Here is a 124598-nt window from a genome sequence, read left to right as displayed (position 1 = left end):
TTTTTATTTTATCTCCTTGAGATACATACCTACTAGTAATATTACTGTATTCATAGCTATGCACAGTCCTTTGGGCATAGATTGAAATTGCTCTCCAGAATAGTTGCATCAGTTCACAACTCTATCAATAGTACATGTGTCACCTTCGGAATCTAATACTTAATGTGCAACAAGAAAATGGTATTTACACACATATATTGTATCTAGGTTATATTGTAACACATGTAAAATGTATGGGATTGCCTGTCATTGGGGGGAGGGAGTAGAGGGAGGGGGTATAATTTGGAAAAATGAATACAAGGGATAATATTATTTTTTAAAATTACTCATGCATATATACTGTGGGAAAAAAATTCTAAATAAAAAAAAATAGTACATGTGTCCCATTTTTTCTACATTCCCTCCAACATTTCTAATTTTCCTTTTCTCATTTGGTCAATCTGATGGCTATGAGGGGGCACTTCAGAGTTGGTTTAATTTGTATTTTCCTAATCAGTAATGATTTAAAGCAATTTTTTCATATGTCTATAAGTAGCTTTGATTTTTTTTTTTAAACATCCCATTCATATCATTTGATCATTTATCAATTGGAGATTCTGCCCAAATGCTTTCCAAATTCCAATAGTGAGTTTTTGTTCCAAAATCTTACCACTACAAATTTATATTACATAATTCCAACTGGGTCCTTACTGTGGCAAAGAAATCCTTCATATCTATGTAATCAGTTCACCATCCCACTCATCACAATGACTTTTCCAAACTTTTTTATCCCTCTTTAAACACCTTATAATTATTATAACCTCCCCCCAACTGTCAAAGGTGAAAACCTTGTTCATATTTCACTGAAAAAAAGAGGCCATTCACTGAGAAATCCCTCTTCTGCTTTTCTCCTTATCTTACATCATTCAGAAGCCTTGTGCCATTTTGTGCTCCTTCGCATACCTTTCTATATGCATAAGTAATTTTATTCCATCCTGTCTTCTCTATTGGATTGTCCCCTATTTTCTCAATAATTTCCCTTCTCTCCCCATCTACTTCTTACTACCCACAAACACATCCATGAGTCTCCAATCTTCCAAAAAAAAACAAAAAACAAAAACCCTCACTTGATGCATCCATTCCCATTTTCTATAGTCCTTTATCTCTCCTCTCTTAGTACCTAAGCTTTTTAAGAAGACCATCTGTAATCATGGTACCACTTCTTTTCCCCCTCACACTTTTAAAAACTGCAATCTGTCTTTTGACCTCATCATTCAACCGAAACTACTCGCTCCAAAATTAATTGCCAAATCCAGTGGCTTTTTTTCTCAGACCTCATCCTCCTTGACTTCTCTGCAGCTTTAAAGCTGTTGAACACCTCCTTCTCCTGGAAACTCTCATATCTCTATATTTTCGGGACAAGATCCTCCCCTGGTTCTCCTCCCATTTGTCTGACCATTCCTCAGTCTTTTCATTGGGTTTTCATGACACCCACTAACCATGGGTATCCCCCAAGTCTCTGTCCTAGACCATCTTTCTTGTCCTTCTATCTTATTTCACTTGTTGATTGCATCATTGGGCTCAATTATTTATGTCTCTGAATGATTTTCAGATCTCTTTGATTTAGCCTTAACCTTTGTCATGACCTCCAGTCTTACAACTTTAATTGCCTATTAAACACCTCAAACTGGATGTTCTGTTGACATCTTAAATTCAATATATCCATAATGAACTCATTATCCTTCTCCAAAAACTTTCCTCTAGTCCCAATTTTTCTATTACTGTGGAAGGTATCACTATCTTCCCATTCACCCAGGTGACTCACAACTTAGGTTATCATTCTCAATTTTACTCTTATCCTTCAGGAACCAAGAATTATTGTTTCTACTTTTGTAACATATTTCCCATATCTCCCTCACCTTTTCTCCTCTGACATTAGCATTATCCTGGTACAAGATCTCAATATCTGACACCTAGAATTGTGGACCCTCTGGGTCCCTGGATCTTTCTATCTGCCTTGCAAGTGAAGCCTTACGTTGCATAGGGAATCTCCCCAACAGAATATGAGCTCTTGAGAGCAAGGATTACCTTGCTTTTCTATTTATATCACCAACATTTAATACAGTTTTTTGCACATAGTAAATACCTAATAAATGTTTTTCCATGTATTCATTCCACAAATAATTTTTGATCTACTATGTATAAAGTACCATATTTGAAGTCAGGGGTACAAAGATAAAAATGAATCAGTCTTTGCTTTCAAATTTTTTTGTATTTTTCTATAATAATTTGTTAATGTTTCATCTAATTATATGAATTATCCAATTTGTATTTTCTTTGGTTCAACAAATTTATAGATTCATATGAATAATATATTCATCTTTATTCTATTAGTACCTGTCTCCATGGATATTGAATACCTCTAGAATTACTTAGTTCTTTCATTTCAGTAAAAATTATTTTGTAGTTCTATTTATAGAAATCCTGTCTGCATTGTTAATTTGCAGATATTTCACACAATTGGCAAATTTTGGAAGGCATTTTGCATTCTATCAAATTTTCTTCTTTGTTAGCTGTTTATAGAAATAACTATTTCTGTGTACTTATTTTGATTCATATTTTATTAAAAAAAATTCTTTTCTCCCACTTAACAATATTTTATTTTTTAATTACATGTAAAGATATCTTTCAACATTTGCTTTTATAAGATTCCATTTTTCTCTTCTCTTTCCTTCCTCTTCCCCAAAATGACAAGCAATCTGATATAAGTTGCACATGCATGATCATATTAAACATATTTCCACATTAGTCATGTTGTGAAAGAACAATCAGAACAAAAGAAAAAATCATGAGAAAGAAAAAAACAATGAAAAAAGGGACAACAGTGTGCTTCAATTTGCATTCAGCCTCCATAGTTCTTTCTCTGGATTTGGTTGTTATTTTCCATCATGAATCTTTTGGAATTATCTTGGAAAGTTGGTCATTGCACAATGTTGCTATTACTGTGTACAATGTTCAACTGATTCTGCTCACTTCACTCAGCATTAGTTCATGTAAAAAAAAAATATTGTCTTGATTAGATTTTTTTTATTCTCTTAGATTTTACAAGTCATTATATTATCTGTAAACAGAGATTCAAGCCTCCTCTTTGTCCATGCTTATTTTCTTTCATTTGTTTTTCATATTTTATTGCTAAAGCTAGCAATTCTCAAATTATGTTGCATAATATTGTTGAAAATAAATATTTTTGTTTTAGCCTTGTTCTTAGTAGGAAAGCAGCTAATATTTCTTCATTTAAAATGTTGTCTCTTAGTTTTAGGTTAATGTTTTATCATGTTAAGGGAAAGTTCTTAAGGACTTATGTTTTTTTAATATTTTAACATAGATGAATATTATGTTCTATTGAAGGCTTTTTCTCTATTGTTTTAGTCATTAATTTTTATTGATATGATTTATTAATATCATTATTTTCATAATGTTGAAGTATGCTTACATTTCTAGAACATATCCTACTTGGTCATAATGAAAAAATTGTTATGTATACATATGTGATATGTGTGTATGTATATATATGCACATATGTGTATATGTATGTGTGTATGTGAATTGTTTTTGCCAATATAGTTTTGACTACTCACAATGGATTCCCAGAAAAAATGATTCCAAGTTTAAAGTACTTAGTGGGTTACCACACACTCAAAACCACATGATACATGGATTACTACATACTCCCAATATTATGTTTACTTTCATCAGATAGCTAACGGAGCATATTAGTTCAAAACAACAACAACAAAAACATAGCAAATAAAATGACAATAAATGATTCCCATATTTATGTATGAGATATATATTTAACCAATTCATTCACATTTTCAATGTAAAGAGCTACTAATGTCCTCATTATAGGATTCTTTACTGTTTTTTTCTTGGGCATTCTACCTCTATTATTTCTCTATTATATACTGGACATATTGTCTTTGGTGAACTTTAGTCTTTTGTTTTAGTCTCTTTCTAGCAATGGTGACATCCTTGAAGAGACTCTCCACTGTTAGGGCCCCAAGCTACTCCTAACTCCTCTCTGATGCACTGATGCAGGGGCTAGAAAGTCTCTACCTGCCAGGGAGAGCTATTCCTCTTTTAATATATTGCTAATAGTTCCAAGGTGCCACAACCAAGTAGGCAAGAGTCAGCCAAAACTAGCAAGAAGCCTAAGTTAAAATGAAGTATTGCTTTTAGCTGCCTACTCTTGTTGCTGATTTGAAGTCTTGAGTATAGACAATATCTGGCAGGGTTTAGAAGTTCCTTTCAACTTTGATTCAATCCCTGATTGGGAACCAGTCCCACTAAACATATTCAGGGATTCTGAGAAAAAAAACTTCACAGGAACTAGGTGGAAGCTGAGAATCTAAGGTAAATATTAATCCTAACGTCCTCAATGATTAACTTATAAATGAATCTAGGAGCCAAGACTGAAGCTAACTGAAGAATCTAAGGCTATAATCCTACAGCTCTCCTATATCACATTAGTTCATTTGATATGCATATTTTCCAGCAATAAAGCCTAGCTAGGTTTTTAAAAATTTATTTCTGACAAGCATAAACAAATACTCTCTCGATATCCTTATAGACTAATATTTTGATGCTAATATTTTTCCATTAATATTATTAGTGATATCAGTCTATTTTTTTGCTTTTGCTTTGTCCTTTCCTGGTTTGGGTGTCAAGACTATATTTTTAATTATAATTAATTCAGTGAAGTATCATATTTATTTTTTAAAAACAGTTTACATGGCAAAGGGATTATTTGTTTTTTAAGTGTTATGTTTTACTTTTATTCACAAGCTGATTATCTGATGCTGATATATTTGGATGTAGGCACTGATGTGGGGTTTGTTTAATTTTGCATTCTGGGGGAAAAAGGGTTTATTTTAAATGCAAGATACCAGTTATTTAGAGAATTCACAGTTTGATTTAAAAAAAAAAGTTGGGAAAACAGGAAAGAAAACTGGCAGAAACTGGGTATTTCATATATCACTTACCAAAACAATCTCCAAATTGTATATGATTTAGACATATCTTTTATGATATATAACATAAATTATAGGAGCATAGAATAAATTGCCTGTCTATAATGGAAAAGAGTTTATGATTAAACAAGTGATAGATAGCTTACCTCAGAGAAAGTAAAATAAACAATTTTAATTATATGAAATTTAAAAGTTTATGCACAAGCAAAACCAATTCAGCTAAAATTAGAGAAGAAGTAGGAAACTGGGGGAACATCCTTGTGGCAAATTTCTTTTGATAAAGGTCTCATTTTAGTCAGCTAATCAATAAGCATTTATTTAATACCAACTATGTGCAAGACCCAGTGATAAGTCCTAAGGATACAAAGAAAGGCAAAAGCCATTCTCTATATTCAAGGATGTCCTTTTAAAAAGTCTGAAAAGATAAGTACCCAAGGGAACAGTATGGAGTTGCATTCTGGATGGGAAATGATGAAATTACTACCCTGGACCTGCTCCTTAATGAAGAATATGGGAGGAGAAGTTCATCCTCTATCCTTTCCAATCAGAGGTAGAAAGTCCCAAGAGGACGGAATACTAAGGAGCCATGAAGAGTTTTAGAGTTGCTTCCATATTGCAGGGTAATGAGTTCCTGATGACTGTGATGAAGTCCATGAGAGCAGTCAGGTGGAAAATTATTTTTTAAATATATAAGGAACAGATTCAAATATATAAGCATAAGAGCTATTTCCCAATTGATAAATGATGAAAGGATGTGACTAGGTACTTTTCAGAGAAAGCAGTCTAAGCTAGCAATAGCTATTTGAAAAAAGACATACACACATACTCCAAAATACTAATAATTTAGAGAAATGCAAATTAAAACAACTCTAAGTTTTCACTTCACACCCATCAGGTTGATAAAGTTAACAAAAACAAAAAATGACTAATGTTGGAAATTACATTAATGTATCATTGGTGGAGCTTTGAACTGGTTCAATTATTCTGGAGATGAGTTCAGATTTGGGTATTTTATATTTGTGTAAATGTTCAGTCATTTTTCTCTGAGTTATCCATTTTGTAAATAATTTGGCAAAATGATTTCTGATATTTTCCTTCATTATTGGTGAATTCTCCTTCTTTGTCTTTTTTTCTTTATCTTTTTTGATTTTCTACTCTCTTTTTCAATTAGATTAACTATTTTAAAATTTTTATTAATTCAAAAGATCAGCTCCTACTTTCTCCTTGTTAGTTTGGGAGCTTTTTGAAAGCAGGCATTATCTTTTGCCTTTTTTGTATCTTCAGTGATTAAACAGTACCTAGCACATAATAGATGGGTAATAAAAATTTGTTGATTTATTGAAATTGTGGTATATGAATGTGATGGAATACTATTGTGTTATAATAAATAACGAAAGGGGATGATTTCAAGGATATCTGGGAAGATTTGTATGAACAGATACAAAGTAAAGTCAGATAAACCAGGAAAACAACACAATAACAATAAAATCATAAAGATAAACAACTTTGAGACATTTGGGAGTTCTGATGACACGACTAACCACAGTTCCAGAAGACTAATGATGAAAGAGTCTATCTATCTCCAGACAGAGAAGTAATGGATTTGGAGTGTAAATTGAGGCATATAATTTTAAAAAAGGGCTTATTTAAATGATTTATTGCTGGCTTTATTGGTGTAAATGTTTAAATTGTATAGATAATTTCATTTAAAATTTCAAGTTAATTAATACAGTTGTTTTTTCTTTCTGTCTTGTTGAGTTTTCTTAGTTGCTGATTTTTTTTGCTTGCTTTTAGCATATTTGTTACTTGATTTTCTAGTTGCGAGCACAATTTATTAATCTTTCCTTTTCATTTTTCGTTATTGTAAACCTAAATTTAAGTATATGAATTTATCTTTGTAAAACCCATGCTTTGAATATAATAGATGCTTAATAAATGTTATTTAGTCCTTAAACAAAGATTAGTTTAAATATTGGAGAGCTATTCAAAGGTTTATGATCAGACCACACAAGCATAATCAAAGTAATGGTGTTATTTAAATTAAATAATTGATTTAATGCTTCTCCAATCAAACTCCCAAAGAAATATTTTATATAGCAAGACTAAATAATAACAAAATTCATTTGTAGGAACAAAAGATCTAGTATCTCAAGAAAAATAATTGGGGTAGGAATATGGAAAGGAAGGATGAAGAAAGAATAGCACTTGCATCTTACTGAAATTATATTAATCCAGTAATTATCCAAATTATTTGGCACCATTTAAAAAGTTGAAAACTAGATCATTTTAACAGACTCAGTACAGAAGAAACAGGAAAAAATATAATTTAATAAACTAGAGTTTGATCAACCTGAGAACATAAATTGCTTCAGGGGAAGCATTCTATTTGACAAAAATTGATAGAAAAACTGAAAAATGGTTTGACATAAATGTGTTTTGGATTGGCATTTTACATAATAAAGAATAATAAGTCCCTAAAGGGTGTACAAACTGGTTATTAATGGTAATACCATAAAAAAATTAGAAAATAACTAGATCAGATACATTTTACAGTTGTAACTAGAGAAAAAATTCTTAATCAAAGGAAGGATAAAGGTAATCATAGAGATAAAATATATTATTTAAGTTATATGATAATTACACAGTTAATTTCATGGTCAAAGGAGATGAACAAACATCTCTTTTTTATTAAATCTTTTTATTTTCAAAACACATGCATAGATAATTTTTAACATTCATCCTCGCAAAACTTTGCGTTCTAAATTTTTTCCTTCCCTTCCCTTCACTCCCTCTCCTAGATAACAAATAATCCAATATATGTTAAATGTGCAATTCTTCTATATATACTTATACAATTTTCATGTTCCACAAGAAAAATCAAATCAAAAAGGAAAAAATGAGAAAGAAAACAAAATGCAAACAAGCAACAATAAAAAAGTGTAAGCACTATGTTGTGATCCTCTCTCTGGTACAGATAGCTCTCTTCATGGCAAGATTATTGGAACTGGCCTGAACCACTTTGCTGTTGAAAAGAGCAATGTCCATCAGCATTGATCATCATATAATCTTGCTGTTTCTGTGTGCAAGTGAACAAATATTTCTCAAAAGAAGTTTAGACTGTTAGCAATCATATGAAAGACTGCTCCAATTCACTGATAACAAAGTACAAATCAAAGCATCTCTGAGGCTTGTTATTATTCAGTTGTTTCAGTCAATTCCGACTCTTTATGTGATCCCATTTAGGGTTTCTTGGCAAAGATACTGGAGTGGTTTGCTATTTCCTTCTCTATCTCATTTTTACAGATGAGAGAAGTGAAGTAAACAGGGTTAAGTGACTTGCCCAAGGTCACACAACTAGAAAGTATCTAAGGCCAGATTTGAACCAGATCTAGCAGTCTATCCATTATTGTGCCACGCAGCTTACAACCCTCAAATTAACAAAGATGACAAAACAATGGGAACAATGCTAGAAGAGTTATGGAAAAAACGGCAAAATAATATGCTAGTGGTAAGGCTGTGAATTAGTCTAACCATCCTGGAAAGCAATTTGGAATTATGCTAATGGAGGAATAAAATACTCACACTATCCTACTAGTAAGTCTATCTCTCCAAAAAAAAGCAAATGATAAAAAGAAAGGCCTTGTGTATTTTTGGTGTACTTTTTGTAGTAGCAAAGAGCTAGAAACAAAGCAGATACTTTTTGAATGAAAAATGGCAAAACAAATTGTGGCTCGTAGTGATTGACACATAGTAATTGCTATATAAATGTTTATTGACTGTGTACAAGAATGTATTGGAATATTATCATGCTATTAAAAGCAATAAATATGAATATAGAAAAGCATGAGAAGGTTTCTATGAACTGAAAATGAAAAGCAAAGTAAGCAGAAAGAGGAAAATAATCATTATAATGCCTACAAACAATTTCAATGGGAAGAATATCAGCAAACAATTGGGACTAAATACTATGAATTGTGATAACCAAGTTTTATCCTCAGAGAAGAAAGAAAAAGAAAATACATTCTCAATATACTTTCCTCCCTTCTTTGAAGAAATGGAAGACTGGGTATAGAACACTGGACTTGGCTGATGTCTTGGCTAATTTTGCAAAACTATTTTTTCCTTCTTTTTTATTCTTTGTTATAAGGGGTGGTTCCCAGGAAGAAAGGCAGAGATAAGGATATGCTAGAAAATGCAAGTAAATAAAAATAAAAAACATCAATAAAAAATTGGAAGAACAAATGCTGTTTGGCTTGACTTGGATTAGACCTGGTGACCGCAAAGTTGAGTCAGAATAAGATAATCTGTAAATATATGTAATAAAAAAGCTTTTTGAATTGGTTGGATTGAACATGGTAGCTATGAAACTAAATGAAAAGCAAAGTAAAGCAGCATTTTTATTACCATGAGCCCATCTACTTCATACTTTCTCATTTAGAATTTTTATTCTGCCCTGATCTGCATACAGAAGTTTTTTGTCTCATTTATTTGCAATTGTCCTTATGTACTGTCTTTCCAACTCCTCCCTATCCAAGACACACAGACAGGTGAGCTCTTGCCCTTTCAGTGAACCTCAGATATGTCATCCTGCTTTCTCCTTTATGTCCCTACCACCATCAGACATCAAAACTTTGAAATATTTATTCCTCTTTCAGTCTAAGACTTCCCTAACTCTTCTTTTGAACCATATTTCTAGGTTCAATGCCCCTACACACACACACACACACACACACACACACACACACACACACACACACACACCCCTCAGAGCTACCAAAGGCCCCAAGCAGACTTGGTTTCTATTGTAGGAATGCTTGGATTTCTTTTTTGGGGTTTAAAAAAAATTTATTTTTCTATTTAAATATGCTCAAGTTTTTCTGCATAAGTAATTTGGAGATTAAAGTCAATTTCCCTTGATTATTGGCATATATTATTTCTAGTATATTATAATTAGCATTGATTGTAACAATCACCTAAAGAGTTTTAATTGAGCTAGTGACTCATTTATCATTATCATAACAAGGAGACAAAAAGAATCTAGAAACCACTTCAAACCACAAATGTTAGATCTCTTTGATAAAGAAGTATGTCAGTCAAGGATAACTACATAATGTAAACTTGTCTGCATAATTTTATGGAGCAGGGTGCAGTGGTGCATGTCTATAATTCTTATCAAACTCTTACTTCCATCTTTTACACTTCTTTCTAAAGAATCTAAGTTGGTTCATGAGTCCCCAGAGCATCCAAATTAGTCTTTTCAATCAACTTCTAGTTTTCTTTGTCACTGGAATCCTTTCACTTTTAGTCTTCAGAATTTCATTCATGAAAATTTTCAAATCCCCTTGAACTGACTTCTATTGTAGAATTTTACTCATGGGATCCTATTCATCCTTCCTTTCCTCTTTGAAATCTGTTTTCCCCAAATATAAGGTTCTCCAAATCCAGGCTCTCCAAATCCACATTCCAGTCATCAGTTTCATCCTATTGAGTCTCAGTAATAACTGACATCATTTGCCTCTTTGTTTTAGGATCATCCTTGAGTAATATTCTTCTTGCTTGTTGCCTAAACTGTGGGCATTTGTATATAGATTTGAGATCATGAGTTTTGCCATTGGCTTCTTTCTTGAGATGATCTCTAATCTCTTGTCTAACTAGCTTTAAATCCATAATCCAGGTTCTTATTCAGTTTCTCCCTTCCAGACCTAAGGATGTCAAACCAATTCTTCCCTCCTGGCCTCCAGCACTCAGTAAACTACTTAGTCCTGATTAATTTATCCACTCACTGCCAGAAGAGATAGAATCACTGTCCAGAATTAAATCCATTCTGGAATTTGAAGGTGAGCAGTTGTGGTATTTTCATACTGTAGAAATGGGAGAAAGGGACTGGATGAACGAGGTAATGAGAGAAGGGGCACATCAGAAGAGTATCCCTCAGAAAATGGAAGCATAGTAGTATATTAAATCCAATTCTAACAAATTGTGGGTGATGCCCTGCCCAGGTCTGGCTTCACCTTAGATATGTATTAGTTGTGTGATTCTGGGCAAATCATTTAACTTCTGCTTCTTTTTTTTCTTGTATGCAAAAAAAAAACATACTTGTAACTGTCTCCCAGAGTTGTCAAGAGATTAAAAAAAATATCTGCAAAGCATTTAGCAGTGCTTGGAATGTAATAGGTACTTGATAAATACTTATTTCCTTCCTTCCTTGGGTGGTTTGATTACAGGGAATCCAATAAATTACCTTGTTCATTAAAGTATAGTTCCCACTCACACCTAAAATCCCAACAGTTAGAATTGTTCCTTTAGGTTCTTTTTTTGGGAGGAGGAGGGGTATTTCTCTTTTGACTCTCATTTAAAAAGCAAATCCCATCGGAAGAAGAGAACTGCATTAAGTCCCCAACATCTGTCATCCATTCATAGGAGGTCAGTGCTGAAAAGGAGCTTAGAGGTCATCTAGTCTAAATGCTTCATTTTACAGATAAGATTTCTGGGACCCAGAAAGGTGATGTGATTTAGCCAAACCACATTGTAAACTAATTGCTGAGCTGGGCTTAAGGATGAATGAACTTGGTAACTCCTTTTTGCTCTAAGAGGAGAAACTTAGGCAATGGAAGAGTTCTGGGGGACAGATCCCAAAAGCAGAGAAAAGGACAAAAGAAAGAGCCCATTTTACTGGGTGTGGAGAGGGAAAAGGGAAGCAGATGGGAGGAAAGCGTAGCTTGCTCTTGCCTAGCCAATGTTTTTGCTCTTTCCCCTTCACTTGTGTACAGTGTAAATATTGAATCTATCTATCCTAGATTTGGAATAAATATTTGCAGAAAGAACTGATGAATGAATGGCCAGTATGTTCTCTGTAAAATCCTCAGTTCTTTGAGTCTCCCCTCCCCAAAATTGATACATAGTAAATTGTGCAAATGCAAGGATTTAATCTTATCTTCTTGTGTATTTATGTTCATTGTTTATCAGTCAATTGTCTAGAAAAAGACTTCCACTTTGGGCTCTTTCAGTGAAATCTTTGGATTTTGCAGAAATATTTTGCAGGGGAAGTTGAGTAGGTTTAGAAAATTACTGAGAATTCCCACACTCTAAACGTAAAAAAGAGCCATGTGACTTTTGCCCTCTCTAGGACTTCCCTTCACCAAATTCAGTCACAGTCCCTTTATGACTTAGTATGGAAGTACTCAGAAGTTAAAAGTTAAGCAACTTCCCAGTCACATGCTAGTAAATGTCATAACAAGATCTAAACTGACTTCAAAGACCTCTCTCTAGTCATTCTGCCAGGCTGCTTCCTATGTATGAATATTCTTTTAAATTCAGTTTCCTCTGCTTCTAGGGACATAGTGTATTGGAAACACCCCAGAAGTACAAATTAGTGTACCTGAATTTCTAGCCCCAAACCTGCAACTAACCAGTTTGTATCATGTTGAGTGAATTGCTTCCTCTCTCCAGAATCAGCTTCCTAATTTATAAAGGAGTTGGTGAAACTTGAAGTAAAAGGTCTTTTCTAGTTCTAATAGTAATATATTTACTTATTCAATGCCATACTAATCAAACTACCAAAGGATTACTTTATAGATCAAAAAAATATATAGAGCTATGAAATAATAGGTAATAGTAATGTTGGAATTCACTAAAAGGAACAAAATAAAAAATCTCAAAGGAAATAACATGGGAGTGGGAAAGGGTGCCTAGCAAAGCCATGTCTCCAACTTTACCACAGAAAGGTAATCACCAAAATAATTTAGTATTGGTTAAGAAATAGAGAGGTTGATCAGTAGAACAGGGTAGGTGCATACAGAAGCAAATGAGCCATTAATTTGGTGTTTTATAAACCCTAAGACCCCATTTACTAGGATAAGAACTCACTATTTGACAAAAATTTCTGGGGAAACTGGAACAAAGTGAAAAGTAAATATGAACCAACATCTCATTATCTTGATAAGCTCCAAATGGAAACATAGACATAAAGAATGACATTACAATCAAATAGAAGAGTAGGAAGAAGTTACTTTTTAGATCTATGGATATAGGGAAAAGTTCATGATAGAACAAGAGAGAAAGAGAGATAGAGAAAAGAATACAGAAAATAAAGTGATCAATTTTGGCTATGCAAAATTTAAAAAAAAATCTCACAAACAAAACCAATACAGATTAAGTTAGAGGAAAAGCAGGTGACTTAGAATAAAGACTTTTGTAGCAAGTTACTCTGATAAAGTTCTCATTTCTAAGATATATAGGAAACTCAAATTTATAAGAATTAGAGCCATTCCCTAACTGGTCAAAGAATATGGCCAGAAAATTTTTAGTTGAAGAAAACCAATTGTCTGCCACTGGCCATATTTAGGGGAAAAAAAATGCTCCAAATCACTAATAACTATAAAAAGATAAATTAAAGTCCCTGATATTTTGTCTCATCTAGCATATTAGCAAAGTTGACAAAAAAAAAGGAACATGACAAATGCTGGAGAGACTGTGGGAAAACAGGTACATTAATGCGTTGTTAGTAGAGTTATTGGCTTGTTTCAGCCATCTTTGAAAATAATATGTAGAGGGGCAGCTAGATGGCACAGTGGATAGAGTGCTGGCCCTGAAATCAGCAGGACCTAAGTTAAAATCCGGTTTCAGACACTAAACACTTCCTAGCTGTGTGACCTGGGAAAGTTATGTAATGCTGGAGAAACTGAGGCAAGATAGAGATTATAGAGTTTTTAATATTTTATTTGGATTTCTGAGAGGGAGAGATTGTGCTAGGGGCATGATGCCCCCAGGGCTGATATCCAAAGCATCCCAGAAATGTGAGTTCTCAATGACATATATACAAGCTCCAAGCTCAGGTACACAAAGGGGGTGGAGTCCAAACTCTTTTGATCAGGAATCTCCAGGCAGGGGCCATCAATCCAATTTTGACAGGTTCGGGGTGTACGACCATAAATTCTTACTAACTAGGAATTAAGGAGGTGTTTAGCTAGAGCCAGGAAGTCTGAAACCTAGAAATATAGACAATATGAATTAAGTATCTGAGATAGGATATCTAGAGTCTTATCTTTTGGAATGCCAGATCTCTACAGCCCTAATTATCTCAGTTCTAATAAACAAAAAAAGGAGGTTGCAACCAGGGAAACTGAGGCAGAACAATTTAAGGAAACTGAAGCAGAACAATTTAGGGAAACTGAGGCAGAACAATTTAGGAAACTGTGGCACAATAGTCACTTAACCCTAATTGCCTCAGAAAAAAAATTAAGAAGAAAATAATCTGTAGTTATGCTTTAAAAGTTACTAAACTGTATATAATCTTTGACTCAGGATACCACTACTAAGTCCATACCCTCAAAGAGATCAAAGAAAAGGAAAAGAACCCATATGTACAAAAATACTTATAGCAGGGTTTTTTTTTTTTTTTTTTTGTGATGGCAAACAAATGGAAACTTTTTCTTCAGGCCTGGATTAGACTAAATGACTCTTGAGGTCTCTTTTAACTCCAAGAGTCTGTGATCTGTGATGTGGATATGGGAGGAAATGGACCTCAAGACAGGAAACAAGATCAAAAACAATCTGGGTCTTATGATCAGCTTTTTCTCTAAGCCAGAATTGTATTCACTAGTGTCCTAGTCATCATTAGCACTAAATTAGTATGAAAAATTAAAACAGGTTTTGCTGTGGGAAGGTATAAATAAATAAGTAAAGAGACAGAAAGAAAAAACTGAGAGTGGTGAGGGGGAAAAAATGGAGCAAAACAGCTTGGGTTCCATATATTTCCTAAGAGAAGTACTCCCTATCCAGGCTCTGCATACCAATTCCTCCCTATCACTGCCCCTCATGGATGAATGTCCAGGACTCTATCACCTTTTCCTTTCTCCACTTAATTCTCTTCCTTCCTGCTGTTGTATCCAGCACAAAATTCAAGGAGGGGAAGTACCTGATCCTATGCCAGGGCTGCATCCAGAAAAATAAATGAGACTTTCTTAGGGAAGTTTTTTTTTGAAATCATAATTTAAAATGAGGCCTGAATAACTGACTTTTTTCAGCTAGGATATAATCACAAATTATTCAGTGATAATGTTATTTTTCCACTCCCTTTCAATCTTTTAGGATTAGAAATTTGTGTTGCTTGTGACTACTTCCTCCCCAGGATTATTTTCCCTTTTAATAATTCTCTACCTCCTACTATTTCTCTACCAAATGATTTGTATGAGTGGATGCTTGTGTTTAACCCTCTTTTGTCCTTTTCATATAAGAATAAGATTGACCTGATGACTGCTCCCCTCAGTCCTCCATCAATAGTTGAATACTCTTCTTACACATCCCATTAAGAAATAGTGATTCCCTTTTCCCTTCTTTTCCCTTCCCTCCTCTTTCCCTTTTTCAAACCCTCAAAACAAAAAACAAAACAAAACCAATCCCAAGGACTTCTTTCTTATTATTTTCTTATTATCCTTTGAATATATTAAGGTATTGAAGAGACAGTTGTTTATTTTCACCTATTCAAATGTTAACACTACATCATCCTACAGTTCCTTCCAATTGTTCAAATAAATTTACCCTTCTAATTTTCTTTTGATTTTTTAATCTGTATTTCAAAGCTCCTCAACCCCAATCATTTTCTCAGAAATGTTTGAACATACTGTAATTATTAAAAATCCATTTTCCCCCCTAAAGGATTATACAGTCCTCAGTTTTGCAAGGTAAGTTCTTGGTTATAAACATATTTATTATATTCCAAGATGTCCTCTCATTTTTAGCAGCTGCTGCTAGGCCTTGTGCAATCCTTACTAATTCTTTTATACTCGATTTGCTTCTCTCTGTATACAGTCTTATCTTATATTACCCTCCTTCTTTCATGCACTGTGTTGCAGTGGAACTGGACAATTCTTTGTCTCCACCCCTTCCGCTTTCCACCTCTCCCTCAAAAATACTCAACATCTCTTTTTGCCTTTGTTACTTATTATGTCCAGGATACACTTACCCATTCTTTAAAGTCTAATTAAAATTCTGCTTTCCCCAGGAATTTTTCTGTAATTAATCCTGATTGGTAATGCCCCACTCCTAATCTCAAATACCACTTTTTTGTGTATAATTTTCCAAATAATTATCATGCTATATCGTGTATTATAATATGGAACCCTCCTCAGTCCCACTTAGTTACTAGGACTCATTGCCTTCTCAAATGCCCTTGAATTGTACTTATCTATGCCCCTGCTGAATTCACTCAAAGGAACAGAAAGTCCTTGAGGGAAAGGATCTTTTTGTTTTTGTTTTTGTTTTTTTTTCATATCTCCAAGTATCACTGGCATATGAGAATTGGCATTTTTTAAATGTCTGAATTTAACTAAATCCCTTTTGGTATCTAATGCTCTCAAAAGGGGTCAAGGACTATGTTTTCTTTAAATTTTGTATCCACTCTAAAACCTAACTGTGCTTTGCATGTAGTAGGCATTTAGTAAAATTTGGTTGACTGAGCAAACCTAGAATTTCAGAGTTTAGTTATCATTTAGTTCAAGCTCCTCATTTTAGAGAGAAGGAAACTGAGGTCCAGAGAAAGGAAGTGATTTGTCTATGATCTTTCAGCTATAGTGATAGGACAAGAACATCTCCATTTGGAAATCAGAATGAGTTTTCTCAGAGAAACAGTGTTTCAAATCATTCTTTGATTCTGTTTCTACTGACTTCCTTTAGGATTCAACTACATAAATAGTCTTTTGTGGGCTGACCTGGGAACTGAATCACTATCTCTGTGGAAAAAAATATATCCATATATATCCAAAAACATTCCAAAAAGCTGGCTTAAGAACTTTAGGACGACAACTGATTCATAAGCTGAAGGACATACCATATAAACTTAAGTGCTTAATACATACTAAGGGAGTCAGGAAAGAAGTCAGTTGGGTTCACTCAGTTCTGCGTTCACTCAGAAGGGTGAAATAGTCCCTGCCTTCAAGGAGCTCACATTCTATTAGAAGGAAGTGAGTGAAATGAGCAGAACCAGAAGATCACTGTACACTTCAACAACAATACTGTATGAGGATGTATTCTGATGGAAGTGGAAATCTTCAACATAAAGAAAAGCCAACTCACTTCCAGTTGATCAATGATGGACAGAAATAACTACACCCAGAGAAGGAACACTGGGAAGTGAATGTAAAATATTAGCACTACTGTCTATCTACCCAGGTTACTTATACCTTCGGAAGCTAATAATTAATGTGCAACAAGAAAATTGGATTTACACACATATATTGTATCTAGGTTATACTGTAACACATGTAAAATGTATGGGATTGCCTGTCATCGGGGGGGAGGGAGTGGAGGGAGGGGAAAATTTGGAAAAATGAATACAAGGGATAATGTTATAAAAAAAATTACTCATACATATATACTGTCAAAAAATTTATAATTATAAAAAGAAGGATATGACAACTTTGTACACAGATAAGCAAAAACAGTATACACAGATGAGCAAATATGATGAATACACAAAGTAATTTCACTGGAGACGGTTCAATAAGAGTAATAGCTGACCTGTACTTTAAAGTAAGCTAAAGAATTATATAAGTAAGAGTGAGAAAAGCAGTGCATTTCAGATATGGAGATACCTCCCCAATCCTGTACAAAGGTAAAAAAAGGTTCCATAGCTAGATTGTAGAAGACTATAAATACCTGTTAAATAGACTCAGCTACCACTCCAAGAGAATGTCCACTTGAATTGAGAAGATAGGGAGTATACATAAGGAAAATACTTTAAATCACTTAAAAGCACAAATAAGTATTAATTTGGGATATAGGAACATTCGTGCTGAGGAGACCTGAATAAGTCACATTTTCATTTCCATAATCCATTATTTGCCAAATCCGTCCTCTCATTAGTGTAGATACTAAACACATTAGTGTGGAGCAAACAACCATATCTTTTCATTCTATTAAGTATGGTCCATAACCATATCCATAAAACGCTCCACTGGGGGAATCTACTCAGTGGGTTGGGGGAACTTTTGATGGTGTGTAGAGAGACCAGTTGGTCACACAAGCTGGCTATCAGCTTATCTCACTGCAAGCAAGACCAGTCAACTCCCTAACCTTCCTTTAAAATGCAATTAAAATTCTCCAGGAAGTTTTCTGTAATTAACTCTAGTTAGTAATTCTTCACCCACTCATGTACCCCATAACTTCATAGAGCATTTTTGGAGGGATAATTCTCTAATACATATATTGTGCAATATTGTGTCTCGTAGCTCATATTATAACTCTTATAGTCTTTCTTGACCCCACTTAGTTGCTAGGGCTCACTCCCTTCTATATTCTCTGATCATACGCTTCTTTGCTAATGTCTTGCATGCTGCTTCTCTTGTGCAATTCTTCACAGTTATACTGAAACTTTCTCTCATCCATCATGCATCTCTCTCTGACATTTTAGTTGAGATACAACTTTAGTTCTTTGGTAACTGTGGTATTCCATGAACAGGTTTGTTTTTTTTTTTCTTTAAATTAAGTTCAATTATTCAGTTAAATAAATGTTTTTTAAGTTCCCATTGGATCCGAAACACTATGTTCAATATGATATATTGAATGTGCGTGTGTGTGTGTATATATATATATGTATATGTATATATGTTTATACTGAATATAAAAGTGTAAACATGAAACAGTATGATAATTCAATAGGAGGATAATAGAGAAAAGACATGTATGCAAATAAATCTCACTGAAGAAAGGGTTCATAAACTCAAAGGAGAGATCCAGATAAAGAGATCTAGGACTCTAGCATAGAGCAATACTTTCAACTGAATGAATCAAAGAAGATTTTGAATCAAAGAAGATTTCATGGAGAAGGTGGCACCTGAGTCAAAACTTGAAAAAGGAGAAAGATGTTGACAATATAGAACAGCGCATCGAGCACTAGCTAGGGAGTCAAAGGACTTGGGTTATTGCCTGTAAAATGCTGAATAAGTCACAACCTCCCTAGGTCCTAGTTTGCAATCTGTAAAATGAAGAGGTTGGACCATATCTGTAGTTTGTGACCCCATGTAAAGTCTCATAACTGACTGTAGGGATCATGAAATTATGATTAATTATCAGTAAGTGTTTGATTTGTTTACCTATTTATATAGCTATATGCCTGGGGCTGTGTAAAAATTTCTGGAAAAAGGAGTCTCAAGTAGAAAAATTTAAGAAGTGCTGGACTAAATGATCTCTGGTGTCTCTTCTAGTTCAAGATTTAGAATGCTTGGATCCCATGACAGAAAAGAGATAAGGAAGTCCATTCCAGGAGTAAGGATCTTATCAATAGCAGTGATAGCTGATGGGAATGTACAAAGGCAGGAGATAGGAAACTGCTGTTGGTCTAAGGTGACTAGAATGTAAAGGGAAGGATGGTGAACTAAGACAGAAAAAGAAGGATAGAGCAGGGTTACAAAGGACTCTAGCCTGGATTAGGGTGTTGTTGCTTTTTTTATTCCCTGACATGAACCTCCTACTATGCTTATAGACCCCTTCTCACAATTATGTTTATAAATGCACAAAATGAGAAAACATGGGATTACAAAGAAATCCAATTATATTGGACTATTTATCCAAATATTTTTAAAACAAAGTTTATAGACCCCCAAATTAGAAACCCTGCCCTAAACAGTTGAGTTTGCATTTTTTCTGGAGGCAATAGAGAACACTGAAGAAGGTTTTTAGATAGTAGGATGTCATGATGAGATTTGTGCATTAGAAAGATTTTTTTTTTTTTGATACCTGCATGAAAAGGGAATTAAAGAAAAGAAAGACTAATGGCCTAGTAGAGGCCATTAAATTTGTTTAGGTCATAAAGACCTAAACTCTGTGAGTGGAAAGTAGAAGATAAAAAGGATGGGTTTTGTGTAAGTAGGAAATAATTGGGTAGATGTGGGGAGTGAGAAAGGAGTTATAAAAGATGACTTCTAGGTTTCAAGTTTGAGTGTCTGTGAGGATTGTAGTGACCTCAAGAGGAAATCAGAAAATTAGAAGTAGAGGTGGACCTTGAAGAAGGCAGATGATGAGTTTGACTTTGTCCAAGTGAAATATGTGGCAAGCAGTTTATTTAGGTGGGACTGCCTGATTATCAGGAAGATTAGAACTGATGAATTAGAACTCAGGGACTTGGAAATGAGACTGGTATGTGGATTTGGGAAGTATCTGTATAGATTATAAAAACCAGTGAGAAAATAAGATTAGCAAAGAATGAGAGAGAGAGAGAGAGAGAGAGAGAGAGAGAGAGAGAGAGAGAGAGAGAGAGAGAGAGAGAGAAAGGAGAGAGAGACAGAGAGAGACAGAGAGACAGAGAGAGACAGAGAGACAGAGAGAGACAGAGAGAAAGGAGAGAGAGAGAGACAGAGACAGAGAGACAGAGACAGAGACAGAGAGACAGAGACAGAGAGACAGAGAGAGAAAGGAGAGAGACAGAGAGAGACAGAGAGAGACAGAGAGACAGAGACAGAGACAGAGAGAGAGAGAGAGAGAGAGAGAGAGAGAGAGAGAGAGAGAGAAAGAGAGAGAGAGAGAGAGAGAGAGAGAGAGAGAGAGAGAGAGAGAGAGAGAGAGAGAGAGAGAGAGAGAGAGAGAAAGAAGTGGGCTTCCATCTTAGGCTTAGGACATCTTTAGGATGTGAATGGAGTAAAGAACTGGTAAAGAAATCTGAATTGATAATTCTGTTAAAAAAAATGAATTGGATAACTGGAGAAGAAACAAACGGATAGAAGAACCAAGAGAAAATGGTGTCCTAGAAGCTAAGAGAAGAGATAATACCCAAGCAGGGGAAGATATGACAGTGCTAGAAGTGTTCTGGAATGATCATTTATACATTACACAGATGGGATTCTCAGTTAGGCAGTTAAGAGGAGCGGCTAGATCAGGGGTAGGGAATGTCCCACCCATGGACCTGTATGAGGCTAGTGAAATCATTTGCTAAGGCAACCACAGGTAACAATGAGCTGAAAGTTAGGTATAACAACCTCCCATTGCTTAAACTTAAAAAAAAAAATTAATGATAGCTTTTTATTTTTCAAAATATATGCAAAGATAGTTTTCAACATTCACCCTTGCAAAACCTTGTGTTCCACATTTTTTCCTTCCTTCCCACTCCCACACAGCAAATAATCCAATATAGGTTAAATGTGCAATTCTTCTAAACATATTTCCACATTTATCATGCTGCACAAGAAAAATCAAATCACCTGTATGTGCAAAAATGTTTGTGGCAGCCCTCTTTGTAGTGGCCAGAAACTGGAAAATGAAAGAATGCTCATCAATTTGGTATATGAATGTTATGGAATATTATTGTTCTGTAGGAAATGACCAACAGGAGGATTTCAGAAAGGCCTGGAGAGACTTACAGGAACTGATGCTGAGTGAAATGAGCAGGACCAGGAGATCGTTGTATATTTCAACAGCATCATTTCTGATGATCAATTCTGATGGGCGTGGCCATCTTTAACAATGAGATGAACCAATCAGTTCCAATTGAGCAGTAATGAACTGAACCAGATACACCCAGCGAAAGAACTCTGGGAGACTATGAACCTCTACATAGAATTCCCAATCCCTCTAATTTTGTCCGCCTGCGTTTTGGATTTCCTTCACAGGCTAATTGTACACGATTTCAAATCTGATTCTTTTTGTACAGCAAAACAACTGTATGGACATGTATGCATATATTGTATTTAACTTATACTTTAACATATTTAACATGTATTGGTCAACCTGCCATCTGGGGGAGGGGGTGGGGGGAAGGAGGGGACAAATTAGAACAAAAGCTTGGCAATTGCCAGTGCTGTAAAATTACCCATGCATATGTCTTGTAAATAAAAAGCTACAATAATTAAAAAAAAGAAATGTGTATAAAAAATGAATGTACATGTATAACCTATAAAAATAAAACAAACAAAAAAAGAAAAATCATATCAAGAAAAAAATAAGAGAAAAAAACCCACCGCTGTTTGACTTTTTAAATTGATAACTTTGTATGGTCTGAGGGTGATGGTATAAATATCCAAATAGCCATTGGCAGAAAAAAAGGTTCCCCACTCTGGACTCGATGCTCTTAGAGGTCCTTCCGGTTGTAAGATTGTCTGTCTGAATTGAATGTAAACTGTGTGCACTATTGTCTTTCTACCCAGGTTACTTATACCTTCGGAATCCAATTCTCACCGTGCAACAGGAAGTTTGGTTTTGCACACATGTATTGTGTCTAGATTAGACTAGCACATTTAATATGTATGAGAATGCCTGTCATCTGGAGGAGGGAGGGAGGGGGGAGGGGAAAATTTGGAAAAATGAATACAAGGGATAATGTTGTGAAAAAGAAATTACTCATATATATGTATTGTCAAGAAGAATTGTAATTATAAAATTAATTTTAAAAAAATTGTGTTGAGAGATTGTGGCTCTGCAGTGGGGAGGACTGAATTTGAACGTGACCTTGACAGAAGGTCCAGTTCAGGCGAGATGATTGGAGTTTAAGTCATGGCTGTTCTCCTTGGGCAACATGAGAAAACAGGCCCAGAGAAGTTAAATCGTTTACCTAAGATGACCAAAGTTGTGGGAAAACTAGGGCTTGAAACTAGGTCACTGGACTTCGGTCTCTTTTTAAACGCCTCTCACCACCTTCTGACCTCATGACAGTGAGGGTTTTATGGGGCAAAGGGAAGATTTTTTGGAGTAGGTGAGGTAATGGGGGGCTGGACATCGCCCTCTCTTGATCCTTGACCCTCCCTGCCTCAGTGTATATGTGTATTTGTGCAGTAAATATAAATAACCCAAGGGTCCTTTTCCTCTAGGATTTCTTTGCATTATGCGTTTCAATGTAAATTGCTTTCCAGGTGAGCCACAGGGCGGCATTAATGCGCCTGCGTGTTAAGTGATCTCTCCGCCCCGCCCCCAGCCCGCTTGCTGTCTCCCATTACACTGATCCCGCAGAGAGTTCCCAGAGAGCCGAGATTGTAGATTTGTATTTGCATTTGTAAATACACGGTGCTTAATCGATGCTTATGGATAGCTAATATGTGTTTTGCATGATTTTACATAGATAATGGTATCCTATTGTTTGCCGTTTCAGAGGATTAGGGAGGGGCTGGAGGGAAAGAGAAAATTTGGAACTCAAATTTTAAAATGAATGTTAAAAATGATTAAATGAAATAAAAAAAAAAAAAAAAAGTCGTTTGAGTGAGCGGCAGACTCCCGGGCCTGATGTTCGTGCTTCTGTGACCGGACTGCTACCCAGAGGCCCCGGCTTCCCCACGTGGCAAGCATTAAGACCTCCACGCCTAAGTTGTAGGGAGCTCCTCCCACCCGACGCCTACTCTTCCTTCTGCCCAAAGCGGCGTCAATGGTTTCGACCAACCTACTAAGCACGTGGAAATCGGCCTGCCGCCGCTCCCCTTAACTCTCCACACGTGGTTTCTTCCACGGAGAGGGGCGGGGTCAGGGACGGGGGCGGAGGCGGGGGGGACGGGCCATGACCGGGGCGGGGCACGAATTGGGGACGCCGATTGGCCGGGGCAGGAGTAAACATCCGGTGTGGGCGTCGGCGGAAGTGTGAGCCGTTCCAGGCTGTGGCGGCGGTGTCTGGCTGGGGATTGAAGGCGGGGCTGGGTCGGTTCCGGAGAGGGTCCGGAGCGCGGGTTGGGTCGGGTTGGGTCGGGTTGGATCGGGCGGGCTGGCGGGCGGGCAGGTGGCCCGGCGGCATGGGCTGGTGCGCGGCGCGCTGAGGTGGACACGAGCTAGGGGCATGGCCGGCGCTCGGGCCGCCGCCGCCTCTTCGTCGCCCTCGTCCGGCTCTTCCTCTGCTTCCTCGGCGTCTACCTCCTCGGCGTCGCCGCCGCAGGAGCCGGGGCTGGTCGAGCTGCTGGAGGAGTTCTCCCGGACTCAGTACCGGGCCAAGGACTGCGGCAGTGGCGCGGGCAACGCCAAGGTACGGGCGGGGAGGGAGGCCTCGGGGCCTGCAGCCCCCAGCCCTGGGCTTGTTCCTCTTCCCCTCCCGGCCTCGGAAGGGAGCAGCGAGTCTTTGTTTCCCCTCGAGCTTCGGGGCGGGGGTTTCCCTCTCGGGGGCCCTAGACGGTCAGGACACGGCGGGCACTGACTTTCTCTTAAGAGTTGCGAGCTCCGGAGGAGCTTAATAAATGCTCGCTGACTCGCTGCCCACGAGTTTCTCCCGCCTGCTTTTTAAAGACCCCCCCCTCCACCCGGTGTCCCCAGTCTAACTCTAGGACGATCGCTTGCACGCCGGCTCCCCGGTCGGAAGCTCCTCCGCGTGCTCCTGAGGGGCGTCCGCTCCTGCCCCGTCGGTGCTTGGGCTGCCTGGCTCTCCCGGAGCCGCAGCCCCCTGAGGGCAGCGACCTCTGCTGCCTCGCTCCGTGCCAGGCCCCGGGGACGCTCCCTAATCCGCGAGGGCCCGAACTTTGCCAAGTGCAGGGAGCCGAAACCTTTTTTGAACTCAGTGCTTCCCCTTCGAAACTGCGCTCCACCCGCCCGCGTTTTGTTCGTGCTTTTGGGGGGAGGGTGTCTGAGCTCTCCGCGCAGAGACCGCCGTGGCGCGCTGCCTGCCGCCGGCCGGATGCACGGAGAGGCCCGCGGGGCAGGGCGGAATTCAGAGAGCGCTCCTGGGGGCTCCGGCCTGGGTCTGTACCTGCCCCAAGCTGCCGCCTCGGGGTGGTGGGTTATTCCGCCCCAGGCCGCGCTCGGGCGGGGTGTTCTGTACTCCTCCCTCTCGGAAATGCCCAAAGTGAATCTGATCTTCTGGTATCTCAACTTCTCTACGTGTATTTAGTCAGGATCTGGTTTACGGTCCAAGCATCCGAGCTCTACTTCCAGAAGTTTCAGCCGTAGAAATAGCTTGGTGTTTGCTGTGGATCCCGCTATAACGATAACTTCGATGTAGTCTGTTTTCTCTGGACTTCTATCCGAGTATTTAGTTTCTAGAGGATCCGTTTCATGGCCATAGAACTTCTGAGTTTTAACTACTTCCAGAAGTTTCAGCTGTAAGTGTTTTTAGATATTACTACTGCTAACTTCTAGGTAGTTCTGAAAAGTTGGCAAGGCTTTCTTCCAAAGCCTAGAACAAATACTGTCCCTCTTGGCTCTTACTGCCGGGAGAGGTTGTGCCTTACCCTCCTAATTAAGCTATCCTCGGGTCACATCTTCTGCTGCTCCCGTTCTGACACCTGTTTGAATCAGAAACAGTTGTCTTTCCTGGAGGTCCCCGACAGCTGGCCGCATCCCGACTTCCTTTGAGAGAGCCTCTGTCTAGCTTGTGGACAGACTAACTCAAGCTTTGCTCTCCCTCCTGTTTGTGAGGCCAGAGGTGACTCTTGCCTCCTGCTGCCTCCTGGGTTCTCCCCCACTGAGTATTTGTCACCTCCCAGGAGCCTGTCTGAAAAATCTAGGGCCAGTAATCGGAATTGGGACCGATATGATAAACTAAAGGGACCCAGGGGAATGTTGACAAGCAAAAGTTTATTTCAGGTAAACCCATTGATGTCTTAACAGGGACAGATTCTTCCAAGCAGCTTCAGCTGTGTGCCCAATAAAAACACTACTGTGTGCTCAGTTAGGTTTTAATTTCTTTTCAGGTTGAACGGATTGAGAAGAGATGTCTAGAGTTGTTTGGCCGGGATTACTGTTACAGTGTGATCCCGAATGTGAATGGAGAAATCTGTGGCCACTATCCCCGGTACATTGTGTTCTTGGAGTATGAGAGCTCTGAGAAGGAGAAAGACACGTAAGTGGCTGCTGATTACAGATAAGGTGCTTTCTATGATTCAGCTTGGAGGCTGGTGCTGCCTGCATCTGACAGTTATTATTACAGGTTAGCACCTTCATCGAGTCATTGAGTGCTTTCACTACATTGTTTTCTTGATATAAAACTTTGGAGTAGAATTTATATAGCTGTCAAGTTTATTATTTATTTTTCTCTTATCCCCAGTCCAGCTTAAGCTGATTAAAGGGAAGAAAAACCAATATGACTAAAAAACAAATTGACTTCATAAAGTCATCACACCTAATGGAGAAACCCCTATCCTCAGTTCCCCATTTGGGGACAGAGATGGGAGGCTTCTTACTGATTGGGGCTTACAGAGGCTTGATAAGTCCCCATCAGCTCATGGCTCTTTGAGAGTTTATAGTCATTAAGTGATCAGGAAAAGAAAAAATTATTGATGAGGTAATAAGGGCTGTGTGAAGATCTTATAGGATCAAATTTAGTTATTTCTGAGGGGAACCTTTCTATTTCCCCTTTTGGGGGAGGCTATAAATCTAAATTCCAATCTCCTTACCTAAAGTTTAAAGAAGTGCCTTTCTTATATTTTTAGTTGAAGTTAATAGCAACATTAGTAGTATTCTCTCAACCTTAACCAGTTTGGAAAAGGTAGTTTCTTTTGGAGGCCTGCAGTTACTAGATTATTTTCATGAAAGGAGTGTTGGGCATTTGACCCAATTCAACTTTTCTAACCAAGTTTTAGCTTTGCCTTTTGTTGCCCTAATCCAACATAGAGGGTGGAGTTGTTGAAGCCTATCAGTGCTACTCTGTCCATATTACTGGAAGTAGAGGTAGGGTTTCTGTGTTAAAGAACTTATACCAGAAAAGCTTGTAAAGTTAGTTTTTATGATATCATATAATAAGGTACTTGACATGGCAGTGAGAGTGGGTGTCTCCCTTGAAGGGGAAATTAGGGAAAGAGACTGCATATAAAAACAAAGTAGTATAATTTTTGTTTCTTAAACAAGTCTGGCTTTGATCTTGTTAGCTGGATTTTCTTCAGTAAGTAAGGCCCTAACTCAATTTTAGGAGCTGTTGAGGAAGAAAGACTATACCATTGCCCTGCAACAGGGAGACAAATAACTAATCCTAAAAATAGAGTTGAGGGAGGAAGACCAATCTACTCAGAGTAGAGGCCTGGACAATAGGATATTCAATGCTATATCCCCCAGTAAATGGAAATCTTGGGGAGAAGAAACAAATAGAGTTTGAAACTGAGTGGTAATAGAGCTTGAACAGAGTTCTTGAACATTATTTTGATGAAGTTCTTTAGAAGAAAGTTTCTGGCTGATTACTTTTTTTTTTTTTTTTAATTAAACTATTTTTATCTACTAAGTGAAGGAAGTAGTCCTAAATGAAGAAATTGAGAAGTGACTTTTTTTTTTTTAAGTAGCTCATAGACATTAGAATAAGAATTTACACTGACTTGGGTCCTGGGTGGTCTGAGATTTTCTTGGGTAAAAGTTAAAACCTATTAAAACAATTGAGGAGAAAAATTAATAAAAATCCCTGAACCCTTAACATCTGTAAGCGATTAAAAGCATCATAATTATATCCCTCCCTCTTTTTCTAGCTCACCTTATTTGTTTAAAAAACACATTTCTCCCAACTAGAAATTTTTATTCATTGTATTCAGTCCCTGGCACATAGACTTAATAAATGCTTTGTCTGAGTGTTCTTTATAGTAGAAAAAGGGGGAAAGGATTCAGCTTCCTTTTATATATATAAATTTTTTTTTTTTTCTCCCTTTGGGGACAAGAAGAGAAATCAAAAGTATTACTTCCCCTTGGCCACCACTTATTACTGGAAGTGAGAAATGGCTGTTTGTATAGTATATTTACTGGCTAGTGATTTTGAAGATGTGTGAAAGCAAGCTTTTATTTTGGGGAAGTGGTGTTTGAGTGTGTTCTGCTTTTATTTGATACTGAAACTAGTTTCTAGGTGTGTTAATAATGGTTAATACCATTATTAAACTTGGCATCTTAGCCATCAAGCCAAAAAGCCTACAAATACAGAACAGCTGCCTTGTAACTTCTCCACCCCTATCCTATCCTTCCATCTCTTTGGATTCATTTTCTTTTTATTTCCTCTTTTTGATTTGAGCCAATCTGCTGCTACATTCTGAGAAAAAATGTTATCATTTAGAAAGTTTTAAAATGCAGTATGAGGCAGTTCCTCTCCTTCCACACATCCCTCTTTATTTCCTGGGGTACTTGAAAATTCATAATGCAGCCAAGTGACTACTTATGAATCAGTCATGTGGCCTGAGCATAGTCACAATACTGACTGCCCCCTTTCTGTTGAGCAGGTTTGAAAGCACCGTGCAGGTGGGCAGACTGCAGGACCTCGTCAACCGAAGTAAGATGGCCCGGTGCCGTGGGCGCTTTGTCTGCCCAGTCATCCTCTACAAGGGCAAGGTATAGTTTACCTGGAAACACAGTAGGAACATAATTAGGCTCTGTGCCATTCGTGCAGGTCACTGCTCCCACATCTTCCAGGATAATGATATGTATACACTTAGATATTTAGAGATTAGTATTAGGCCAGTTAGGTAAGCTGGATGGCAAAGGAATGGGTATTTCAGTGCCCAACACAGGGCTAATGGATTTACAAATAAATATGCTGTCCTTTGATTAAAGGAATGCAGAGAAGGGATTGAGCCAAATAGATTTGAATTTAAAAAAGGGGATGCTCTTGGTGTGGTGGGGAGTAAGTAGTATGAGCAGAATCCAGGAGGGATTGTGACTTGTAGAAGAGAGCATGATGACAAGTTGGATTTGTGGATGTGTTGATCATATTGAAAGATATAGATAGGTCTTATGTAGGAAATTAAAGCTGGCTGAAAATTTTGAACTTGGTCTTTAGTCTTTGGTCTTAGTCTTTGTAGGGTTCTTAATTGGGAAAGTGACTTAATGAAACTATTTTTAGAAAAATTATTCTAGTAATGATTTACAGGATGAATTGGAAGAAGCAAAAACCGTGGAGACTGGTTCAGACTGGTAGAATAACCTACATATGAATGACTTGGTTAGGGTAGTCAAAGGGGGAAATGAGAGATTGCAGAGAGAAATAGGTTTCTGCTGGACTCATTACTTTATATGCAGATAATCACAAGATTGTTAGTTGAGGCTAGAAGAATGGAAAAATGGGGTAGTTTGGAAAAGGGAAGCTAGTTTAACTAGGGGAAAACAAATTCAGCTTTGAATACATCTAGTGTTAGGTGATGGAAGTAGGGGATGCTAGTACGTTAAAAGTTGAGAAATCAGACAGGTGGAAATAGCAACTAGAGCCCAGCATCTGAGATAGACTTGGCAGTCTTCTGCATAGTTGTAACAGGCAAAGCTATAGCTTTGGTGACTTAATATAACTATAGCAAGGTGACTTAATGAAATGACTACATATATATAACACAGATTCTCTACCCAGAGTCTGAATTTATTTATTTTTATTAAATTTAATATTTTTTCAATTACATATAAAAACAATTTTAACACTTTTTTCGAACTTAGGAGTTACATGTTCTTTCCTTCCCTTCCTCCCCTTTGAGAAGGCAGTATGACATAAATTATATGAAAATGTATTTTACATGACTAGACAAATTATGCTGTGAAAGAAAACAGATCAAAAAACCCCCAAGAAATTTTTTAAGTATCTTGAATCTGCATTCAGGTTCCACCAGATCTTTCTCTGGAGATGGCTGCACCATTCATCATGAGTCCCTCAGAATTTTGAATCATTGTATTGCTGAGAATTTGCTAAGTTATTCACAGTAGGTCATCCTACAATATTGTTTTTACCATGTATAATTTTTTCCTGGTTTTATTTATTTCACTTTGCATCTGTTAATGACTTTCCAGCTTTCTGAAAGCATCCTGCTCATCATTTCTTATAACACAATAGTATTCCATCACAACCTTATGCAAAATTTATTCTGCCATTCTCCAATTGGTAGACATCCCCTCAATTTCCAATTCTTTGACATCACTACAATTTGTACATTTTTGCACAAAAGGGACCTTTTCCCTTTTTTATGATCTCTTTGGGATACACACGCAGTAGTGGTATGCAGTCTGATAGCTCTTTGGGCCTAATTCCAAATTGTATACTAATTCAACCATTCTGAAGAGCAATTTCACTAACAATGCTTTAGTATTTTAATTTTCCCATGTGTCTTCCAAGATTTGACTTTTCTCTTGTCATATTTATCTAATTAGTAATGATACAGAACATTTTGTCATGATTATAACTCTTTGATTAGTCTGAAAACTGTCCACTTATATCCTTTAACTATTTGTGAATTTGATTTTTAAACATTTTGCTAATTGTATTTCAATAATTGGTTTCTAGTATATTTCATGCCTTTTAAAATCTTGGTTTGAGAAAGGGTACTTCAGACTTAAGCTTAGGTTTCACCAGACTAAGATCTAAACTCCTGATCTGGAAGGAGGGGAAAGTTTTGGACACGCTCTGAATATAATGAACAGGGAGAGAGTGAGGGGGCTAGCAAAGGAATAGTCTCACTTCAAGACTGAACTCTTTACCCTTTTGTTTCTCAGACACTCCTTATTCTAAGTAAGTTCATTGTATTAAATATTAAAGTGAAACCACTAATAAAAATAAGGAAATAATTGCTATTACAGCCCTGTGAATTTTAAATTTAAAGAATTATCAGTTCAGAGAGCTTATTAAGAAGTAGTGTCCATTGCTACCCAAGAGTGGTATTACATGTCAGCATCAGTACTTTCTCTCCTCTTCCCCCTTTTTGTTAGAAGGGAGAAATGCTCTAGAATCTAGAGGTTTTTGACCATATAGAGAATTGCTTATTCATACCAGTGCTGATGAGGTATTTGGAAGAAAATTCTGATTTGAACTATGAGATAGGAAAAATAGTTTCTTGGCGGCATTATTCTACTTGTTTTCCAATATCCTATATGCTTTAGATCATATCTTTTTGATTCATGTGCCAGGGGAAGAGAACTTATTTTTACATAGGTACAAATCTGCCTTTGTTATGGGTATTAATGAGGAAAAAGAATTTACTTTGTAGAAAAAAATCTTGCAGCTTGCTTCTGTCAAGAATACATTCTTTGGGAGGGTGGAGCCAAGATGGGGGTAGAAGCTAGAAGCTCTCTAATTTTCTTTCTACCAAATATTTAATTCAGCCTCAAAAACAGCGCTTGACTGGTAAAACCCACGAAGATGGGAAATATAAATTCTTACCAGCGGAAGAATATCACCAGAAAAGGTTTGACCTGAGGTGGTGGGAGCAGACCAGGGCAGAGCAAAGAGAGAAACAGGAGCAGGGCGGCCTCTGCAGTTGGAAGGTTTACTCTCTGCTGTAGCCTGACTGCTTTGCTTTGGTGGCAGAGTAGGGGACCATTAGAGAAGTTGGAGCCTGGGGTAGTGGGTACGCTGAGGGACACCATAGCCTTAGAGACTCTGGCTGCACCCACCCAGGACCGGAAGTGACCTAGCACAGACCATAACACAGCTCTTCCTGGGGGTAGTGGAATTTTTCCAGCCCAATTGCGTTTCCCCAGGCAGGGACACTTCCAGTACTGTGAGAGACAGATGACTCAAAGTGAGTGTTCGAGGGGGGGCAGTGATACCATTGCTCTTTAACCACTAGTTCCAAGGCAGTCACTAATCCTCACAGCAGGACTCCTAATAGGGCACTTACACAGCCCAGCCCCTGATACCCAGGCATACTCACTTCTGTGTGGAGCTCTTCCTAGAGCCCTCCCACACCTCACCATTCCTTGCAGCCCATTGAGAGTACAAATACTGCCCATAAACCCATCCTAGCTCTGCAGAGGAAGCTGGTAATCTCCTTGCCCTGAGGGCAGATCCTGAAGGCTTTTTAAAAAATGAGCAAAAAAAAAAAAATGAAGAAAATGATTGAAAGCTTCTATGCAGAAAAAGAGCTGGTTTCCAAACCTGAAGAGGCTAATAGCAGACAGCCTCCATACAATTCCCCAAATAATGCTCTCCTAGAAGAAACTATTAATAATCTAAAGAGAGAATTAGAAGAAAAATGGGGAAAGGAAAGAGAAGCTATGCCAGAGAATAACAACTTCCTGAAATGTGAATTGGAAAAGATAAAGAATCACAGGAAGTGCAGGGAAACAGAAAAAGGAGTTGGAAAAGGTAAAGAAATCATAGGAAAGTAGGATCTGTGAATTGGAAAAGATAAAGAATTCCCAAGAAAGTAGGATTTGTGAATTGAAAAAAGAAAATAACTCACTAAAAATCAAATTTAGTGAAATGGAAAAAAAAGGAACAAAAAACAACTCATTTAAAAACTCAATTGGACACATACAAAAAGAAGTTTAAAAAGCTAATGAAGAAAATAACTCATTAAAAATCAGAACTGAACAAATAGAAATAAATGATTCACTGAGACACCAAGAATCAGTCAAGCAAAGCCAAAAAAAAATGAAAATCTGCAGAAAAATGTCAGCTATCTACTTGCCAAAACGACAGACCTGGAAAATAGATCTAGGAGAGACGATCTGAGGATTTTTGGACTTCCCGAAAATTATGATGGAAAAAAAGAGCCTAGATACTATTTTATAGGAAATCATCAGAACTGTCCAGAAATAATAGAACCAAGTGCCACAATAAGGGTCACTCAAGATCTGGCTGCCCCTACATTAAAGGATCTAAGGGCCTGGAATCTGAATAAACTACCCAGCTAAGTTAAGAGCTTCCTTCCATGAAAGAAGATGGACATTTAATGAAACAAATGAATTCCATATGTTTCTAAGTAAAAAAAAAAAAAAAAAAAAAAAAAAAAAAAAAAAAAAAAAAAACAGATCTAAAGAAAAAAATTTGGTCTCCAGTTGTAGGACTCGAGAAGCAGAAAAAGGTAAAAGGGATTCTTGAGAACTGTATTTCTGTTGTGGATATACATTAAGACTACATGTATAATTTGATTTTAAGGCTATAACAAAAAAAAAATGGAAGTAGAAATGGAAAGGGAATAGTGTAAGAGGGGAAAGGGAGATTAAAAAGAGGGAAACTACATCCCACAAAAGATAGGCAAAGAAAACCTATCATATCTGAGGGAAGTTAGAGGGGGAGAAACATTGTGTGAACCTTACTCCCATCTGAATTGACTCAGAGAAATAATTAGCATATTAGTTTTATAAAAAATTATTTCTCACCTCATTAAAAGGAGGGAAAGGAAAAGGGAAAAGAGCAAAAGGGAAAGGGATTTAAAGGGAAGAGGGAGGGATATTAAAGAGGGAGGGCTGTTTGATGCAAGTGGGGCTCATAAGTTTAATACTGGGGAAGGGGTTCTGTGGGGGTAAGGGAAAACATAATCGAGATATTATGGCAGGAAATACAGAATTAGGAATTTTAACTGTAAATGTGAATGGGATGAACTCTCCCATTAAGCGGAGGCAGATGGCAGACTGGATCAAAAGTCAGAACCCTACAATGTTTACAGGAAACATATTTAAAGCAGAGAGATACAGAGTAAAGGTAAAAGGTTGGAGCAGAATCTATTATGTTTCAAGTGAAGTTAAAAAAGCAGGGGTAGCCATCCTTAGATCAAGCAAAAGCAAAAATTGATCTAATCAAAAGTGATAAGGAAGGAAACTATATCTTGCTAAAGGGTAGCATAGACAATGAAGCCATATCAATACTAAACATATATGCACCAAGTGGTATAGCATCTAACTTCCTAAAGGAGAAGTTGAGAGTTGCAAGAAGAAATAGACAGCAAAACTATAATAGTGGGAGATCTCAACCTTGCACTCTCAGAATTAGATAAATCAAACCACAAAACAAAGAAAGAAATTAGAGGTAAATCAAATATTAGGGAAATTGGTATGATAGATCTTTGGAGAAAACTGAATGGTGACAGAAAGGAGTATACTTTCTTCTCAGCAGTTCATGGAACCTATACAAAAATTGACCATATATTAGGACATAAAGATCTCAAAATCAAATGCAGGAAGGCAGAAATAGTAAAGGCTTTCTTTTCAGATAATGATGCAATAAAAACTACATTCACCAAAAAGGGGTAAATAGATCAAAAAGTAATTGGAAACTAAATCTCATCTTAAAGGATGATTGGGTGAAACAGCAAATTATAGACACAATTTCACTCAAGATGACAGAGACATCATACCAAAATTTGTGGGATGTAGCTAAAGCAGTAATAAGGGGAAATTTTATATCTTTCAAGGCTTACTTGAAGAAAATAGAGAAAGAAGATCAATGAATTGGGCTTGCAACTTAAAAAGTTAGAAAAAAGACCAAATTAAAAACCCCCAATCAAATACTAAACTTGAAATTCTAAAATTAAAAGGAGAAATTAATAATATTGAAAGTAAAAACACTCGAACTAATAAAACTAAGTTGGTTTTATGAAAAAACCCAATAAAATAGATAAACCTTTGGTAAACCTGATTAGAAAAAAGAGGAAAATCAAGTTGTTAGCCTTAAAAATGAAAAGGGGGAACTGCTCACTAATGAGGAGGAAATTAGAGAAATAATGAGTTACTTTGCCCAACTTTATGCTAATAAATTTGATAACCTAAGTGAAATGGAGGACTACCTCCAAAAGTATAGGCTTTCCAGATTAACCGAGGAGGAAGTAAATTGCTTAAATAGTCCCATTTCAGAAAAAGAAATAGAGTAAGCTAATCTCCCTAATGAATATTGATGCTAAAATCTTAAATAAGATATTAGCAAAAAGACTCCAGAAAATCATCCCCAGGATGATACATAATGATCAAGTAGGATTTATACCAGGAATGCAGGGCTGGTTCAATATCAGTATAATTGACCATATTAATAATCAAATTAACAAAAATCATGATTATCTCAATAGATGCAGAAAAAGCATTTGATAAAATCCAACATCCATTCCTATTAAAAACACTTGAGAGCATAGGAATAAATGCACTTTTCCTTAAGATAATCAGTAGCATCTATTTAAAACCATCAATAAGCATTATATGTAATGGAGAAAGATTGCAACCATTCCCATTAAGATCAGGGGTGAAACAAGGTTGTCCACTATCACCATTACTATTCAATATTGTATTAGAAACACTAGCTTTGGCAGTAAGAGTGGAGAAAGATTAAAGGAATTAGAGTAGGTAATGAGGAAACCAAATTATTCCTCTGCAGATGATATGTTATACATAGAGAATCCCAAAGATTCAACTAAAAAACTATTGGAAATAATCCACACCTTTAGCAAAGTTGCAGGATACAAAATAAATCCACATAAGTCATCAGCATTCTTATGTCATTAACAAAATCCAACAGTTAGCTGCAAAGAGAAATTCCATTTAAAGTAACTATTGATAGTATAAAATATTTAGGAATCTATCTGCCAAGGGAAAATCAGAAACTATGAGCAAAACTACAAAACACTTTCTACACAAATTTTTTTTTTTTTTTTTTTTTTTGGGAGGCTGGGGTTAAGTGACTTGTCCAGGGTCACACAGCTAGGAAGTGTCATGTGTCTGAGACCACATTTGAACTTGGGTCCTCCTGAATTCAAGGCTGGTGCTCTATCCACTGTGCCACCTAGCTGCTCTACACAAATTTATAACCAATTAGAAAAATATTAAATGCTCTTGGATAGGGTTAGCAAATATAATAAAGATGACAATACTACATAAACTAATATATTTTTTTTAGTGCTATACCAGACTACCAAAAAACTATTTTAATAACCTGGAAAAAATAGCAAAGTTTGTATGGAAAAACAAAAGGTCAAGAATTTCAAGGGAATTAATGGAAAAAAAATCAAATGAAGGTGGCCTAGCTGTACCAGATCTAAAATTATATTATAAAACGGCTGTTACCAAAACCATTTGGTATTGGCTAAGAAATAGACTAGCTAATCAGTGGAATAGCTGGGGAAATAAGTTGAGAGTGCTTTGTGGATTGGGATTTGTTATTGCTATTCTTGCATTGGAGTTCTTTAGGCAGAGTTTTCATAGAGTGCAGGTGAAAGATGCTGTAGAGATGCTAACTCAGATTTGAACTGCTTTCATCCTTGGAGAAGGAAGTCAAGAGTTTGTGCTTTAAGGAATAGGTTTTGAGGTCATATGCTGCAGGAAGTTGGAAGGTAAGGAAAACAGTTTAATTTGGATGTAGATGGTCACTGGTAAATCAAGATCTTGTGAGAAGCCAACTTCTGGGTCAGTAAGCAGACAGCTCCTGTTTTTTGGGACAGGTACTATACTAGGTGCGGATCCTCAAAAAGAGACAAAAGACAGAATCCTCCCCTAAAGGAGCTCGTGGTCTAATACCAGGAACGATATGCAAACTATGTATATACATTATAAGGAAAATTGGGAAATAATTAAGACAGAAGGCTCTAGAATTGAGAGTTTAGGAAAGGCTTCTATAGATTAGGGCTTTTCCACTTGTGACCCCTTCTCTATCAAGAAACTTTTACTTGACACTGGACATACAGGTATATAAAATGGGTATACAAATCAAATTTTTTAAAATCAAATTCACATCCCTTATATTTAGTCACAAGACCCATGTGGGATTGTAAACCACAGCGAAAGAAGCTGGATTACAGAAAATAGAATTTTAGTTGACACTTGAAAGAAGCCAGTTGGCAGAAATAGATCAGTCCTGAAATAGAAGACAGAAAATACCTAGAATGGAGAGATATGAAGTGTCCTGTTCTTGGAGCAGCCTAGAGGTCAAGGTCATTGCATGAAGGAATACATGGAGGGCAGTAAGGTAACAAGCCTGGAAAGGTAGGGAGTGATATTTCAAGAAGAGCTCATTGTGTTTGGTCCAGAAGCTGTAGTGAGCCACTGACGTTTATGGAATGAGGGAAGTATCTTGGTCAGAGCTGGTCTTCAGGAGAATTACTTTGGCTAAATGGAGGGTAGATAGAAGTGAAGAGACATGATTATTGCAGTCACTTTCCAGGTTGTGTCAGAGTAAGGAAATTTGCTGATAGAACATAAGGAGGACGTGGTCTTGATATTTATTAGTGAAAATCATTAAGCTGGCACCTAAAGAGGAAAAAGTTAACACGAAGGCCTGTTCTACCTAGCATGCTCCAAATCTTCCCTGACTTACACCTCCATAGATGGTATGTGACTTGTTTGCTTCTATTTCTTAGTGGTAGAATTGAAACTAAAATCAGTTTCTTTTGCTGGAATCATCCCAGATACTTTCTGCTATCGTGTGCTGCCTCCTTGTGTAAACTGGGCTGAAATGTATCCTGTTCCTGCTTGATTTATTGGAGGGAAGAGGAGGGGCCAAGTGACTTTAAAAAAAATTCATATTTGTGGGTTTTGCTCAGCAATTTTAGTTGCCCTTCATTATTTCAAATTACTTCAGCCAGATGAGCTGTGTTCTTAGGTATTAAAAGAACTGGAAGGTGTGATTGCTGAGAGGCTGTTAGCAGTCCCTGAAAGATCATAGAAAACGAAAGTTGTCTTACACAATTAGAGATGGAAAAATGTCAGACTAAATTGGGGGAAGGGAATGGGATTAAAAATTTTAGGCATAGTTTTACTTTAATTACCTGGGGAAAATTTTGTTGCTTTTCCATCCATATATATCTTTTCTTCTTTCTTCCCCCCCCCCATCCCCGCCCCGCCCAGATTACTTGGAGCAGAGAAGCTAGATAGTTCAGCAAAGCCAACATCCACCTAGTGTGAAAGTATATGCAGTATCTCCCGCCTCTGAGGGGGTGAAAAGAGGCAATTTTTTCAACTTCTCTCTGAAATCAAGTTTATTATAATTGTACATGGCATTGTTTTTTATTTATATTTGCATTATTATTGTGTAGTGTTCCTGATTCTGCTTATTTTACTCAGGCTTTTTATTTGTAGTCTTTGTTCCTTACTGCACAGTAATATGAATAAATATTTATTCATATAATTGAAGATTGAGGCACTAAAGATAAATGGCTTGCCTTTAAGTATCTGAAGTAAAATTTAAACCTAGATATTTATAACTTCTAACTGTTATGTTCTTAAATCTGGACATCTGTCTATTCTTTTCAGTGCTTTATTACTATAGACAGTGTTGCTATGAATGTTTTAGTGTATATGAAACATTTCTATCTTAACCTTTGGCTGGAGGTATGACCAACAGTGGAACTCTCTTGTGTCAAAACGTGTGGATATTTAGTTACTCAGCACAATTCCAAGTTCCTTTCTGAATAGACCTTCTTCTAAAGGGATGGTTAGTGAATATCTAAGAAAATGGTGACAAGCATGGCTTCATCAAGAATGGGCTATACCAGATTAACTTTTTTTTTTTTCCCCCTGAGGTAGTTGAGGTTAAGTGACTTGCGTAGGATCACACAGCTAGGAAGTCTTAAGTGTCTGAGGCCAGATTTGAACTCAGATCCTCCTGACTTCAAGGCTAGTGCTCTATCCACTGCTCCACTTACCTGCCCCCGACAAGTTATTTAGACAGATTGATAAGGGGAATGTTATGACTACATTTTACCTTTAACAAAATATTTGATAGTCTCCTAGACTGTTCTTATGGAACAATGTGGTGATATATAAGATGAATGATAGTACAATTAGATGGTTTCATAAAAGACTTTGATGAATGTCAGCTGAGTTCATATTATACTAAAAGTTCATATTATTGGTTCAATGTGAACTTAAAAGGAGGTATCAGATAAATCTCTAGGATTCTTGTGATTGACCCTGTGCTGTTTAATGTTAACAGCTTGAATAGAAGCATAGATGGTATGTTTGCCAGAGTTGCAAGTGACATGAAAGGGATGGCTAGGTAGCAGATTGACAGTCAAGTCCCAAACAGTCTAAACTCCCAAACAGTCTAAACTAGCTGTAATATGGAACCAAATCTAGTAAAGTCCAAGTTGAATACCAAAACAAAATTTAAAAAAAAAAAAAAAAACTTTGTATAAGATGGGCAATGTGACTGGACAACATTTTTCTCTGAAAGACATTGAGAGATGGGGTTTGAAGATGAAATTGGATTTTTGTGGCTAGAATACTATTATACCTACATCAGATGCTTTGTAAACAAGACAATTTAGTAGCTCAAAAGAAATGTGAGATGCACAGATTTAGATCCATCTCCACTCCAAATGTATATATACTGAATATTTTTGCCTGACCTTAGTAGAGCCTTTCTGAAGCTCATTCTGATCAACCAGCCAGACACTATATCGATACCCCCTCCAATATATCAATGTCATCTTTGTCAAGAACTACAATCAACCAATTGTTGATTATCAAACAGTTCGATATGGCAGCCAGAATAACTAATGTGATCTTAGAGACGCTTAGCTTCCAGGAATAAGAAGATGATAGTTCTATTCCTGTTGGGTCATAGATGAAATATATCCCCTTTTGGACACCACATGTTAAAAGATCATTGTACTAAAAAGTACCTGAAGATATGCAACCAGAATTAGGAATGGCCTCAAGCGACTAGAGGATCAGTTGAAATAATGTACAGAAGAAAGCATTCTTAGGAACATATCTTTAAAAATGTGATGAGCTGTCTTAAGTAGAAATAGCAGAGAGAGATCTGAGGTTGGAATATGGTAAAATTTGAAAAGATGATAACTGCCCCAAGATGAAATGAATTGTGATTGGAGGTAACAAACTCCCTTTCCTTAGAATAGGAATATATGACCACTTTTGAGGGAAAGCATGTATTGACTAAACAAGGTCTTTTCTAGTTCTGAAATGTTGAATGTACACGTTGAATAAAACAAGTTATTAAAGGCAATGATTACAGCAACAAATCCATATGCATAAGTCAAAGCAAAATAAAACAAATCCACAGAAACTAGAATTCTGTGGATTGTCACAAAGTTCTTAGATTTGATTTTTTTTTTTTACCCCCTCAGTTTTGTGGACTTTTTCTTGGGCTCCCATGTATGTCCCTGTATTTGTTTGTGGGATGTAAACTTCATATTATATACCCTTTTTGGTCCTTTTTGATTTTCGGATTTGGGAAGCATGTCTACACTAACTTTATCAATTACCTTAGTCTTGTGTTTTTCAGATGATTCTTTAACTCCGAAAATGCTATATCTCTTTCAGCATATTTGCAGATCAGCAACCCTGGCTGGATGGGGGGAGTTGTATGGGCGCACTGGATACAACTATATCTTCTCAGGTGAGTACTCAACAAAAATCTCCCTGGATGAGAAGAATATGGGTGCTAAAATTCCCATCTCTCCCTATCTGCCTTTTTTGGCATAGGAATGGGATAAGAGGGCAGGGAAGAACAAGGCATCTCCATCAGGAATGGAGTCAGTAGATAATGAGCATATAGGAAATATCTTAAGAATTGTCTTGTGCTAAAGTGAATATTGCCTTGGAAAGTGCTGGGTAAATGTTTCTTAGTGTGGAGCCACAATTTTTGGGTAATTGGTGTCACTTATGTGGGAAAGAACAGCGACAGAACATCCATATCTTTGTCAATAGTACTCTGATTCTGACAGAATGATTTCTCTGACAGGGGGCTCAGATGATGCTTGGGCAGATTCAGAGGACATTACAGAGGATGACTGTACACTTCGGTCAGTATTGAGTTGGGGAGAATTGGGGGAGGGATTAATTGATTCTGTACTGTTTTTCAAGGCTGAGTGCCCATGTGCAGGACATTGAGCTAGGCATTATGGGAAGAGGGCTCAAGGACCACACTGGACTGAAACAAGATTTCTACCCTAGAGGACCTTGTTTGATTAGTAGGGAAGATAAATATACAACTAGAATTTGTTAAACTATATGATAAGGGCATAAAAGCGCGCCAAAAAAAAAAAAAGTTTTGGAGTTCACAATCTGGAAAAGATTCTTTTCAAGTGAACACAAAATTCATGTGAAGCTTTTTTTTTCCCCTATGTCTGCTCACCTAGAATAAATGGCAGTTCTTAAAAGTAGATTCATTGATTCTCGCTCATAAATCCTTTTACTCTCAAACATGGGTTTTTATAGTCTTTATTGGGGAAAAAAATCCTATCTAATAGAAATAGTATAGAAAGCTGATTTTATTTTATTTCATTGCCCTACTTTTTAGGAGTATGAGTGAAGGAGAGAGAAGAAGAGAAAAAGAAATTGACTAAACGGTTTTCTGAATGTTAATTTTTTTTTCTATTTTATTTTATTTTGTTTTTTCTTTCTAGGAAGAACTTTAATTATTTGAAAGGCTACCAAAAGACCTAAAAACTTCAAAAGATATGGTGGGGATGGGATGAGGGAGAAATATTCCTTAGGGGGGAAAAAGCAGTACAACTATTCTGGTAAAATAAGATATTGTGAACATTTTAAGCATGTCAGTAATCCTCTGGTATCTGGGGAGCAATAGATTTCTGCCTGGAGCTTTGGGAGAGACTACCCTTATACAGAGACTCTAGAACTCCCCCATATTTCTGTCCTGCATGGGCAGGCCTTTCTAGGCTCTGAGAAGTCTTTTTAATTTATTTTTTTAATTTTACAAAACATGCATGGGTAATTTTTCCAACATTGACCCTTGCAAAACCTTTTGTTCCAAATTTTCCCCTTCTTCCTCCATTCCCTCCCTAAATGGCAGGTAGTCTAATACATGTTAAATATGTTAAAATATATGTTAAATCCAATATATGTGTACATGTTTATATAGTTATCTTGCTGCACAAGAAAAAACAAAACAAAATGCAAGCAAACAACAGTGAAAATGCTATGTTGTGATCCACAGTTCCCACAGTCCTTTCTCTGGGTGTAGATGATTCTTCATTACTGAACAAGTGGAACTGCTTTGAACCCTCTCATTGTTGAAGAGAGCCACATCTATCAAAATTGATCGTTGTTTAGTCTTGTTATAATCTCCTAGTTCTATTCATTTCACCAAGCATCAGTTCATTTGTCTCTCCAGGCTTCTCTGAAATCATTCTGCTGATTTTCTTACAGAACAGTAATATTCTATAACATTCATATACTACAATCTATTTAGTCATACTCCAATTGATGTGTATCCATTCAGTCAATTTCTTGCCGCTACACAAAGGGCTGCCATAAACATTTTTGCACATATACAGGTCCCTTTCCCTCCTTTTAGATCTTTGGGATAAAATCTCAGTAGTAACATTGCTGGGTCAAAGGGCATGCACAGTTTGGTAACTTTTTTGAGAATAGTTCCAAATTGCTCTCCAGAATGGTTGGATCTGTTCACCATACCACCAACAATGTATCAGTGTTCCAGTTTTCCCACATCTCTCCAACATCGATCATTATCATTTCCTGTCATTTTAGCCAATCTGACAGGTGTGTAGTGATTATTTCGGAGTTCTCTTAATTTGTATTTCTCTGATCAATAGTGATTTGGAGCACCTTTTCATATGAGTACAAATAGTTTCAATTTCTTCATCTGAAAATTGTTCGTTTCCTTTGACCATTTATCAATTGGAGAATGGCTTGATTTCTTATTAATTTGAGTAAATTCTCTACATATTTTGGAAATGAGGCATTTATCATAATCTTTGAATGTAAAAATGTTTCCTCAGTTTATTGCTTCCCTTCTAAGCTCTGAAAAGTCTTTAACAGCTTAAACTTCTTCTAGAGCACTTTCCCATTGTTTTGTTTGAGCGCTTTTGTTCTGTGAACTTGGGCAAATCACTCTTAGCCTCATTTTCCTCATCTGCAAAATGAGGAAAGAGAACTAGAACTTGTAGTTCAGTTCATTTTGGAATTGCAAAAGAATAAAGACTTAATATAGTCTTCTTATTTTATGAAATGGGGGCATTTGGGTGAATGTCTGTTTAGGTCTAGGAAAATAGTGGTGCTGGGAGTATAGGAGTCTGGTATGTTTCAGTGTTTCCACCATGTCATATTGTCTCTATCAGAGCCTTTCTAATAAGTGCCCATTCTTAGTTCCTCTTCTCCCCAGGGAAGTTGTATTCTCATGTATTTAATGGTCTCCCTACAAACCTATGGAGCCTGAATTATACTAGGGGATGGTGAATATCTCAAATCTTTAGGTCCTAGCCTGATCTTGATATCTCTCACACTTTTCCTGAGCAGTATTTGGATAAAAGGAAAGAGAAGGAACAGTGGATGTAGTGAAAAGGACATTTAGTAGTGACTCCTTCATCTTTTCCGACTTGGCCAACTTTGTGGTGAATCAAAGGGATGATAACAATAAGCATAAGCACAAACTGCTCTGAAGCTTTAGAGAAGCTTAAGGATCAGACAAATGTTATCTCTGTCTCATTCTGCAGAAGTTTTAGGCACTATGAATGGACCTGCTGTTTTCACAAGCAGTTGATAAAGTAGCTCTAAAGTCCGTCTCCTGATAAGCATTTCATTTGGTTTCTCAGTCTTGTAGATTGAAAACTGACTTAAGGGCCGTAAACAAAAGTGGAAAATAATCTTCAACTAAAAATGAAAGTATCGTCTCCCAGCTTGGCTCATCTCAGTTTGCTGAAACTGTTTGACTTTTCAGAAATAGCTTGTTTTCCTATTTCCATGCTACACAGTTGCTGTTCTTTGAAGTGCATATTTTTCAGAAAGTTTCCCTTCCATCTTAGCACTCTCTGGAACCAATTGGTTGCTTGACCTTCAATCTTTGGGTAAGTAGAACTTGTGAAACTTGTCACCTTGGTTTTCTTTGTTTCAGAAGTGCTGACAATCAACTTTTTGATAAGGTTAGAGGACATGACATCAAATTGCTTCGGTATTTATCAGTCAAATACATCTGTGACCTGATGGTGGAGAACAAGAAGGTTAAATTTGGCCTATAGTGAGTATGGTGTGTGAGCCCACACTAAGATAAATATGAGTAGTGGTTTCATGAGATTATAGGGTTAAAAAAAGGCTACTTGAAACCATCTCCTGTTTCCTCTATCCTAAATCCTAAATCACCTTAGATGAGTTAGAACTTCTTATCTTTACAAGTATTAAAGAGAAACAGTGGTTTTGTTGAGCAATACATGTCGAGGTCAGTGTCCAAAACAGCAAGTAACTTGTTAACTTGATACAGCTTTATTCATCCTTTCCTCTTTTAATCATGTCTCTATCTAAAATATTACCCAGATACTGTTTTTTTCCCTTCTCCTGTACTGTTTGTCTTTACCTTATGATTATCTATGTATAACAAGATGGAAGGAGGAAGGTCAGATTTCACAGTGCAATTTCAACTATGTTGAAACTGCTCTAAGTATAAGCAATAAGATTCAAGTGGTAGGATAGTCTCATATCCCCTTATACTCCCACTTCTTTCTGTGGTATTAAAAGAAGTCACTCTGGTCCCTTTTGTTCTGTGAGCATAAATTGGAGGGAGTAGGATAGAAACAGAATCTGATTCATGTCTTCCTGTCTTAGTGTAACTTCTTCTGAGAAAGTGGACAAGGCCCAGCGATATGCCGATTTCACGCTTCTTTCCATCCCATATCCAGGTATGGTTCCTTTGAGATCACATGAATGATGGCCTTTGCCAAAGACTGGGCATTTTCTATTGGGTATGAATAAAACTGGGTGGTAGCTGGCCTGTTAGGTTGGTGGTGATAGTCAATGTAGGCATTTCTGGTCAGAGGTGACTTGTTCTCATGAACGCTTAATTGTCTGTGTTCTGGGATAGGGAGAGAAGGGTGTGGCAAAAATTAAATGTATTTAAGCTTTGATTATATATGTCTTAGTAAACTGAAAATGATGGAAAGAAGGAACCAGAAAGGCGATAGAATTCTCAGTAAGTTATTGTCTGTGGGGCATGATGACTTTTTAAGCATATTTTTGGGGTAGCCGTGCCCTTTAATTTGGACTGTCCAAGGAGATTGGTATACATGAGAGAAGCTTAATCTTTTTTTTTTTTTTTGAGTAGGTACAAGTTTTACCGCTCAGAATCTTGATTTAAATAAGACAAAGGGAAGAAGAAACTCAAAGCATAAGTGGTACACAATTAATAAACACAGTAAAGATACTAAAACACATATCACTACTCTAAGGAAGCACCAACATCTGAATTCCTTGGCTGAGAGGACCTATGGTCACAGGAATTGCTCAATTCTTGAGAGAACAAGTAAAAATTCTCGGTAACTTATGTTCCATATAGTAAAACAATTTGGCCATGGATAAATGAAACTATTGGGTATTCATAACGTAATTCCAGTATTGAGGGACTAAAGACATAATGCTCTATGTTTGCAGCATTACTGCTTTCTAACTAAGTGTTTTGTGGAGGAGTCTGTATAGGCCTGAATATCTCGGCTGATTGTACCTGTATGGTATCTTACTCTAAATTCCCACCTACTTTTTTTCTATTCTCCTGCCCTCTGTACGTAGGATTTTACTACCCTTCACTTTGAGAGATGAAACTGAATGAGGCTCAGGAAAGTTTAAATGTGTCCGAGGTTACGTACATGAGTGGCATCCCTGGGATTTGCCTTCAGGTTTTCTCCAGCAAACAAAAAACATGACTCCCTACTGAAGGGGAAGTGTTTAGCCATCAGGACTAACTTAAGTTATTAGGAGAGTGAAGCTATTGCTGAAGGAATTAATTCGAAAGGGCAAAAGGTAAGTGGAGTAGGACCAACCACATGGCTTCCATGCCAATATTCACCAAATGTTACCCCAAAGGTTGTCCTAAAGATTGGTGACTTGTCCTCACAATCTTGCCCTGATTGTGTTATAGCAGGGTATATAATCTATACCTAAATGGATTTTTCACATCCTTGTCAGAAAGTTAAGACAGAGATAAATTTCAAACTCCTGATCACTCCTGTCAGGTATGCCCTTTCCAAAATGGGGAGACAAACCAAGCAGGTAGTTCCAAAACATGGCTATGTGACCAATTATGTTCATAGCTTCAGAAGGGAGGTACCTGACCCTGGTCCAAGAAGTCTGGGATTGTAAACTATTTTCCCTGGTCTAGATTAAAACTGCACCATCAGTTCTGAGCTATGTAATTTAGGCTGTAGTCCAAAGGTCCTCCTGATGATGGGGAGATGGGAATGGGATGGAGAAGATGCTATAGTTGCAGAAAGTTGAGAAGTGTGTCCGGGTTATCACTCTCTCCTCTGAGCAGGTTGTGATTTCACACCTTTCCCCTGGGTATCTTGCCTTTTTGTCTTGATGCCTTTAAAAGACTGCTTGGTAATAAACATCGTGCATTGCCCTGAGTCATAAACTTATCTAATTTCTATTGCTCTCCACTAGAGCTATTTTAGAAGTGTGATCCTCATCTGAATTGAGCCTGGGTCCTCTTCTTTGATTTGAGCTTCTACAGTTTGAGAAAGCAATGCATTTCAAAAGAGCTCTTGAGGTATAATTGGCACCTCCTATGAATTTGAACTTAGTTCCTCAACCCAGTGAGGTTCCCCAAGAATAGCTTGAAGTGTGGATGAAGATTGCTTTCTGACATCTCAACCAAAAGCAATCAAAAGCAAGGCACAAGGGATTAAAGTTGGGAAAGTTGTTGTGTAACCAAAGCTGAACAGTAAATGAATTATCAGGTGTTTCCCAAGCCCATCTTCTCTAGGTTCCCTTATCAGAAGGGATTTTCCCCACGGGAGTCACAAATATGAATTTGGCTTCTTAGGTTACCAGAGAGTCTCTCTTCAGGCCATGGTAGCATGGTTGCTGAGGACTCTGGTTTGAATGTGTAACAGGATGGTATAGTACAAAGCATAGGATGCTGGATTTGAGCTCGGAGAATAGAACAAAAATTCCAGTTTTGACATTAAATGAATCACTTGAATGAGCCTTGGACTCTTCATCTGTAAAGTGGGATTGATTTTTTTTTTTTTTGCTATTTATCCTCAGAGAATATTTGAAGGCCAAAAGAGTTAATGTATGTATCTTCTGACTAAAATGTTATTTACTGTAATCTGTTATTAAGATTTGAAGAACTGAAAGTAAACTATAACTATATAATTGGAAAGTGTTGTTAGTGAGATTTCCCCTAGATTTGACACAGCAAACATTATATACTCCTGTTTATTTCAACTACAAAGTAAGGACATGGGAAGCAATGGTTTCTGACAGTAATATAGTAGTGTACTGCACTACAGTGTACAGTAGTAGTACAGTCATGTAACATAGTCTTTGGTCATCTGAGCATCCAAACAATCTAAGATCCCTTTGAACTGTTTCTTCATTCCCTACACTTGTTCGGATTCAGAGAACTACTCTGAAGGCTCTTGTATGTTATACTACTACCTGGACTCTTCGAAGTGTATAGTAGGGGTCCTTCCAGTGAGTGGTACCTTCCTTTCCTTTCCTACTGTTTGCTGGATTAGTACCAGAGACTAAAAGGAAAAGGAGAAATGTAGTTGGTGTTTTTTGAAGTTAAAATTCTAGCTCTGGAAGTGCTGATTCTTCTGAACAGCTTTTGTAAGCTGATGCAGAGTGGAGAAACATTGAGTTGGAGGCTGAGGTTAACCATACTTGATTCTCCGGTACTGAGGAATCTTGGCTTTTATTCCAGATGAATTCTAGAAGAATACAAGTTCCCAAAGGGCATCTCTTATTTTGTCTTCCTCTTTCAGGCTGTGAATTTTTCAAGGAGTATAAGGATCGGGATTACACAGCTGAAGGGCTTGTTTTTAACTGGAAACAGGTATGGGAAATAAATTTGTAACTAATTTGGGATTTGTGTGGAGGAGGGTTTAGTGGAGGCCAAGAACAGCTAAGGGAATTCATTTAGAAGGAAAAATCTGCCCCCTCTCTTTCCCCCCTACCTCATTCCATTTATCTATTTCTTTTTCTAATTCGTTCAATTTTTTTCCCTTTTTGCTGCCTTTATGATATCCTACAGTCTCCTGTGTTAGAGAATATTTGGCTCCAACACTCTAGCACATTCTTAAGCTGATATGAAAAGTCCAATAACAGAAAAAAGGAAGAATTATCTCCAGCAACCATCATGATTTGGTTTCTTCCCCATTCTTTCTTCCCCATTAAGTGAGCAAAGAGTTGAGGGAATTAACTTGTAGGTTGGTTGGAGGTTTAATGGGAGCTGATTTTTGCCACTAGCAAGTCACATGCCAGCCTGAAAACATTCATGATTAATAATTAACCAACTACTTCTTAAGCTGTCACTGGATCTCAAATATGTGTCTGTGTAATACTTGGATAAGAAGATCAAGGTCTGCTCTCTACCAGCTGAAGATGATTCCTGTAAATGACCACTCACTCTTCTCATGTACATTCTGTGCTTCTCACAATTCTCTCTCTTCTCAGGATTATGTTGATGCACCATTAAGTATCCCTGTCACTCTGACTCGTTCTTTGAACATTGACTGGAGTGAGTACCAGGTAAGGAAAGGATTGGGGGTTACAGGAAATAGATGAGAGTAATTCATAGACACTTGTGGTAATCTGAACCAAATTGTTCCCTTACAGGAAAAGTGTGGGGAGTCATGTGGTACAAAATGGGTTTGTGCCTAACCCACTTTGAATTCTGTTCCTCATTTGCTTCAGTTCTAATAAGTTTCTCAAGGATATTCCTACCCCTAGTAGACTCCATTTCTACCTTTTAAACTTATTTTCATTTTATCTTTGAATTCCAGTTAATGTCTTCCTTTCGAAATTGTCTAGCTTTCTATAAGAAAGCTTATTCCTTGTGCATCTGGCATTCATTGTTGGATGAATAAATAGAGCTGGCCCACCTAAGCCTCTGTTCAAGGACTAGCCTTGGAGGTATGATACTTTAGGATAAAACAAACTCCTTTGCTGGTCTAAAACCCCTTGCAGTCATGCTCCAGGCTTATTTCATGTTCTTCCACTTCACACATGCTATGGGCCAACTTCTTCTGGATCAACTTGTGCCTCAACTCCATGTGCCATCTTCTTCCCCCCTTGCCTTGATAAAGGTTGTGCCTCATGCCTGGAATAGACTTCTTTCTAATCTTCACATTTTACTAATCTTAACTCCTCAACATTCAGCTAAAATGCTATCTCTCTCCCCAGTCTGTCTTGTTAGTATCTTCTCTCATTCAGTTTGTATATGTACTTACATTTTGCTGTATTGTTATCCATTCAGTAGAATGTTTAACTTGAGGGCTGGCACTTCCTTATTTTTTTGTCTTTATCTCTATTCCTTTATATTTCACATAGTAAAAGCTTAATAAATGTCTGCTGGTCCCACCCCCTCCAAAACAAAGGGGAAGAAGGGGGAGGATTGATATACTTTGTGGCCAGGAATAGTGGAAAAAACTGTCTGAATTAATTAGATTGTGGGCTTATTCCTGTTCCATTACCTCTTGTTAAGGACACCTGATGTATGTATACCAGAAATCTTACCATATGCACCATCATGGCATACAGCCCATGCTGGCTTGAGTGATTGAGCTTAAATACCAAGCAGTATTATTGGCCTTGACTTTGCAACTTCTCATCAACATTACTCTTCTTCCTCCTGCCTTATATCTGGTATATTCTTATGGTGTAGGAAAGGAGTAATTGGTGATATAAAAAGTTTCATGTGGAGCTTTTCTTGTGTTTTGGGAAAGAATGAACATAAGTGTGCATATAGCATTAGTGCCAGCTGCTCTGTTCCGTTTTAGTTTAGAAGGGCAGCAATGGTTGCCAAATAAAGACATTGATTAGAGTAGGAGGTTGAGTCCAAAGTTCAGAAGAGTCTGTAGACAAAACTTTAGAGTTTTCTACCAATCAGAATCTTTTATGTATTAAGGTCTGCATAATTATTAACCCTTTCTGGAGTAAGTTATATCTTTAAAAGACTGATAGCTCATCTGAAAATAAAATTCTCCTGTACCTCCCTTATTTGTATTTAGCTGTTGGCAGGTTCCAAACACTGTGAGGTATGAGCTTTTTGAAAGCAGGAACTGTTTTTGCCTTTGTGTTCCCAGGCTTTAGCAGTGTCTGAACACTATAGGAATTGAAATGCATTGCTGAGGAGGAAGGGGAAGCTGATTAGTCCCAGGGTTACACAGCTAGGCAGTGAGAAGCATCTGAGGCAGGATCTGAACTCAGGTCCTCCTAACTTCAGAGCTGGACTCCTACTTCCTTCCCATCAAGCTGCTGTTCTCTCTTCCCCTCCCCCCCATCCTAATGTATATTTGAGACTCTGGAAAAGTCATTGTTAATGCCTCCTTTCAAGCTTGTCCTTATACCATCCACTATGCCTGGTTTTTGTTGCTGCTGAAGGTGGGGTGTGGGATAGGAGCTCTTGAAGCTGAATACTAATTCCTATAAGATGGCCCATGGGGGCCAGAAGCCAGTTGAATCTCTAAGCAGAAACTTAATAGCCCTATGCTCTCTCAGTTTTGGTTTCCTGAAGTGTAAGGTGGCAGTAATAGCACCTAATTGACCAGGTTTTGATGAGGATTAAATGAGAAAATAAAGGGTTTTTTGTCAACCATATTTATTATTATCACCTAGGAAATTCACTTAATGTCTTTGAGTCTCTGTTCCCTCCTCCCTAAAATAAAGATTAGACAGAATGATTTTTAGCTTTTTCATGACCCCAAAACAGATACCTTCTTTCTTATAGAAGTCTGCCTGATCTGCAGCACTGACTCAGACACCGTATGGGCTCACTTCTCTTCCAAGGGTCCCTGGCAGAAGAACTAGTTCTAGCACAAATAAAAAAGATGTTTGTTGCACTCGGGTCAGTAGGTTCTTTCCCAGCTTTGCTGCTATAGTGAATGTAGAAGAAAGACCTTTTTGGGGGAGATGTAATTTTAAGAAAAAGCCTATCCTTTTGTCCTTTTCTGGCTATCAGACTGAACAGTGACATCAACCGGTTGCTTTAGTCTCCATCCTTCTAGTGACCTTGAGCAGTCCAACTGCAGAGAAGCAGGCGTTTCATTCTGTGGGAGCAGTTACCTTTCCTTGCACAAGCATTGCATGAAAATGCTTCTAGAACTGTTGATTTTTTTCTCCCACCCCCCCAAGTCTCTCCCCCAAGTTTTTCAGTAGCATGGGTGTCCAGATCATTACATAAGAAAAGGCTAGATTGTCCTTTTTGTTCATTCAACATCAGGACTCTTCTCCATCAGTCATACCCTAGTCAGAAATGAGTAAATTTCATTGTCTAATCTTAGATTATGCAGTCATACATCTTTATTCTGGGAACAATAGCCTTTGGATAGCACTTAATGTGCTTTGCAAATATCTCAATTGATCTTTCTCCCACTAGATCTATATCTATGAACCAGATCCTGTCTAAGGTTCTCTCTCCCAGTTTGGCAGTCTGTTGGTTGGTGTTAAATCCTAGCTGGGTCTCCCATGTACTTGGTTAACTTGCCAAGCTGTGTTATTCCCATTGGAAACAATTTTTGTCCTACTCTGTAATCATGAGGGGCCTTCATATGTTCTCTTCCTTGAAGCCTGGAGCCTCAGCTTCCTAATATGTCATCTTTCTTGTCCTACCTTCAGTGTTTGATTTATGCCCTCTTCCCCCCCCCCCACCCCCAGTTCTCTGCAGAATTGCAGCTCGGAAGGTTGCTGTGCACAGGGGTGTGTCTGACATGTTGAGCTGGAGCAGTTGTGAGACCCCTGTGTGTGACTGCGGGTAATGGCTTGATTAGCTCAGAGCTGCAGTGTCTGTCTCTGGAGCTGCTGAAAATGGGTCAGGCCTCTCCGGGGGCCTGGGAGGGTCAGGCAGAGGAGCCTGCTTTAAATTCCTGGGAAAGCCATTCCAATTACAGGTGGTACATTCATCCCAGCTCCCCTTGGGAGGCTCTCCTCCTGGTATTCACTTCCCTCTCTGTGCAGCTGCCTAATTCTGAGAAGCAATTGTCAGAACTTTGCTTCTGGTGGGGAGAAGAGACTAGTAAAACTGGGTCAGAACCCCTGCAGAATTAAGGATTCTGAACAGGCAATGTCTGAGGTTACCTCCTCTGTTAATGGGATTCAGTCTTGCCTTGCCCCTCATCTTCTTTTCTTCTCCCCCCCCCCCCAATTGTCCTTTTTCTGGTTAAAAGGAATCAAATCAGGGGATACCAGTCTGTTCCTCCTGTTTGAGGAACCCCATTAAAAGAGTTTTGGAAGAGTTAGAATGAATATCTTCCCTTTTTGTGGTTTCGTTTTCTTAAGCTAAGAATATTTTGGATTGTTAACTACAATTTATGGTAATAAGCACAATAAGTGGATATGATCAAGAACCAGGATCATTTATGCAATCTTACATTTTGTTCTCAATGTAAGAATCTCCTTTCCCCCCCCCCCCCCCCCTCTGATTTTAACCACAAGCCTAAAGTCTCCTTTCTTCCTTTTTAGAGCTGGGACCTGGTGCAACAAACACAGAACTACCTGAAGCTGCTGCTTTATATAGTCAACAGTGAAGGTAAGGGTCAGTCTCCCTGCACTACCCCTTTGGTCCCAAACCCCTTCTTTTTCTCATGCATACAACCCACTCTTGCAGTACACTCGCAGGTTGTGTTCTGTGCTTTGAATGCTTCCCAAGATGGCCTGTAAGCAAGCTTCCGGCTGCAGGCATTCCCCACAGAGCTATTTAACAGCTTTCAAACTGTGGTTGGTACAGGAAGGAGTTTCTTTTAAGGTCATAACAAAGTATCATTATTCTGAGGTGGTAATCCCTAAATCACAAGTGTTAGCATTGTAATGAATTCTCTTCCCATCCCTACCCAGCATCCCCATCTTCTCCTACCCCCCCCCCCCCCCCCCCCCCCCCGTTTGGAGGGTAGTAGGAACAAAATGAACTTTAAAGCAAGTCTCTTTGATATGTTATGTCCTGGTTTTAAAATGTTTTATCTTCACATCAGTCCCTTACAGATATCCAGATATTCATATCAGATCCCCTTGAAGTGAGTCTTCCCTTGTGACCAAAAAAAAAAAAAAAAAAAAAAAAAAAAAAACTGAAAAAAACTAAAATGACTAATCAGCTGCATCTAATTGTTAGGCCATCCTGTAAAAGGAGGAAGGGTGTGGTGTTTCCTCATCTCTTTCCTGGGGCCAAGATCCCTGCTTATTGTAATTGGCTCCTTAGATGGTTAGAAGTGGTCTGGGTTTGTCCTTTGTCCTGTTAGCACTGCTGAGGAAGCAGCATTCCCTGAATTACTATAGTGAAATCTTTAACTCTTCTTTAAGAGACAGGATTCTGGGGATGACTAGCATTTCCACTTCCAAGTCCAGAAGGCCACAGATTCCATTTTGTTACCAGCTATTCTTTGGTTCTCTTCTGGGCCTAATTCCCTTTGCCTCTTGATCAGATGACAGCGGGCTGTTGGTGCACTGTATTTCAGGCTGGGATCGGACACCTCTCTTCATCTCCCTCCTACGCCTTTCCTTATGGGCAGTAAGTATAGACTAGGAAGCCTCAAAGTATGAAGTGCCCAGGAGATTCTCTGTCTTGGGAGAAGTCGATTATTGATTTCTTCCCCGCACCTCCCTTCCCTACCCCACACTTTTTTCCCCTAGAAAAGGTGGATATTTGGGATAGAAAACTCCCTTTCTGAGCCATTATGAAAGAACCTGTGGCTTTTTCTGGAGATAGTGATCTCCATTCACTTATATTCTAGACCTTTGGGTTGGTTCAGTGGGACTTTGTGATTTCTGTCCTAGAGAAAGTAGGTGACTTCATCAGCTATCCAGGTCATAGCTGCATATACCCTCATGGGAAGGCTATTTTATGATATCTGCACTCTGTTCCCAGGATGGGCTGATCCATACATCCCTGAAGCCTGCTGAGATCCTCTATCTGACTGTGGCCTATGACTGGTTTCTCTTTGGGTAGGTCCCACGTGGGAGGATATGGGGCCTATTCCTGGTGGTCTCTCTGTATTTGGAGATCATGGTTCTGTGACCCTGGGAATGGAAGAAGCATCCTTCCCCTTGGAATAAAGGGTTGAGACTCACCTAGTAGAGTGACTCGAATTTCCCCTTGGCTTCTTAGCTTGGGCCTCATTGTGAGTGGGCTCATTTCCTTTTCTTTCTTCAGACACATGTTGGTAGATCGACTCAGCAAAGGAGAGGAGGTGAGTGCCTTTTTTGTATCCATTGAAGGGGACAGATTTAGCCTTAAGTGACTTCTTGCCAAGGAGGAATTGAATCTATACTTTTTCCTCCCCCACTCTGATTTAGTAGAGAGGTGTCTAGGCCATCCAAACTGGGATTTAATATTAGAGGTTCCCATCCCCAAATGAATTTTCCATTTTTAATTCTATTTCTTTAACTTGGCGGGGGGGTGTGGTATATGATCCTATGCACTCTTGAACCCAGCTATTTGGTTTCTTAATTGCTGTCTTCCATTATTCCTACCTATTACTTGTCCTCTTAGCCTTCTTGTTCCTAATTCATTTCTTACCTTTATTTCTGCTTGGTTTTTTTTTGTTTGTTTGTTTTTTAATTAAACATCATATAAGGGATTTGAATCTTGTTACTTGTGTAGCAACCCCAGTGGTGGGATTAGGACATCTCGGAATCTGTCTTATCAGCAATTTATGGTTCTACAGACCTTGCATGTTCTCTGACTACTTCCAGCTTGGATTCCATTTTTACTTCCTTCTGAAATGTTAATCAACAGCAGCAACAGTGTTATCTTTGTCACTTCCTTCCCTATTGATGGCCTTAATTTTTATTACTTAAGATATTTGTGATGTTTTCCAAACCTTTCCATTTGTTCTTTCTTATGCTGCTTTTTTTGTTGTTGTTGTTCTTTCCTTTGGTTTTTCTCTTATCTTTCTTATTCTCTTCTCCTTAAGCCCTCTTGAGGCTTTCAGCTCTTATTCTGCCTTTTACGTTCCTTTTTCAATCTTCCTCTCTTGAAGGTAAAGAACTTTTATGATTCTTGATTTATAAGTCTGGGACTTGATTATAAAAGGATTGAGTTATTTTGTTTTAAATGTTCTGTCCTGGTTCCCTTCCATGTTCATTGCACCTGAGTATGTAGGATCACTCAATGTTATCTCTACTCACTTTGTCCAAAAGAACTTAATATGAAATTGGGTTCTTTGCTTTTGAACACACAGTTAAGCTGTTAGACTAAATGATTTCTGTATTCTCCACCCCAAGCAATATCTCAGAGAGAGCCCTTTTCTGATGGGCAAACTCTTTGTGTAAATTGGCTCCTTAAGAGAAACCTGGGAAGTTAAGATGGAAATGAAAGGGAAGAAACTGCAGAGGGTAAGGAGGATTCTTTCACATCCAAATGGTAGAAGGAAAGGACATGGATGTTAGCTTTGTGACTTGGTAACCTCTGAACCTAAGTTTGCTCATCTGTAAAAAGTAAAGTTTAATCCTACCTCTCTAGATTGTTGTGAGACTTGTGTGAGAATCTATAAAAATCACTTGGCAAACCTCTTAAGTACTATCTAAAAATCTTTTGTGTAGATACTGCATAGAGAAATAATTGCAAATGCTGGAATTAGGTATAAAACAAGATTGTGACAGAGGAAAGGCAGGAGATTGGGAAAGCTTTGCAAAGGTGTTAGTATTTGTTGGACATTTCTATACCCTTTCAGCCTCAAAACCAGGTCTGCTATTTATGTTGAGAAATTTGCCCAATTCAGAATTTTCATATGACCCCTCGCTCCAGTCATTAATTCATTCCTCTTAGACACGACCTATATACATCCTTTATCTCTGCAACAAGGTCTTTGATTTGGGAATTGGAGGAACCTGATAGAACCATGCTGTTACTGTATATCCTATTTTCCTTCCTCAATATTCTGAGGGGGGCCCACAAACCACCACTGGATCAACCTGCTTATTTTCTCCTTCCTATCATCACCATAAAAACCTCTGTTCTCTTGCTCCTTGTCAGCAGTCTTCCCTTCATGTTTGTTAATCCTTCCGTTATCTCCTTCCCCAGCTGTTCTTCCCTGTTAGCCTCCTTTCCTGAGATTAAGGAGGGGGGAGGCTTCTAATCCTTCTACCCTTCTCAATAGCACAAAAATCATGTGGCACTTTTTGGTGAGAGGGAATGTGAAACCTGGGGAGTTTGACAGGTGGAGATGAAGACCCAACGTCTTCATCTATTGGGGAAGGAAAATAAACTGCCTTTCTCCTTCCTCCTGCCACTTTTTTTTTTTTCCCCTTGTCCACCAGTCTTTATTTTACAAATTCCATAGGCTATACCTTCTTAATAAGTATGTCTAGAGACTGCCTTGGCTCATTTGGTGTCAGTGCTAGAGAGCTGATAAGTCATTCTCCTTTCATATTTGAGTCTAGCTGATTTTGGAGGCAGGAGATGGAGATGGGGAGGCAGGGAAGGGAGAGGCCTTCTGCTCTTTTCAGAACTAATATTCTCATTCCTTGGACTTTCTTTTTTTGTGTTTGTTTCCTTCAGATTTTCTTCTTCTGCTTCAGTTTTTTGAAGCATATCACCTCTGAGGAGTTCTCTGCTCTGAAGTCACAGAGGTAAGGAGCCTGCTACACACACTAACCTTGCCTTCCCTGTTCTGTCCTCTTACACCCTTGGGGGCAAGGAGAAAGACCCACCCAGGATCCAGCCTAGTTCTCCCATAATTTATTGCACATTTTATAGACTGAGAAATGGGGCAGACTCTAATAAAATTTCCCTATATTCTCTTCCTGTTATAGGTAGGGATCTTTGGATTTCCCTAAGGGATTTTTGGGTATTGAAGATAATGTGCTAATAGACAGAAATTGTCCTTAGACATATTATCTTGTGGTTTCCATTGCATTGTTACCATGAGGAGATATGAGCCAAATCTCCATCAATCCTTCAGTTTTTACCTGTGAATTAGTTCTGATATTGTGATAACTATATTTGAATATAATATATTTATAGTCCTATTTTGTTTTTATTAAAACATTCTTTAGCCAGACTGCCAAAGAAGTCAAGACTTGTGATGGATAAGAACCCCTCTTACTGATTAAATTGAAATAGTTATCAAAGTATTAAAAACAAATTCATAGACCCTAAGTTAATTGCCATTGAAGATCTAGAGAAGTCTTATAATTCTCTTGCTGTCTTCCACTTAAGGTTTCACTTCACAGTAAACAACAGAATTGCCTGACTGGTGTTATGTTCATCTCCTTTTAAAGAGCTATAGTCCTGCATTTCATATTAAAAGTTGTTATTCAGAATGGGATCCTGACAGGAGTTTTATTTCAAAAAACAAGACAAAACCTTTTGTGGCCACAAGGAATCAAGAGGACCCCTACAGGGTTGTGGCAACATTAAATTCTGACCATAAATAAGTACATAAAAATTATTTTATTTCATAATTCAGAATAACATCCTCTAGCTTGGGGACCTGGGTCATGGGAAAGGATAATCATTGTAGTGACTTTTATATAGTTGTGACTAAGCACCTTTAAATACATTATCTTACTTGATTTAAAGAATCTTGACCTTTCAGTTGATGGTTGCCACAGAATTTCACCCAGGTGAGCTGCTTCTATTAAGTCTGATCTCCCAGGAAATATTTAGTTGCTCTATCTAGCTCTGGAATCCCAACATCTTGGTGTTAGAAGTTCTATACCTGAAATCTAATGGGTTCAACAAGTATATCACTAGCTTACTTTATACTGGTACTCGGAATACAAAATGAAAAGTCATCTTCACTTTCAAAGTGTTTACATCCTAATGGGGGAGTCAAATATAGTTACTTTAAAACACTATCTGAATATGATGTAGAACAAAGATAAAATAAATACAAGGTAGTTAGAAAGGGAAGGCACCAGCAGTGCTGCTTGAGTATCATCTTGAAAAGAGATTTTCTAAGAGTTGAATGAAGAAGAATGCAATCCAGGCAGGGGAGACAAATGAGGAGGAAAAAAATGGAGATAAATGAGTGTCATGAATAGGAAACCGAAGAGTTATAGCAAGATTTGGCAACTGATGGGAGACATATGGGACAAAGGAGAATTGTTGGGGACTGAGGGGAAAGCCAGGGTGACAAGCTTTGGGGCCTTTGACAGAACTGGGAAGTTGAGAACAGGACTGACTCTTAGGGGAGAAAAGACACAATGAGTTAGATGTGATGAGTTTGAAATCTGTTAGCAATGGTATTGGACCCCAGGCACGCGGTACTACTCGGTATTGGACCAAGGGCTTCCTGGTTCTGGAGAAATTAGCCAAAGAGCCCAGGAGTGGCTCAGATGACCTGAGTAGCCTATCATCGGGCACTTGACAGTTTCAGGCTTGGTGTGTGTCCTGAACAGTTAACGGGGAAAGGAACAGCTAGGCCTGCTGCCCCTTACATTGGTGCTGTCAGTCAGTGTCTCTTTTTCCTCTCCAGAAGGAAGAGCCTTCCAGCCAGGGACACGGGCTTCACTGTAGATGACCTTTGCAACATGAGTGAGTTGGGGGCCTATTGGGTCAATGTGTGCAGGCTGGGGCACCCCTGTGCCCATCAGGGAGGATGTGGCGGGAGGGGGGAAGGTCCCCTGGTGCCTGACACTGGTGGCCGCCTCACAAATGGCTGCTTTTGTCTCTGTTGGCCTCTTCCAGAAAGTAGGGATCGGGGTAGCACAACCAGCCTAAGTAGTGATTTCTCTCTCATCACTGAGAACTCACCAGGAGCAACTGGCAGCTTCCCCTATGAACCTGTGGACCCGAGCTCAACAGCAGTGCAGTCACAGGCCGCTTGGTAAGGTGCCAATCTGGAGCTGCCCCCAAGGGTGACCCTAGCCATAACCAGCACTGTTGGGCACTCAGCTGGAGCCCCAGGAATCAAGGGAACCGTCTGGGGGCAGGAGACAAGAAGAGGCTTTGTTCCCTTAGCGACTTGCTGCCCCCTCCAAAGCCAGCCATCTGCTGAGGGGCACCACTGTGGTCAAGCCCATACCACACAGAAGGAGCTTCTTTGTGTGATGCTATTGGCTTCCTGTGAGCCTGCTCTCCCTGCAGGGAGTCTGTAGATAGACAATATCTCCCCTGGGGAAAAGGGGAAGGCAGTTTAAAAAGGTTAACTCCTTATTTCCTTTCATTAGGAAATTGGAAAAGTTGATTAAAAAGACAGGTTTGGGGCAGGTCAAGAAGAGGAAGCAAATCAAGTAGTATCAAAAAAGAAATGAAGGAAATGGGGACTAGAATTTGGAGGAGATATTCAATCCTCCAGTGTTTTGGGAGACATTTGGTCATTGTTTCCTCTGACTCAATCATCCTTTTTCTATATGTTTGGGCAGAAGGCAGTCCGTGTTCTAGTATGTCTCTTCTTTATGTTCAGGGCTACCTTTGGGCCCCAAGTAATTCACAAGCTCTTGGCATATTTTTGTAAGACAAGTCATGCTGAATGTGCAAGCTTCTCCCAAGTTGTTTCTTTTAGAAAATGAATTCTGTGACTTTGAAACCAGAAAGGTGAGCTTGGAAGAGCAGCTCCAAAGTGACTGCTTCTTGCTCTGCAGGAGGAAGAGTCATACATCTTCTCCCCAGACTGTGCCCTGGAACCGTCCCCAGCAATCAGATGACAGACAGCCTTCCTATCAAGGGATTGTGGAGGCCAAGTTTTCCAGTTCCTCATCCTCTAACCACTCTGACAACTTTTTCCGAATAGGAAGTAGTCCCCTGGAAGTCCCCAAAACCAGGTGAGGTGTTTGAAGGCCACAGAGTAGCTGCTGGTGGAGGTGCTGGCTGTGTGCTGCCTCCTTAGTTCTGAGTCTGGGAAGTGCCCGTAGCATGCAGCATCCTTCCCCTCTTAGAATCGGAGGAACAGCTAAAGCTATCTTTTCATTTAAAAGAAGTCCATTGGTGTGAAAACCAAACAACTGGAAGGCAGTCATGACCAGAGAAGCTTATAGGTGATAGTTGAAGAAGGCATTGCTCTGGATGTTTGCCTCCTTCCCTCAGGGATTGAGATCTAATGTGCTAGTCATCACTTGAGATCCAAGAAATCAAAAAAAAAAAAAAAATTGAGGCTCCTGGCATGAAACAGTGCTTCAGGAAAGGAGCCCTTCTAGTTTCAGTTCTGCTTTGTCAATTTGCTTCTTGGGTATTCCACTTTAAGTATAAAAGAAAAGGATTGAACTAAAGAATTTCTCTGTTCTCTTCAGGTGCAGGTAAGGAGAATCCAAGGCTAGATCCAGTCAAAGATGAGTAGTGTAGATGTGGCCAGCTGATGACAGAGGGTGGAGTGACAGGACAATGATAAGTTAATGTGAACTGGATACATAAAAGAACTAGAAAAACTGGAATGGGCATGAGAATACAAACTTTGGTATTACCCAGGGAAAAGATTTCATGGTTAGCACTTGATTTAATGTCGAAGAGTGTTTAACTATTGCCAGCTTCTCTTCCTCCTTGCCATTCTGATTTTCTGCTCTCCCTCCCCTATCTGATCAATTTTGAGAAATCATTATGGTGTTCCTATACCCTTCACTACCCTGACTTTGATAGATCTTCAAACAAAGTAGGTACATTTCCTTTCCTGGTTTTTTTTTTTAGGGGGGGGGAAACCTACATGGTTACATTGAACATATATATATATCCCCCGAGTTAAGATTTCAGAAAATTAGTGTAATTAGTGCCTCCAGAATTTGAATTTTGTGAAGGGATCCTGTGTACTTACAGCTAATAATTAATTTTTAACATAGCACATTAATGTGGATTTAGAGAATTGGATAATCTTGGTGGTCTTTTTTTTCCCCTATATAAATTTATTAAACTGATCCTGTCTAGGTCTCCCTGTAGAATTAATAGAACTACCTTGCATTGGAGCCCAGATTTTTTAGGGGCTTTACTAACCAAGCTGACAGTGGGAATGGGTCTTGAAAGAGTAAGTTCAGTAAAAATTTTGCTCATTTGGACTATAGTAATTTTCCTCGCTGGGGAAAAATTAAATGAAGTCTTGATTCTTCATAAATTGCTATGGTTTCTGCTATCAGCTCCTCATCTGTAAATATTTTTCCCTTAATGATTTTATATGTAAAAACTGTTACATGATCCACATATGTGCCCATAAACATGTGTATACATATAGGGGAGAAAATAGAGAAATCTGGTTTCTATCACCTAGTTTTCCTAAAAATGGAATTTTCTTTTAAACCACAAAGCTTTTCATTTATATAGAAGAGAATTTACATGCTGTTCTCCTGTTACTGATCATCTTGTTAGCAACAGTAATTGTAGCAGTATTATTTGGAGTCCATGTTTAGGCTCTGAATCAGAGTCCTAATGGTTGGAATGAATACAATTGCTACTCTTAGGCTCTACTGTGAGAGAGGAGTCCCTGAATATGTACCCTGACACAGGAACTCTTGCCTTACATTTTGTGTTATGCTTGTTGGTCTCTTCTGTGGGGTTACTGACCAGCATGGCGTTCCTTGTGATTAAAGGGGAGACAGCTATGTCTTGGACATCTGCCAGAAGTTGGGACAGCCATCTTTAAGCTAGGGGCTGCAGGTCACTGGCCCAGGTTGTAGTCCTAGTGATCTGGATCTCATATTTTTTTGCCAATGTCCTTTGGCTAATATCTTTTTATAGACAAGGTTTATTTCGTCTCTTCTGGCCTTTCCAGAAGCACTCTGACTGGGGAACGGGGATGCTATTTTTATCCCCATTTTATAGATAAATAAACTGAGACAAACACAAGTTAGGTGCTACAGGGCACCTAGTTAGTGTCTGAGGGCAGATTTGAATGTGTATCCTCCTAATTGGAGGTCTGGTGTACTACCCTGCCCCCAGAGAGGGGCAGCTAGAAAGAAGATACTCATATGACCTTTGGCAGTTTCACAACCCCGTTGGCCTTTAGTTGAATCATTTGGAGAGTAGAATTAGACATTCTAAACCTGTGATCATTTTATTACAATAGGATTTTTTTTTTTAAATCTCCTGCCTTATGAATAGCATGCTAGTGAAGGAGAGAGGAGAATTCAAAGGCCATTCTGTTTCCCCACTTTAGATATTTAAAAGGTGCTTGTCTTAACTCTCACAAAAAAATCCTTCAAGCAAAACCTCGGTGACCATGGGTCATGGTTCTCTTCAAGACCCGAGTTTTGGTAAGAACCCTGCCATTAAGGGGATCTTTCTGAGAATTTCTTCCTCTGTAAAATGGGAGAAAGAATGAGAACTGGATCAGATCTGATCAGATTTCAGCTGATATTTTACTTTTTTTTTTTTTTTTTTTTTTTTAATAAGCATAGTCTTGTCAGGATCAATGTTAGTGTTGAGGTCCTTGTCAAATACTTTGACGAATATTGTAACTTAACTAGCATCGTACTAACCTAACAGTTGGTTTAAAATAGATCGTTGCCTATAAAAAACTTTGCTATAAGCTTTCAAAGGTGTAAAGCTTCACATTTGGAAGAGAAGAACCTCAAAAGAATTTTTATTTGCTCTTTTATAATTCTGAAAAAGGGTTGCTAGGAGACTTTTAGGCTTATTTGTGGACCTCATTCATTGCATATAGGCTTTCCATTACTCTGGTTAATCAATAGCTGTCTGCGCTTACAGGTAAGAGATGCATCCCTCCTCAGTGCTGCCAAGAAAGATTTCCATCCCCACTCCGAGAAAATTGTCATTCTAATCATATTAAAGTCTTTTATGTAAACAATAGTAAGGGAGTTTCAAGAATGCATGGCTTAGGGCTGATCCCAGAGATGTTCACAACTTCTGGGCTAGAATATTGGGACCCTGTTAGGCATGGCTAAAATTCGTAAGTTTTCCAGCCTCCAAATTTACCTAATCTGATTTTGTTTATATTTGGCAACTAGTTCTTCCCTCAAGACTAGGGCTAACAAACCAACTTTGTCTTCAGATTTTCCATAATAATGAAGGAGGAATGCTTTTAGCAAAAAGTATTTGTTAAAGCTTCTGACTCTTTGTTTAGCACTATTGAAAGCCAACCAGCCTGAACTGAAAAAAGAAATTCCACCTGATTTAGACAGATTGGTCCTGGATCTCTTTTCTTTGAGGACAAATCAGTGTTCTCAAAAGTTAATTGACCTACACAATTATGTCCAAAGCTTCTTGTCAAATCTCTGACATCTGCCAAGGTTTTCAAAACCATAGACTTGGGTTTTTTTTTGTTTTTTTTTTGTTTTTTTTTTGTTTTTTTTGTGACTCCATAAAGAATCACCTCAGTAGTCACATGAGCATAACTCTAATTGGAAAATTATAGGGAATTTGTAGTCACAGGATAGTCAGCCAGAGGAGTAGAGAAGATCATCAATTCTTCACCAGTTTAATAGAAATTATAAACTCTTACTTTTGGGTCTGGCTCAGGCAATGCTCACCAGTTCTTCACTTGACACTAATTTCTCTCTGCTATGTGACCCATGTTAGATGTTTTTCTTTCCTTTCTCTTTGTAAATTCCTTATATTAACTTTATTGCCAGTATAAACGATCTATTAACAATATTGCCTCCTCAAAAGATGGTTGAACTGGGCTGCCATAGATTGCCATGTTAAGCCAACAGAACACAGCATCTCCTGGCTTCAGTCCTAACATTTGTCTCCTAACCCTTGTGCTGATTACCTCTAGAACTGGGCAAGAGTAGAATGTTCTGGCAGGGGCAGATGTGTAGAGCACAACAGATTTAAGGTAATAACAGTTCTGAAGCCAAGATGAGAAATGTGGTTGTTGGATGAATTTTGTGTTGTTAGCCTCTCAGGATTAGAATGTTCACAAGGAGTCCATGTGACATTTATTCAGCAGTCGTGGGCCAAGGGCAAATGCAGCTCTGCCAAACTTGTTCTGCCCTTGTTTTTGAGGCTCAGAAATCCTTCACAGTTCATGTTCTCTTAACATAACCAACCCTGACAATAATGAAAAAAAGAAAAGCACATCAAAGAATCTCTTCCTCTAGGGACCTGGAAATGCATTGGTAAGCCTGGGCCCAGATGGCATAGACCCTGTATGTATTCCATCTGTATGTGCCAGCCATGCCTGCCTACATTAGATTTTACCCAGGAGGTGGATAGTAAAGAGGGGCTGCCCTTCTGGGTTTAGTGAGGGTTAGGTAAACTGGACTGGAAAGGGGCTGCTTATTTATCAATAACATTCTTCTTCACCTAGTTCTTTCAAATAAAGCAGTCACTCATTCTCCCTGACTCTTATTATGAATATCCTTGCAAATAGACCAACCCAGATGCTGGGGTTATTGCTTCTAAGTGTGAACTAGCTTTTGGAAAGGCTGGTAAGTTGCCTGTGCAAACAGTCAAGCCTTCCGAAGAAGACAAAATCATGTTTTTGTCTTTGTTTGCTTTCTTGGATGACTGCACAGGGGCAAGCATCCTTTTCTCAGTAGGATTTTCTATAAGCCTTAAGTGTCTGGATCACTCTCACATACTTTATACCATATACCTTCACACCTTGGGTCCCAGGATGGCGAAACTTTCTCAGGTGAAAAAAAAAAATTTCAGTTTACTTCCTTCTCATGCTGTTAAAGGACCATTCTGAATCACAGATGCCTACCTAATCTCTCTCCTTGATCCTGCCTGAGTCTATAATGGTGTCATTCTGCTGCCAAATCAGCCAAGAGTTTCTCCGGCTCTCCAGTGAAATCTTTTCCGTCATCCACTCGTAATACCAGCCACCTCTTATATCCACGTGGTCACTGATTTGGGGCTTGGTGTCTTTGGTTTCATGGGTAATCTGTCCTGTTGTGTTGTTCCACCAGACTTCTATATGTCTGCATCCCTTGCATGAGGTTCTTCCTGTAGGATCCGCTCTTTCAGTCACTACTAGCCACATCTGGCTTCTTTTCACTTCGGTGGAGATTGATTTACTCTGACCTTTTCAGAGCCTTGATGCCCAGAACTGATTTAACCTCCCCATGTTCTAACTTTGGCCACCCTGATGGGACTTGGAAGAACCAGTCATGTGACTGATGGGCACTGATTACATCATCTCCCCTCTCTGTTTCTCTGCCCCAGATCAGAGGACCACTCCTTGCCTGGATCCTCCATCTCTACAGACTATGGCAGCTGGCAGCTGGTAACAGGCTGTGGCAGTATTCAGGAGCGGGCAGTCCTGACCACAGATTCCTCTCTCCCTTTCAGCTTCTCGGATGAGCTCCCTAACAGTTGTCTGTAAGTGAATTGATTAGTCCGGGTGCTGCCTTACCTGTGTCAGAGCCAGTGTTAAGTATAGAAAAAGCCGATTTATCTGGTGATTCAGATCACTTGAATCTACCTGCCTTCTAGCTAAATGTGTTCTGTTCCTGAGTCCTCTTTGGTACCTGCCTGGAAAGTGTTTTGGTGTAATGTTAAATCCCCCTCCCAGCTTCTGAAGCCTATCGGCAGCCTTCTCAGTGGGGGTGTTCCCCAAGGGAAATTTCTGTAGGCTACAACTATAGAGAGTTCTATTTCTGTTCAAGCCTTTGCATGAGAGAATCTTTTGAAGGAAAGGAATGTGGGAGAGTGAAGGCAAGCATGTGGCTTAGGCCAGACATGAGAGGAAGCTAATTTGGAGCTTGGGCAAGATGTATTTTTCCTGACTTGCAATTAGATTAATTTTACCTCTGAAACCATCTTTGCAGAAGACAATCCAAGAAACACTAGTTCTACTATCTAGAACATAGGGCAGATAGTTCAAAGGATTGGATATTTCAGAACTTACTGTATTTCCTAGATTTCAGGAAAAATGTAAATAGGATGGAAGACTGACCACCAGCAGTAAAAATAACCTCTTCCTGTTATGCTTTCCCCATTGATTGGGAGTGTAGTCTACAGCTCTTACCATTGGCCCTCTAACTCGTAGGGAAAATGCTTCCGACACCAACGCTGTTGCTGTTGTGCTGGAGTTTTTTCTTAAGCCTCTATAGCTATTATAAACCTGTCTTCATGCCTTGAGTGCTGAGGAGGGCTCCTATTAGAGATTGTCTTGTTTAGGGAAGCTCAAAAGGGAAGTGCGATCTTTTAGCCAGCCTTTATAGGTGCTTCCTAATGCCTTCTTTGGCCATTCATCCAGCCATATCCCTTTGCCCTTCAAAGGAAGGGTCAACTGCTTAACCACTGTGCTCTGTTAAATTAGATTCCTCCAAAAGGAAGACTTGGCCATGACATTTGAAAAAAATATCCTCCCCAATATATCAACCTAAGAAAGGAAGGATCAGAGGGCCTTCAATGTTGTCTCTTCCTTCTCATTCCCACCCCCCACGACATAAATATTCTTGATTTTTCCTTTTTTTTTCCCCCTTGAGATAAAGGGGTAGAAAGAGTCTGCTCCCCTGATGTGTGAAGCAGGGTTGCTCAGGTTCTGCTGAATGGAAATGTCAGCAGAGAAAATTATCCGAAGATATGACTGTAGGGAAAATCCTGGTCACTTAAGAGTTTGCCCCTTGCCCTAACTTAGGAGCTCATACTGATGGCCTTTAGAAAGGCTTGAGTCGGATTCTTTTGAGAACCAAAAGGAAGTGGATGTTTGGGACTATTCTACAGCTGCATGGACATAGAATCACCCTGGAAGAAAAGTCAGCACTTGGAAACTACAAAAGGATGAAAGTGACCAATAGCTTCTTTGTATTATTACTTCTATACCTTCTATACCTTTAATAGGTGAGTCCTAAACCCTTGGAAGCTTTTCATCTGTATTAGAATCTTGCGGCTATGGAATGAGAATTCCTGCAATTCAATAACCTTAAGAGGGAGGGACAGGGGAAATCCTTGGAAATAACAGAAGATACTCATATAGCCAGTGAGATCTGGGGCTCTGGAATCTCTTTAAGAAAAATTAATCTGCTTAGCCTTTCAAAAGTTTGCCTGGTTTACTCAGAATAGAGCTGTTCGTAAGATCCTCAGAAAGTTATAAAACTTATTTTCCTTATATCAGTCTCTAAATGGAGGAGAATTCTTAGTAGTGCTCGACTTTCTTCCCAGGTTTGCCTTATGTCAGTAGATAGCCTGTTTTCTCCTTAGACTCTTATTTGATTGGCCTTGAGTTTTAAATGGGACTGGACATCTCACTAGGGTGTTCAGTGCCTGTGAGACTTCTGTGATGGACACCGTATGACTCTTCCTGCTGTTCCTTATCCTGCCAGTTTCGTCATCGACCTGCTGTGTATTTAGACAAAACACCTAAACTTGTCTTACAAGAAACAGTCTTCCCTCTTTGTTGTACAGGAGGATAAAAACGTACATGTGTGCACCTTGTGAAATTGCCATCTAATTGGGAGTAACCATGTTCTACCTGTCCAACACTGTACCAAGTTGCTTCCAGACAAGAAGCAGATGTGCTCTAAGTGAAACTTTATTATTTTTACAAAGGCAGTTCTATGGAGAAGTTTTAATTCCCAAGTAATTTCAGCTGAAGGGAAAAGTACCTTTTACATTGTATTAATTTATCTCTCTCCCCCCCCCCCCCCCCGCCCCCCTTCAAGTGTAGCCATAAGCGCTGAGCCGCAGAGGCTTGTCCTTTTCTCTTCCTTCTTCACTTGAGTTCTCATCTCGGACATCTTTTCCTTATGTTTCAGGGATCCTGAAGGGAAACTTGGCATTGGTCTGCCTGCCATCTTGTAGGGTGGGCATTTTCTTAGCTGGAAAGTTCCATTTACATCTAAGCTAGGACATAGCCTGTGATGGCTGATGGCCTTTTCTCTTGAGTATTGTTTGCCAGGGCATAGTATGTGGTTCCTAATTCCCTTATTTCTTAGAAGGGACTTGAAAAGCTTGGTGGTATTGTGATGAAATTTTCATGTCCCCAGTGAGATGGTGCCTGAGGATGGAGTTTGCATATCACAAGCTGACGTCAAATGAAATTTCCATGCAAAGCTTGCTTGTGATAGAAGTCTGAATTCTGGATGCGACTTTTATCCTCCTGAATTGGGAATGTGACCACAGAAGAACTGCCTGCTCCTTCATTAATAAGGAAGCCCTGCTCCTTCCTCTGAGGGGGGTGTGGGGCCTGATTTGAAGCTGTCACAAGAGGCTAAAGACAAAGGGGGCAGAAACAAATCTTTTTGGGGAGGGGGAAGCTGCCACCCATCCCTCGTGACTGTCATTCTCCTCAACCTCTGTACCAGCAGACTTGTGACCTGCACTTAATCCATCAGCCACACAGCAGCAGTGGCCTTGTGAAAAGGCAGCCTTCAGAGTGCTGCTGCCTAAGCTGATCCCAATCCTTAGTAGCTGAGGATGGTCTGTTATTCCTTTAATGGCAAAAATGTAAGGACAGGCAGGGGCCAGAACGCCTCGTTTCTTACAGGGCAGCCATGAGGCAAAGTGAAGCACAAGCTCTTGGAAAGGAGAGCACTGGATAATAGGGCAGTGCATGAGCCTTAAACCGGGGCCTCTTGAGTGTGCAGAGACTCTCCTCTTCCCTTATCCCCAAAACTAACTAGTAGTAGATAATTCCAGCCATCTGAGCTAGAACTGACTTGGAACCCTGAATTGGAAAACGGTCCTTGCAGCACAGGCTTAAATTCCCTGTCTTTAGAGGAGAGTTGACAAAAGCAGCCTTGGGGCCTGGTGGGAAAGCCACCTTTGGGGAAGGCTGAGTTAAGGATCCACAGCCCCTTCAGTCTCTGCTCTGGTGCAGGGAATAGGGGACAGCCCAACAAACCTCAGGGCCTCTGGACCTGTTTGCGGGTGAAAAGTTCTCCCATTGCTTGGCATCCTATGCCCCGGCCTTCTGACACCTAAATGTTTGTATTGCTTGTTCACCACGAGATAAGAAGGGATTCTGGCCCAGGGTCATTCCTGCTCAAGGAGGCTGGAAGAGGATTGTGGTGTGTCTGTTCCATTCGTCTCTAATGCAGATCTGGGATGACTGAGATAGTTGTAGCAAAGCTTTTTTTTTTTTTTTTTTTTTTTTTTCTTTTTTTTTTTTTTTCCTTCCCCCTCAAGATACAGTGGGAGCCACCTAAAGTAGCTCATGTCCCATTTCTGCTGAAAGGTTGGGTAGTGGGGGTGGCACCAAGATGGCTACAAATGCTTGGCCAGGGACACTGGGAAGAAACATTTTTCCCAATTGTGTGAACCCTAAGTGACAGCCCAGCATAATTGTATCCTTTACAATTCTCCTCCTTCCCCTGGTCCAGGTTTACTGCACCAACTGAACGGGAATCCAGGCTAGAAGAAGTCCGCTCCACCTTCCTGGCTACCTACAGCAGCACAGTGGGACTCAAGTCAGTGACACCCAGCCCCTCAGGGGCCATCGGGGGTCTCCTGGAGCAGTTCGCCCGGGGCGTGGGACTCAGAGTATCCAGTAGCACTCTGTGAACCATTGAGGGCTCAGACAATCACCTGTCCTGCCCCCTCCCCAGCTGAGCCACTGGAGGAATCAAAAGCCATGAGAGCCCTGAAGCTGAGGGTTTCCCCCCAGATCCTCAAGGAGTCTCTTGCCACCACTTGGCAGCCCAAGGGAATGTGCCCTAGCTGTGAGCCGTCTCTGCAAAACTAAACTTCTGACTGCCCATCACTCTCCATTCCTGTCTTTGGCCCAGTCCACAAAGCCTTTCTCCCCTTCCCACATACCCCTTCAGTTCTGGTCAGCCTCTGCCCGGCTGGTCCCTTCACAGCTGGAAGCAGCAGTGCTCTGGGAACCGAGGAGAGGCAGCATTTCTGGGAGGAATCCCTTGGTTTTTATTGCTGGGGGGTGGGGATTGGGCAGTGGGTGGGAAGGGTGCTCATCTGCACTGAGGAGAATGATTGTGACACAAAGAATAAAGATGTTGGACTCACTACTTGAAGGGTTTCCCTTCCCCTTCCTGCCCGGCTTTGCCCCTCGTCCTGCTTGCATCCTAGCTTAGCCACTAGCTGGCTTGGGGTACTCTGCAGCCTCCAGTTTGTTTGAAGAGGGCAGAGCTCATTAGCTGCCCCTTGGGTCTTCCCACCTCTGGGTCTCCTTTCCTGCAATGGGGAGATGCCAACTTCCCTGGCCTCTCCTTGGCCCAAGTGCCCTAGGGAGCCTGTATTGGGGGAGGAGGGGAGGCAGGCCTGGACTCCAGGATCACGATGCCAACACAGCCCTCCCAGAAAGGGGGGGGTCGAACTCGGTGCCTGCCTAGGAAGGAGTCCTTGAACTGCCCGGAACCACTGGCACCCAATTAAAAGTGCATGGGCAAACCACCCGGGCCGGAGGGAGAGCGCCTCCTGAAGGGGGTTGGGAGGAACTTTCTAAAGCCCCTTCTGGCTCTGACAGCCGTGGAGTTCCCCCAGAGCTGCACGGATCACGAAGGAAAACCCCACTTGCTGCCCGGTGAGCGGCTGCACATCTAGCACCAGAGACGCGGTGGGGGATGGGGAGGAAGGGGGGGGACGAATATTAAGTTGCCTCGAGAAGCTTAGCGACCCCCCGAAGAAGTCCGAGGTGGCGGGAGTCAGGGAGGTGGCTGCCCTCCGCCAGGGCTCGGGCTGTGCTGGGAAATTGATGAAAGTTGTGGCCCGCGCTCCCTGCGGGAGAGGGTGTTCCCGGCCCGTTCCCGGCCCCCTCCCGGGCGCCGCCGCGCGCGTCCCCGTCGGGGGGCTGTGTTCCAGCGGTCTCCGGGCCGCCGGGCGGGGCCTGCACTGCCATCTGGAGACCGCAGTGGCTTCCACAGGCACAGTCTGGGCGCGGGAGCGGGCGCAGCGGCAGCGCGGGCGGGAGCGCACGCCGGGGTGGCCGCCTCCGCGCTGCCCCTGCACATGGCTCGGGCCCTCGGGCCCTTCTAGCCCTCGGCGGGGGTCGCTCGGGACCCACAGCAGCAGGCCGGCCACCTCCTGCCCCCGGCTCCCAGCCATGTCGTTTACCGGAGCCTCGGACCGCAGCGTCCCGGCCACCAAGATCGAGATCACCGTGTCCTGCCGGTGAGCGGGGCCCCAACGCCCGTGGTGGGTGGGCGGCCAGGGGCGGCTGCGAGGTTCCATGGGGGGGCGCCACGAACTGCCCCTTCGGAGCCGCACCCGGGAGGGAGGACGGAGCTGGTCGGGGAGAGAATAGAGAAGCTCGAACGAGGGTAGGGGCTGAGCCCGAGAAGGGGCTGGGCGGCCAGGAGTGGGGGAGCGGGAGAGGAGAGGCTGGGAGCAAAGGGGAGCGAGGAGGCTCCAGGGGAGAAGAACGGAGTAGGGAATGGGAGAGGAGCAAAGAGTAAAGATGGGGGGAAGGAACGGAGATGGTCAGGCAAAACCCCGGGGGACACAAACAGGTAGGGAGGGTGAGGGAAGGGGAAGAGAAGAAAAAGGCAGGGGAAGGAGCAGAAAGCTCGGGGCTGAGCGGGAAGCAGACGGGGGCGAGGGGGCTGGAGAGAGAAACCAGCTCTGGAAAGGGGGGAGGGTGAAAGTGGCGGGGAGGGGGAGAAGAAAGGGAGCGGGGATCATGGAGCGGCTGGCCGAGCTCCCAGCGCCTCTGGCGTCGCCTTTCCGCCTCCCCGATCTCGGGTTCGGGCCCCGGCCCCCGGGGAGTCTCGGGAGAGGGGTCTCGAGGAGAATACGGAGCCTCTGAGTGGCAACTGAAGTGGGAGGCCCGAGGAGTGTATTTGGGGCGTGGGCACGGAATGGGGGGTAGTGGCAGAAACCAATGAAGGGCTGGGGAAGAGAAAGTTGTAGACCCCGCCTCGGGTTCCTGCGGCATCCCCGAAGCAAGCTCCGAGACAACCGGGGTGTGGAGCAGCGGGGGCTCCCAGGAACAGGAGCGCTGTCCAGGGTCCTGAGGAAAGGGCGGGGGAAGGGGACGGACCGAAGTCTGGGAGCTCAGAGCACCGCCCTTCCCCAGGACCCCCGGCTTGCCCCTCCATCCCACCGCCACCATGTCACCACGCCTCTGGGAGCTGGGGCGGGGGGGGGGGGGGGCGGGGGGAGAGAGAGAGAGCAGCTGACCCGCAATTGTCTGTCTCGCTCTTTCTCCTGTCTGTCTGTTCTTTGGTCTGTCTGTCGGCTTGTCTATTACCGCTTTCCTCAGGAATCTGCTGGATCTCGACACCTTTTCCAAGTCTGACCCCAGTAGGCAGCAGCTGGCTGAGATTGGGGGCAAGGGGGCAGGAGGAGGCGGAACCAGAATGGGGCTTGGGGGGCGAGGGAGGAAGAGCCCAATGGGGAGGTCAAGTGGAGGGAAATGGGAGGGGGAGGTTATCAAAAGGGGATGAGGACCAAATGTGGGGGCCCTTATCCTAATGGCACTCTCCCCCGGGGGTGAGGGTGGTGCGAGGATCCCCGGGAGCCAGAGAAATGGGTACAGTTAACAGCCTGTCTCCGCAGTGGTGGTGCTGTTCACTCAAACCAGAGCCAGCCAGGAGTGGCGGGAGGTAAGTGTGGGGTGTGCAGGCTTGACAAAGGGGGCCCAGGACATCGGGCAGATGGAGCTTGACCCTTGGTTCCTCCCCCACACGCCCCTAGTTTGGACGGACTGAGGTCATCGACAACACACTGAACCCTGACTTCCTTCGCAAATTTGTGCTGGATTACTTCTTCGAGGAAAAACAGAACCTGCGATTCGATGTGTGAGTAGCCAAGGAAGCGAAGGCCCCCTCTCCACCTGTCCTCACCGTTCCCAGCCGTCTCCCTCCTCAGTCCTGCCGACTCAGCCCAGTTCCCCCTGGTTTTCTCCCCAGGTACAACGTGGACTCCAAAACCAACATCTCCAAACCGGTAAGATGTCCGAGACGCCCCTCTCGGCTCTCCTTTCTCTCTCCCATCCTCCTCAGACCCCACCCCATCTCTGACCCGGTCAAGCTGGAGGACCTGAAGCTCTCCCCTGTGAGACTCTATCCAGGCCCATCTCTGGTTCTCCTCTCCCTTGGACTGGATAGGGCATGGCTGCCACAACCTAGACACTGCGTGGTTCTGCTAGCCTTGTTCACTTCCTGTTTCCTTTTTCCTCTGCTGCTGCTGGGACCCGGCAGAAGGTGAGGATTAACAGATTAACGGAATCATAGGTCGGAGAGGGAATGGGAGACAGATTTTGTCTGAGGATTCCGCCGCCCCCCTTGCAGCCCGCTGCTCCTATCTCTTGCTCTTAGCCAAAGTCTCCAGAGCAAAAGCTGGCCTTGGTATTCCTGGAGCTCTGCTGTTCCTTGCTCACATATCCTAAAACAGATCTATCTTTGGGCAAAGTGCCCTTTTGGCCTTTTCCACATCTGTAAAACGTGGATTTGGGGCAACTCCATCAGAACTGCCCAAACTAATTACACATGGGGACCCCAATTATGTTACTGGAATCCCCAAATGCTGCTCCCTGAAATATGGTACTGAGATGTCCCCGAGATGTGGGAACAGAACACCAGTAATGAAGCCAATTTCCATACTGATCAGCTTCTGTGTGCAGTACCTATAATGGGCAATATTTTAATGTTCAAGGCAGTCTGATGTTTCCCAAGTTTAAGTACTGAAGCTGACCCATCCTAGCTTTGTTAAGGGGGCAAGTCATTTGTACGTGCTCCAAGAAGTGATATTACTTTATAAAGTTACAAAGAACTAGCTGGTGGAGAGAAAGCATTGTTATCACTGCATTTCTCTCACAGAACCTTCACTCAAATTGCAAACACCAAGATTTTCTAAAACACTCTGGGAAATACTGAAATCGATTATTTCCAAGGTCCAATCCAGATCTAACTTGAGGATTTCAGGATTCTCTAAAAGCTCACAACTGTTGGGAGTGTCCCAACTTGAAAAAACTAGTGGTTAGACACCATCAGTCAAGTGTTTCCTTCAGGAAATAGAACACCTCAATATTAACTTCCTCTTCCGAAGGGGTGCTGTTCCTCAGTCCTTTTCACTTTTTACTCTTTCTGCCCTTTCAAGCCCTGAGAACACAAACATACTTCACGTTGCCCTTGACTATATCTATCTATCTATCTATCTATCTATCTATCTATCATCTATCTATCTATCTATCTATAGTTTTTATTTACCAGATATATGCATGGGTAATTTTACAACATTGACAATAGCCAAACCTTTTGTTCTAATTTTTCCCCTCCTTCTCCCCCCCAGATGGCAGGTTGACCAATACATGTTAAATATGTTAGAGTATAAATTAAATACAATATATGTATACATGTCCAAACAGTTGTTTTGCTGTACAAAAAGAATTGGACTTTGAAATAAGTGTACAATTAGCCCTTGACTTTTATGTCCCTTCTACAGGATTTCTTGGGACAGGCATTCCTAGCACTGGGAGAAGTGATTGGAGGGCAAGGCAGCCGTGTGGAACGACCACTCATGTAAGCCCAGCCTCACAGAATGGGAAGGGTAAAATCTTCATGCTTTAGGAGCCCTCAGCCCAGCTCTTGTGGTTATTGAGAAGGGACTAGTGAAGATGAAAAAAATCTGTGAGGGGAACCCAGTCCAGATTCCACCAAAGAAAATCTAAGCAACTCCTGCCTCACCCCCAATCTGTCATTGTTCTGGTCTTTTTACAGCCTCCCCTCACAAAAATTCTGCTTCAGCCTCTTTTCTATTTGGACCCTGAATCAATGACAATTTTACACATTTACAGCTTTGTCCATATCATCATCTCCAGCCTGGAATAATCTCTAGCCTTCTTCATAAATTCTACCCATTCCTTAAAGACCAACTCAAACCCTACCTATTCCATGAATCTTGTTCACATTGCGGGAGCCTTCAATGATCTTTCCCTTCCTTGAACTGCACTAGCCCTCCTACTACCCAAAGTGACCCTATCCCATCTCTGACAGATTATCCCTAAGCCCTTAGACCATTGCCACTTATTACTTGAAGGACCTTACACAAGTCACTTTTGACTACATCTTCTGTAGTAAAATGTGAGATTTGGACTACAACAAAGCTTCTTAAAACTGTAGGTTGTGACCCCCTATGGGATCATGTAACAATGTGGAGATTCACAAAATTATGATTTATTATCAACAAATATTTGATCTGTATACTTATTTTCTATACCCATATAGGTGGGATTGAGTAAAAATTTCTCAGGCAAAAAGGGATCGAAAAAGTTTAGGAAGCCCTAGACTAGATGACCTACAAGGTTCCCTTCTGCAATCGGTTTAGATTCTATGACTCAAGGGTCATTAAGGAAGTCTTAAAGGAACTATGGCATGACCTAACCATTTTAAGGGCTGTCATACAAAGAAAAGCTTATTCTTATTCTGGCTTGACCTAGAGAACAGAACTACCAGTGTACAGAAATTATAGGGAAACTGATTTTGGCTCAGTCTGCAAAAATTTCTTAACAAGTGGAGCTTTCCAATAGAAGGGGAGCCTTGCAAGGTGGCCAGTTCCTTATTGTCGGCATTGTTTAAGCAACATTGACTAAGAATCGTTTGACATATGGTCAAAAGAATTGGGGTGAGGATGTGGTCCCTTCCAGCTCAGAGATGTAGGCAGGAGCTCCTGAGAAGGAATAGGAATTGATTCAAAGGAGTTGGCCCGTTTCTCATCTCCCTTCTATCCTAATCCTCACACATTTCCCTCAGCTTCCTACTCTGATCCAATGCCTCATTTCTGCCTCTAGGGGCATCCCTGGGAAGAAGTGTGGAACCATTCTGCTGACTGCAGAGGAGCTCAGTAATTGCCGGGTCAGTAGTTCATACCTCTGTTTCCCTTCTTATTGTTTGTCTTCCCTCCCGGGAAAAACTTCAGGCCAGTTGGTCCTTCCTAGATCCCGGTCATCCCAACTTCCCTCCCATCCCTTTAAAGGATGCAAAGAAAGCAGGTGTCTGGGGGCAAATTGTGCTCCCCTTCCCCAGCTCTGTCTCCCATTCCCAGGACATCGCCACGATGCAGCTCTGTGCCAACAAGCTGGACAAGAAGGATTTCTTTGGAAAGTCTGATCCTTTCCTTGTTTTCTATCGGAGCAATGAAGATGGCACGTGAGTTGCCCATCATCACCAAGGACAGAGTCAGAGACAGAAGCTCCAAATCCCCCTTTCACTTTAGTGTGAAGAGACTCGGGGCCCATTGTTCACCACTCCTCTGGACCCCAGCCTGTATCACTCCCCACATCTCTCGGTCTCTCTTGTGTCCAGCTCCACTTTTGGCATATCATTTTCCAAACAGATTCACCATTTGCCACAAGACCGAGGTAGTGAAGAACACACTGAATCCTGTGTGGCAACCCTTCACCATCCCTGTGCGGGCGCTATGCAATGGAGACTATGACAGGTCTGGACACTGCTCGTGGGAGGGAAAGGAAAGATCAGGGTGGAGAGGGGGCAGGTGATGGGGCTACTTCAATCTAGTACCAACTCCTCTCTAAGTGAAGTGGGCACTGGGCCTCAAATGGTGAAAGGGAGGGGATTTTGACCAAGAGAAACCTCCTGAGCCACATTGATTCTTTTTGTTTTAGGACTGTGAAAATAGATGTATATGACTGGGACCGGGATGGAAGGTGAAACTACCCCATGTTCCTTTTCCCCAAGAGAGCCATTCTCTCTGCTTTTTTTTTTTTTTTTTTTTACATATAAAAACAATATTTCAAACTTCTATAGTTTATTCAAATTTCACTTCTATTATTATATTTGATCTTCACCACAGCCCAGTGAGATTATCATCATTCCCCTTTAACAGATTAGATTAGGGGCAGCTAGGTGGCGCAGTGGATAGAGTACCAGCCTTGAATTCAGGAGGACCCGAGTTCAAATCTGGTCTCAGACACTTACCACTTCCTAGCTGTGTGACCCTGGGCAAGTCACTTAACCCCAGCCTCAAAAAAAAAAAAAAAAAAAAAAAAAAAAAAAGATTACAGAGGCCCAGAAATCACCCCATTTCTAATTCCTCAGCCAGCATATTTCCTCCCATGTTATGCTACCTTTTCATTTGTCTTCCCATTGAAGTCCTTTTCTCCTGGGAAACTTTGTTTTTGAAACCCAGAACATAGGGAAGTCACCAGAGGGCCTGAAGCCTGGCTTGAGCTTTGGCAGACTGCCCTTCCCACCTAATCTTAGTTCCTCTCTTATTGCAGTCATGACTTCATTGGCGAATTCACCACCAGTTACAGGGAGCTAACCAAGGCCCAAAGTCAGTTCACCGTGTATGAGGTGAGATGTCCCCACCTGGAGACAACCCAGAATCTGGCTATATTTGTGTTCTGCTATCTCCCTCCAACACATGAACTTTATCTTGTCCTCCCTCCTTGTCTCTTGTGCCTACCTTTGCTCGTCTCATAGGCTTCCCTGGCCCATGACTATTCCTGTAACTATTACTCATGTCCCAGAGCCAACCATTGCTCCCTCCAATCTGATTTGTGCATATGCATATTCACATCCATTTCTATTCCCTTACCCTCATTGTAGGTTCTCAACCCCAGGAAGAAATGTAAGAAAAAGAAATATGTTAATTCCGGGACGGTGAGTGCTATGGGGGCCCTGCCTGAGGCTCATCCCATTTCTTCTTCCTCTAATGTTCCCTTCTCCTCCTTCATACAGTTCTCTAGGTCTTTCTTTCTTATTCCCAGGTGACACTTCTCTCCTTCACCGTGGATTCTGAATTCACTTTTGTTGATTATATCAAGGGCGGGTGAGTCACTGTTTATGGGGTAGCTGCATGATTCTGCACCCAGAAGAAAAAGGTCTTGGGGCTTTCTCCCATAAGGATGGATCCAATCATGCTCTTCCAGTGCCTAGGCTCCCTTGGAATCCAGGCCAAACCACAGTCCCTCCCCTTCCCCCCAATGGCACTAGCTTGGCTAAGTAGCATGGGTAGACTATGTTGGGAGGAGGGGGAGGAGTTTGAAAAGGGAAGCCAAGCTAGGCTCATGAGAAGAAACACAGCTTCCTCTTCCCCCTACCCTTCCAACAGGACACAGCTGAACTTCACTGTGGCCATAGATTTCACAGCCTCCAACGGTGAGTACTGGGATGAAAAGGGGAATTTCGGAGGGACCACTAGCACTCATCCTCCACCAACCCTTTGGAAGAACCCAATCTACTGACCCCAGTACGATCTTCTAAAGGAAGAGCCTTTCCATCCCTTCCATCTCCCCACCCTAGAGGCCCAGTGAGAGGGCTTAGCAAGATCCTCTCCATCCCTTCCATCTCACTCCCTGCCACCAGCACCCCAGAGGCCCAATGGGAGGGACTTCGTAGGGGGCCATCTGAATGCAGGGCTGAGGATGCTGTGTCCTGACAGGGAACCCACTGCAGCCCACATCTCTACACTACATGAGCCCCTACCAGCTCAGTGCTTATGCCATGGCACTCAAGGCTGTAGGAGAAATCATCCAGGACTACGACAGTGACAAGCTCTTTCCTGCTTATGGTTTTGGAGCCAAGGTGCCCCCCGAGGGACGCATCTCCCACCAGTTCCCTCTGGTATGGGCTAGGAGGGCCTGAACAAGGGCCCTCTGGCCCCTTGGCCTCTTCCCCCAGGTGACGACTAGGATTGCATGCTGCCTCCCTTTCCCATAGGATCGTAGTTTAGAGTTGGAAGGGACACTGAAGGCCACTGTGATCCCCTCATTTTACTAATGAGGAAACTGGAGAATAAGAGGCTAAGTGATGTCAGTGATGTGCCGTTCTTTGCCCTTCCTCCAAGGTCGGGTCAAGTGCTGCCACAGGCATTCTGGACCCCAGAGGCAAGATCCTTTCTCTCTCCCCTGCCCCCAGTTCTACCTCTCCTAGAAGAGCCAGAGTGACCCTCTTGTACTAAGCCTCCCCTGTCATTTCCACTGGCAGAACAACAACTCCGAGGACCCAAACTGTGCAGGCATTGAGGGTGTCCTGGAGAGTTACTTCCAAAGCCTTCGGACTGTCCAGCTCTATGGCCCCACCTACTTCGCCCCCGTTATCAACCAGGTGGCCCGGTAGGAAAGGGGAGAGGTGGGTGGGCAGGAAGGAAGAGGGAGGAAAGCAGCAGTGGGTGGGCAAAGCAGCAGCTGGGGAAAGCTGACTCCTGAAGGGATCATGGCAGGGAGTGGGGAGAGCATCATCTGTGGCACCCGCGGTGCTCTTAGGGAGTAGGGGGTGGGAGGAGGCCCATGGAGATAACAGGGGATTTCGAAGACCTTCTCTGAGGCTAATACTCTGATGGTAACTCTGTCTCTGCTCTTCCTTAGGGCTGCAGCAAAGGTCTCCGATGGCTCCCAGTACTATGTGTTGCTCATTATCACAGATGGGGTGATCTCAGATATGACCCAGACCAAGGAGGCCATTGTCAGTGTAAGTTGGGGAAATGATTGGGAAAGAGGTGGGTCTCCCTTCAGTTTGGTCCTCCTTCTAAGGGCCTCCCCCCAACTCAATTCCCTGTAGGCCTCCTCATTGCCCATGTCTATCATCATTGTCGGAGTGGGGCCAGCCATGTTTGAAGGTGAGTATGGAGGAGGTGGCGCTCGGGACTGGGCGGAGGGAGAGCATCAAGGCTCAGTTTTCTATGAGCTGTTGCTCTGAGATCCAGAGCTATTCTTTGGGACTATCTGGGGGTTCTAAAAATGAAAAGGAGTAAAGGTTGGGGCTGCTTTTTTTGCTCATGAGGGGTTCGGGCCTCTACTCTGAGACCCTAGCTAAGACTGGGGATGACTGGGAGGAGCTAACCCAGGACTCAATGAGAAGAGGGCTATTTTTTGTCTAGCAATGGAAGAACTGGATGGAGATGATGTCCGGGTGTCCTCTCGTGGGCGCTATGCAGAGAGGGACATTGTGCAGGTAGCTCCAGGTGGCAGCGTGGCAAGTGCATGGGTCAGTGCAGAGAGAAGGGGCATCTGGAGAGCCAAGGGTGGAGGAGAGCCCACCTTCCCAAGCCTGTGTGCTCCTTTCCCCTGCTCAGCCCCTCTCTTCCCCTTCCTATTCAATGGCCATGGCCAAGCCTGCCCTTCCCCTGGGTTCTCGACCTTCTGATTTCACCGCACTGTCCCTCAGCCTCTCTGTCTCCCATACCCACCTCCTTTTCTCACTGCCATTCCTGCCTTCCATCTTAGTTTGTCCCGTTCCGAGACTACATTGACCGCTCTGGGAACCAGGTGCTGAGCATGGCGAGACTGGCCAAAGATGTGCTGGCGGAGATCCCGGAACAGCTGCTGTCGTACATGCGCACCCATGATATCCAACCCCGGCCTGCCCCCAATGCTAGCCCCAGCCCCCCCTCCTTACAGCCCTGAGAGGCTGGCCTGGTCACCCTATCGCTTCCTGCCTCGTAGTCACCAAGAAGGCTGGGTTGAGCTGGGCTGGGCCCGGCTCCAGATCCCAGAGCTGAAAGTGAAAGGGGCAGCCCCATATCAAGCTGTCCTCAGAGACCCCTGCCTTCGGTGGGCTGACCAAGAAAGGCATGCCATCCCCTCCCCCACCCCCAACTCGTAACAAGCAGGAAGGGTCTGGTGCCCTCCATTGGACTCCCCCATCAGTCCAGCTTCCACCAAGTTCTCATGCCAATAATAAAGCTGAGCTTTACCCTCACACCTGTCTCATAAGCTCAGTGGGCAGGGGAAGGGTCCCGGGAAGGCTGAGCACTTAAGCGTTGCAGCAGTCGCTATTGCCTGAATTATCAGATGGCAAGCTGGGAAGGAGAGATCAAGTTTCTTTGGGAATTGGGAGCTAAGGAGAGATGAGGATTAGAATAAAAAAAACACAGGCCTCATTCTGAAAAATCATAAAGACCCCAGATTCCCTAGGGGAGAAGAATTGTCAATTATTTTTCTCTAGCTGACATGTGAAGCAGGATGTTTCCTCTTCCTTCAAGCTGCAAATTGGTACCTAAGTCTAGCCCCCATTAGCTCCAAAAAAACTCAGAGATCACTTCTGCCCCACCATCTTCTCCATCCCATTCCTCTTGCTTTATAAGGCTTAGCCACCCAAAAGTAGGAACCCACTTTTAGTAGGTTCTAAGAAATGAATTGGTCTGGCCCCTATGGATTCGATGTGGGGGGTGGGGACAGGACCGGAAGGAATAACAAGGTTAGAAATGGGAATGGAAGAGGGGGCTGGGGATGTTCCTAACCACAACCCAAACAGAACCAGCAATCAGAAGGAGCAAGCTGAGTAAATGGGGCCATTTAATAGCACAGGTTATTTCGGATATGTACTGATCCCTGCCTCCTCTCCCATTACATACACATATACACATTTCATTAAGTTCAAATGAACTTTCTGGGCAGTGAAGATGGGACAATAAGGGGGAGGAATAAACATACAGCCTACGGGCTGACCCCAGGGGCTAGGTTCCCAAGCACAGCAAAACTACAAGGGATAGTTGCAACCACAAGACCTAGGGGACTCCCCTACTTCTTTTCCTACTCAACAACAAGAATGGCTGATATACAGGAGATATACAGCCAAAATGAATAGTCCCTGTGCTCAAGAAGTTCCCATTTTTCTGGGGACACGCACGCAGACCGATATATAAACATAAAAGCATGAGGCGAAAAAGAACAAGAAAAAAGACATTCTAGGACATGAAGGAGAGCCTGTATCAGTCAGGGACAAGAGAAGGAATGCAGATTTCTGCGTGCTGAATGCATAAAGTGAAATGTTGTGAAAAGTCTGGAAGGTTAGGATGGAGCCATGTTGTGAAGCTCCAAAAGTTGAACAAAAGCAGAGAAGGGACATGGTCATTACTATGCTTTAGGAAAATTACTCTGGGGAAATATGGAGGGTGGACTGGAGGAAGAAAGAGCTTGGAAATAAGAAAACCAAAGGAGAGGTGATTAGTCCAAGCAGGTGGTGAGAAAGGCTTGAACTAAAGTGATGATTCAAAGAGTCAAAAGAAGGGTTAAAGGGGGATGCACATTGTGGAGGTAAAACTGACAGTGTGGGCAGTTGACTGGATATAGGGTGTAGGGGACAATGAAATGGAGAAACTGGGATAGAAATAATTAAGTGGGGAGAAAGGAAAGGGTCAAAAGGGAATATTCAGTTCAGTTCTGAACATAGTGAGAGACCTTTCTGAAGCATAATGATAACAATGATAATGATAATTATAACTAGCATTCACATAGCACTTTATGGTTTGCAAAGCTCTTTATACATAGATCTCATTTAATACAACAACCGTGTCAAGTAAATGCTATTTTTATAAACCTTGTTTTACAAAGGAGGAAACTGAAGCGGACCAAGGATAAATGACTTGACCAGAGTTATACAGCTCTTAAGTGGCTACAGCAGAATCTAAACTCCTTTCCTTCCGAATCCCAGTCTATAATTTTATCTGTAAGCCACCTAGCACATCTGCCCAAATCACTCACCTATTCAACAAAACTCAGCAACTTTTATTACACTTCTTCCCTCTAGGATCAAATATCAAGTCTTCTGTTAGGTCTTCAAACCCCTTCCTACCTTTCTAGTTGTCTTACATCTGACTCCCCTCCACTGATGATCTAGGTACCAGGGCCTTCCGCCCCCGGGCCTTGGGATTGCCTGGTCTCCACATGCCTGGAAGGCTCTCCCTCCTACCTCTGCCTCTAACTTTCTATGGCTTCTTTTGAGACAGCTGAAATCCCACCTTCTACAGGAGATTCACAGCTCCTCATCAGTCAGTGCCCTCTTCCTTCAGATTATCTATCATGTATTCTGTATAATCTTGTTAAGTACATGGTTATTTGCAGATTGCTCATCCACCCCTGTCCTCAAGGACAGGAAGTTTTGTCTTGTTTTTGCTTCTTTTTTGTATCTCAGAGGCTTAGCACAGTATTTGGCATACAGTACGTGCTTAATAAATACCTATCTTTCTCCTTCGTTCCTGAGAGCTCTTGTCCTTGTGTCTCCAGCCAGCACGAAGGTTGAAGTGGGAATGAATCTTCACTCTGAATCTCCCGAGAAGTTTCCCCAAAGTCCTCCTCGGCCCTGAGAGGCTCTTGCTTGTATGCTGCCCACTGAGCACACACCAATCATTTCATCACTAGGAAACCATTATTTGTTGTAGGATTAAATCAATGCTAAACTAGATTTAACCATTGTCTCCTCCATTCCACTCAGTACCTTGTTTCAAGTTCTGGCCCATAACATCTCCTTGTAGGGTCAGATCAATCATACTGAACCATGAGATAATTATTGTCTCTATTCATTCCAGTGACTCAGCACCTTGTAAGAATCCTAACAATAATAATAGTTCTCATTTCTATAGCACTTTAGGGTCTGCAAAATACTTTACACATATCTCATTTCAATGTCTCCGAGAGGTAAGTACTTGATGCTCTTATTATTCCCATTTTACAAATATGGAAACTGAGGCAGGCAACTAGTGAAGACCTTGGGCCATGCTTCACCTCGGATCTTCCTGACATCAGTCCCAAGTGCTCTACTTGCTGAATAATCTAGTTCAGTTGGACTGATGCCTACCACACATCCAGACGGAGCTGTCCAGCAGGCAGCTTAAAGAAACCTCGTTCATTTGGTAAAACGCAGTGTTCAGCTTTCTGACTGAGTAAAAATCAAAAACAAGAAAAAAACACCACTTTTTTTCTTCTTAATGTTGTAAAGTCAAACAAGCAAGTTCAATAAGCAAAATTCAGAGAGATCCATCATCATGAATCTGATCTCGTGGTAATCACTTCAGCCGTCGCAATAAAAAAAGACTTTCTATTAAGTTCTGAGAGGGGACTGCAGTCTTCACTGCCTCCAATCTTGAATCTCTCTCTGAAGCAGGGAAGTAAATGTTGTCCTGGAGACTGTATCCCATACTTCAGCCACTGTAATGTCTTCATAACTCCCTATCTCCCTCCCTCCAATCCAAACTGCCCTTGGAAAAGTCTTTCCAAACATGCCCCAGACCAGATGGTGCTCATGGGCCCCCGTTGGACCTCACAGCCTGGGTTGTGTAACCAGCAGCACTGAAGCCCCAATTTTCTAGCACCTCCCTCCTCCAAGAACCACTCATCTCCAGCACCCCAAATCCAGCTTCTCCCGTCCTACTGGCCCTTCCTTAATCAAAGGCAATCTGTTTGGCAAATCCACCCCACTTAGTGCAGTTCATTTTACCCTGTTGCAAAGGGATGATCTCCCCAAAATCTTTCCAATTCCAGTTTTTAACCATTTTTCTACACTAATTCCCATTTCATTGAAAATCCCATCCCCAGGTGTCCTGTTCATATCCACTCCCCTTCTTCCTTCCTCCCTAAGCCAGTGAGGAAGCCTTTATTAAGCACCTACTGTATCAGTGCTGGGAGTCATAGAAAGTCCAAGTGTCTGCTCTCATGGAACTTGCAGACAATTATGTACAAAAACAAGGCATAGATGGGACAAACCGGTTAGTCTGTATTCCTCTTTCAGGCTTGCAGAGCACTTTAAGACTTCCAAACAGCTCTGCAAGATGGTCAGAGACAAGGCGCTCCTTGGGCCTCCGCTCTCCGCTCCGGCTCCAGGCCCGCCTGAATCAGGACACCGTGGCGCTTCTCTCACCCCCCCCCCCCCCCCGGGGAGACGGGCCCTGGATTCAAGCCCTACAAGAAGGACTCACTCTCTCCCGACCTCAGTTTCCTCCTCTGGAAGCTCGGTGGTTTCCAAGCCCTCTGGCAGGTCTAGAGCGGAGGCCCCAAGGTCCTCATCCGCCTTTCAAGGGCCAGGCCCGAGCGGGCCCCCGCAGTGAGAAGGGCCGGCCGGAGAGGGCCGAGGAGGGATTCGATCCCTGGTCGCCACCGCAGCCTCGAGCTCCGAGGTCAGCACGCCGTCCCTGTTCCACGCGGGCGGGCCGGCCTCCGCGCGAGTCCCGGCTCGAGCCCGCCCCTTCGCCCGAGCCCCGCCCCTCTCCTCGGCGCTCCCTCCGGGCTCCCGGCCCCGCCCGGCCCGGGGGGAGGGCTCCGGCGCTCGGCCCTAGCTCGGCCCAGCGGGGAGGGCGGGCAGGCAGGCGGGCTGGGACGGAGGGAGGGGGGGTTCTCCGGGCTCGCGCTCCTCATTCGCTTCGGCAGATTCGCAGCAAACGGCCCGAGGCATCCACCCCACCCCCTCCCCCGTCCCGGCGGAGCGGCCCCATCTCCGCCCCCCGCCCCACCCCCGCGGCGGCGCTGGAAGCGGACTGCGGCGGCCGCTCCAGCGGGCTCTGGCCTGGCCCCACGTGGGACCGACTGGGGGTGTCTAAGGAGTCGTGTCGAAAGTGCGACTCGGGGCGGCCGCGGCCTCGCATTTACCCTGCGCTGCCGCCGCCGCCGCCGCCGCTACCGCCGCCGCCGCCACCACCGCCGCCGCCGCCGCTGCCCCCAGCCGCCGCCGCCGGCGCCGCCGCCCCCTCCCCCGCCTCCTCCTCCGCGCCCTTCTCTACCCCAGTCCTTCCTTCCCTTCCCCCCCCTCTGTTCCGCGCCCTCCCTCCCCCTCCCAGGAGCCTCTATTGTTCCGCCGGCGGCGGCGCGGCCCGAGCCCAGCCCGGCCCGCCCGGGAGGCAGTGAGCAGCCTGAGGACGAGCGGGGCCAGGGCGGCCGGACGCCCGGCCGGGCTCGGCGGAGGCTGCTGCGCGCCTCCGGCAGCCTGCCCGGTCCTGCTGCCTTCCCCGGCCCGGGGGCCCCGCCCGGACGCCGGCTATGAGCCCGCACTGGCGGCGGCCGGTGAGTACGCGCCCGCCCGAGGGGGGGACCCCCGGGGGCGGCTGGGGCCGGGGCACTGCCCGCGGGCCGTTTCCACGCCAACCGCCTGGCCCTTTAAGAAGCCCCCCCTCCCGTCCGGTCCGGTTGTCCGGGACCCCCTTCTCCGCCCGACCCGGCTGTCCGAAAGCCCCTCGCAAACCTTCCCTGCCCTGGGGCTCCGGAAGAGTGCCCAGGAGCTCAGCCCCGGCTCGGCCAACCCAGCCAAGATGCCCCCTTGCTACAAAGTATCCTTCGGGGGCGTGAGCCAATGGCAGCTGGGAATTGTTGTTGTTTAACTTGTTACACTTGGATAAAGGGAAAACTGCGGGCGATTTTCTGGACCGCGGGAGGGGAGCGGGAGCGGGAGCGGGGAGCGCTCGGCCCAGCCGCCCCCAGCCTGGCATTTTGAGGGGAATAAGAGGGTCCTCGAATCCAGCCTTGGCTGGCCAGCCGCTGGGTATGTCCCTCCCCACTTATTTCGGCCCCTGGAAGGCAGCTGTCACGCTCCCAGGCCCCCATTCATTTTTCAGGCTTTAAAATCTACTGATTTGCTTTTTGTTCTCTTTTCCCCACCCCCACCCCATTAATACACTCTGTCCCGTCACTACCCCCATCAAGCCATAACTGGGGCCCAGTGTGACAGCCACAGGAGCAGAGAACAGGCTGGTCCAGCCAGAGCAGAGGCGGGAAAGCTACAGGGAGGAGTACAGCCTATTGTAGAAAGGGTAAGGGTTGGGCTGGGGGACTTTGGGGATGTTGGTGGTTGGTTTTCCCTCAAAAGAGAGAGACTCGGGAAGTCAGTCTTAAATTTCTTTATTGTTCAGCATGTGGTCAAAATGATGTTGCCATAGCAGGGGATTGTGAACTTTTTTATGTTTTAACTGTATTTCAGCTCCCTTGATTGCCTTTATTAGCCTATGTAATTTTTTCCCCACGTTTAAAAACGTCACTCCGAGAAGGGGGCCATATGTGTCACCAGACTGCCAAAAGGGGCCCCTGACAAAAAAGGTTAGAAGCTCTGCCTTCGAAGCTCTTCCCTCACATAGCTTCTTCTGATTTTCTGGCCCAGGTTTGCCAAGAGCAATGCCCCTATTTCTGAACTCCTCAACAAATACAAGAGTTTCCAGTAACTTTTTCCTTAAGGGTCTGACCCATATGACTTCTGATCCCCCATCAACAGAGCCTGAGAAAAGGCAACACTGGGGAGGAGTCTGGACCATCTTTAGGCCCAGGTTGCCAAGAGTTAGTGCTTCCTGCTGCTTCCTGTCCCTAAGGATCCAGCCCAGAGGTATCTCTGAGGGCCTGAGGACTCAGTTGTTTTCAATGGCAACAGTCTCCATAGAGACTGAGAGGTTAAAGAGCTCAGATATAAAACACAAACTCCTTCGTTCTTCTTGGCTATAAAGTGCTCTGGTTCTCAAGCCTTTTGGACATTACTGGAGTCTCTACTCAAAAGTTCCTAGTGGCTGATTAGAGATCCATGTCAGAACAGGGAATATGGTCAGTGGCTACCAATCCAATTCAGAAAACATTTATTAAATGTCTACTGTATGCCAAGAACTGTGCTAAATACCACGCTGAGATTTAGCAGCTCCTGCTCCCATATCCACCTGGGATTTAACCCAGGAGCTAGTCATTCTAGACTTGTTACTTATTCAGCAGCTCTGAGCCAGCCTTTTTCTGGGCTTCAACTTTCCTATGTGAAAAAACAGACATGGCTGATATACTAACTTATGTCTCATAGGGAACGTGATTTACTAATAGAGTGTCTGATGGCATGCTGCTCTTGGTAGGGATTAGGAAGGGGTTGTAGTTGAGAATCCAAGCTATAAAGCTGGTTTCCCTTAAGTGGACCCTGGGAATTAAGGTCTCGTGTTAATGTAATGTCCAAGTAGGGCTCAAGTAAGCAATGGCCTGCCTTTCGATGAAATGTTTAGGGGGAAGAATACATAGATTAACATAGGTAGAGATCACCTGCATGATGATACACCATGATGAGATTTATTGGCATTGAGCTCTCTCATTCTGTAATCTTTCATGGACCCCATATCTGGTATCCTAAAAGGAAGAGTTAAAGACTGTACCTCTGTGGGAAGGCCAGGGGTCAGGCCTCAATCAGTCAGCCAAACATTTATGTCAAAGCATTATTCCAGGTGCCAGGGATACAGATACCAAAGTGAGACACTTCCTGCCCTCCAGGAGCTTACATTCTAATAAGGAGATAAAACAGTGGTGGCCCAGGAAGGGTCTAAGTGTAGGTGGGAATGGATCCATGGGCAGTAGATTGTCACATCCTTTTTAGTAGCAGCAGTGGAATTGTTGTTCATAGACAAGCGGTGGCAGGGGAAGAGGAGGGTATACTCGTGGGAAGACGGGGTAAGATATTCCCCAATGAGAACCTTTCCCATATCCTGATGATGAGTGGATGGGATGAACAACTTAGAACCAGTATGGTTTACCTACCAATTCCAGTGAATCGGGAGACCCTGACACTGGTGGAGGCCAGAAGCAGAGGAAGTAAACCTATTTGCTTGTAGGCAAGTAGCCTACAGCTTGGAGGGGAGGGAAAGGGTTTCTGGTTGCTCTGCCCCTGGTAGGAAGAAGGGGGCAGCAGCCGGGCAGAGAGCAGGGCGCTCATGCTGGCCCTGTTCTGGCTGAATGAGACGGGGCCCTTGTTTCCTTTGAGCAGCCTGTGCACAGAGGTTTTGGGAGCCTCTTGTAGCAGGACTGTGGTTGTCAGGCCTCCCATCTCAGCTTCTCACAGCTGTCTGTCTGCATTCCAGATGTGACAGAATGGGGGTGGATTTTGATGTGAAGACTTTCTGCCACAACCTACGGGCCACAAAGCCCCCCTACGAGTGTCCCATAGAGACCTGCCGCAAGATCTATAAAAGTTACAGCGGCATTGAGTACCACCTGTACCACTATGACCACGACAGCCCACCTCCACCTCAGCAGACTCCCCTTCGAAAGCACAAGAAGAAGGGGCGCCAGTCCCGCTCAGCCAACAAGCAGTCCCCCAACCCTTCTGAAGTGTCCCAGTCCCCCAGCCGCGAGGTGATGACCTATGCCCAGGCCCAGCGCATGGTAGAGGTGGACCTGCATGGCCGAGTCCATCGAATAAGCATCTTTGACAACCTGGACGTTGTGTCTGAGGACGAGGAGGCCCTGGAGGAGAACCCGGAAAACGGCAGCAACAAAGAGAACACGGAGACCCCGGCCGCCACGCCCAAAGCCAGCAAGCACAAGAGCAAGGACAAGCGCAAGGACTCTAACCACCACCACCACCACCACCACCACAATGCCTCAGCCAACGCTGCCCCAAAGCTGCCCGAGGTGGTGTACCGGGAGCTGGAGCAGGATACTCCTGACGCCCCACCTCGCCCTACCTCTTACTACCGGTAAGGCCAGTCCTGCCCTTGCCCCCTCCTCCAGCATACCACTGACCCCGACCTGAGGACCAGCCACACGGGAGCAGGGCCTAGAAGGGCTGGGAGCCCAGGCAGGGATCATGCCTTCTTTGTCCTCCCCCCCACTACCTTGTATGGGATGCTACAAGTCATCTGAGCACCTCACAATTCTCTAGCGCCCCAAAGCTCACAAGGTGCCCTCCTCACAACCACCCTGTCAGGTAGGTGATACCAGTAGTGGCATCCCCGTCCGTCCTCAGCACTTGAGACTTCTATGATTTCGTGCTTGGGGGAGGTTCCCTCCGCTGATGCGAAACTTGACCCTTCTGTGAATTTCTAGATGGAAGGACTGGAGTGCTGCCCTGGGCAAGAGCCTTTCCAGACTGGGTGGGGCTTCTCTGTATGGCCTGTGACCAGGTCAGTCCAGGAGGTCCTGGTTGGGACGACCTGCTGTGGCTTGTGGCTTCCTGCTTCAGTTTTCAAGAGTCCAGGATCACGTCTGTACCTTGATGAAGCATCAGGGGAGGGCTGTAGACAAAGTCCCACCTTCTTTAGATAAAAAACTGAGTCAGAGAGAAGACTGGTTTGCAACCACACAGTTCAGGCATGAAAGAGCTAGAGGGATGAATGGATGGATGGATGGACAGTCAGATGGATGTTTACATGGATGAATGGATGGTTGGTTGGTTTAAGGAACAGAACAGATAAAAGGGAATAGATCACTATGAGCTTTGGTGTAGGTCCTTCTGCCTCAGCTCATGCCATTCCAAGCCTTATTCCCCGTGCAGTTTTTAAGCCAATTCTTCAATATTCTTTTTGCCCATCCTGGTTTCTTCCCTTTGTATACCTGCCATCTCTCCCTTTTCTCTGACCTCCTTTGCCCCTTATGGGCCTCCTGCCTAGTTGGTTTCTCTATCTCCTCCCTGTAATTGGGGGCCCAGCCCAAAAGCAACCTGATCTGTTTGGGCGGAAAGTTACACCCCAGGACTTTGTATAGAAAGCTGGGGTCCTTAGCCATCAAGGGCAGCTCATTCACTCAGACTAAACTCTACGGTCCTTTCTAGAGCCTTCGGGGAATGAAGCTCAAACAGTGAGAGAAAAGAAAGTACAGGTGGAAATGATGCCCATGGGTCAGATCCTTTGCTTCTCTCCCACTCTCTAAATACCTTCTTACCCTCCTACAACAACCTTGATTCATAGGACCATGTCTCTACCTGGAAGGGACTTCAGAAGTCATCTAGGCAAACCACCTCATTTGACAGACAGGGAAACTGAGAGCCAGAGAATTAAGGCCACACAACTAGCAAGCAGCAGAGGTGAAATTTGCCCTCAGGTTCTGTTGTGCTGTACATGCTATTTCCCTGAGTGGCTGCTGGGCTATGTTAGGACTCGTATGATCACTAAAACAGAAAATTTGACTCTGGGGTTCATGTGAGAAGTCTGGGAAACCCTTGGAGGCCTGCAGTACCCCTAGAACCCTCGGTAGGGCCTGCTGATTCAGGGCAGTTTCCAAGGGCTGCTGGAGGAACCTGGCTTTTTTCATTTCCCTGGAGTTACATGGTGACTCAAGGAGGAAACAGGTTGCCAAGTGGCTGGGGCCATTTGATAGCAAACAATAGCCCAGAGTTCTATACAGTCAACTCTCAAGCTCCTTCTACTTCTCAGTGACAGGGACCAGGCAGCAGTACATCTTCTGTACTTTCCTCCTGCTTCTGACTGTTTACTTCCTGTGTAATTCCTTTATGAAATCATCTATTCCATTGTAATCTCCTTAGAAGGGATCATGTCTTTGTATTTGTAGCTCCTCCAGAGTCTTACATGATGGATTGCACATAGTAGGTATTTGAGGTTTGTTGATTGTTTTTCTTTGCAACATTTCTAGTTTATATGCTCAGTTCCATTTGTCACATTAGCCTTTGATGTTCATTTTTAACAAGGTCCCACCCAGATAAAAATCTTAGAGAAAGTAATACCTGCAAAGAGTGATTTTCTCCTGAGTCTCCAAATCCCTTACAGAGATACCCCTCAGAGTCCTCACACAGCATCTTGTCCCTCCCTTTATGTGCTTGCCAAAGGCTCTGAGGGATGGGAAAAGGGCAAGCCCAAACCTGAGCCACCATGTCCCCTGCAGGTACATTGAGAAATCAGCAGAGGAGCTGGATGAGGAGGTAGAGTATGACATGGATGAGGAGGACTATATCTGGCTGGACATCATGAATGAGCGCCGGAAGACAGAGGGAGTGAGCCCCATCCCCCAGGAGATCTTTGAGTACCTGATGGACCGGTTAGAGAAGGAGTCCTATTTCGAGAGCCACCACAAGGGGGACCCCAACGCCCTGGTGGATGAGGACGCCGTGTGCTGCATCTGTAATGACGGTGAGTGTCAGAACAGCAATGTGATTCTCTTCTGCGATATGTGCAACCTGGCTGTTCACCAAGAATGTTATGGCGTCCCCTACATCCCCGAAGGCCAGTGGCTTTGCCGCCGCTGCCTACAGTCCCCATCCCGGGCAGTGGACTGTGCCCTTTGCCCGAACAAGGGCGGGGCCTTCAAGCAGACGGACGACGGTCGGTGGGCTCACGTAGTGTGTGCCCTGTGGATCCCTGAGGTATGCTTCGCCAACACAGTGTTTCTGGAGCCCATTGACAGCATAGAGCACATCCCACCTGCCCGATGGAAACTCACATGCTACATCTGCAAGCAGAGGGGTTCAGGGGCCTGCATTCAGTGCCACAAGGCCAACTGCTATACAGCCTTCCACGTGACCTGCGCCCAGCAGGCCGGCCTCTACATGAAGATGGAGCCAGTCCGGGAAACAGGTGCCAATGGCACCTCCTTCAGTGTGCGTAAAACCGCCTACTGTGATATCCACACACCTCCGGGCTCTGTGCGCCGCCTGCCTGCCCTATCACACAGTGAGGGGGAAGAAGAAGAGGAGGAAGAGGAAGAAGAGGGAAAAGGTTGGAGTTCAGAGAAGGTGAAGAAAGCAAAGGCCAAGTCAAGGATAAAGATGAAGAAGGCTCGGAAGATCTTGGCAGAAAAACGGGCAGCAGCACCTGTGGTATCAGTCCCCTGCATCCCACCACACAGGTAGGCAGGGCCCCAGATGATTAAGAATGGGGAGCCTCTGATTTCCCCTTTGGCAAAGAAGTTCATAGATCATTAAGAGTTGGAAGGGGCCTTATGTATCATCTAGTATCTCCTTCCGTTTTACAGCTAAGGGAACTGAGGGCCAATGAGCTAAAGGAAATTGCCCCCACCTTACTAATTAATTACTAATAGAGCTAGGATTAGGATGCAGGGCTCCAGGGTCCATTTTTTTACATCATGAGTTGGCAGAGCCACAATGAAGAACAGAGATTGGTGAACATTTTCTAACTCACAAGAAAAAAATCAAAAGTTACCTGATTTAGGAGAGTGAAGCTTTACTCACAAAAAATTTTAAAAACATTTTCATGTTCTGGCCAGTTCATGGGGAGTAAGTAGGAAAAAAAGAAGAAATAAAAGAAGCTTTAACAAAGGGAAAAAGAGGGCTGTAGATGTACAAAATAGAGAAAAGCAGTAAAGAGATCTGTTAGTGAGTTTCTGGAATTTAAACTGTTCACCCCATGTTGTTTACTGGGCCTATAACTTCTTTTTACCCATTGGAATGCTACTTAGCCCATTAACTATTGCTTACAGCTCTTTGTTCTTCTACCCTTCAAGGTTTATTCTGAATGGTATAGTTCAGTGGGGGAAACTGCTGTGGGCATAGGGACCACACACAGCCCCTATCATGAGCTAAGGGCCCTTGCTGTAGAACTGGATGTTGGGGTCTTAGAACCTTGCTGGTCAAGGTTTCATCTGTCTGGGGTTGCTGAAACTGCTCTACAGCTTAAGCAGAGTCTCCATGGTGATTACGGCTGGATGAGAGATTTCCAAAGACCTTTTGGTATTCTGCTTCAGTGAGGGCAGGGCTACAGTCTATGTAGCTTATGGAGGACACATCCACCTCTGTACCCTCCTGATGTTGAGAGGATGGAGTGTGGGAGGGTCATATAATTGAAACCATGTGCCCTGCTCAGAGGCTCTTCCGGGCCCAGAAGCCTGTAAGAACACTAGCCTGAGGCTCAGGAGCCAAATTGAGAAGAGACTAGCTGAGGGCAAAGCCTCTGGTGAGAGGTAGATACCAGTTGGCCTGTACAAATTACTGCAGGGTGCTCCCCCCTCCTCCCTCTGTCCTTCCCATCTTTTTAGGCTCAGCAAGATTACTAATCGCTTAACCATTCAGAGGAAGAGCCAGTTTATGCAAAGGCTGCACAGCTATTGGACACTAAAGCGACAGTCCAGGAATGGGGTCCCCCTACTTCGCCGCCTGCAGACTCACCTGCAGTCCCAGAGGAATTGTGATCAAGTTGGGGCACCACGGCCAGCTCCCCCAGGGGGACCAGGAACTGGGGTAAGATAATTTTGTTGGGGGGGGGGTGGATTAGAGCAGGGCATGGGACAAGGTGGGGAAAGGGTTGGGATTCAGGCTACTAGTGTTCTCATGCCTATCACTCACTTAGGATACAGAGGATGGCAGCCACTTGGATAGCGGCCAAGCTCCAGGTGATCCTTGCTTATAGCCAAGGTCTGAGGAGTAAAAGGCGATCTTCTGCCCACTTGTGTTACTGATAGCTATTCCTACCTTTCCCCCAGTCCTGTTCCATTTTCAGCTTTGTTTTCCTTTCTTCCTCGTCAGAGAGACTCTGAGGACAAGAATTGGGCCCTGAAAGAACAGCTGAAGTCATGGCAACGGTTGCGCCACGATTTGGAACGCGCCCGGCTGCTGGTGGAACTGATTCGGAAACGTGAGAAGCTCAAGAGAGAGACGGTAATTCCCACTCTGTCCCTGGGCAGGAAGCATGGCCGTCATTCTAGAGGGCAGGTGCACTTGCAGCCCTAACCATGGAACCTAAAGAAGCTCAGAGTGCTTAGTCTGCCAGTGGCAGGGAAGTCAGGTCTCTGCTGCTCTTCCCTACTTGGCCTTCTTTTTGACTTGTACACAGTACACTAGGGACAGTATATGACAAGATAAAACTAAGTGCTAAATTATAAACTTTTAGCACTTAATTTTATCTTGTCATATTTGATTTCATAACAGAAAATCTATTTTCCTGTAAGTAGATTTCATTAGTTCACAAGCACTTCCCAGGCTTGTAGGAATGCGAAGTAAAATAGCCCCTGCTCTCTGAGAACTCCCATTCCTCATCTAAATAAGACTGAGGAGCAGCATGAGAAGATTAGTATGTTTCTTTCTCTCTTCACAGCCAGCTCAAAGGAGTCAGTTGGAAGAGAAGAATCAACAGACCATAAATCAAACTTTGCCCATCACTAAAACACTTTTTCCTGGAAGGGCATTTCCTGGGACTGTGATCTGAACGTCACTTGTCTTATGTTTCAGATCAAGGTCCAGCAAGTAGCCTTAGAGATGCAACTGACCCCTTTCCTCATCCTCCTCCGTAAGACCTTAGAACAACTCCAAGAAAAGGACACAGGCAATATATTCAGCGAGCCGGTCCCTCTGTCTGAGGTAACAGAAATCTACGAAGTAAGAACCCCTTCCCCCTCTCACCCAGCCTTACCCCTACCCCCATCCCAGTTCTTCCATGCTGAGTTGGATTCCTTATGTCATTTTACTGGGAGTGGGTGGGACCCTGGTTACTGAGTCTGCCAGCTAGAGTAGCAGCCCTCCCCTCTTGAAAGGAGAGGTCTTATGCCTGTCATACCCGCCACACATTGTCAGCAAAGTAAATTTTGTCCCACCCCGGGTCAATCTGACCTTGTTGAATGGGGAGATCCTTTAGATAGCCAGAGCTTGTTGACTTGAGTCGGGGTAAGGGGGGGAAGTATTTGACCCCAAAGACTATAATAGTCATTCTTGAGAAGTGCCACACTTAGAGGATGGCACTGACCAACAAACAAAGGATTGGAGGAGGTGGGAGGGGTTGGTTCTAACCTCAGGATGTAATGCTCTGGAAGCACTGACTGTTGGAGAGCTCCAAAGTGCTAGATTCCAACATTTCCTGACTTGAAATGTTTTCTGTGATAGAATAGCAGTTTCATGATACTAATTATAAAGGGATACACAAATGCAGGATGTTTTCAGAGGCTGGTCCCCATCTCTTGCTGAACCCTTATAACACGTTTGTAAAGCCAAGCAGATGGAATTGTTGCTATTTTATATATGGGAGATCCCCAAAGCCCAGAGTGGTTCACTGACTCAGGATCACCTACTAAGAAGTCAGTTGCCCCGCTGGATTAGACTCCAGATCCCCAAATCCACTGCTCTCTATAAGAATATCTCACACGTGTTCTTGATGCCCTGAATTTCTATATTCCCCTTTATGGTATCTGGAGGGAACTCGTCCCTGGGATTTGGAGCAGGGCTGTGGGTAGGGAGGTCAGTGGGCGATCTCTCCATGTAGCCAGGGCCTGCTTTGTCCCTTCCTGGCAGGTGCCCGACTATCTTGAGCACATCAAGAAGCCCATGGACTTTTCTACAATGAAGCAGAACCTGGAGGCCTATCGATACCTAAACTTTGATGACTTTGAGGAGGATTTCCATCTCATAGTCAGCAATTGCCTCAAATACAATGCTAAGGACACCATTTTTTACCGGGCAGCAGTGCGGCTGCGGGAGCAGGGTGGTACTGTGCTCCGGCAGGCCCGGCGGCAGGCTGACAAGATGGGCATCGACTTTGAGACGGGCATGCACTTCCCCCACAACCTGACTGGGGATGAGGCCCTACTCCATGCAGAGGATGGTGGGTGATGTGATGGGCCTCCCAGACACATGCCAGTTCTCTTGGTGGGCATTAATTCCCTAGATCCTTCCCTCTCTGATCCTAGGTTGGCATTGCTTATGTCACCAGGGAGTGGGCCTTCCCCAGCTTGGTGACAAGGACACCTGGGTGGGACTAAGGGAGGACTTGGTTTCATCATGGGGTGCTGGGGCTTTCAAGGGCTCTCCCCGGCTCTGATCTTCACATCCCTGTCCAACTTGCCTCCCCTGCCCTCCACCCTCTCCAGAGGAAGAACGGTTTGTGCTGTCGGAGAACCAGAAACACCTGCCACCGGAGGAGCAGCTGAAGCTCTTATTGGAACAGTTGGATGAGGTTAATGCCAGCAAGCAAAATGTCAATCGCTCCCGACGAGCCAAGATGATCAAGAAGGAAATGACCGCGTTACGCAGGAAATTGGCGCACCAGAGGGAGGCTGGCCGGGACGGGCCAGAACGGCACAGTGCAGCAGGGCGGGGTGCCCTACAGGCTCACACCCCTTGTGACAAGGATGGACAGACGGACAGTGCGGCCGAGGAGAGCAGCAGCCAAGAGACGGGCAAAGGTCTGCGCGTCCATGGGGGCCTGGGCCTCAGGGCCCTGAGGAAGGGACCCCTACAGGCTGGTCCTCACTTCCAGGGAGGCCATTCAGGCTTGGTCCCTCCTGGCAACTGTGGCCTCCCAGTTCCCATGGAGGCCTCCTGTGCCCATCCCCGATGCCCGGGTTTCTCAACTGCCTCTCTAGCTGTAGCTGCCAGGGAAGAGGGGTCCTCAGGGCCCCACTCACTGGGCAGTGATAGCAAGCAAGGTACTTCCCACTGCACTGAAACAAGGAGCTGAGGAGAAGGGAAACTTGATTTCCCTCTTTTTTAAACCTATTCCCTTTGCCCTTACTTAGAATCCTGGTCTGAGAAATTGTCAGAGCATGAACCTAGCCCTCTGGAGCCCTTACCCAATATTCTCTCCCTTCTGCCTCTGCTTTAGGTCTGGGCCCTAACTTGTCCTCAACCCCTGCCCATGAGGTGGGCAGAAGGACCTCAGTCTTGTTCTCAAAGAAGAACCCGAAGACAGCTGGCCCTCCCAAGCGGCCAGGCCGGCCCCCAAAGAATCGCGAGAACCAGCTGGCCCCAGGTCATGGCAGCAGCCCCGTGGGGCCTCCCCAGCTCCCCATCATGGGCTCTCAGAGGCAGCGAAAGCGAGGGAGGAGTCCTCGGCCTAGCTCAAGCTCTGACAGTGACAGTGATAAATCCACTGAAGATCCTCCCATAGGTGAGCCAGCCTTCCTGTTGTCCCTTGTGGATATAAATAAAGGCATAGCTCTTCCCTGTGAACTTCACGGTAGCTGCCTCATCAAGTCATCTCTTTGTCCAGTGAGGAGTATAGCATCATAGTGAAAACTGGAAGGGACTTGAGAGGTCCCTAAGATCCCCATGCTTGTTTTACATGCAAGGAAACAGGCATATTGAACTCAGTTACACAGCTTATAACCTCTTAGAGGTATCTAAAGTGGCATTTGAACGCAGCCCTTCCTGACTCCATGTTTCATACCCTGTTCAGGCCCCCCCAAAATTGAAAAGTTGGCCTAGAATTACAGTTAAATACTTGGGATAATTCCAGGACTAATCCCTAGTTCCTGTCATGAGCAGCACCAGCTATAGTTATTACAAGTACAGATCATGCAGGACCGTGGCAATCCTTCCCAGAAGCCTTTTGTGGAGCATTGGGAGTATTCTCCCATTCAGGATAGAGACAGGAATAAATCCTGGTATTCCTCCCACCCAGACAGATCACCCTGTTCCTTCTTTCTAACCCAGATTTACCAGCAAATGGCTTCAGCAGCGGGAGCCAGCCTGTGAAAAAGAGTTTTCTCGTCTATCGAAATGACTGCAGCCTTCCCCGGAGCAGCTCTGACTCGGAGTCCAGCAGCAGTAGCAGCAGCAGTGCTGCTTCGGACCGAACTAGGTACTTGGCCATCACATCTGAACTCTTGTTGGAGCTGTCCCAGGAAGAAGGCCTACAGGACAACCACGGGAGCAGCAGCCTTCTCAGGGTGGCTGGTGAAGGGCCTGGGGTATACTTCTCTGCCATTCTCAGCCTTGAAGGCAAAGGACCTTCTTCTCTGAAGGATAGAACCTTGAGGTGTTAGTCACCACCTTTCCTTCAAACTCTTTATGGTTTTGGCTTTTTTAAAAGCTAACTGGAGTTTCTGATTATTCCCTCATAGCACAACTCCCTCGAAACAAGGCCGAGGCAAGCCTTCTTTCTCCAGGGGAACCTTTCCAGAGGACAGCAGCGAGGATACGTCTGGCACTGAGAATGAGTCCTACTCTGTGGGCACAGGGCGAGGCATGGGGCATAGCAGTAAGTACCCCCAATAGAGTCAGGGGAGCCCAGTTTTGAAGCTGTCTTCCCTCTGTACCCTTTGATTCAACTTTCTCTTCCATTTCTGTGCAGTGGTGAGGAAGAGTCTGGGCCGGGGACCTGGTTGGCTATCTGAAGATGAGGACTCCCCGCTGGATGCCTTGGACCTGGTGTGGGCAAAGTGCCGAGGGTACCCCTCGTACCCAGCTCTGGTAGGATCCTGCTTCTCCTACCTTGCCCCATGCCTTCTGCCCTCACCCCACACCAGCCCCAGCTACAAGGCCAGGAAAGTGATCCAGAATACAAACTCGAGGTTAACAAAGAGTTTCCGAAGCCCCACTGGAGCCAGAGAGAGTCCAGTGAGCGTGAGGGGTTCTTGGCAGGCAGACAGATGGACAGGTGCAGCTCAGGGACCTGTCTCCCCAGTTTTGATGTGGTATACATTTCCACCCTTGTGTATCACATAGGTACTCTGAACAGTCTCATTCAATCTCCCAGGCATTGTGGCTACCCAATGCAGTTATGGCCCAGGGGTCATAAGGTCTCTGGGGCCTTGTAGCCCCTCATTTATCAACAGCAATCTCTTTGGCCACACAAGAGTGGCTAGACTGGCCAGAGTATTAGGCAGGAGGTTCTGAGGGGAGGGAGAGGACTGAACCAAGCTGTGCCCCCAATCCGTCAGATCATCGACCCAAAGATGCCTCGGGAGGGCATGTTCCACCACGGGGTACCCATTCCCGTGCCCCCGCTGGAGGTGTTGAAACTTGGGGAGCAGATGACCCAGGAAGCTCGTGAGCATCTCTACCTCGTCCTCTTCTTTGACAACAAGAGAACCTGGTAAGGGGAAAGGGGAGGCAGGCACGGGCTAGGGAGGGGAATTAACAATCTGTAAGGATAGCTCTCATTGTTCCTCAGAAGTAGGGTCCAAGAGCAGACGGCCTGATAAACAGAAGGCTGAGATGGACGGAAGCAGAGCAGCAGCTCTAGCCAGAAACCAGTACTTGCATTTGTTCTCTGAAGATTTGGTCATTGTGCTAAAATAAAGCGTGTGCTTGCTGACTACTGTCTGGGCACAGGCCGAACAGGATTAGAGAGGTGGAAGGGGCTTCGGGCCATCTGGCCTTCCTGAGTCATTTTGCAGATGGGCAAGTTCCAAGTTGAGGCTTACCCAAGTTAAATAGCTCACACATCCAAGTAATAAATGAGAGCTGGGGGTTGGACCCATGCCTTATGGTTCCAGAACCAGGGCTCTCCCCACATTTTTTCTCCCAAGAAGTCAGTCTTTGTGTCTGACAAAGCTCTCTAAGCCATAGTTGTGAATTTTGAAGAGATCTCAGAAGCCATCTCATAACAGACTAGGAAGCCCCAGGGGTGGCTTGTCTGGAGGTCGCTGGCAGTTTAGTGATGGGACTGGCACTGATCTAACTTGTGGAGCGCTTTCTGCTCTCGCACCTTGATGCTCCCCATTACCATTGGAGATGATGAAGACCTTGGGAGAGGGCAGTGGGTCCCGATCCCCATGGTGCCCCATGCTGTTTAGCCCTATCTGTAGAGGATGGCGGACTTAACTTGAAAAGACCTGGTTTGGAGTGGGTGGTTTCATAAAAGGCTCCGCGCGCAGATCCTTCCGCCCTCACTTTGTCCCTCTCCACAGGCAGTGGCTCCCCAGGACCAAGCTAGTTCCTCTGGGAGTGAACCAGGACCTAGACAAGGAAAAGATGCTAGAAGGCCGCAAGTCTAACATCCGCAAGTCAGTGCAGATCGCCTACCACCGGGCCCTGCAGCACCGCAGCAAGGTGCAGGGGGAGCAGAGCAGCGATACCAGTGACAGTGACTGAAGCTGCTTGGCCACGCCGGGGGCACCCGTCAGCCTCTGCACTGACTCATTCCTGGTCTTGGGGCCAGTCTCAGGGGAAGCCGGGCGGGGTGGTCCCGCTCCAAGTGCAGCTGGACTGTACCGGACATTCCAGGGGGTCGCGGCGGCCCGGGCCACGGGAGACGGCCTGGAGCCCGAAGGAGTCCTCCTCTCCTTAACCTCCCCTTCCCCCCAGCGTCCGCTGTCTGAGCGAGAGCGGGCCTTGGCCGGACCCTGACCGCGCCGTCACCCAGGCCACCTCGGTTTGCTGGCTCGGGAACCCCTTGGCCCAGGAGGCCTTGAGGCGTCTGCGGGTGCGGGTTTGGGCGGGCCCTGCCGCGGGAAGCACGCCCATGTCTGTCTGTCTCTCCTGCCCTGAAAGGGGGGTCCCCGGAGGGTGCCTGAAGACCCTTCTGCTACTGTACATACTGTAAATTAGCGGAGAATTTAAATTATTCTCATTTGTAACTGCGTTTCCGGGTCGCGCCAGAATCCTTTGGCACTAAAAAGCCTGGGGCTTGTCCCTGGCCCCCTCCCCGCCTCTCCCACGGGTCCCTGCCCTGCAAATTGGTTTGTATTTATTTCGGAGGAAGAAAATATATTGATTCTTAGAAAATAAACGGTCTATTTGGAATCCCGCTTCCTGCCACAGGGGAGGAAACAGATGGGAGGGGGTCGGTGCGGGGAGATAATACAATGGAGATGCCGGAGGCCGAGTGTTAGCCTGGGGCCGTGGGAAGGAGGGGGAGGGGCTCCGATTAGAGCCCACCGCCCGCGAGACTCCGGCCTAGCTTCCCAAGCCTCCCCTTGAAGCTCTCCCGTTCCCTCCGCTCTGGATAGGCCGATGTCTCCCGAGCGGGCGGGGATTTTAAATTTTCTGCTTCCGGTTGCGAGTGTCTCGGATTGCAAAAGTATCGCGCGAGCTAAACGCCTCGCGCGCTTTTAAAGAGACTTCCGATTTTGCGCAGCAAATCGCAACCCTAATGAGTAAAAGGCTGGGCTGGAAGGTGAAGTGGCCTAGAGGGGCGGGGCCTGCTTGATGTTGGGAAATGGTGCGAAGCTTGGACGGAAACCACGTCCACCAATCTAGAGCGGGAAAAATAAACGCTGTCTCGAGAGCCATGGGCGGGGTTCGCGATGAGAAGGCCCCAGAATAGGCGGGACTTCTCCCAGTGATCGCCGGAGTGGGTGGAGCATTGAGGAGAGGCGGGGTCAGGTGGGTTCCGACTCGCATAGAGGAGGTCCTTAAAGGGCTGGTGCCGGTCCCCCTCCACCTGAACTGGGCCGGAGGGGTGGGGCATGCAGCACCGAACCCTCGCCTCGGCCCCGGGCCTTTGGGCTTCCATCCCCTGTCCACGATCCGAGCTGGACCTGGACCTGGTCCTGTCTTCAGGCCAGTCCTTCAGGTGAGCGAGGGCGCCTTTGAGCCCCACGTGCCCGGGCGTCCCCGGGGGCTCTGGGAAGGGATCCCGGACCCTGGAGGGGAGGCGCGGGCGGACTCTGTCTCTCTCTCCCTCGGCCAGCTGGAGAGAGCAGAGCCCGGGGCACTGGACGGGCGTCCTGGACGGCCGGCTGTGGACGCTGACCCAGGCGGACGGACGGCTGCACTACACCGTGTACGGGGAGCCGGCCGGGCCCGGGGCCCCGCACTCCCTGCGCCGCTTCTTTCAGCTCCACGTCCGCCTGGCCGAGCTGTACCGGCGCTGGGCCTCCGCGGACCCCCACTTCCGAGAAGTGGCCGCGAGATTCCCGGGTGAGCTGGAGGGCGGGCGCTGTGGGAGGGCGGTGCTGTGGGAGGGGCGGGCGAGGCGGGGCCCGGCTGACGCCCCTCCTCCCCCGCAGGGGTCCGGCTGCTCAGACAGGAGCCCCTGGAATGCCTCTTCTCCTTCATCTGCTCCTCCAACAACCACCTCTCCAGGATCACCGGCATGGTGCAGCGGCTGCGCGCGCACCTGGGGCCACGGCTGGGCCAGCTGGACGGCGTCTCCTACCACGGCTTCCCCAGCCTGCAGGCTCTAGCCCGTGAGCGCCCCGCGGCCCCCCTCCCCCGCCCGTCGTTAGCCGACCGGGCCTGGGTCTCCCCCGGGTGCCCCCTGCGGGGCAGGGGGTGCATCTTCCCGCTTGGGCAGCCCGTGGGCCGGACTGGGGTGTGAGCTCACGGTGTTGTCCCTGCAGAAGCCGAGGTGGAGCCACAACTCCGGGAGCTGGGGTTTGGCTACCGGGCCCGCTTTGTGAGCCAGAGCGCCCGGGCCATCCTGAATGAACGCGGGGGACTCGCGTGGCTGCAGCAGCTGCGCTCCGCCTCCTACGAGGACGCCCGCCAGGGCCTCTGCTCGCTGCCGGGGGTGGGGATAAAGGTGAGGTCCGAAGGCGCAGCTTCGCGGGGACCCCCACCTTGCGAGCACACGGAGCTCACCAGTGGGACGCGGGGGGGGGGGGGGGTGAGGAGGCCCAGGGACGGACCGGCCGAACTGCTTTGTCCAAGGTGGCCGACTGCGTGTGCCTCATGGCGCTGGACAAGCCCCAGGCCGTGCCCGTGGACGTGCACGTGTGGCAGATCGCCTGCCGGGACTACGGCTGGCAGCCCGCTTCCCCGGGCCAGAGGAGCCTGAGCCAGAAGGCCGGCAAAGAGCTGGGTGAGCCGAGGCCTGCGGCGGGCAGGGGCGGGGTCTTCCCCTGAGAGCGCGGATGCAGCGGCTCCTTCTGTTGTAGGAGACTTCTTCCGGAGCCTGTGGGGGCCCCACGCCGGCTGGGCGCAAGCGGTTAGTGTCCTGTCCCGTGACCTCCCCTGGCCCGGGCTCCGTTAAACCAAACATGCCCGGGTGTGCGGGTCCTCCTGCCCCTCCCCCAGCCCACGGGACTCGCCCTTCAGGGGAGGCTGACTAGCCCTGCTTTCTTTCCCTAGGTGCTTTTCTGTGCAGACCTGAGACAGACCCCCAGACCACGGATTCTCCAGGAAAAGGCAAAGCCTCGGAAGCGCAAAAAGGAGACCCGGGAAGGAAGCAGGGGCCCAGTGTCCGGGGCGCGGGAGGCGTGACAGAAACCGCCGCACTCTCCGGTCCTGGCCAGGGCCCGACCCCTCCTTTCCCTCCCCCCTTCCCTCCCCCAGCCCTGGCCAGAGCTGGGCTTCCCTCGGACTGTCACATCTACCTCAGGCAGTTTGTGTCCCCGTAGCTGTGGTCGGTTGGGCACTGTTGGGGAAAGGTAAGGATTGGGAAATGCCAGCTCAGCTGGAGGGATGACACGATCCAGTGGTTTTTACCTCTTCCCTTTAATAAAACAACGAACAATAAAATAGAAATATTTGTTTGGAAAACGCGTGGGTATCTTGACCAGACCGTGGGATGTAGTGGGGAGCACTGAGAGAGGAGAAGTCGCCCACGTGTCTCTCCTCAGGGCCAGGACTCCTTCGACAACTTCCCCCGGCAGCTCCGGGCCCTTGCCAGAGCCAGGGCGACCAGGGAGGTGCTAGAAAGGGGTCAGGAAAAGGGTCCAAACCAGGCCAGAGAGGGAACGGAAGAGGCCGGTCCTTCCTTTCAAGAGAAGCCTGGGCTGAAGCGGGCTCAGGGAGAGCCCTGTGCAGGGAGGAGGAGAAGCGGAGACTTTCCTGGGACGGAAGAGAGGGGAAGAGCAGAGGGCATTTTACCCCTTCCCAAACAATTGGCAGCTCTAACCCCTTCTGCCCTGCAGCAATAATGCCCAGCATCCATAATGGCTTCTCTTTGGCAGGTTCCACTCCCGCCCCTTCCCCAGGAGTTAACCCACCCCCTTCCCATGAGGATGGAGCCCTCCCTCCTCCAAATTCCTGACCCCCAGCAACTGTGTCAAAGGCTGCTCTAGAGCTGGGGTGGGCGAGTGGCCGCCAGGTCCGGGGAAGACTCTGCACAGCAGTCCCTGCAGCAGCCAACGTGGGGACCTGGCAAGGAGAAGAGCACGGACCTTGGAGGGGGTACTCAGTGAGGGGCTCAGCAATGGAAGGTGCCTCTGGGACCGTCTGCCTCCCTTCCCCACACCGTGGCCTCACCCCCGCCTGTCTCGGGTGCCAGCAGCTCCCCGTGGCTGGTTTGGCCGGGGCCGTCCTGACTGGTGCCCAGCTGAAGCCTCCGCATGTGCCGCACCACTGCTGTGGCGTTGAAGGCTTGCTAGAGGGAGGGAAACCGTGGAGAAGTTAGGGCGCTGACCGCGGGTCCGCCCCCCAGGTGCCCACAGGGAAGAAAGGAAGTCTATGGGGAGTCCGGGGCCCCGTTTGCAGAGGCGGAGGAACTCGTCCCTGCTCCCAGCAGCAGGGTCGGAGCCCAGAGCCCCGGCACCGGGCTGCTCCCAGAGGCTAGAGGGACGTGAGAGGGAAACTCGGGCCTGAGCTGGCCCACGAGGCTCGGCCTTTGGTACGTTAGGGAGAAGCCGGGCCATGGGACGGGCCGAGGATGAGCGTGATGAAGGAAACAGCAAGAGGCAAGAGCCACAGCCTCACCTTCCACTTGCTCTTGGCAAAGTTCTTCTTGATCTGCTCACTGACAGACTGGTGGATGTTTTTGTCCAGAGCGGTGTCTCCTGCGATCCTGAGAGAAGATGGGGCGGGGGGCTGGCAAGGGGTGCTCCAGAGGCTTAGTGGGGAGATGGGGCCCTCCCACCCGAGCAGGGGCCCTCCTCACCATGGGTGCTGCAGGGCCTGCTCACAGGTGAACCTCTTCTCAGGATCTTTTTCCATCAAATGCCGGATAAAGTCCTTGGCTTGGACCCCGAGACGGGACAGAGACAGAGAATGCAATTTATTTCAATGACCCTGATGGAACGGCCGCTACGGACAGGGCACTACGCTAGGGGAGAGGAAGCCGCGAGGGCCGGCGAGTTCTGTTCACTCCTCTTGGCACTGTCCCCGCCCACCCATCGGTCAATAAACAGGACCCGAGTGGGGGCAAACTCCTAAGGGGGAATTGTCCTCGGAGCTTCCTCTTGCCTGTTCAAATGATCATCTGCCCAACAGACTCTACCATCAAAACCCGCCCTTCTGAAAGGATCCTAAGATGCCCCGGAACACTTTAATCCTTGTGCCCTTTCACTGACATTCGAATTCTAACAGAAGGCAAAGGTTGAATCATCTGACCAATAAGGAAGGGTGTTTGTTTCTCAGTGTTTTGGTGGATTTTAAATTCTGGGATGGGGTAAAGCAACTGGGGATGCTTATCCTAGAGAAAACTGAGGGGGAAAGGGCTGTTAATCAGAGGAAAGCTAATTAGATTTGCTCTGCTTGAGTTGGGAGGAGGGGCAGAACCAGATGGAAACTGCAAGAAGAAAATTTAGGCTTAATGTCAGGAAAAGCTTTCTAACAATTAACAATTAAACCTGCCTGAAATGGGGTGCCTTGAGAAGCATGGGCGCCACCTCCTTGGGGAGAGTCCGAGTATGGGGGACTAAGTGTAAGTGGAGGGGATTTTCTCCATGTACAGCTTAAACAGTTACTGCTGGGCCCTTCCAACTCTGATAAGATGGAGGAAGGAGGGCTTACAAAGCCTCTCTAGGGACCTAGGGAAAGGACATCCTCGGGGAAGGAGATTCAGAGCAAGAGAGAGGGAGAGCGGCCCCACTCCCAGCCCTGGTACCGGAGTCAGAGATGTCGTCCCAGTATGGAGAATCAAACTCGTACTCGGCCTTCAGTATCTGCTCGAAGAGTTTAGCGTCGTTCTCATCATAGAAAGGAGGGTAACCGCAGAGTCTGATGGGAAGGAAGGAAGAGCAGTGTGAACACTTCCCCCTCTCTCTTCTATTTGTCCCTTACAGCTCTGAAGCCAGGTAGGCACAGAATATCCCCATTTTATAGACTATGAAACTGAGCCCTAGGGAGGCAAGCAACTTGTCCAGTGAGTTAAAAGGCAGAGCAAGTTTTAACTCCCAAGTTTACTGTTCCAAGTCCCAGGAATGGGAAGAAGGGAGAGAGAGAGAGAGGAGAAAAGAGAGAGGGGGAGAGAGGAACAACTTTCCCTGTGGCTCACTGCATTGAAGCTCTCACCATGCTCCCCCCACCCTATTCCTGACCCCCTACTCACAGGATATAGGCGATTACGCCAATAGACCAACAGTCCACAGCCTTGCTGTAAGGTTTCTGGGCCAAGACTTCAGGGGCTGCAAAAGTGGAAGAGATGGCAGTCATTGGGGAGGAAGGAAGCACCCACACAAGAGCTGCAGCCTGCCCTCAACCTTTAGGTGGAGAATTCATTGCTTCCCCCAAACTAGCTTTCAAATCGCACCCCTAAGGCCGCTGGCCCCTTTCTGTCCCGACCTTCTGCACGCAGACTTGCCTCCTACCTACGTATCCCGGAGTGCCACAGGCTGTGGAGAGCACGCTGCCTGAGCCTTCCATCTTGGACAGCCCAAAGTCGGAGATCATGATCTTGGAATCTTCCTCCAGGCTGTAGTAAAGCAGGTTCTCTGGCTTCGGGAGAACAGTCATCATCATCATCCACTTATACAGGGCTTTACCATGGACACCGCTCTTTTGCCTTAATTCTCTCTCAGAATCTGATTTGGAAAGGACTTTAGGTGCTACATTCACGGGACCCCCATGTAGAGCATTGCTAAAATGTATTCGTACTCCACTTAAAGACCCCCATGAGAGACGGCTTCCTGTCTCCCACTGGAGAGTCAGCCCTTCTCTGTGGCCTATTGGGATCTTCTCACATCCTGAATCTGTCCTCCATATTTGCTCTGCTTCCTAGCTGATGTCATTTGCAAATTTGATAAGCGTGCCATTTATATCTTTATATAAGTCACTGGTAAATGATCTCATTCCATCTTCACAATAGCCCTTTGAGGTAGGGCAAGCACATTATCCCCACTTTACAAATAAAGAAACAGGTCCCCAAATGCTCAAAGGTCACATGATGAGTCCATGGCAGAGATGGGATTGGAGCCCAGGCCCCCTGACTCCCAGTTCGATTCCCTTCTTGTTACCTTATCCCTCCCCCCTTCTCAGTTCTGATCCTCAGTCTCTGCTCCAGCTGCATTTCCCCATCCACCACCCTCTTTTTTCAGGTTCTTCTTTGATCTTTTTAAAATAAATTAGATTTTAATTTATTTTAATCAAGTAATTATTTTTTCTTTCTTTTTAAAATTATTGTTTTATTGAATTGTTTTTACATCAAAGTTATTTCCAGATATATCCCCACTACCCTCCAACCACATGCTTAACAGATAAGCCTTTCCTCTAAACAAACAAGAATAAGCAAAGCCAACTAACACAGCAGCCATATCTGACGTCAAAGGAAACGTATACCCCACCCCAATCGCCTCTCTATTGAAAGGAGGTTAGGGGTACATTCCCTCAGAGCTGCTCCAAAGCCATGATTGATCATTGCAATAACACAAAGGATTCCTCATTTCTTCTCCAAGCCTTCCCGACCCATTGCATGCTCACTGCACCCCCCTTCCTCCCCAAAACCCTCTCTTACCTTGAGATCTCTGTGTACAATGCCCATGTCATGGAGATACTTGACAGCATCCAGCACCTGGCAGATTAACCGGCTGGCATCGCGTTCTGTGTAGAAGCCCTTCTCCACTATTCGATCAAAAAGCTCGCCCCCAGACACCCTGAAGTGGAAAGAGTGGGTTGGGGACAGTGCTTTCCAGGATCCTCCTCTGGCCTCCAAGGCCCCTTGGAAGCTCCTTAGATTGCTAATGGGAGGAGGACACATCAGAAGGTTGGAGGGGAAGGAAGGAAGGAGGCCGGGAAAACATGTCCAAAGTCTGATCTGAGGCAGGAGCCAGGTCAAAGATGGAGCTGGAAGGGGTCAAGAAAAGATGGGGTGGAGGAACCTGGGTTAGGGGTGAACTGAGAAGGAAGGGGCATTTGGCCCAGCCAGCAGAAAGGCCATGAGAAAGGGACTGGGGCAGCAGTGAACTGAGAAGGAAGGGGCACGTCTGAGACAAGAGCAGAGGAGGCTGATAAGGAAGGGGGGGTTGGGAGGGCCGGGTCCTCACAGTTGCATGATGAGGTAGAGGTGACCACCACACTCATAGATGTCATCCAAGGCCACGATGTTGGGGTGTTTGATCCTAGGAGAAGAAATGGAGGGGGAAGTTCAGAACCGAGGGATGGCCCAGAGGCCTCGGGCCAACCACTGCTCAAACTTCATTAAGGAGGAGCTGGCAGCCGGACCATAACCAGAGACAAGAGCAAGGCAACATCACTCACTGCAATGACATGAAAGACCCTCCAATTCTGGTGATGTGAGGGTTCTTTCTGTCCACTCACAAACCTGCTCGACCTGGAAGTCGTGGCCAAAAAATAAACACACCGCAGGCTGGCCAGACCAAAAACCATATCCTCAAACAGTAATTGCTGGACTTGCCTCCCAAACCTCTCCAACTTGGTGGGATCTGAAAATTGTTCTCAACAGCCTTGAATGACCCAGGACCACGAAGAGGCGGGGAGATCGCTAGTGGGGAGTAACACTTGATCTTGAAGACTACTTGGGGCACTTAATTTTTTTCTTTGTCAGGCTGTGATTTCACTGAAATGTCCTAGAATGAAACATCCCCTTCCAGGAAAGAAGAAAACAAGCCTGCCTTAAGCACCTGCCATGTGTCAGGTACTGTGCTAAGTAAGCCCTTCACAAACATTATTTCATTTGATCCTCACAGCACCCTGGAAGGGAATACTACTATTATCCTGACTTTGCAGCTGGGGAAACTGAGGCAGAAGACAAATGACATGCTGTCACAAACTAGGAAGTGTCTGAAGCGGGATTTGATCCTGATTTCGGGCCCCAGCCCTGCTATCCACTGTGGCCCCTAGCTGCCTCTACTAAGGCAGTGACAACTGTCCTGCAATTCATAAATTTGAAGAGTTGCTCAGGGCAATGACATTTTGCTCAAGAAAATACAGCTACCACGTGTCAAAGTCATGATATGAACTGAGGTTTTCCTGATGTCGTGACTGGCTTTCTCGTGATTATATCACGGCACCCAGGATCCTCAGGACCGCCTCTCCTTTCATTTAATAGGCCAGCAATAAGAGCACCAGGCAAGCATTTGAGGTTGGAGCTCATTCCCCTTGCCTGATGACTATTAAAGCCAGAATGGGGGATTCAACCAGCAGCAGGCAGGAGCACCTGGCTGCCAGTCTATGTATCGGGCTGTGCTATAACATTGGGTTAAGAAGCCCAGATTCATCTGCATAATAAGGGAGGAAATAATCCCAAGTGTTGGTCTCCTCTGTACCAGGCCCAGATCACTAAGCCTCAGTTTCCTTATCTGTAAAATGAGGATAATAGCATCTACTTCACATAGAAGTTTAAATGTGATAATATATGGAAAATATTTTGTGAATTTTGAAGCCCTATTTCAATATCAGTTATTATTATTATTGTTATTCAACAAAGCCATCAATTGCTGGATCAATCAATGGATCCTTGGTTCAGATCCTAGTATTCCCGACATCGCTCAGATTGGAGCAATGATAATGAGTAAAAAGGCAGCTTTGGGCTTGGGTCAAGTTTGTCCAGGAGAGAAGAAATATGGACTCAGGCAAAGCCAACCCAAGAATGGAGGGGGTCCCGGGGTAAGAGTGGGGTGATTCCCCACCGGAGATAGCCCAGCTTCCACCCACTTGTGCAGCACGGCGATCTCATTCTCAATGCTGCTCTCCTTGCCCTCCAAGGCTTTCTTGGCGATGCATTTGATGGCCACAAGTTTCTGGGTGGTCTTCTCTTCAGCCAGGATCACCTCGGAGAATGCTCCCCTGCCAGGGAAAAGAGGGTGAGTAGTGAGGTAGGGTAGGGGAGAGGAAGTGCGAAATGCTTCAAAAGGCCTGGGTCTCAAGCTCACAGGGGAATGGGAAGCTTACAACCACTTCCTCCTTACCAACCAATCATGGAACCTGAGGGACATGAGGCCCCCCCACCATAGCTGCCCACTCCCATTAGCTTCCCAGCGTAGTGAGAAGGAAAGCTTCAGCAAGTATATTCAAAGGGAGGTAGAGCCCTGCCCCAAAGTCATACATTTAACCTCTCAGTCAGGCTGGACAGTTCCTGGATGTCCTTCTGAGTGGCAAGTCTTAGCTCGCTGGACCTGGGATCAGAAGCTTGGGTTTTCTAACTCTTTTTGCTCAGTAAGTTTCCTGTGGGAGCCTGGCCAGCTTGCTCAGCCCCTCAGGACCTCATTTTGGTTACCAATTGGGGGAATGATGTCGATGGGCTCTATCTAACAGGGTTGGATGAGAATTCAAGGAGAGAAAGAGCATCTTTAATGTGGCTCCTGTGAGGGGACAAGAGGACCAAAAATTAATGTCTATTAACGCAATGAAAATAGAGGGTGAGGAATTCGGGGTGATGAGGAGGATCTTGGCAGTCCTCAAATCACATCTGAGCTTAGAACGGAGAACTCCATAGATGAAGTAGAAAAGGGGAATATACTACAGCTTCCTCATTCCTGCAAGAAGCTTGCCCCCCACACATTGTTATTCTTGCCTGGCTTGCACAGAGTAACAAACAAAAAGCAAAAAAAAATGGAGGGATTCTGGGGGCTAGGAGCCTTTGGAAGCTCTGAATTTACTTGAAAATAGTAGAAAGCAAACCTTGCACACGAGAAGCATTTTTGAAAAAGAGGCTGGATTGAGGAAGGGAAGCCTGGGGACCATCTGAGACTTGGAGACCTGAGCAGAGCTAAGCGGGGATGGGAAGAACTAAGGTCTCTTTTATCTTACCAGCACAGATTTAACATCCCTGCTGTCCTCATACTTCACGCATAGATTGATCCATTCATCTGCCTCCAGCCAAAGGCCTTTTGCTAACCTAGCCAGACAGGACTGGGTCCCATTGCCCATCCGTTTCCCACACCAGGCTGAAGCGGGTACAAGCCAGATTCAAAGGCAGCGTTGGTTGGATCTGGGCCAAGTTTATCCAGGAGAGAATAAATATGGAACTATGGACTTGGGCAAAGCCCACCCAAGAATGGAGAAGTCTCCAGAGATAGCCCAGCTCCCACCCACTTGTGCATTCTCAATGCTGCTCTCCTTGCCCTCCAAGGCTTTCTTGGCGATGCATTTGATGGCCACCAGCTCTTCCTACTTTCCCCATAGGGGAAGCCAGAAGGCAGTGACCCCCCACCCTCCATCTCCCCAATCCTCCCTACTTCCTCTTTCCTTCCAGTTTCAGACTCAAATAACAAGACCTTTTGAAAGAAGAACTTCTGAAGGCTTCTTTTTTCCACTCATTTCTCCCTCCCAACCAAGTCTATTTTTGAAGCTCTTCCCAGACTTTAGCACATATAGGGCCTGGAATAGGGAGGAGAGCCTGGATTTGAAGGGGGGGGAGGTCCCTTGAATAGGGATGAGAACAGAGGGGAACCCCTGGCCTGGAAGTCTAAACAATTTCTGTGGTCCCCTAATACTTCCTAAAGAACCTTTATCTGGACTCTGTGTTCCTGTCATTCCTCTCTCAATCCCCACCCCCACACCAATCAGGCCGGACAAGACTGAGGTCTGCAGATGTGTCCATGGGCAGTTCCCTGGGCGGGAGCTAGCAGGAAACAGCTGAGGGGCTGGTCCAGAGAAGACTCCATCCACTTCCTGACGGCCTAATGTCCAGGCCCCAAACCCAGTTTGGGGGAGGTGAAGGCAGAACATGCTCCCCAAGCTTCTCCTGCACCCCTTCCAGCCCCACAGAGGCATGGATTTGAGATTCCAGCCCAGTGCCCCTGTCTGCCAGCCTGCTCTCAGCAGCCCTGTTCTCTAATCTCACCCTAGCTTCCCCAGCTTCATCTGCAAGAGGAGGCAGAGAATGAACAGAAGGCATCACTTACGTGCCCAGGACATCCCGGAATTCATAAATGTCCCGAATGTCATCTGCGTGCTTCTTCCAGCTGGGTCCGTCCACTTCCCGAGGCATTGCCCACTGACTGCTGGCTGCAGCCAGGGCTCCTGGGGATGGCATAGCTTGGGCTCAGTGGGAGCATGGCCACTCCGAGCCCCTATTCCTGCTTTCTTTTTCCTAATTCTAGACCGTCCTCCTCCCCATTTCTTTCACCTCTTCATCCTTTGAATAACAAGGACTCTAAAAATTAAACATGGGCCCAAACCACACACACACACACACACACACACACACACACACACACACACACACACACACACACACAGAGGCACAAATTCATAACGTAAAGGTGGGAACACTCTGAAGTGACCTGAGAGATGACTAGTGAAATTCCAGTAAGGTGGGAAGGTCTTTGATCAAGTTCCTGATCCCCTGGGGGTATGTTCAGGGTATCCCTTCGTCCTCCTCCTCCTCTTCCTCCTCCTCCTCCCTCAGAAAACAGGTTCCCTGCTCTCCCTCTGCCTCCAGTAATATCTCAGCCACATTTTAAAATAGCTCCATTTGCACTGTTGCCATGACAACAGCAGCCACATCTGGAACAGCTGGTACTCCCTCATCCTCCCACCTCTTCTGACCATCATCTCCTATTCCTGCCCCACCCAAAGCAGATTCCTAGACTTCTAGGCCTTGTCCCAAGCCCCTGTCCTTAATCTCAGGCCTCCTTGAACTCTACTTCTGCCCCCTCCCTCATACACAGCTTCCAGCTCAAACTGGCAACTAAAATTTGAGCATCCAGGGTCCTCTCGTACCAAGCATGACCAGGCTCCTGTGCTTAATCTAATGCCCTACCCTGATGTCCCCAGCAAGGGGACACGGTTTCCACCAGCTTCCATCCAAAACATCTCAAATTCGTCCCAAGCCCCCTACCCAATGCACATCCCAAATCTAGGACTCCTAAGAAAGCTCCAAGGAGGATGGTAAGTGAGCAGTGATTCCAATTCTCTAGTTGGGGAAACTGAGACCCTGCATTACGCAAGAGTTTAATTCAATGCTTTCCCAGGAAGCTTGATAATCAGTTTCAGTTCTGCTCTCGGAGCTAAAAGGGGACTGACCTAAGGAGAAAATCTAAGGTGGAAAAATGATAATACCCCAAGAGATTCTGAGCTATAGGGAAGCAGTGAAAAGAGCTCCTTGTCTCAACTTTCTCACCGGTAAAAGGAAGGTGTTGGGCTAAATGATGTCCAGGGCCCTTTCTTTTCCATTCTCTGAATCTAGATAATGAGGACACCTGTCTCCTAGCATGGGTCCCCCATTAATGATCTATGTGTTTTGGGGTCCTGTGACTTTCCCTCACTAAATCTAAGTTTCTTCATTAAGAAAAGGAAATTGGACTGGCTGATCATTAATATGGAAGACCAGAATTTTATAAAGCTCCCAGAATTAACAGTGATTGGCTAGGGGACATATCCGAGGACATCCAGGGATCCAGATGCATTTTCCCAAAGGAAAAGTGGTCAGGAAGAGTAGGGTAATAAAGAAGTGTAAAAATGGAGCTTCCCTGACTCTGGTCCCAGCCTCAGCCCCTCTGGCCACAGTCTGATTTCCTCAGACATCAGGCAGGCTCTATATTTAGTGCAGCCCAGGCCAGAACTGGAGTTTGGGTGGTAAGACCGGACTATCCACTCCCCAGGGAAGCCCAGATGTTCTAGCAGGAACAAAGCAAGGGATTGAAGGCCTGAAGGCAGGACATGATCCACACCTCCCTCACTGTTAGTCCTCTGTTGGGCCAACTTTTCCACAGACTGCAAAGCCCAGGACGCCTCTACCCCAGAAAGAGCCCGGTACTAGCGTATGTTCTGGCAATAAAGTCCCTTTCCCTCGCCATATATAGTCCCCCTCCCCAGCTCAGGGCCAGAAAAGGGGAAGATGAAACTTCAAAGATGAATGATGGCCAAGTCACTGAGCTCTGAAAACCCCAAGTGCAGAGAGGCCCTCCCCGGGGCAGAACAACAAATGGAGGCCCATACCTTAACCTACCAACACCTGCACACTCAGGTACGTCCCCCAATCTAGGACACAAACACACAAACCTCGGGAGCAAGAGATGGACCCCCTGAGCTCCAATTCTCTCGTAGGCCTTCGGTTGGACACACCCTAACACTCCTCTAAGTGGAGGGGGAGGGTTGGACTTTATGCAGCTCATTTGAGCATCCTATGATCCTCCCATAATGCAGACACACACCCCTTCCATAACCATATAGCTCAGGTCTTGCACACAATACAAATACAGAGCAACATATGTTCCTGCAAAATGCTGACTCTTGTCTGGAAAAGGGGAGCAGCTGCCCCAGGCCCAGAGATCCGCCCTCCCCGAGGACCGCCGGGGAGCAGACTAGCTCCGGGAGTCGGAATCCAGGGCTGGCTCGCTTATCCTACTTCACCCCTTCCCCATTTTAATCTCTTCGCTAAATGCGCTTAAAAAAACACATCCCACCCACTCCTTCATTAGGGATTCAGCCCGGTCTCGGGGGAGCTCCAGGGAAAAGGGTGTACCGTGCTCCCACCCTCGGCCCGGGGACACACCCTACCTCCTTCCCCCTCCCCCTCCCCCAATCTCGGCCGAGACCGAGAGCGGGACCTTTGTTTGGAAGGGAAGGCTAGAGACAAGGGCCAGTAACCGACAGGGGGCAAAGTCCACCCAGGTAGCCCTACAAAGAACAGGTGAACATCTTTGGGAACCCCTTTAGAAGGGGGGGAGGGAGGCTATCCCCTGCGAGGAGGCTCCCCGGATCCCTCTGCCTCTCGGGGATGGGGCTGGGCTCGGGGCGCGTGAGGGGAGCTGGGGGTCGATCCCCCTCGGGGAGGAGCCGCGGAGGCGGGAGCGCAGGCTCCCTCCCGCGTACCTGAGGCTGGCCCGCAGTGGGAGGGTGGGAGGTGGTGGGGAGGCTGCTTGGGTCGCTCGGGCCCCCACCCCCACCGCCTCCCGAAGCCGCCGCTGGCTCTGGCCCCGATGTCCGCGCCGCGCCGCTCCCGCCGCCGCCGCCGCCGCCTCCTCGCTCCGGCCCCGGCGTCCACGATCCTCGGCAGCGGGGGCTCGTCCTCCGCCTCCCCTCGGCGACCGGACGCTCGGCGGGCTTGCTCTGATGTCAACCGGGCGGAGGAGGAGTTTGTGCGGCCGCAGGAGGGGAGAGGGAGAGGAGGGAGGAGAGAGGAGACGCGCGGAGCCAGGAGGGGAGGGGAGCGGAGGCGGGGCGCGGAGGAGCCCCTACCGAGGGATGCGCGGGGACCGCCCGGACCGCGGAGAGGCAGGACAATAGATCGGGGGCGGGCGGCGTGGCTCCGAGAACGGGAAGCCTTGGCCAAGGTCGCACAGGTGGTAAGTGGCAGAGGGCCCCGAGCTCCGGCTGCGCTCCGGCAGCGCGGGAGGGCCGCCGCCGGGGATCCTTTCCTGCCCGCTGGATCGGCCGCGTGAGGGGTGTCCGTGTCAGGGGCCCTGGGTTAGGGCCAGGCTGGGCAGGGGAGGGCAGAGGCTCCGAGCCTCGAGCTTTCCACGGAAAGGACAACGAGAGGGCGCGAGACTCCCGTCGCTTGACCCGCGGGCCGGGCTGTCCAAGGCTTGCCCCGGAGCCAGGTGATCGGCAGCGAGTCGCCGGTCTTGGCCAGCTGGGAGCCCCCTCTTATCAGCGGGCAGCCCTCTCCTCCACAGCAGTGCGAGATCCCTCAGAGGGGGCCCGCCTGCATTTCTCCCACCTTCCGCGGCAGTCGGAGTAAGCTAGGTCTGTTCGGGTGCTTCAGGGCACAGGTGCAGATGAGAAGAGGCTCGGCTCCGGTTTTGTTGCGTTGTTTTCCCTCGTGTCTAACCCTTCCGGACCCATCTGGAGTTTTCTTGGCCGAGATACCCCGCGTGGTTCTCCGTTTCCTTCTTCAGCTCATTTTACAGAGAAGGAAACTGAGGTAGAGGCTTGCCCCGAGTCCCTCGTGGCCCAGTTAGTGCCTGCGGCCAGATCTGAATGCGGGAAGATGGGTCTGGCTCCGGAGACCTCACCCATCCTGACACGGCCCCTCATCTCCCACCCTAACACCTCCCCACCGGACATCTCAAACTGAACAAACTCCCCATGCCCCAAACGGAAGTCACCTTTCCCCCCAAATCCTCCGTTCATTCTGGCAGATTAGCAACCTCCAGCCATCCTCACCTTCTCTCTCTTCCTGACCCACTTAGCTAATCTGTTGCCAAGTCTTGTTTCTATCTTTGCAACATCTGCGCGCCCTAGTGCAGCCCTCCTCCCCCTCACCTCCTGCACTAAAGCCTTGGGTTGACCTCCATCTCTCCGCACTCCAGTCCATCCTCCAGACACCAAAGTGAGCTTTCGAAAACCCTGGGCTGACTATCAGCGAACTCCCGTGGCTTCCTGCTACCTTGAGAATCAAACTTAAAACCCTCCGGCTTGGAAGTCCTTCCCAACCTAGTCTTTTTATGTCTTACTCTCCCTTCCTCATACTCGGCGATCCGGTTCTGCGCACTGCTGGGCCGCTAACTGAATGCTCAGCCTTTCCCCTGGACGTCTGCCCCGGCTGGAATGTGCTCCTTTCTCTTCTCTGCCTCCGGGCTTCCTTCAAAAGCTATTATCTTCTCTTTTGCAAAAGGCCTTTGTTGTTGTTTTTCTCCATGCTAGGACCTTTCCCCAAAGATTACCTCTAATTTACTCTGTATATATTTTGTGTCTACAAAGTTGTTTCTATGTTGTTTCCTCATTAAAATGAAGCATCTTGAGGGCAGGGATCGTTTTGTCTTTCTATTGCTTGATACAGTGCCTCACACAGAGTTGAGGCTATAAAGGCTAGTTGAGTTGATTTGGTTGGTAAATGAACAAAGAAAAAGAAAGCTGGGGTTCAGCGAAGTTCATAGAAGGCCCAAGGAGATCTGATAAGCTATCTTGGGGAGCTGTTCACCCCGTTTATCCAGCCTCGAGCTAGCATTAATTATCTGTGTCTATGTTTTATGAATAGTAAAGGGGCTGAGTGGTCCAAGAAGATCGTGGCAAGCTGGGAGAGACTGATCTGTTTGTAAAGGACTCTGGGATGAGGAAGGACTGCTGTGAAATCCTTTCTCTTCTGTTCCCTAGTCAGCAAGTGGCCTTCAGGACTGGGCCCTTGGGGATAAGAAGCAGGGGGTGAGTAAAGGTGGTTCAAGAAAGAGCTACAGGAGGTCTATCTGGGAGGAAGGACCTGGAACTTGTTAGAATCAGGTGAAAGAATAACAGGTTATGCCATCTAGGGGAGGGGGTGGAGGGAAGGAGGGGAAAAGTTGAAACAAGTTTTTGCAAAGGTCAGTGTTGAAAAATTACTTATGCATATGCTTTGTATATAAACAGCTATATTAAAAAAAAAAAGAAAAGAAAAAGAACAGCAAGTTACCATGTGATAAATGTCTCTGCCAATGAACAGAGTACTTTCCAAGACCATTGAAAAAAACAAGTCAAAAGCCAGAACAAGACTGAAGTAAATATATCCAAATGAGTGTCTAAGGAAGAAAACTAAGGAAACTGCAGGGAGAGGGAAGGAAGGAGATTACTTGGAAGGATCAAGAGACTCAGCTTTTGGAATAATTAAGTTTACTTCCTTTGCAACACCATCCTTTATCTGGTATACCTGCCCTTCCTAATTCTTCCTCCTCTTTGCCCTGGGCAAAAATGCTAGGAGAACATAAATCTTTATATTTATATATTTATGAATATAAAGATTTATCAAACATTTATTGAGCACCTACTTTGTATCCTACTGTGTGTGAGGGTGGAGGTTGGGGAGGAGGAAATGGGAGGATGCATCTTGGATCCTGGAAATGTGGCACCCTCCAGTGGCCAGGATCTTATCCCACAACCTACGAAGACATAGGACCCCCTTCCAATCCTCAAATTTTCGGAAACTTCCCTATTTCTGGAAAAGCAAAATGAACTGAGTGTTCCTTCCATTACCTGGAGATCAGGACGCTACAGGTAGGTTCAAAAGGATCCAAAATCTCCCTTCTAGGAGATTGACCTTTAAGAAGGCCTTAAACTCTGATTTTTTCTGGAGCAAAGGTCCCAGACTTGAGGAGAACAAAGGACTCTAATGAGACAGAAAAAACTAAGACTCTTAGGGAAAACAAAAATAATAACTTACCTGTGTTTTATGTTGTTTATGATTAACAAAGAGCTTTCCTCCTCCTCCTAGCCCTGTGTGATAGGTAATGTAAGAGGTTTTTTTACGAATAAACTAAAACAAACAAGTTAAATGATTTATAGAACTGTAAGTTTTAGAGCAAGAAGAGACCTTACAAATCAGATTCAATTCTCTCATTTCACTTATGAGTTAACTGCCTTAGAAAAGGGAAATTATACGTCCAAAGTCACACAGAAAGTGAAATAGCATTAAATTTGAATCTTGACTCTAATCTAGTGCTTGCTTTCTGGTTTCCACTTGCTTACTGAAAACAGCTAGAAGGACTTGGAATGTGGTCTTCTCTTAAGTTAATTAACCACTCCCTGATTACAAAAGATAAAACGTACACCTTCCCTTTTGCTGAAATAACTCTCCTTCCTCTCTACTTTTTGAAACTGCTAGCTTTAAGACGCCTCCTCTGTTGTTTCCCCCACACCACAAAACTTTTTTTTTTTTTAATTTTGCATGCATATGACTGTGAGAATGTTGTTTAATCAGTAAAACTTAAAACTCTTTGTTTTGTTTTTATCTGTGTATTTCTAGAACCTAGGCAGGTGCCTGTGCAGACATAATACTTAACACACAATACTTTATGTTTGTTGAATTGAAGAAAACAAGCTAACAGGCCATAACAGCATGACAATTGTCTCCCTAAATCAAGCCCATAATTCACCCAATCCCACCTTAATAGGGGACTCAACAGATATTGCCCCTTCCAATTTTCCTCAGACTATTTGAAAGTTCAGGGAGTTAGTCTGAGACAAATTTCTCTCCATGGATGTTGATATCAGAGAAATAGCTCACCACTTTTCAGTCTTCTAATGATTCTATAATTTGTATGGTTTTTCTGGTAGTTTATTTTAATCACAAAACACCAGATTTATTTTTAAAGTAAAGCTTTATTCTCCCTAAAGATTCTGAAGAGTTTATCGGATATGAAAGAATGACATTTCAGAAATTTATTTGGGAACCTTAAAAATTGCTAAAGCCCCCTTAGTGTTCAAAACTTGTCTAGATTTCTTTATCTCAATTGAAAGATCGGAGCCACCAAATCCTACAATGCCTTAAGCTGACATCTGTGTCATCGTTTGTAGAATGAGAAATAGTTTACTCAGGGTAAGGAGAATCATCAGTTTTTCTAAACCTTCCCTCATCCCCTCACAACCAGTGAAATCTGGTTATGTCATTATGTCCTACTAGAAATTAAAATAAACTAAAAACATCCCCCACAGAAACAAGTTTAACTACTATTCATAGCCCTTTAATTTCGCTAGGGTAGTTTATACTAATTATTACATTAGCTTTTTATAGGATTGGATGGAATTAAGCAAAATTTCCCCACCAATAACTTGATTTTTGCCTAATCTGACCAGGCCCAATTAAAGTCAAGTTTTGCACTGCTCAGGTTTTCCAGTTTCTTCCCTGGTGTCTACAAATATACCTAGGTCTCCCCTCTTCTTACTTGAACCTCCTACCAATTCAAGTTGGTGACTCCTCTCTCCTCCCTTTGGTAGTCACAGATTAGGGACCAGACCTGGGATTTCTTTTCCTTTCTGGCAGATTCTGTCTCCTTAAATCTGGTACTTTTGGGCTCTATGAGTTGGATGCTCTTCTGTCTTGATGATCTCACCAGTTCCCATGGGTTCTGTCTAGTTTGCCATTGTTTAGACATTTCAGTCATGCCCTGCTCTTCATGACCCCCTTGGGGGGGGTGCTTGTCAAAGGTAACAGTGTTTGCCAAGGGAGCCAGAGATCAGGAAATCTCTCACATAATGGCCTTGATACCTGTACTTCCCCCTAGTCTACCCTCTCCCAGTTTTACTCAGGAGGAAAAAGAGAAAGCCTCAACTCTCGAAGCAGTTGAGAACTCGGAAGGACGATGGCTCTTACTTGACGGCAGAGAGGTACTGACCAAAGCAAGTATGAGGCAAGTCCTTCAGCAACTGCACCAGGGCAGTCATTGGGATGTCCAAAACCTGTGTGATGCTATACTGACAAGGTATGTTTCCCCCAGCCTATATACTATGGCTCGACAACTGGTGGATGGTTGTCTTGTTTGTCGAAGGACTAACAGGGCTGCCCAACGCCAGCTTCCAAAAGGGGGACGACCTCCTGGAATCAGACTATTCCAAAGCATCCAGGTGGACTTTACTGAGCTGCCACCAGTGGGTCGAGTTCTTGCTGGTCATAGTGGACCATCTGACCTCATGGGTGGAGGCATTCCCGTCAGGCCGAGCAACTGCCTCGACAGTAAGTAAGGTCTTATTAGAACAAATTATTCCTAGATATGGAATGGTGGAGAGGATAGACTCGGATCAGGGAACACATTTTTCTGCCCAGGTATTGCAGAATCTGATTAGGGCCTTAGAAATCACTTGGGATCTCCACACCCCTTGGCATCCTCCCTCTTCTGGGAAAGTAGAAAGGATGAACCAAGAAATAAAACGGCAGCTGACTAAGTTATCTTTAGAGACCCAACTACCTCGGACGAAATGCCTTCCTCTCACTCTAGTCCAGAATCAGGACCAAGCCACGTAGAGATATTGGGCTTTCACCTTATGAATCATTGTATGGTCATCCTTTCCAGGCTTATCCTAAGGGAGACTGGGACCCTATTTTAGAAACTAAGGATTTGTTTGTTAAGAGATATGTTAAATCATTGCTGGAACATTTGCAAGGACTTCAACAAAAAGGGCTAATAGCTCAGACTCCTCCTCTAGGTTTCCCTGTTCATAGAATTCAGGTTGGTGATTGGGTGCTGATCCGTTCCTGGAAGGACGAGAAGCTGACTCCGTGCTGGGACGGACCCTACCAAGTGATACTGACCTCAGATACTGCGATTCGCACCCAGGAACGAGGCTGGACACACCACACCAGGACAAAAGGACCTGTGGCGCCACCTTTATCAGAGTGGACAATTGAAGACAGGGGAGACCTCCAATTACATAAGAGGAGGGGACCTCCACTGAATGGGAACACTGATTCTGAATCCAGTGCATTGTGACTGTATGACTTCTCTTTTCTTACTTTGGGTCTCTTTGCCTGTTTGTGATTTGATATATTTTCCTTTGGGAAGTTCACCTTAACTTCACGGTGTTATAATAGTTGAACATTATGAGGCTCTCCCTAAGCTTTGGGTTTATCTATTTCCTTATGACCTTCTAGAGATGAGAACCAATTTCTCCTGCTCATGCAGAATATAGGGAGAACATTTAACTTATCGAATTGTTGGATCTGTGGTGGATCCCAACAATTGAACCAATGGCCATGGGTACCTGTCCCCTTAAGCCCAGCCTGGATCCTTAGCAACAGATCCCAAATTCATAATGGGACCGGTTTCTGGAATTGAGAAGAGAAACATCAGTGGTCATTGACAGAAGATAGGAAAGGGAAATACGGCTTAAATCAGACAGGACAAGGTTTGAAGCTGGGAATTAGTGTATGTGAGTGGACCTATTCGAGAACAGACCTGAGGCCAAAGACAATTGACTGTACAAAAATGTCTAAATATTGGCGGGATACGGGGAGGAATCCTCAATTGAAGTGTGGGAAGGACTGGAAAGACTGTACCTTGGATGTTCTCCCAGAAATAGGAGAGCAGGGATAATGTCACCCCAGGGACACCCGAGCAACATGGGACACTGTTTTCCACATTTTGGAGTACCTCTAATCTAACAGGCCAGTGGCCAGTTGCCATTGTAGTTGGAGAAAAGAGCAAGGTTTATGGAAATGCCAGTATGACCCCTTTGTGGGGAGAAGCCCCCTAGGGACGAGAGACCAACAATATTACCCTTTTACAAGGAATAGCTCAGACATTTCCAAGGGAACAACCTGCTCTAAAGGGTCATTATTGGATCTGTGGTTTAACTGCTTATACTCACCTGCCTCTCAATTGGACAGGGAATTGTTATATTGGACTAATAAAGCCAAAATTTTTCTTTCTTCGCGAACAGGCAAACCAATATTTAGGGATTCAGTTGTATGATGATTTGGGAAGGGAGAAACGGAGTTTAGATACCTCCATCACTTGGACTGGAGATGCAAATGGTTGGGGTGAGGCCTGGCCTCCAGAAAGAATAGTCAAAGAGTATGGGCCAGCGACCTGGGCTCAAGATGGAAGTTGGGGATATAGAACTCCAATATACATGTTGAACAGGATAATTAGGCTTCAGGCAGTTGTAGAGATTATCACCAATCAGACAGCTGAGGCACTACATCTTTTGGCTGATGAAGCTACTCAAACCAGAGAGGCTGTTTTACAACATAGACTTGTGCTGGATTATTTGTTGGCTGAGGAAGGGAGAGTTTGTGCTAAACTAAATTTATCCACATGTTGTATAAAGATTGATAACAATGGTAATCTAGTGAAGGAAATCACTAAGAACATTAGGAAACTTGCTCATGTTCTTGTACAGACTTGGACCTCACTGTTCAATACTTCTTGATGGTCCTGGTTTGGGAAGCTGGTGGAAGCAGCTCCTTTGGTTGGGCCTTATAGCTCTTAGTGGTGTTATATTATTCCCTATCTACATCCCTTGTTTGATCAGATTAATAACCAGAATTGTCTGAAATTCGTTATCTGGAATGATTAGGCTAGAAGAAAAAGCTGAGGGGTCTGTTAGATGGATGGTATTAAAAGGACAAGGATGGGAGCCATTAAAACAGTGGCAACAAGAACCAGAAGGAAATGAGGAATTTGATAGGGAATATGAGGTTATGTTACAAAAATTTGAAGAGATCTCAATGTACAAATAAGAGGAGGGACTGAATGAGATGAGGTGAGATCTCTCAAGACAGTTGCGAAAATCGAGTAAGGCTTCATCTACTTCAGAGTTCGAGTAGGCCTGAAGGACTCTGAAGTTCGAGCAAAGGGCATTGCCTTCCCCTCCTATGATATCTCCCCTATTTCATCCAAATATGGGCAACTATGTACTTATTGGTCAAGTTCAACTTCATGGGCAGATCTCGCGTTTAGAATGTAAGACTCTCAGCCAATGAGGATGAGGGTCAGTGGTGGGAGGGGGCATTTTGCGTTAGGGATTAAAGGCGCTGTCCAGTCCACAGGAGGCGCTCGAAGGGTGGGAGGCCCTTTCTCTCAAGAATGTACAATAAACTGCTTTTCTCTAGAGCTCTCTCCAGCTTTTTTATTAAAAGGTGTTCCCTCACCATTTCCGTACCACACATTCCCCACTTTACAGATGAAGAAACTGAGGCAAGCAGGATTAAGATCTCATAAGTGTCTGAGACCAGATTTGAACCCAGGAGGCAGTCTTTCCTATCCCAGGCCTAGGTGTTCAATCCATTGCATCACCTAGTTGCCCTTTACTATCTGGGCTTATCTATAGCTAAGTCTGGGAGTCACCTGGCAGATAATGTCTTTAGTCTTAGTCTTTTTCCTTGAGTCCCACTATCACCTCCTCAATAGACACTGACATTTTGAATCGGCAAAGCTACCTGCATGTCAAACTGAGCATGTCCCAACCCACTTGCATTGTCTCCATCTCAAAGGTCTGGAGCTCGAGGTCTTCTGGAACACCTCCCATCCCCTCAGCTGCCCCTCCACACGTCCCATCTGACCCCTCCTCACATCACTCTCTAGTTCCTGCCCCCATCTGAATCTTCAGGCCTTCTCTTCCATTAACCCTCACCCGACTTCCAAGACTCTTCATTTACTTTGGATATATTTGATACCTATTTGTTAAAGTCTATAATGTCCATTCCCTCTCTCCATGGAGGATCTGAGTTCCTAGAGGACCAGGACTGCCTTGGTTTTATCTTTACAACCCTAGTGCTTAACACATAGTAGTTACTCAACAAACATTTGTGAAGCACTTACTGTGTTGCTAAGTGTTTTGATATAAGCAAAGGCAAAAGACAGATCTCATTCTCAAAGGGCTTGTTCTAATGGGGGGCACTTGTTCCATGACTAGTTCAATTTTGTAACAAACAAACGGTTCATAAGCACAATACAATTTAATTGTCTTTATGACTGTATGAAATGTAGCTAAATCCTAGGTGGTACATAGGCTAGACCCCCTGGGCCCACAGAGCCAGTAAGACCAGAGTTCAAACATAGCTGGATAAGTCACTTAGCCTCAGTTTCCCCAATTGTAAAATGAAGGGATGATAATAAAAAGCAACCAACTTCCAGGGTTGTTGCAAGGAACCCAACAGTTCACTGTAAGCATAGTGCCTGGCACATGATAGGCACTTAGTGAAGCTTTGTTCCCTTCCCTTCATCCATGCCCTGAATTGTTCATTTGGGCCCCGAGTGTCTAGCTAAAGCTTTGAGCTCTTTTTCAGTTTTACCCACTTTTTCTCAGTCTTTCTTACACTTCACAAACCCACATCTCTCATGACAGGATTAGATGAGATGCATCTTAAGATCTTTTTCCTTTTCAATCTATGATCCAATGACCTCTTAATACTTTTGTAGAAGTTCTCAGCTGCACTGCTGAACTCTAATCAGAAACCCACCTGGGTAGCAAGAAGTTATTTCAGCATTTTCTAGCTTTTGCTGTTTTCTCCAAATATGACCACATTATTCATAATGCATTTATATGATTCTGGGGGAGGGAGGTGAGGGAAGGATGAAGAGTTTAGTGTAGGAGTTGATTATGGGTACAAAAAAATCTTATAACTAAGGAATTGTTAAAAAGCTCCTAATGCTCACCCTGCGTATTTTAAATTATGTATTTGCCTAGGTTTTGGCACAGGTTACTTCCTTTGCTTACAGGTTCATTCATGCCTTTTGTCTCATCAGTTTGTTCGGTTTTTTTGTTTGTTTTACCAAAGGTAAGAAATAAATTTTTGGGAAACCGATTGTCCGATGGTTAGCAAGGATCAATGAGGACTAAGTTGTATTAAGTTGTCTTTCCTCCTCGAAGGGCCCTTAGAATGTGGAACTGGAAGGGCAACTACAAATTTTAGACCAGTAAAAAAGAGCTCACATTTCTATGGTGCTTTAAGGTTCACAAAACATAAATAAAAAATAAATAAAAAGCCAGTAAGACACCTCCCCTTTACCTAGCAAAAATTGCCCATCATTTAAGGCCCTCCCTAATTAACCAACAGGCTATATTCCCAAAGTGAATTTATAAATTAGTTTGGAACTTGTTTCCCCCAGAAACAATTTCTATAAAAGTTTTCTAAATTTCTAAAAAATGTTTTCAGCAAAGTTCGGAAAAGCCTATTTAATTGGAGAAAAAACCATGCTACGCAAGCTTCCCACTGTTTGAGAAAGTATATTTTAAATTTTGACTGGC

General features: G+C 44.4%; 5 protein-coding genes and 1 long non-coding RNA gene across 15 annotated transcripts; 5 read left to right on the top strand and 1 right to left on the bottom strand.

Moving 5' to 3' along the window:
- Window positions 1-23649: 23649 nt before the first annotated feature.
- On the top strand, window positions 23650-69212 carry MTMR14 (myotubularin related protein 14). Of its 5 annotated transcripts, none has more exons than XM_074283957.1 (19): window positions 23650-23934; window positions 25592-25740; window positions 28085-28193; window positions 39825-39900; window positions 40246-40306; window positions 43378-43500; window positions 44082-44155; window positions 47243-47313; window positions 47934-48008; window positions 51939-52005; window positions 52892-52977; window positions 53335-53411; window positions 53620-53656; window positions 55969-56039; window positions 57890-57948; window positions 58102-58240; window positions 58998-59177; window positions 64465-64620; window positions 68568-69212. In XM_074283957.1, the coding sequence occupies exons 1-19, from the start codon at window positions 23752-23754 to the stop codon at window positions 68746-68748; spliced, it is 1974 nt and encodes a 657-aa protein (XP_074140058.1). In that variant the 5' UTR covers window positions 23650-23751; the 3' UTR covers window positions 68749-69212. The 5 variants fall into 5 exon arrangements, with proteins under 5 accessions (XP_074140058.1, XP_074140054.1, XP_074140055.1 ...); XM_074283953.1 differs by having other exon boundaries at window positions 23660-23934; window positions 43381-43500; XM_074283954.1 differs by having other exon boundaries at window positions 23660-23934; window positions 52925-52977.
- Window positions 69213-70043: 831 nt separating this feature from the next.
- Window positions 70044-79805, top strand: CPNE9 (copine family member 9). 2 transcript variants are annotated; one of them, XM_074284001.1, is made up of 20 exons: window positions 70044-70314; window positions 71405-71445; window positions 71701-71747; window positions 71839-71942; window positions 72054-72090; window positions 73588-73664; window positions 74933-74996; window positions 75187-75290; window positions 75478-75582; window positions 75767-75808; window positions 76382-76457; window positions 76713-76766; window positions 76874-76935; window positions 77218-77264; window positions 77548-77729; window positions 78093-78220; window positions 78473-78575; window positions 78666-78723; window positions 78985-79058; window positions 79331-79805. In XM_074284001.1, exons 1-20 carry the CDS (start codon window positions 70247-70249, stop codon window positions 79508-79510), a joined length of 1653 nt encoding a protein of 550 aa, XP_074140102.1. In that variant the 5' UTR covers window positions 70044-70246; the 3' UTR covers window positions 79511-79805. The 2 variants fall into 2 exon arrangements, with proteins under 2 accessions (XP_074140102.1, XP_074140103.1); XM_074284002.1 differs by lacking the exon at window positions 78985-79058 and having other exon boundaries at window positions 79331-79478.
- Window positions 79806-84556: 4751 nt separating this feature from the next.
- On the top strand, window positions 84557-99945 carry BRPF1 (bromodomain and PHD finger containing 1). Of its 2 annotated transcripts, none has more exons than XM_074283985.1 (15): window positions 84557-84877; window positions 85514-85620; window positions 87679-88296; window positions 90437-91396; window positions 92543-92744; window positions 93030-93161; window positions 93732-93860; window positions 94785-95094; window positions 95360-95674; window positions 96094-96378; window positions 96924-97071; window positions 97334-97470; window positions 97564-97682; window positions 98153-98307; window positions 99125-99945. In XM_074283985.1, exons 3-15 carry the CDS (start codon window positions 87689-87691, stop codon window positions 99306-99308), a joined length of 3684 nt encoding a protein of 1227 aa, XP_074140086.1. In that variant the 5' UTR covers window positions 84557-84877; window positions 85514-85620; window positions 87679-87688; the 3' UTR covers window positions 99309-99945. The 2 variants fall into 2 exon arrangements, with proteins under 2 accessions (XP_074140086.1, XP_074140085.1); XM_074283984.1 differs by having other exon boundaries at window positions 93732-93878.
- Window positions 99946-100547: 602 nt separating this feature from the next.
- On the top strand, window positions 100548-102641 carry OGG1 (8-oxoguanine DNA glycosylase). 3 transcript variants are annotated; one of them, XM_074284009.1, is made up of 7 exons: window positions 100548-100731; window positions 100849-101078; window positions 101168-101347; window positions 101501-101682; window positions 101811-101961; window positions 102038-102087; window positions 102231-102641. In XM_074284009.1, the coding sequence occupies exons 1-7, from the start codon at window positions 100625-100627 to the stop codon at window positions 102360-102362; spliced, it is 1032 nt and encodes a 343-aa protein (XP_074140110.1). In that variant the 5' UTR covers window positions 100548-100624; the 3' UTR covers window positions 102363-102641. The 3 variants fall into 3 exon arrangements, with proteins under 3 accessions (XP_074140110.1, XP_074140109.1, XP_074140111.1); XM_074284008.1 differs by lacking the exon at window positions 102038-102087; XM_074284010.1 differs by lacking the exons at window positions 101811-101961; window positions 102038-102087.
- Window positions 102578-115632, bottom strand: CAMK1 (calcium/calmodulin dependent protein kinase I). Of its 2 annotated transcripts, none has more exons than XM_074284006.1 (13): window positions 115428-115632; window positions 111122-111239; window positions 108930-109061; window positions 107300-107374; window positions 106771-106909; window positions 105629-105755; window positions 105370-105445; window positions 104926-105038; window positions 103978-104056; window positions 103797-103884; window positions 103350-103467; window positions 103136-103241; window positions 102578-102932 (listed from the first exon to the last, which is right to left on the bottom strand). In XM_074284006.1, the coding sequence occupies exons 1-12, from the start codon at window positions 115477-115479 to the stop codon at window positions 103162-103164; spliced, it is 1197 nt and encodes a 398-aa protein (XP_074140107.1). In that variant the 5' UTR covers window positions 115480-115632; the 3' UTR covers window positions 102578-102932; window positions 103136-103161. The 2 variants fall into 2 exon arrangements, with proteins under 2 accessions (XP_074140107.1, XP_074140108.1); XM_074284007.1 differs by lacking the exon at window positions 115428-115632 and adding an exon at window positions 114036-114173.
- On the top strand, window positions 114422-116539 carry LOC141551867 (uncharacterized). Its single transcript, XR_012484985.1, has 2 exons — window positions 114422-114508; window positions 116143-116539. It is a non-coding gene; the product is annotated as an uncharacterized LOC141551867 (long non-coding RNA).
- Window positions 116540-124598: the final 8059 nt, after the last annotated feature.

This window comes from Sminthopsis crassicaudata, chromosome 1, assembly GCF_048593235.1.
Source record: "Sminthopsis crassicaudata isolate SCR6 chromosome 1, ASM4859323v1, whole genome shotgun sequence".
Taxonomy (NCBI): domain Eukaryota; kingdom Metazoa; phylum Chordata; class Mammalia; order Dasyuromorphia; family Dasyuridae; genus Sminthopsis; species Sminthopsis crassicaudata.
Note: the sequence above shows the minus strand (reverse complement) of the source record. Positions and strands in the feature narration are given on the sequence as shown.

Excerpts from the sequence above, each read along its gene's own strand:
- MTMR14 (XM_074283957.1), top strand. The coding sequence starts at position 23,752 with ATGGCCGGCGCTCGGGCCGCCGCCGCCTCTTCGTCGCCCTCGTCCGGC. Across the intron at positions 44,156-47,242 it reads TCTTTCCATCCCATATCCAG|GCTGTGAATTTTTCAAGGAG; the intron begins GTATGGTTCCTT and ends TTCCTCTTTCAG. Across the intron at positions 59,178-64,464 it reads CTGGAAGTCCCCAAAACCAG|ATCAGAGGACCACTCCTTGC; the intron begins GTGAGGTGTTTG and ends TCTCTGCCCCAG.
- CPNE9 (XM_074284001.1), top strand. The coding sequence starts at position 70,247 with ATGTCGTTTACCGGAGCCTCGGACCGCAGCGTCCCGGCCACCAAGATC. Across the intron at positions 76,458-76,712 it reads GTCAGTTCACCGTGTATGAG|GTTCTCAACCCCAGGAAGAA; the intron begins GTGAGATGTCCC and ends CCCTCATTGTAG. Across the intron at positions 76,936-77,217 it reads GTTGATTATATCAAGGGCGG|GACACAGCTGAACTTCACTG; the intron begins GTGAGTCACTGT and ends CCCTTCCAACAG.
- BRPF1 (XM_074283984.1), top strand. The coding sequence starts at position 87,689 with ATGGGGGTGGATTTTGATGTGAAGACTTTCTGCCACAACCTACGGGCC. Across the intron at positions 91,397-92,542 it reads CCCTGCATCCCACCACACAG|GCTCAGCAAGATTACTAATC; the intron begins GTAGGCAGGGCC and ends CCATCTTTTTAG. Across the intron at positions 97,471-97,563 it reads GCGAGGCATGGGGCATAGCA|TGGTGAGGAAGAGTCTGGGC; the intron begins GTAAGTACCCCC and ends ATTTCTGTGCAG.
- OGG1 (XM_074284008.1), top strand. The coding sequence starts at position 100,625 with ATGCAGCACCGAACCCTCGCCTCGGCCCCGGGCCTTTGGGCTTCCATC. Across the intron at positions 101,348-101,500 it reads CAGCCTGCAGGCTCTAGCCC|AAGCCGAGGTGGAGCCACAA; the intron begins GTGAGCGCCCCG and ends TTGTCCCTGCAG. Across the intron at positions 101,962-102,230 it reads GAAGGCCGGCAAAGAGCTGG|GTGCTTTTCTGTGCAGACCT; the intron begins GTGAGCCGAGGC and ends TTCTTTCCCTAG.
- CAMK1 (XM_074284006.1), bottom strand. The coding sequence starts at position 115,479 with ATGGACTGGAGTGCGGAGAGATGGAGGTCAACCCAAGGCTTTAGTGCA. Across the intron at positions 111,240-115,427 it reads CCAAGGCTTTAGTGCAGGAG|GAGCCCTGGCTGCAGCCAGC; the intron begins GTGAGGGGGAGG and ends TGCCATCCCCAG. Across the intron at positions 105,039-105,369 it reads GGCGTAATCGCCTATATCCT|ACTCTGCGGTTACCCTCCTT; the intron begins GTGAGTAGGGGG and ends CCTTCCCATCAG.